The following is a 135118-nucleotide window of genomic DNA, read 5'->3' on the forward strand; positions in this document are numbered from 1 at the left end:
GCCAGCGCTCGCGCACATTCCTAGAGACATACACAGATATCTGCACGCTCCGCGGAAAGCTTCACGTGCTGGTGAAAGGGCAGAGCGCCCCTCTGGTTCACAGCTACATCCCTGATGCCCAGCACAGGGCCTGGTGTACAGGGATTTGCTAAGCGGAACATCGGGGAACAGCCTTGGCAAAGGCTCAGAGGCAGGAGATTCCTGAGGACTGGCCAGGAGTCTCATGGGACTGGGTGGGGATAGGATGGGACTGGGTGGCCAAGGCTTCCAGTGGTCGACTGGGGAGGGGGTGTTCAGGGCCAGGTCCCTCCTCGGCTTCACCTCCCTCCCTGCACCCCGCCTCCCCTCCATCCCCACTCACACTCCCCCCACGCCCCCTCACATTGTGCTGACAGCAGGTGCGGTCAGATACCGGCAGGGGGGCAAAACATAGGGCAGGAGGGAGAGGGGTCACAGGAAACACATGGCCTTGAGGCCAGGTAGGCAGGTCCTGGACCCACAGGCAGGTCACAGGGTGAGGACTTGATTCTCCTGGGAGCCCCCAGAAGCACATTCTAGGCCATCCGCTATATGGATCTTTACAAAGCGAGTCCACTTGTATAACCAGCATCTATCTAAATAAATAATAAATAATAAATTAATAAATAAATAAATACAACATATCCCACTCTCTAGAAGGCAGGGAGGGTCTTTTTTTTTTTTTTTTAATGTTTATTTTTGAGAGACAGGGACAGAGCATGAGCAGGGGAGGGGCAGAGAGACAGAGAGGGGGGAGGCACGGAATCCGAAGCAGGCTCCAGGCTCTGAGCTGTCAGTACAGAGCCCAACGCGGGGCTCGAACTCAGGGGGCTCGAACGCACGCACGGACTGTGAGCTTTGTTTTCCCTTGTAGCCAGCAAGGAGACACTCAGCTCAGGACCCCTTTGCCCTGGGCCACCACGCCCTCATCTTCTCACGTTAGCCAGGGTCCCAGCAGCCCCCATGGGTGAGAGGCAGGGACAGTTCGTCAGCCCCCACCCTGTGGTCCTGCCTCTCCTCCGCATCAGGCCCAGGCTCCTGTGGCCAGCCGAGGGGTCACCATCTCCCCTATCGGGGGAGAGACCTTGTTCCAGATCTTGAGCAGCACCTCTGGAGCCCCCATTTTGGAAGCCAGGAAAGCTGGGGGGAAAGAGCACAGAGCCCTTGAGTGTCTATGCTGGCCCACCCCTTTGAGCCTCTTGTTGACACGGCCCAAGGCCCCATGGCTTTAAGGAAAGACTCGAACTCAGGGCCGACCCACTCCAAACCCATAGCCCCTTCAGCAGCGGAGATCACGACCATTATTTTACAGATGAGGAAACTGAGGCTCAGAGAGACCAAGAACAGAACCAAGACTCCCATGCAGGCGTTTTGAATGCCAGGCTTCCGGTTGTGGGGCTGAACTTGACCCCGGCATTCCCCTGCTCAAAGCCCTCCCCATTCACTCAGGACAAACCTCCTTCACAGGTCCCGAGCCCTCCATGGCCTGACCCTGACAACCTCACCCACCTCTCCTGCCCACTAGCACACTGGTCCTTCCCAGATCGATGACCCCAGTGCCTTTTGGACTCCAGGTATCGATATGCAGCTGTCATGGGGCTCGGTACTCGTCTTGCCCCAGGAGAGGAGAGACAGGCGCTGTCTCCTTTCAGCTTCGCCCACTGTGCACAGCACGCTTCCTGGCACACAGTAGGTGCTCAGTGGAGGGATGAGTGAGCCTGTGGCAGGCTGGCAGGCAGGGGAAGGTCAGCAGAGGGAAGGCTGGTAAGCACAAACAGGGGCCTGATGCGGAGGGATTTGCTAGGTGGAACATCGGGGAACAGCCTCAGCAAAGGCTCAGAGGCAGGAGACTTCTGAGGACTGGCCAGGAGTCTCCTGTGACTGGATGAGGATAGGATGGGACTAAGTGGCCAAGGCAGGAGTGGCTCCCACCCTCTGCACCTCTGTGTAGGAGGTCTGGGCTTGGGACAAGGACTTGCCCAAGATCACAAGCTGGTGAGTGGACAGGCAGGATTAAAACTCAGATCCTCCCCAGCCCCCAGCCCCCAGCCCAGTTCCGGGTTGGGAGACCCTTCCCTCCTCACCCCCCTTCCCCTCTCTCTCTCTCTCCTCTCTCCCTCCTTCCTAGAGGATGCAGGGCCAAACTGCCCTAAGACGGGGGGGGGGGGGGGGGGGGGGGGGGGGGGGGGGGGGGGGGGGGGGGGGGGGGGGGGGGGGGGGGGGGTTGGAGGTCCCTGACCTTCAGCTCTTTCCTCCCTGACCACACCCCTAGCCCAGGCTCTGGGATATGTCAGCACCCTGCTGAGAAGAGCCCACCCCCCTGGGGTGTCCCCTCTGAGAGCTGTGGCTTTGTAGAGTCCTGGGGCCACTAGCTCACTGTGTGGCCTCCTGGGGCCACTAGCTCACTGTGTGGCCTAGATGAGGCGTTCTCCCCTCTCTGAGTTCCGCTTTCTCATCTACAAAATGGGAATAAGACACATCTCCTAGAGGCGCTGGGGAGAATCGGTGGTATAAACTCAAAATAACCCCCCAACACGCTCCGGGCAGCCACAAACGCAGGCGCTTCTCACGAACCCTCTCGTAGCCTCTCGGTAAGCAAGACGTAGGAACGACCCTGGTTTATAGAGGAGGAAACTGAGGCTCAGAGAGGTCACGCCACCTCCCCAGGCAGCAGGGCCCCCGAAGCCGAGCTTCCAGGGGCGGGAGTGGCTCCCACCCTCTGCACCTGCCGCCCTCCCTCCGCGGGAGCCACCCTGCCCCGCCCTCCTCTCCCCTCCCGTCCCCCCCCCCCCCCCCCCCCCCGCCAGCGTCGGCCCTTCCTCGGGGCCAGCTCGAGGGCTCCCCCGAAGCAGGGCCCGCGGGCGGGGTGGCCGAGTGAGCGGGGACGCGGGCAGTGGGAGGGGGCGCCTGCCCCGCGCGCCGGCCGACGTGGGTCGATACTGCGGCGGGATGAATGGGAGAGGCGAGCCGGGCGGCGGGGAGGGAGGGGGGAGGGGGAGGGGGCAGAGGAGGAGCGGGAGGGCCGCCCCCCTCGCCCCCCCACCCCCACCCCCGCCGGCGGGCCGGCCCGGGTGTGCCGCCGTCAGCGCCGAGCGCGGCCCCGCGGCCCCGCCGAGGGATCGATAACTAATTTCACCGCAGCGGCCGCCCCAGTTTTTTCCCGATAATTGTGCGCCGGCAGCTGCGAGCGAGGCCCCCGGCCCGGCGCGCGGCCCCCGCCCGCGCCCGATCAATTGACATCGCCACCGGGCGGCAGGAAAACTCATTTTTCTCTCCCTCCCCGGCTCCCGGTGGGCGCGGGCTAAGCCCCGCCTCGGGCCGGGGGCTGGGAGGGGAGGGGCGGGGCGGGGGGCACGAGGGGAGGGCCCAGGGCGTGGAGTGGCGGGGCGGGGGGGCGGGGGGCGCAGGCGGGAAGGAGGCTCCCGGGGAATCCGAGGAAGCCGGAGGGGAGGGCGTGGGGGGTGCCTCAGTTTCTCCACTCTACGCCTAGGGGCGTGGCCGACGGCCTCGACGCAGGGCCGGCCCCGCCCCCTTCGCTGTTTCCAGAGCGAGAGGGCGAAGCCACCCCTGGCAGCTGGGTTGGAAGGGCTGAGCGCGCGGGCGCCGGGGCCCGGACGCTGGGCTTCGAACCCGGTCTCCAGCGCTTACAGCCGTGACCTTGGGCTCGGTCCTCCCTCTGGGCGCTGCCTCTCTGAGCCTCAGTTTCCCCGTCTTCCAAAGGGGCCCGACAGAGTCCGGGGCACGCAGAGCTGTTGATCAGAGGCAGCGGGGCGGTGCACATCAATGGTGGCTCTCAGCGAGCGAGTGGGGAGGAAATCAGCGGTTACTAAGCACCTACTGTGCGCCAGGCCCGTTGGAGGCGTTGGGGACAGACGAAAATCCCTGCCCTCGTGTTCTCGTGAGGCGATGCACGATAGATATAATGTATAAGCGACGTAAACAGTGAGAAGATACAGGACGAGTGGGATAGGGGATGGGAGAGAGGGAGAGGCCCCTTGGCAAAGCTCTGCGCTGCCGGCTCTCAACCTGCTGCTGCTCAAGGTCGCAGGAAACCTGCAGACTTGGCATTCTCTCGAGGAGGGTGGTCAGGAGGAGGGAGAGAAAGAGGAGGGAGGAGGCACGGCGTGCATCGGAGGAGTCAAAGAGGGGGGCAAGTCAGAGGCCAGAGTGGCGGCAGGAGGGCGTCCAGAGAGAAAGGGGGTGCAGGCAGAGGGAGAAGGGAGGGCAAGAGTTCTGATGGCCAAGGAGTCCTGGAGGGTCAGGGGCAGAAGGGACTCGGGTAGCTGACTTGCCCTAGCCGGATCACTGAGGCTCAGAGAGGGGCAGGAGTCTGTCCCATGCCACAGTATATAGGAGGGGGACAGCAGTGGGCCCCTGGCTACTGTCTCCAGACCCTGGAGAAGGGTGAGAGGCACAGGGGAAGGAGAGAAGAGAGAATTACGGAGGGGAGGGAGTGGTGTGGGGGGCGGCCCATAGGCTGGGTCAGGAGGCGCTGGGGAGCCTTAACTGTGCCTCTCAGAGGACAGCCAGAGCTTCCCTGGGGCTCAGTACAACTTTTACACCTTCCGGAGGATTCGGAATGACTGGTTGGGACTCAGGGAATCCCATCTGCTGACCAGACCCTTCCCTGCCCCCATCCGGGCAAACTACTTACCAAACTCTGACAGAGAAGTCCTAAGGCTTCTCTGCAGGGTAGGGGAGCCGGGCAGGAGTGGGGGGTGGGGGGGGGGAACAGGCTGCTGGGAGTGGAGGGGGTGTGCAATCCAGGGCTGAGCAAACCTCAGGACTCTCCCCCTGCCTCGGATTTCTCATCTTGTGAAAGGTGAGGTGTTGTTGGGGCTCTGAGGTTCTGCCCGTTTCTCCTCCCTCCAAATTCCTGGCACACGGAGCCCGCAAGGGGTTGAGAGAGAGCAGTGACTCCGCAGAATTGAAAGGCAGATTGCTAGCAAGCAAACGAGGCTAGCCCAGGAAGCCGGAAGTGGGAAGCGGGGCCGGGGCTGGCTGGCCGGGACTTAGAACAGGACCGGGCGAAGCCCCGCCCACCCTTTTGTCCGATCGTCCATCCATCCGCCTACCCAGACCTCGGATCGGTTGTTCGGCACATTTAGGAAGCACCTACTGTGTGCGAGGCAGTATGGAGGGGAGTGAGCTGGCCCATCCTCTCCCTCTCCCCACGACCCCCACATTTTCTCTGGGGAGTGTGGTCGTGGGAACACTGGATTGGGAGTCAAGGCCGGATTTAGGTCCGCCTGGTGGCCTAGGCAGGCTCCTTGGCCTCTTGGCACCTTGGCGTTCTGCTGCCCGGTACACAGAAGCCACAGCCAGCCAATGATGCTGCGTCCCCAGTAGCTGGCACCCGCCGTCCGGGATCAAGCTGTGGAAATAGGATTGCCTCCCTCCGTCCCTTCCAATGTCCCCCTCCTCCTCTATTGGATTTGCCCTTCTCCTCCCGGCCACCTTAGGTTTCTCGGGTAAGAGGTCCCGGTTACCTGCGCTGGGGGAGGGGGAGGGGAGGGGAGCCAGGAGGCCAGGCTGTGGACAGTTGGGGAGGGCTGCAACCCGCACTCTCGGGGTGTCACTGAACTCAGAGCTTTGACTGCCCTCTGACCACTTTGGGGTCCTCGCGCCACAGATCAGCGGGCAAAGACAGGAGTAACTGTTCAGGCGTGGGTCGTCCACCCCAGAGGCAGCAACTGTCTGCAGAAAGTCTCTGCAGGGCCCGCAGGTAGCCGGTGACGCGAAGGGGGCTCTAATGGCCTGGACCCCGTGGAGGACAGGGACAGAACCGGGTGCTGCAAGGGGTGGACTGTATGAGCCGCTCTCGTGCAGGACTTCAAGCCTCTTAAGCCAGGCCAGCTGCAAGGGCCAGCTCCAGGCAGCCACAGCCCCCACCAAGCTTCAGCCTGTGTCTCTCTTGTGTCTCACTCTCTGTCCTAAGGCTTCGCCAATGCCCGGGGTGGGACACGCCTCCCTGCCCAGGGAACCCGCTCAGCAGCCATAGAGGCCCAGCCACAACACCCCACAGGCCAACCCTTGATCCAGGGCAGACATAGCCTCGGGATAAACGCCTCCCCCGTTCTCCCTCCAGCAGGTGGTCCTGAGATGCACGTCATGAGGAATCTCAGACAAGCCCGAGGGACTGGCCACCCAGACTTCCCTAATGGTGAGCTCAATACCGTGTGTTTGTATCTGCTCTTTTCTGTGTCACTCTCCCCCTCTCCACCCCTCACTCTTGCCCTGGTCACACGCTTCCAAGCCAACTCCCTGGCCCTTCTTTTCACCTGCTTTCAGGGACCCAAAACAGGCGTTATGGACTGACTTGTGTACCCCCCCACCGCCAGATTCAGGGGGTGAAGTCTTTTCTCTTCTTTTTTCTTAAGCTTTTTTTTTAATGAATTGTGTAAACGCCCCCCCCCCACACTCATAGGGCGAAGTCTTTTTTCTTAAGTTTGTTTTTAATGAATTGTGTAAACGCCCCCCCCCATTCATAGGGCGAAGTCTTTTTTCTTAAGTTTTTTTTTTAATGAATTGTGTAAACGCCCCCCCCCCCCCGACACTCATAGGGCGAAGTCTTTTTTCTTAAGTTTGTTTTTAATGTCTATTTATTTGGGGGGGGAGGAGGGGCAGAGAGAGAGGGGGGACAGAGGATCCGAAGCAGGCTCCCGTGCTGACAGCCGAGAGCCCGACGCGGGGCTCAAACTCACAAACCGCGAGATCATGGCCTGAGCTGAAGGCTTGACAGAGGGGGCCACCCAGGCGCCCCTCGTCTGGTGGAGTCTTAGCCCCCAGTACCTCAGAATGTGACTGGACTAGGACATAGAGCCTTTAAAGAGGGAATTAAGGTAAAATGAGGTCATTAGGGTGGGCCCCAATCTAACATGGCTGGCGTCCTTTAAGAAGAGGAAATTAGGACATAGACATGCATAGAGGAAGGACCGTGCGAAGACACGGGGAGGCGATGGCTGTGTGCAAGCCAGGGAGGTTCGCTTCAGGAGAAACCAAACCTACCCAGACCTTGATCGTGCCCTTCCAGCCTCCAGAACTGTGAGGAAACACACTTCTGTTGCTTAAGCCCCCCCAGTCCGTGGTGCTGTGTCACAGGCGCCCTGGCGAACTAATACACAGGTCCGTTCTGTATGCATCTCAGTTTTTACAACCAGAGAAACTGAGGCTTTAAATGGCAAAGGACCCCCCCCTGCCCCGCCCCGCCCCCGGGGGTGGTACAGCTGGTAAGCGGCAGGGCCCAAATTCAAACAGGGGTCCTTGGGCGGTGGAGGGCAAGCCCTTGACACTAGAGGTGCTAGGGAACCAAGGGAGAGCCTCTGGTCCAGAAATCCAGAGGCCTCTCTTCCCCTGCCCCCACCAGCCGTGTCCACACGCTTTGATTGCCCTGCCTTTGGAGGACCCTCCGGCTCCCCTCCTCCGGGCCTCTGTTTTCACGGCTGCTGCTGCAGTGCTGAGTTCTTCCAGCTCATTCCCTCCCTCCCTCTCTGAAGGCTCTTCCTCACCAGCTAACTCGCTCACAGCGCACACGCGTGTGCACGCACACGCGCACACACTCAGTGCTCACCTCTTTTTGGCAGCCACGCTGAGGCTCTCTCTACCACCCTCCCTAAGGCCTGCTGCAGACTAGCTGCAGAGTGGCTTTGGGGATGCCCCCCCCCCCGAAGACCACACCGTGTCCCTCCCTGTGTCCCCAGTGCCCAAGTGAGCCCCCTCCTGCCTCAGCGGCACCCTGTGCCGAGCACCACGCCGCCGGGAATCATGCTCAGATCGTTTCACTGGCTCCCGCCCGCCCTGTGGCAGAGACTGGTATTGTCCCCATTTCATATAGGAGCCACTGGGGCCCAGAGAAGGACAGGGCTCTGCCTAAGGACTCACAGCAGTGAGCGGTAGGGCTGGGATTCATCCTGGCCAAACTCAAGAGAACGGAATTTATTCCAAGATGTCATGGCTAACACGGAACTCTCCCTGAGAGCGGACTGCAATTTGGGGCAGAGGGCAAGGACTGAGCAGGACAGCCAGAGGTCGCGCCCTCCCCCACCACTTGGCCCTTGAGAGTTCCATCCTCCAAAGGACAAGTATGAACCTCCGTCCAGTCTGCGCTCATTCCTGTGTGGCCACCTGACCCTCAGGCAAAAGGGTGTTGTGTAGAGACCATCAAAGGTCCCACTCTGGCGGGGGTGGGGTCGGGGGGTGGCGGGGAGGGACGTAGGCAAAGACCAACCTTTTGCGAGCACCTCCGACGTGCCGAGCCTCTGGTCATTTTATAGCAACGGAAGGGGGAACCAAGCCTGGGCTCTGACCCCCAGAGCGCTTGGTCTAGTGGAGAAAACACACCCAGTTATCCCACCAGCAGCTGTAACTTTCAGACTCAGCAGATGCTGGGACGGATGAAGGCGGTCAGTAATGGGAGTGGCAGATCTGGAGAACGAGGAGCAGTTAGCCAGGTGAAGGGGGAAGGAACAGCCTGTGCAAAGGGCCTGTACAGGGAGGGACGGAGGGAGGAGACGGGGCAGACAAAAGGAGCAGGCCTGTGCACTGGAGCTGGTGGAGGCTTCTGGAAGGGGCTGGAAGGGCTCCCAAGGGCTGGGCTATGCAGGACCCTGTGAGCCACATTAAAGGTTCTCGTCTATTCAGCAGAGATTTGTGTATTGAAGATCCCTGCAACCAGCTCTCCGGGATGGAGAATAGGGTCAAAGCACAGAAGCAGGTAGAAAAGCGAGGTGTTGGCTTGGGTCCAGGTGAGAGGGCCTGGGGAAGTGACAGCTGGCACGAATATTAAAAAAAAAAAAAAAAAAAAAAGACCCAAGACTCCGCACAGGAGCCGGGCAATGACATCCAGTCTTGATTTCAAAGCGGGAGGGGGCCTCCGAGATTCCCAGCGTGTGGACACAGGGGTTTTATAGGCGCAAGGAAACAGAGGCCCAGAGAGAGGAACCGTCTTGCCCCCACGTGATTCTGCCGGTTCATTCATTCAGCTGAGTTTACTGAGTACCTACTAGGCGCCAGGCGCCGGGCTAGGGTCTGGGAATAATACAGAGATGAGCCAGACAGATCTGTCCTGCTCTGCTGGATGGGGGGCGGCGGGGGGGGAGCTGGTGGGGGTGGAAGGGGGAGCCCAGCTGGACCTCCAGGGTCCTGAAGGCTGGGAGGGAGGGAGAGGGGGAGGGAGAGACAGAAACGCTAATGCTAATGACGAAATTACACTTACCGAGAATTTTCCAGCGCCAGACATTGTGTCCAGGCTTCTGCAAACGCGATCTCCTTCATTGCTTCGTGGCTGCGAGCGAGCCCTGTTGGGCCATTGTACAGATGACAGGATTAAGGGTCAGAGAGGTGGCCAGGCCAGGCCCCTCCCCCCCCACCTTCCCACAGAGCCTGGTTTTCCTGCCTCAGGGCCTGACCAGGTCCTCCCCAGGTTCCAGACCTGAGGTTTGGGGGTGGGGGGTGGGGGGTGGGGTGGGAATGGTAGTACCCAGAGCGGGGGTGGGGGTGGGGGGTCCAGAAGCACCATCCCCTGGACACACCGAAGGTTCCAGCCCCTTCCCCCCATTCAGCGGAGGGGCCCAGGCTGGCTGGGGGTCACGGGGAGGTCAGGGAGGAGGGAAGGAGAATGTGTCCTCCCGGGGCGTGTTCTGCTCTCTCTCCAACAACAAAGGAGCCTCAGTGAGTCTGCTCCGTGGGGAGGTGGGGGGAGGGGACAAAGGTGGGGAGCCACGCGCTGTGGCCTCCCCCTGCTCCAGCCCCCTCCAAGGCCCAGTCTGGGCCAAATCACTGTCCTCCCCTCCACCCCCCATCACTAACTGCAGGAACAGGGGTGCCTGGGGGGGCTCAGACAGTTAAGTGTCCGACTCTTGGTTTCGGCTCACGTCGTGATCTCACGGTTTGTGGGTTTGAGTCACATGCATGTGACTGCAGCCTCCTTGCTCATGCATCCAGATGTGTGAATTCATTCATTCATTCATTCATTCATTCAGTAGTGTTCTGAGCACCTGCTCTGGGCCGGATTCTGTGCTGGGTACTGGTGACAGGGGAGGACACAGGATTCTGGGTTCCCGCCATTGGGGGTGCATGGCCTCAAAGAAGGACGCTCGGGAGCCATTATTGAACAAGGTAGTGCTGAGACCAGGGGAGCACACAGGAGGGAGGGACCCGTAGTGAGACCGGAGGGACGATCACCCCAGTAAGGGTGGCATTCAGGGAAGGCTACTTGGAGGAGGCGATAGCTTTCCAAGACCCAAAGACTGGACAGGGGCCTCAGGAGCCAGACGGGGCTGGGGTCTCGTAGGCCATGGTGAAGATTTGAACTTCTCCCTTGGGCAGGGAGGGGCTGTGAGCAGGGGATCAACAGGTCAAAGGTAAACTTCGGAATGCTCTTCCACGCAGTATATACACCTGCGTACGCGTTCCCGTGCAAGCGAGCCTGCGCGTGTGCCCCTGTTCACAAGTACCTACACAGGGATACGCCTGCGTGCCCGGCCCCGCGCAGAGCTCTTCACAAACACGGCATCCAGTGTATCTAATCTGTGCATTTTACGGAGGAGGGCACCGAGGCTCGGAGAGATGGAGAGAGTTGCCCAGAGACGCCCGCGATGGCTCAGAGACTCCGAGCCTGGGCAACTTGTTTCCAGCTTGTGCTTGTGACCACAGGGCTCCTGGTGAGGACAGACAGGGGGTTAGAGGGCAGCTCTCCTTTCGAAGGAGGTGCTAATGTGTCCCTCGGCTCACCTTGTAGGCTCGGGCCCAGAGGCCCAGCCGGTCAAACAGGCTGTACTTGTTCCCTGGGGAAACTACAGACGGAAAGGCCCAGAGAAGGACCCTCGTATGAGCAGGTGGCTTCGTGAAGCTCCCACCCCTGCCCCTTGGCCCTTTAATCGTTTGCAAAGCAGGGTCACTCAGATTATTTCTTTTCTTTCTGGAACATCAGAGCTGGCTAAGACCCGGCTAAGCCGGAGGTGAGGTGGTGCAGCCCTTCTGCATCAGTTTTCCGTGGCTGCTGTGACCCAGGACCCGCAAATTTAGTGGCGTTAACGACACGCATTTATTCTCTTACGGGCTGGAGGTCAGAAGACCCAAGGCCAAGGTGTCGCGAGGGAGGGCCGTGTTCCCTTCGTGGGCTCTAGAGGAGAATCTGTTTCCTTGCTTTCTCTAGCTTCTAGAGGCTTCCCACAGTCTTTGGCTTGCGGCCCCTTCCTCTTTCCTCAAAGCCAACGGCACAGCATCTTCCGATTTCTCTCTCTCTGACGCTGATCTTCCTGCCTCTTTTTTTATCAGGGCCTTTCCTCACGCCTGCGTTTTATACCCGCTGCTGCACCTTGTTCATGCTTAATAAAGAAGCACACTTATTACGACATCACAAACGTGTCTTTAAAAAATCTTGATAGCTGTGTTTCAGGCACAGAAAAAGTCATGACCCACCCCGTGCCCTGCGTATGTGCACACACACGCACACGCACACACACACACACACACACACACTGCTGGGAAAAGGCTCGGGACCTTGGATGTTTGGACAAGCTGAGGCTGGAGCCTGCGGGGAATCTGGCGGGGGCTTGGCAGACGGGTGACCGGTGTCTAAGGAGCTTCAGGAGGTGGCCTCTCTGAGTCGCCTCGGATCAGGCCAGGCTCGGTCCTGGAGGCCACAGCCCGGGCCCCGAGCCAGCCAAGGGGCAGGGGGAGGAACCCATATCGAGGGGCACCCAGTCCATTAATGGGGCACATGGAGACAACAGCACATTCAGTCAAGTCAAACACCATAGAGACAATCAGCTTTGGAGCCAGAGGGCCTTAGGTTCAAATCCTCTCTCTGCTACTTACCGGCTGGGTGGCCAGGGGCAGCTGACTTGACCAATACTCAAGGATTGTTGTGAGGATTATAGGAATGACTTCAAAGGACAATACTACATACACGTCAGCTGCCATGATGGTGGCAATGACCATGATTCTCCCTATTGTTATAAGCCAGGAGGCCGGGACCGGAGGCAGTCTGCCAGGGATCTCTTCCATAAGAGGTAGTCGGAAGAAAGGGTATTCTAGGCTAGCGGGTCAGGCCCTTTCTACTTCCGGCCACGTTGGGGCCAGCCCCCCCCAGCACGCCTCCTCCTCGGAGCCTCGCTTCCCGTTTCTCCATTCCCACCTCTGGCCAGCCCGTTCCAGGTGGTCTGAAATCCAGGCTGGGCTTTTCTTCTAGCCCAACTTAATCCCTCCTGCTTCTGTGGGTCCCACCCAGTGAGTCCCCTCACCGGAGGAGTGGGGACAGCCTGGGCTGGGTTCTGTAGGTGCCCAGGTCCTGCGGGGGTCCTGCTCCACCTACCCAGACCCTGCGCGGTCCCCCTGGCCTGTGCCACACCAACCTGCCCTCCCCCTCTGCGGCAGGTCCTTCCCGTGTCTCCCACTCACACAATCCAGCCCCCTCACGGTGCCCTCTGCCCTCCCACCACTTAACTCTCCCCGTCCTGGCCTTTGCTTCCAAGCTGCCACTTTCTCCAGGAAGCCTTCCCTGATGTCTGTGGCTGGGTTAGAGCCTTTTCTCTGAGCTGCCTGTAGTTCTATCATCATAGCCCTTATTTGCGGGTCTATTTTATTTGTCTGTTTCCCCCACTCGGGGATGGATCTGCCCTTGCCCAAGCTGGCACACAGTAGGTGCTCAGTAAACATTTGTTAAAGGTGGGAAGGAGCAGATTAGTCCAGCCCTCCGGGAAACAGGAGAAAACAGGCTGAGAAGCTTGACAGCGGTGGGGGTCAGCTCTCCTGCCTGCTGCCCCCCACAACAGGAGCCCCCTGTTTCCTGTCCTCTCTCTCCTCTGCTGAACCCAGCAGACAGCACAGTGGGGTGGGCTGGGCTGGGGAAAGCGGGTCTCTAGAAAAGCTGGAGCTGGTGGGGAGGGGAGGCTGAGGCTCACATCTGGCTTTGCCCACCCAGGCAGGCGCTCCTGCGGGTAGCGCATTCATCCCTGCATCACTACCACCCCCTACACCCTGCCTGACCCCCCCCCCCATTCTCCTCCTCCTGGGGAGGCGCTGCCCTGGGGTCTGTGTGCATGTACATAGCCAGTTATACGGTGGTGTGTGTGTGTGTGTGTGTGTGTGTGTGTGTGTGAAAACCTCAGTTCCTGAGACACTGGAACCTACTTGAGGCTCCTGGCCAATTTGCTTCTGTGTTTTTTAACTTATGGAAACCCCCCCCCCCAAAGAAGGGTACCTGGGCCCTGTCCCCCTCTGAGGCGCCTTGGTTGAACAGAGTCCCAGGATGGAATCTAGCCTGGCGTGGGACAGGGGTGGGGGTGGGGGGCTCTCTTTGCTGAACCCTACCTAGCACTGCGCTGAGAGAGGCCCAGGAAACCAGCAGACTGAGCAGAGGGTTCAGCGCCCGTGATGCCGTAGAGCATCATGGGATCCCGGGGCAGGGAATCAAGAGGCTGGGGCTTTCTGGGGCCGTCAGTGGTTGATGCCAAGGGCAGCAGCTGGGGGCCCTGTGCAGTCAGGACAAGGCCCCGGCTGGAGGTGGGGAGAAAGGTCACCCAGCTTTGTGATCCAAGGATATGGCGGACGCCTACCTGTGATGTACCCTAGGAGTCTGGAATTCTCTCCGCTGCACCCCCCCCCTCACGCTGGCTTGCCCCAAAGGCTTCTTAGTATCATGACTGGTATGACTGAGGACTCCTGTCTGTTTTCCGGCGCCCACCCACCCAGGGCCAGGCAGGGGGCTGCGAGGGTGCCCTCCTGGAGCTCACAGCTAGGGGGCAGCAGGTGGAGGATTAGGAGAGTTTGTGCTGCGACGGTGCACAGGGGGCGGGGGGGGGGGGGATCGCTGAGGCCGTGGGGGCCTGGCAGGGGGGTAGGGGGAGCGGTTGCCGGGCAGGCCCACGCAAAGAGATGAAGCCCAGACCGAGGGGCCGACCCTAAGGCCGGGTAGTCAAAGATGGGAAGGGCGTTTCTGGCAGGAAGAACAGCAACGGCCCGGGACGGGGCGATATCGGGGAACCACAGTCGTTCCGTCCGGCCCGCGGGCCGAGGGGAAGCGTGGCCACGGGTGGCGGAGGCGGCGCACCCACCCGCAGGGCTTTGAACGCCGAGGACAGCCCGCCCTCTCGCTCCTGGGGCGGGGCTTCTCCCCCGCCACCCCCGCCTCCGTGGGCGGGGCCCGGGGAAAGGCTGGACGACCGCGGCCGCCCTTTCAAGTCGGCCTCCCGGAGGCTCCCGAGCCGGCCGGGCGCGGGGGGGGGGGGGGGAGGGGGGGCCGCTGCGCCGACTTCAAAGCCCGGCGCCCCCAGCCAGATCCGGTTGCGGAAGGGGCGGGCGAGCCGGGGCGGGAGGCAGGTTTCGGCGGATTCCCCTTTCATCCCGCGGCTGGGCGGGCGCAGACCTCCGGGAGGCCCCGCACGTCCCTGCCGGGCAAGTCCGCGCACGGCCGCGAGCAGCGCCGCCGGGCCGGGCGGGGCGGCGCGACCTCGGGCCGGTCCCTGCCCTTCTCCGGGCCTCGGGCACCTCTCCCCACCCCCCCCACCCCCCACCCCCACCCCCCGTGCCCAGGAAGCCTCGGCGCGGGGCCTTCTTGGGAGGGACGTTGGGGGACACCGGGGACGTCTGGACCGACGAGATCGGGCAGGGAGCCGGGGCCCGCGGGGGCGCACCTGCCCCTCACTGCCCCTCAGTCCGCGGGAGGGAAGTCTCCGAGCCCCCTCCCCACCCCGCCCCTGCAGCGTTCCCACCCTACCCTCCCACTGTGCCCAGAAGCTTGAAGGAGTCGACGCTGCCCGTCCTTCCCCCGCGGTTGAGATTGAACACACCCCTTCTTGTGAAATCTACTTTCTGACATCACAACAGTAACAACGATAATGGCCACACGCTGTCCCACCGAAGCCTCACAGGGTGGTTAGGGACATCGTTCCTCAGGTGAACAGCTTGAGGCCCAGAGAGGGGACTGGACTTGCCCCAGGTCGCACAGCCAAAAAGCCGGAGCCAGACGCACGCTGTGTGGACACGATGCCCTTGGTTCCCGTGGATTCTGCGCTCCGCTGTTCGGGCCCGCTGCCCCCGTATTGATCAGGACCCAGGCGAGGGGTAGGGTGAGGCCAGGATGGGAATAATGAGGGTCGATGACTGATTTGGCACGGACAGCCGGCAGCAGCTCAAGAGGAAGGTGTCTCCTTCGCCCCCATTTTACAGATGGGTAGGCTGAGGCACAGGGAGGTCATACCGCCAGCTAAGCAGCCAGGTCGGGTATTGACCTAGGTTTCTGTTGGCTCCAGGGACTTGAGGCTTAGCCGCTGCCGCGGGGGTGAGAAAACCGGAGCGCTTGACCCCCAGAGCACTTAACCGAATGTCAACTTCCAGGCCAGGAACCAGCTGAGTCAGCCCCTGAACCCAGCTGGGACGTGCTGGTCTATGCCTGCTATTCAGCAGAGGGACAGAGGCACAGAGAAGTGGAGGATGGGCCGCAGTGGCCGGGAAGTGACAGAGGCCGACTTTGCACACGGCCTGTCTGGCTCCTGGGCCCCAGCGCTCCACTTGATAGCTTTGGTGGGAGAGAGGACTGCCGTTGCCATGGCCATCGGCCCACCCCCATGGGCCAAGCAACGCAGTTAAAGAGCCCTTGAAGGGTTTCTCTGCACAGGGCCTTAGCTGCCAAGAGGGGGCAGTTTTAACGGGCCTCCCCAGGATGCCAGGTGCACTCAGGCTGGTGGGACGGGATGGGTGCCCGGGTATGAGGCAAATACCACCCCAACCCACAGATTTAAAATTCCTCCCTGGAAAATCAGATAATCAAGGAAGTCAACTACCGTGAAATGAGTATGATCCCTGCCAGAAACCCAGAGGGAGCATCAGAACATCATCGCGTGGCAAGTACAGGCGGGTGACCCACCCCCTCGTTTTGCAGGCAGGGAAACTGAGGCACAGAACATAGCAGGGAGAGTCGGACAGAGAGGATCCCTTCTCCTTGCCCAGCATTTATGGAGGGCCTCCTGTGTGGCGGACTCTGTCCACCCCCCTTCTGTGGCTACGCCCTTGAGCTCCGGGCCTGCCGAGAACGAGAACGGTCCCCTGTGTGGCAGTAATCTTACCATTGTTTGCTTCTGACCCAGGAGGGTTTCCTCGAGGAGGAGACATCTAAGCTGAGACCTGATCTTAAGGAGGAGTCAGTGAAGCTGGTGAGAAGAACATTTCAGGCGGCAGGGAAGACATGTGCAAAGGTCCTGTGGCATGAAGGGGTTTGGCTCAGGAGAGTAAAGAAACCAGAAGCCTGCGGCAAGAGTAAGGGGGGCAGTGCATGGCGGAGAAGCCAGGAGGAGACGGAGGGGGCAGGACCCGGGTCTTGGGGGAGCCTGCCTCGGCCAAGTCAGTGCTGTGGGCTCAGCCGATGCAGGAGGCCAAGGGGAGGCCTCCCAGGGAGAGCCCAGGGCTACCCGGACTTGGTTTGGGCTTCTCAGAAGTGTGCTGTGTGCCCAGTTGGGCTGTTTGGACCACAGGACGCACAGCTGCTTGTGGGGGTTGGGCAAGACGTATCCTCCTCCATGGATGGGGAGGGGGGAGAAGGGAAAAGGAGGAAGAGGGGCAGAGAGGAGGGAGAGAGAAGGGAGGGAAGGGGAAGGCCATGCCGGGTAGCAGTCACCACAAGGAGGCGGCTACACCACGGGGACCCCCGCTGTCGGTTCCTTCTGTTCCTTCCCTGACGGTAACACCACCTCTGCCAGTGGGGATGTCCCTGTGCTGGCTCCAGGCCAAGGGAATCTCCTCCAGGTGGGTCTCATCTGACCCTCACAAAGGACTGGACCCCAGTCACCCTGCTTGGCCAGACCCCAAGCCTGGCTGCTTAACCTGGGGCTCTACACCCCCACGTCTCTCTGGACTTAACCCACAGGTTTACTCAGATGTCTGGCACTGTGTGTGTGTGTGTGTGTGTGTGTGTGTGTGCGCACGCAGACGTTAGGTTAGGAGTGCAGACTGGGCCAGACTGGTTGGCCTTAGATCCTGGCTTAGCCACTTGCGGGCTGTGTGACCTTGGGTGAGCGACCCAACCTCTCTGTGCCTCAATTATGAGGAGGTAATGAGTTAATCTGAGAAACCCCATAGCACAGCCCCTGAAACAGAGTAAGTACTCACTTTTAGCTACTAAAAGGCTGACCAGAAGATTCATTTAGGGACGGGCTCTACACTGAAGGGAGGGGAGTGGCGCCTGGGTGGCTCAGTCCCCTGGGTAAGGGTTCGACTCTTGATTTCGGCTCAGGTCGCGATCTCAAGGTTTGTGAGATCGAGCCCTTGCTGCGACCGCGTGGAGCCTGCTTGGGATTCTCTCTCTTCTCTCTCTCTCTCTCTCCCCCCCAATAAATAAATAAACATTAAATAAATAAGGAAAGAAACACACAAACTGAAGGGAGTGGGTCTGTGGACGACCCCCCAAAAGTTGAGCATCCTGGAGCCAGCGTCGACGGCGTCCCCTGTGCCTGGAGGGTCCACCTTTATAGAACTTTCGAGGGGCTGCGTGTTGCCCGCCCCCAGCTTGGCCCCTGCAGGTGGGTGCTAAGCTGTCCTGTAGACCCACCACCCCGGCACCCACATGTGGGGGTGGGGGGGCATGTGTGCGCAGGGACAATGAGCCCCTAACTCAAAGGGAAGTATTTTTAAGGCCGAGCAACACTGCACATTGTATCCAAACCGGCTCCTTTCTCCGGGATGGGGAGGCTTAGAAACAGACTTCAAAGGCCAGCTTTGAATAAACAAAACACAATAAAAATAACTCTGGGAACCCAAATGCTGAATCACAGCCCCAGGCCGGCCCTCCCTGACAATAGGCGCAGGGCCTTAGGGCTGGGGCCTGGGGTGGAGGGGGGGGTGGGGGGGGGCGGGGGGACCAGGCATCCTCAGTTGCCTCGCTCCCCCCCACCCCAGCAGGCCACCTGGCCCAGCCCCACCCTCCTGGCCTTGCTGGGACCCCCACCAGCTCCGTTCTGGTGCCTCTGTCAGGCTGGAAGGGTCTTTTGCCCAATTCTTACCTGTTGAGGACAGGAGAGGGGCTGCGGGGGAGGTCTGGGTGTCTGGCCAAGGCAGGCACTGTGCATGAGTGACCAGAACGCCCACCCTTGCTGGGTGACAGTCCGGATGTCTCCATCAGTAAAGTTAAACGACCCCCCCCCCTCCGAAAGAGCCTTCTATGGTATCTCAGACCGTGAAGTGACAACACAAAGTGCAAAATAGTGTGTATGATACAGAACGTATGGAGAATTGACATTACACGATAAAAATAGAGGCCTGGGCGCCTGGGTGGCTCAGTCGGTTAAGCGTCCGACTTCGGCTCAGGTCATGATCTCACCGTTCGTGAGTTCGAGCCCCACGTCGGGCTCTGTGCTGACAGCTCAGAGCCTGGAGCCTGTTTCAGATTCTGTGTCTCCCTCTCTCTCTGACCCTCCCCCATTCATGCTCTGTCTCTCTCTGTCTCAAAAATAAATAAAAACCTTAAAAAAATAATAATAATAAATAAATAAATAAAATAAAAATAGAGGCCTGTCCATACTCCCCATACTCCCTCGTCTGGGCGCGGAGTATCTCTGGAAGGCTGGAAGGTGCCCGGGAAACAGGGTTACCTAGTGGGAGCGGCCAGGACTGGGTGCTGGGGGTGGGGTGCTGGGAGGGGTTTGGTGTTTGGGGCTTGTGTCTGCGCATCTGCCCAGCCTCCCTCTGTCTGGCCTCTCTGTCTCTGCCCAGCCAGCCGGAACTCGCCACAAGCCTTCCAACCAGCCAGGCGGGGGTCCAGGCTTCAGGCCAGTGCACCTGCGGGTGGCTCGAACCCTCTTCCTGGGCAGTCTGTGTGGCCCCCGCAAAGCACTCGCCAGTTTAACGTCTGTGTCCAGGACCAGCCGCACAATTTGCAAGGCCCCAGGGCAGAACGGAAACGCAAGGCTCCTTGCTTACAGTTGATCGCGGGGGCGCCTCGCTGGCTCAGTCGGTGAAGCGTCCGACTCCTGATTTCGGCTCAGGTCGGGTCATGATCTCATGGGTTCGTGAGATCGGGCCCCCTGTGGGGCTCTGTGCTGACAGCACAGAGCCCGCTTGGGATTCTCTCTCTCCCTCTCTCTCTCTCTCTCTCTGCCCCTTCCCCGTCTCAAAATAATAAGTAGATCGATCCAAGTAAATAATCAAAATAAAATGGATTGAGAATTTCTAGATCACTCCAGAAGACCATTAAGCCCGGTGCAGGGCCCTTCTCCCGCAGGAGTCACACATCGGTGAAGCTGGGCCCCTCTGGATCTCCCTCACCAAGGCCCCCTGAGCTAGGAACACCATCTCTTCTGTTCCTGGAGCCCAGGACAGAGCCTGGTACACAGTAGGTGCTCCATTAATGTGTTCTGTGAATGAATGAAGGAGCAGCAGTGGAACCGAGGAGCGAGGAGCCGCAGCCAGAGCCAGCCTGCTTACGGGGGCCGTAGCCCTGCCCTCTTGGCAGGAGGAAATCGGAGCTTCTGCCCTGCACTCCCCGCACACCCGCCTGTGCTTCCCCCCCACCCCCCCATCACGGCATGAGCCACTGTTACCTTCTCTGGAGCTTAGCTGTGTGACCCTAGGAAAGTGACTTACCCTCTCTGTGCCCTGTTTCTTCATCTGTCACTTTGGGCTCAGGGCAGTGCCTACTGCATCCCAGAGTTGTGCCCTCCTTCCCGGATAGGTAAGCTTTAAACCTGGCCGTCTTTCGACCCCTTCTGCCACCAGCAGTCACCAGCTCAGTAACGGCCACACAATCATCATTCCTCTGTTGACTCCCGGCTGCGCTCTAAGCTCGGTGAGGGCAGGGCCCAGGTCTGTCCTGCTCGCCCTCGTTGATATTACAGAATGGCTGTGGCTGTTACAAGTCACTCGCGAGCCAACCTGGCCGGGGGCGGGGGGGGAGGGGGGCGGTGGGCAGGGGCATCTTCCCCCGGAGAACACGGTCCGGGTCCTCAAGGTGCCTGGAAAGTGTCTCAGCCAGCAGGTACTTGTAGGAAGATCCTTTTAGGGGATTGCTGGGCCCTGCAGCTGGGAGAGCGGGGAGCCTGCCCAGAGCCCAGCAGGGGGAGGGGGGCTCCCTGGAAGCTTGGGGGTGTCACCACAGTCCCCAGAGCGGCCAGGTGCAGAAAATAAACCAGGCAAACCCTGGTGGGTGAGTCATTAGTGGTCCCCAAGGCCCCCTGATGGGAGATGGCAGGCAAGCCGCTCCTGGGGTCTGAGTGCACCCTTCAGGAAAGTTCCGGAGCCCGCCCTGGTGGGTCCCATCCCTGCTTCTGGGTTGGACTCTGCCCAGCACCCAAAACTGGTTCTGATGGGCCCCGGGGACACAATGAGCACGTCTTGCTTCCTGAGGCTGTTTATAGGAGAATGTTGAGGCTTACACGGGGGGCTGCTTGGAGGAGGCAGCATGCGTTGTCTCCAAGCAGGGCTTAGATGGCCTTCGACAGGAGCCCCCGGAAGGTGCAGACCACCTGTCACTCAGGACATATTTAGGAGAGAATGACAAAGGGGCCCAGAGGGGCAGAAATGTTGGGGAGAGGGAGGGCACAGGGGGAGGGATTTAGATAAATGGCAGACAAAGGCAGAGGGACTGGAAGGAACAGTGGACAGCCCCTCATGGCTCGTGGAACACCGGCCTTGGCTTCTTTCCAGTCCTCTCTGGCCCCTGGCCCTCCCCCACCCCCAGCCCGTTTTGGGACTTGTTGGCACCAGCCTCACGGCAGACCGTGGCTGCCACCTCCCTACCCAGAGCTCCCCGTGGCTCTGTCCGGGTCTCACCGCGCCCCCATCTCATGGCCCCGGAAGGCCCAGGCGTCCACCCCATGCCCCATGAAGTGGCTTGGGTCCCCCTCTGTGCTCCCAAAGCCATGGGACCCCCACCATAGCCTTGGCACTCTGTCCCGGAATTGCCCCTTTGAGCCCATGTCCCCCGCCGGACTGTGGCCTCCTGAGAGCTGAGTTGATCGTTCTGGTGCCTGCTGCGTGCCCAGGGCCCCGCCTGTGTGTGGCACACAGTAGGTGCTCAACAAAGTGCCTTCATAATGCAAAGGGCTGAGTTCCCCAGGGCGGCTCCTGTCCCCAGAGCCCCACTGGGGACTGGCTTCACTCGGAAACCTGTCTCCGGCTGGCCTCTCCGGCTGGCCCCTCCGCCTGGAGCCAGGACTGCCTTTCCCACTTCATCCCCCCCTGGGAAATCTTGCGACTCCCTGTCTCCACGCCCTCCCCAAATTTCCATCTCTCCAAATAAACCTCTCCCCCTAATCGAGGCTCCCGGGTGGCTCAGTCGGTTAAGCGGCCGACGTCGGCTCAGGTCACAATCTTAGCGGTTCGTGGGTTCGAGCCCCGCGTCGGGCTCTGTGCCAACAGCTCGGAGCCTGGAGTCTGCTTCTGATTCTGTCTCTCTCTCTCTCTCTCTCTCTCTCTCTGCCCCTCTCTTACTCATACTCTGCCTCTCTCTCTCAAAAGTAAACATTAAAAAAATTAAAAAATAAAACAAACATTAAAAAAAAAATGTGTTTTAGGGGCGCCTGGGTGGCTCAGTCGGTTAAGCGTCCGACTTCAGCCAGGTCACGATCTTGCGGTCTGTGAGTTCGAGCCCCGCGTCAGGCTCTGGGCTGATGGCCCAGAGCCTGGAGCCTGTTTCCGATTCTGTGTCTCCCTCTCTCTCTGCCCCTCCCCCGTTCATGCTCTGTCTCTCTCTGTCCCCAAAAAAATAAATAAACGTTGAAAAAAAAAAAATGTGTTTTAAACAAAAAAACCTCTCTCCCTGATCGTGCCCTGCTTCTCCCCGGTGCCCTTGTGCTGGAGTGTGGACCCGGGCAGGAAGCGTCTTCCAGAACATTCCACTTCGCCCCAGGGGGAGAAGGAGCCCACACCGCATGGGGACACGGGCACCTGCTAAGCGACGCAGTTGTGTGTTCGAGTCATCTGCCTAATTTGAATCCTGACTCCGCCACTTAATCCGTGTGACCTTGAGAAAGAGCTTAACCTCTCTGGGTCTCGGTCCCACATGAACGGTTGTACTGAGAGCAGTTTCTGAGAGAAGAGCCGGAGGCCGGGCGCTGGCTTAGGACCCAGTCCCAGCTCCGGCTCCCACGTGTGTGCCAGCCTGGGCAAGACCCCTAATCTCTCTGCACCTTGGAGTCCTTATGAGCAAATGGGGCTCGGGCGAGGCCCTCACAGGGTGGAGAGGTCCGGCGAGGTAGGGAGAGACAGGGGAGAGGAGCAGCCATTGTCCTGCCTCTCCATCACTTCCTTCTGCCCTGGGTCAGGGGTCACTCCTCCCTCTCGGCCACCCACCAGCCGGAACCAGCCCCCACGGCCGCCACCTGGGTCTGACACAGCTCTGCCACGTGGCCCAGGGCAGGGGCAGGGGTGCAGGGGTGCCGGGGATCGAATGGGGCCCGGGGATATGAGAGCTCAGGGCGAGGCAGAAGAGCTGGGGTGAGTGGGGGAGAGTGCACCTGCCCGTGCACCCCGCCCCCCATGGGGGGTCCGTTCCGGTGGGTGTGAGGTTCCGGGGAACAGAAGCCCCCGTGGCCACTTTCCGGGCCTTCCAGACATCCTTCTGCCTGCAGCCCAGGAGGGGGCTGGCCACCTGCCAGCTCTCAGGGGAAATGTACCCGTGAAAAGGGCCCTATGGGGACCCCTGGGGGAGAGGACCCTGGGTGCTATCAGGGAGGAGGAGGGGGAGGGAAAGACCCAGAACCCAGAACCTGGAAGGCACCCATCCTCCTGCAGCCTCCGTCCCTTGCTCCCCCCTCCCCACCTTGCTACTCACCCCAAGTTCAAGGAAGCCCTGCCCGCCCAGGGGCGTGTTGGACCTCTAGGAGCCCCCAGGACAGCCGGCACTGGGGCGGGCCCTCTTGACACAGAATCCCTGTTGTCGAGGAGGCAGAGAGGGAGAGAGAAGGGAGGAGGGCAGCCTGGGCAGAGAGGAAAAGCAGAAACCCGGGGCGGGGAGGAAGCCAGGAGGGGATGGGCGAGGCCAGGGAGGCGGAGAGGCGCGGGGACGCCCCCCCCCCCCGCCCCGGGTGCAGGGTCCCCCCATCCCTCTGCCCCGGACGCCAACCGGGATGGTCCCAGCCGCCCCCACTCCCTCCCCCTCCCTCGTGTGCTCCACGCGGACCTCGATTTCCAGCGCCGTGGGAAGCCGCGGTGTGGGGAGCGGGCCGTCCCCCCGAGGTCGGCCGCGAACCCGGGGCAGGTGGAAGGCGGCGGCGCGGGCCCGCGGCGGGAGGAGCGCGCGGGCGGGAGACGCGAGCGAGCTCAGCGCGAGGGGAAAAGTTTCCGACCCCTTCGCCGGAGGCTGAGAAGTTTCGGCCGCGCTGGGCGGTGCCAAAGCCAGGCCAACACTGCCCCCTGGTGGGCGCGGCGCGGCGCTGCAGCGGGCGGCGGGGCGAGGGCGCGCCTCGGCCCTCCGGGAGAAACTGAGGTTCAGAGAGGGCGAGGTGGGGGCGGCGCAAGGTCGCGGGGACCGGGTGCGGTAGAACCAGGCCTCCTCTGAGACCCGCGGGCTCTCCAGGAAACGGAGATAGCAGGGTGGGGTGGGGGTGTCGTGGATGCGCAGAAAAGGGGATCAGGGACCGAAACCCCATCCGGTGCCCCTGGAAGGGGAGGCGTAGCCTTGCCCCCATCCCATTCCCCACAGGGTTTCTCCAAACTGCCTAGACCTGTGGCCTTTCTTCTGGAAGCAGGGCACCCCTGAAAAGCAAATCTTCCCCATCCACTACACTCCTGGCCCTAAGATCTCCACAGCCTGTCCCCTCCAGCCGTCCTTCTGCCCCCTCCTCCCCCCCCTCCCCACCCGTCCCCCAACTCCCCTACCCCCGCCCCGTCCCATCCTTCCCTACTCCGCAGGTGCCTGGGTGTGGATTCCGTGGCTGTTTCCTCACTGGCCAGGAGGTGGCGATAAAGACCTGGTTGGGGCCCCAGCGCAGCTTCGCGGACAGAGGGAAGGGGGAGGAGGGGGCTTAAACTTCGCTCAGGAGATTTGGCCCAACCTGGCAGACGGCTGTAAGGGGGTGGCGGTGGGGGTCGGTGCAGGGATCAGATAACCTCCGCCTCGTCTTTTGCCACCTCTTGATGTGATTTTGAGCACCGCCCGCTCCTCCCCCCACCCACCACCGGGGGAGAAACATCTGGCCCCCACCCATGCTGCTGCTCGGCCCCCCCCCCCCCCCCCCCGGGACCAGGTGGTGCGAACCTGGCCTGGGGAACGCAGAAGGCAAATGCTTGTCCACCCAGTGGGAGTCTGGCCCCCTTCCTTCCATGGTGGAGGTCAGCAGGTAGATAGACGCTGGGGCTGGGGCTCGGGGCAGGTGTGGGCTGATCTAGGTCGACAGAGGCTTGGTCCCAGTCTTGAGGCGTGGCAGGGCCTCCCATCTTCCAGGAGAGGGGTTCACTTGGAATAAGCCTTGGGCCTTGAGGGTGCCTTGCCCCCACCCCTCAGCCTCATCCCAGCCATGACCTTGTCCTCTCCCTCCCTTCGGTCCAGGACTCCCAGAGAGCAGCAGTCTGGCACCTAGAGAGCCTTGTAGGGTGAGACCCGGCAGCAGGTTCCAGCCACCTAGAATGTATGTTTATTTGTGGGACAGGAAGGGCCTCTTCTCAGCCCCGTGTCCACACGTGGGCTTGGGCTCCAGTGGTCATTCACCTGGGCACCTGCTGTGGCGTCACAGAAGGCAGGAGCCCTTAGGGCGGCCTCGGTTCAGGACCAGCGCCACGCTGGGCAGGAAGGACTCCTGGAGTGACAGGGAGGGAACAGTTGGGCGCTGCGGGGCCTCTGGCCAGGAGACGGGACTCTCTGGGCCCAGGGGGATTCTCTGCCACTGCCCAAGAGGGCAGGCAACTGGGGTCAGCCCCGTTTTCCAGAGGAAGAGACGGGAATGCAAAGAGAGCCCAGCGCTCGCGAGTACTGGGCTGGGGGGCTGGGATCCGGATCCGTCCCACCCCTTAGCCCCAGGGGGCCCGGCCACCCCGCTGGGCAGGGGTGCTCTAGGAGACGCTGCCAGCAGGGGCTTACCAGCTTCTGGCTCCAGGAGCTGGGCGATCTGTCCACCTGCTCCAGGATGCTGTGGGCCTCCAGGAAGGTTTTGAGGCCACTTTGCGGCCTCTGGGTGGTGGCCCTGGGGATGAAGGGCAGGCTGCTTTTCATGGAGGCATCCTCAGAGAGGTGGCCCTGTGGCTCCTGGGGGGCCCTGAGGGGAACAGAGGTCTGTGAGCTGCACGGCCCCCGAATCCCTAGTCCCCCCGTGGCTTCCCCCGGGCCCTCAGAGGCCCAGACCCTTAGCCTGCCGGCTGCGGGGTGGGGAAGTCTACGGGGCGAGGCGGGGGGGGGGGGGGGCGCCCTGGCGATGCGTGTGGATCCTGCCTCTTCCCCCTGGAAACCTCACAGGCCCGGGCAGTCCCAGCCGAACGAGATGCTGGCCGTGGCCTCCTCCTGGGCCCTGGGGCACAGGGCTTTGGGCAAACTCTCCGGCCATCTCCCGACACTCCTGAACACCCGTTCTGATGTCATTGACCCGGTGGCTATCCCCTTCTCGATGTGGCCTTGCCGGACTGGAGGAGAGAGGGCTCCAGTGAGAACTCTACCTGGAGGGGGCACCGGGTGGCACCCCCACTCTCCCCTCCTCCCTCTGGCAGGCGAGGCCGGGCCGAACCCCGTCTCCATGGCAACCCAAGGCTCCCCAGCGCCTTATGGCTGCCTCCAGAGAAGGCTCAGGTTTTAAAACTATCTTGCGTGACTGTCTCTGCCTTTATTACCCACGCCGTGCCCCACCACACACATACCCACTCCCGCGGCAGCCCCCACAAGGGCCTTCTTTCCCGTAGTGGGAAGGCCAGTCACGCCCCCATCGAAATCCAGAGACAATACCGAGATTTCTGCAGGGATGGAGGGGGCTGGGAAGTCAGCAGCCGAGCCCCACTCTGGTGCCCTGGGATGTGTCGAGCCCCACTCTGGCGCCCCGGGATGTGACCACAGCTCCTGGGGCCCGTGGCTGACAAGGAAGCTTCTCCCAGCCAACTGCCATTTGCACGAAACCGTGTCTCCCTGGGGGAACCGCGGCTTCTCTTCTCGGCCACCGTGTGTCACCTGCTCTCGGGGCTTTGGCTTCCCCATCAAACGACGAGAAGTTGGGTGAAACTGCAGCTTCTATTTGCAATTTCCTATGACCTTAAGAGGCCTGGGGAGGGCCCCTTCCTAATCAGCCAAGTTCCAGAATTTGGGGGCTTTAACCCACAGCTAGGCTTTGGAGCAGCCTCTGCTCAAACTGCACACAGTCGGTGCTCAATAAATGGATGCAAGCTGTTGGAGGCCCTGGGGCAGCTAGATCCTGTGAAGTGAAGAGGCCGGGCAGATGGAGAAGGGGGCGGGAGGGGGGGGGGGATCGGGCAGGGCAGGTGATAAAGGTTATACCAGAGCAAGGACACGGTATTCTTCCCACCTGCCTCTTGACACCTTTAGAAAACACTGGAAACTATGCCAACGCGGACACTACCACATCCATCCCCCCCCAAAGAGCTGAGAGCAAACTTCCATCCCAGAACCCAGGCCCGGTGGCTGCCAGCTTCTTTGCTGGACCAGGAAGTGCCTGCCTCCCCCAGAGAGACGGTTTGATCTTCTGGACCTTTCTGGGCATCTCCTCAGCCAGGCAGGCCTTCATGGATACGGGGAGAAGATGCTTTCGGTGGCTTCCCGTCTTCTTCAGCCCCTGTAGGCCATGGAGGGGACCAGACGTGGGGTCAGGAGGCTGTGGGGGCCTGTCCCCTACGTGGGCAGATATGACACGTGCGAGCCCTTGGCAGGAAGAAGTCCTCCCGTGGTGCCCGGGCCCGGGCACCCATTGTTCCCTCCATGACGGCTGCTCCCTGGTGCCACCCACGTGGGGACACCTCTGCAGGACCTCAGCCCCTCTCCTTGGCCCTCGAGGAGCCTCCGACACTCTCCGGAGAAGCCAGTGCAGGTACCTTTTCCGTAGGGTCAGTGGATTCCTGGCCTTTTCCGGGCCGGCCCTCACTCCCAGGACCCAGGGCCGCGGCCTCTGCTCTCTGGGCTCCAGGCTGGACCTTTCTGGAGTCCTGGGGCTCCCCCTGCTGTCTGCTTACCTGCCAAGCTACGTTCCCAGTAGCGGAGCGCGCTGTCCCGCAGGGTCTCATCAGCAAATCGCACGCGGAAGGGGCAGAAGCGCCTACGCTTCCCCGAGCCTTCTCCCGAGGAGCTGTGAGTGAGCACGGTCTTGAGCTTGGGGGCCTGGACACGGTGGGGCCTGGCGAGAGAGGCAAGGGGGCCGGCTGAGTCCCCAGCCCCACGTGCCACCCGGGCCACACACACACCCGCTGGACCAGAGCTCGCCGGGCATCCTGAGAGCCCCAGCAGCCGGCCTCTCCTGAGTACCCCACGCCGGCCGGGTGATGGGGTCAGGCACGTAACGGGCATCAGTCTACCCGTCACGCCCACACCACCCTGGGCAACATGATTATTATTCCCATTTTACAGACGAGGAGAACTGAGGCACACAGAGATGTTCTGCAACTGCCCAAGGTCCTAGGGCCGGTAAAGGGTGGGGCCAAGATCCGAATCTTAGCTCTAGAGCTGGCATTCTTATATATCAAGCAGTTCAGCAGCGAGAATACGGCCCTTCCCGGCCACGTGACCCGGGACAGCCCGCACTCACGTCTCCATTTTGCAGTTTCCCCCTTTAAGTTATGTATTGTGTATTGTAGGTATGATAACAGCATCCTTAGAAGAGGGTGCTAGGTCTCCGATAACTTACTTGAGGCATCCCGTACAGGCCTGGCCCGGGGCCTGTGCTCAATAAAGGGCATCTGTTATTGTTGCATTTATTGCTGTTAATTTCAGCCTCAAGGGCAAGGCTGCAGAAGGGCCGGCCCGATCCGTCCGTGGATCTGTTATTCAGAAACGCCACGTTCAACTTTAAGTACACACAGATTGACGTATCCGCAGCCATTTATCCGACTGCATCTCTGTGTCTGTGTGGATCCCCGGAAGGGATCCTATCATCAGCCCACTAAGGAGCCAGGAAGCCAGGAGATGTCAGGACAGTGCCAGGCTATGGGCGTTGGGACCTAGCGATCCCCCAGCTGCCTGCTCTGTGCTGGCCGCAGGGCCATATACAGGTGCACCCCAGCCCTGCCCCTAGGACTGGAATCTCAGCTTCTCCCGTCAAAGGCTCCCGGAGCCTAATCCGACGCACCCCGCTGTCCCCTGCAGGGCCTACCAGGGAATCTCGCACACCATAAGGTGCGCAAGCATTCGGTCTTCAATGCGAAACGCTGCGAATGTGTCTCTCTCTGCCGCGTGTCATAGTGGGGATAACGAGTTCCATACTTTTCCTCATTATATCTTGGGAGAAGTGTGTTTATTTGGCCCCACTGATTTAAAGTTCCCGGGTTGGCAAATGGGTTTCGCTCCCGGCACCCACGCCGATCCGTTGGTGGCGCCGGCCTGGAGCGCTGTGTCAGGGAGGGTTCGAGGCGCAGTGGGGGAAAATGCTGTGATCCGATGATACTGTCAGCCATGGGCCCAGAACGAGAAGGAACGGCATGGATGTCACGTATTTACTCTTTGGTCTTTAAACTCATGGGCGATGTTTTTCACCTTTCACCTCTGTCTAAGCCTGCGTATGCTGGGGGGATTTTTTCTGCATTCTTTTTCCTCTCCATTAGAGCTATGGCATCGAGTCCGGGTTAAGCTCTAATGCCCAGGCTCTTCTCCAGCCTCCATCCCTTGTCTTATTTCCCCCCATATTTGACATATAGTAAAACGTAATCAGAGTTAGAGGAAGAAATGGACCGATGAATGGGGGAGGGGGGTGGGCAAAAGGACGAACGACTGGGTGGGTGGATGGACGGACGGACTGGTGAATGAGTTCAGGAAAAGGTCTGAATAGGACTGGATCTTAGGAGGAGGCGTAGATGTATGGACGGGTGGATGAATGCCTAGACAGACAGGCATGTACGCATCTCTGGCTTTATAACGAGGTTACAGATGGACAGTATCCTGGATTTACAAGCGCGTGGAAAGGTTTGTAGATGATTGATCATTGGATTCCTGGATGGTGGCTAGAATTGTCAGAGTTTGTGGATAGAGGGATGACCGGCTAGATGGACGAATGGAGGGACTGATGGAGCAACAGGAGACCTGACTCATGGATGGACACACAGATGGATGTATCGGTGGACAGATGGATAGATTCACAGGTGAAAGACGGAGGAAAGAACAGAAGAAACGCTTTCTCCCACCCCCCATAATGCCAGCCTCTTGTAACTCACTGGTTGGCCTTTTTGAAGGTGATCAATTGTGAGCGATCTCTCTTCAGGGTCCCCAGGGCAGGTATCCGATGCAGCAAAATCTTCTTAAGACTATTCTGGAAGTACGATGACTGACCCCTTGAAGACACGCAAGCCACACCTGGCGTGAGTGGCCAGGGTCCCCACCCTCGGAGCACTGATGGCAACCCTGTCCCCACCAGCGGGTCAGCGACACTCACCGCAGGTCTGAAGGGAAGGAACAGCGGGGACACCGGGGAAGATGCTGGCAGTGCTCTGGCACACTCTTTTTTGATTGCCGTGCTGAGGATGCTGGGAGCCAGGAGGAGGGGGAAAGAGCTATGAGCCTTCCCTTGGGGACAGTCCTCACTAGGCTTTTCCCAGTTACGCGGCCTTGGGCCTCAGTTTCCTCATCTGTACTACAGGGGCGATGGTAGACCCGCCCTCAAGGGGCGGTCGTCAGGGCTCTGCCAGGCATCCTCAACTAACAGCAGCTTCATTCATTCCAGAAATGACTCCGCCCCGCCCCCTGGGGTCCTGGGCGGGGCCTCACTCGGTGGCGTCGCCCGGACGCACTCTGCCCCCGTCCGCGGCAGGAACTCCCGGAACTTGCTGGGGAGGAGCTCTCCTTGGAGCGCGAGCAGGGAGTCCGGGGTCTCCCTGGCCGAGCCCCTGCAGGGGTCCTCGCTCTCTCCAGGCCGGGGCGCGGGGTCCCGGGGCGCACCGGCCCGGAGCAGGGGCGGCAGCAGGAGCGACCGCAGCTTCGCCCGGTTCTGCGCCGCCCGCTGGGCCCCAGTGGGCAGGGTGGGCAGGCTCAGCGGGGCGCTCCTGACACCCACCCCCAGCTCTGGGAGCGAGGACCCGCCCCACCACCCGTCGTCGCTCCCCGAGGCCCTCGAGCCCCGGGTGGCCCCCGCGCCAGATACTCCCCGGATTTGCGGCAGGGGCAAACTGGGCAGCAGCGGGTCTTTCCTTCGGCGAGCGCGGTCGCCGGGGAGCCCCTTGGGCGCCACCTGCTGGGTCCAGGGGTTGGGGGACGCCACCTGCTGCGTCCAGGGGTTGGGGTGACGCCGGGTCATGTCTGGCCCTGCGCTCAGCTCAGGGCGTCCTCACGCCTCAGTGGGGGCGGGAGGTGCCGTGTGAAGGGCAGAGAAGGGCGTAGACCAGCCCCCAGGCCATAGTGCCCAGAGCCGGGTCGCGTGGTTGGGGGGTAACGCCCCCGGTTCGCCAGGCAGTGAGCGGCTTCAGGCTAGAGCTCGCCTAGCCTCTGTTTCCTCACCTGCCAAATGGTCACGTCATTTGTGACCTCTCTGAGTTGCTGTGACGTCTAGGTGAGGGGGCGCGCTACTATTATCGATGTTGTTAGCATTGTAAACTTTTTGAAATTCAGGATTTAGTCTCAGTTCCGCTGCTTACTAGCTTCGCAACCTTGGACAGGCCAATCGATTACCTTTTCGTAGTGCCTTTATCTGTAGAATGGGGGTGACGGAGCACCTGCCCCCTTTGTGGCTCAGCACACGGGAGTGCTGCTGTCCTGTTAACGCTGTGAGCGCTCCACGGGGAATTAGAAAACCTGGAACCGGCTTGAAAGGAGAGACCCGCCCAGCAGTTGCGCGGTCCTGCTGGGGCCCCAGGGCCCCTTGGGTGGAGAGCTTGCTGAAAATGCGGATGCCCCAGGTTCTAACTCAGTAGGTCTGGGGTGGGGCCAAGACACCTATTTTTAACAAACTTCCCCTTTGGGAGACAGAGCTCCACGCCTGCCCCCAGCATCTTGACACTGGGTTGGGGGTCGGGGGGAGGTCTTGGAGCCTGGTTCCTCCCTATCACACCCCACCCCCAGATTATTGTCAGCTCTGAGCTGGCTCCTGCTATCACACTCACCCTAGTGGGGCTTCTGGGTGAGTCCTGAGGAGGTCCCTTGAGTTTGGAGCCCCCTAACTGGTGGGTTGGTCCTTGAGAGAGCCCATCTTCCCGGCCTGGTCCGTCTGCTGGACCCTCCCTGCTCTCCCTCCAGGCCTCCCTCCTGGGCCTCTTCAGGGTCATTGTGATCCGCCCCTCACCCAAGGCCATGTGAGGAGCGGTGGTCTCTCGGGCCTGGAGACAGAGGGTGGGGCTTTGTGCCCAGAAAGCCAAAGCTGCCCGCCCAAGGGGGTGGTGGGACTCCTGACCAGGGCAGCCGGGCCCAAGCCAGCGGTGGAAACGCCAGGGTTCCGCTACCCTCTCTGGATTTGGGAGGCCCAGGTGGGTCAAGTTTGGGCTGGGTAGGTCTGGAAGCCCAGCTTCCACTGGAAGGCTGGGCAGTAAGAAGGCAGTGGGCTTGGAAACCAAGAGAACTGATTTCCAGTCCAGGCTCTGCTTCTATTTGGTTCAAAATGTGCTGGACAAGCTGTCCTTTCTCAGGGCTCCGTGGTAAAACAGACTGTTGGACCCCATCCGTGACTCTTGGCTGGGAGGAGGCAGGGGAGAAGCTTGCGTTGTGACATTGGAGTGGGGGAGAAGGATTATTTGGCCCAGCAATTTCACTGGCATGGTATAATTTGACAATTTTACAAGTCGGCCTGGAGGAAGTATCATAGCCGATGTATTTCCATTTTCTGCAAATACTCTTCAACCAGGGATGGAAGGGTGTACCTCCCTGGGAAGTTGGAACATTGAGTGGGGAAGGTGAACATTTTTTTTTTTTTAAGTTTATTTATCTTAAGAGAAAGCATGAGCAGGGGAGGGGCAGAGAGAATGGAGACAGCAAGAATCCCAAGCATACTCCACACCAGCGCAGAGCCCAATGCGGGGCCCGAACGCATGAACTATGAGATCATGACCTGAGCCAAAGTCAGATGCTTAACGGACTGAGCCACCCAGGCACCCCAGGAAGGTGAATCTTTTTATATCTATTCCCTGGAAAGGTGAACATTTTTTACGTTTATTCTAAGAGTACATGAATTTTTTTAAAAAATGGATGAGGAACACCAGACTGACTACATGATTTCTTTTTCTTTTTTTTTTTTCAATGTTAACTTATTTTTGAAAGACAGAGCATGAGCGGGGAGGGGCAGAAAGAGAGGGAGACACAGAATCTGAAGCAGGTTCCTGGCTCTGAGCGGTCAGCACAGAGCCTGACGCGGGGCTCGAACTCATGAACTATGAGATCATGACCTGATGAAGTTGGATGCTCCACCGACTGAGCCATCCAAAAAAAAGGTAGGGGTGGATTTTTAGGCATCCCTGGAAAAGCTGGGCTCAGAGCTGCCCCCAAAGGAAGAATCCACATCCGGCAATTGAGATTGTTCGGGATTTATCCTCTTCCCGTAGAGACCACGGAAAATGAAGCTTGGGAGAGGGGCCCAGGCCAGGGGAACCAAGTCTGATTTGGAGTACTCTGGAGAGGATGCCAAATAATATATACATAAACAGATTTGGGGGACTCAGCTGCAGCCTGTCCCCCTCCCCAGCTTTCATGTCATTAGAGCAAACACACCTGAAGTACTTCCTGTGTGCAAAGCCCAGAGGAAGGCATCTAAGACCAGGACGTCAGTTTAGGGAAAATGAACTTATGATAAATATTGTCTATTTACTGACAGCACACTGCAGGCACAGGGCTGAAGGCTCCACCGGCAACATCCTACAAATTTAACACTCAGAGCATTGGGAAGTGAGGAAGCACGCCAGTCTGGAAGAAGAGGACTCCTTGGAGAGGGTCACAAGTCCTACCACGTGCAAACCCACCATATTTCCATCAAGATTGCTTTCAGGTATCCCTCCAGAATTTCTACACATGGGAGGAACCTGTGGGAGGGCAGGCTTTTTGGAATGGAAACTTCAAGGATTTGTTCTGCTTAATTGAGGTAGCATCCCCTTGGCGCCATCAAGGGTTCTTTTTCTTCTTTTCTTTTTTTCTTTCTCTCTCTCTTGGCTCTGCATATTATTTTAAGGGGCAAATTGTTATGGGTACGACTTGGGGAATGAGGCTCCTCCCCTCTTTCTCCCCGGTGGCAAACCCACAGAACGCTCGTTTTTAAAAGTCCAGCCTTCAGCCTCCAAACGAACCGCTGCACGTGCTGGAGGCAGGAGAGGCTCGGCGGCGCCCAGGCTCTTTTAAGGCTGAGAGGGGCTTCCAGGAACCAGAAAGCCGACCGGGGCGGGGCAAACCGGCCGTGGGGCGGAGCTAGTCGCGGCCCCGCCCCCGGGCGCCCGGAAGTGACGTGTGCGGACAAAGGCAGCGCGCGCCGCGAGGTGTCGCGTCTGGCCGTGGTCTGACGGAGCTGGTGGTGGGCTTGTGGGGGGTTCGCTGCCGCCGCCGCCCTCCCTTCGGCTTCCTGTTCCTCGTCCTCCTCTCCCGGGTCCCGGGAGCCCCCATCCGGGGTGAGTAGCGCGAGGCGGAGCGGCGGCCGGCGGGGGAGAGGTGGCCCCGACCGCCAACTGCCTCGGCGCCCTGAGGTCCCGGCTCGTCACGTGACCCGGCGCGACCTGCCGGGGCCCCACGTGCGCGTCCCCGGGAGGTCGGACAAGGGGGTCGCTGGGGGCTGGTGGAAGGGGAAGGCCGGGGCACCCGGAGCCTGGACGGGGCAGTCCCTCCCCCGACGCCCTTCCGGGGTCGCAGCTAGTCCCTTTCCCTGCCTGAGCCTCAGTTTCCCCTGGAGAAGCGGGGATAAGGAGAGCAGGCACTCGGAGAGTCGGTGTCAGGGTTCAGTAAAATGCTCAGGTCAGAGCCGGGCACAGAGCAGTGCCCGCTGCATGGGAGTTGCTATCTTATTTCACCTTGGATCCAGCCCCAGTTACGGTCGACACAGGTGCCGCTCAGAAGAGAGCTCGCCAGCCAAGAGCCCTTGGAGCCAAGGTCAGCCTGTTTGCGGAGGGGCTGCCAGATCGAACGAAAGGCCCGGGCTCTGCTGCCCATCAGCGCGGCGGGATGTCTCTGGGACAGAGACAGCTGGTGTCAGAGGCCCTGACGGTGGGGTGGGGCAGGATTGCAGACGGTCTGGACGTATAGAATCATTGCCCTGGTAGGGCCTTGACTGTGGTAAGACGTCTGGGTTCCCTCCGTGTGCTCTTCCTGGTTTCCTGTGTGCATTGAAGGCACATCACTCCCTTAGTGGAATGGTTTTCTAGCGGTTGACGGGGGAGCCGGGGGGGAGGGTTGGAACGTTTTGGTGGCGACCAGAAGCTATAGAGTCACAGAGATAGCGTCCCACTCCCCTCTCCTGCAGGTCTGCAGAGCTGTTTGAGTGTCCCGAATCCACCACCCAGCATAACAGTAATAATCCCTTAGATGTGTCCAACGCTCTACAGTTTATAGGGCATTTCAGGGTATTTATCTCGTTTGATCTCTGGGATTGCCAGTGAGAATTGATGAGAATCTCATTTGGCAGAAATAATGCGTGCCTGGCACTCTATGGGTCACTTGATGCTTTTATACCCACCTTTAATCATCCCAGCCTTCCTGTGACGTCAGCATTGCTGTTCCTGTTTTATAGATAAAGAAGTGTACTTAACCGAGGTGAAGTGTCTTATGTGAGCTTACACAACACAGCCAGTGAGAAGCAAAGCTAGGATTCAGACCTGGTGTATTTGACTCCACCAGAGACTTGGGTTTTTGGTTGTTTTTTTTTTTAATTTTTTAAAATGTGTTTGAATTTATTTTTGAGACAGAGATAGAGAGACGGTGAGACAGCACAAGTGGGGGAGGGGCAGAGAGAGAGGGAGACGCGGAGTCCGAAGCAGGCTCCAGGCTCTGAGCTGTCCGCACAGAACCCGATGCGGGGCTCGAACTCACGAGCCGGGAGATCGTGACCTGAGCCGAAGTCAGACGCTCAACCGACTGAGCCACCCGGGCGCCCCAGAGCCTTAGTTTGTTTTTAAATCTCTCCCCACTGCCCCCCCCCTTTTTTTTTTTTGGTTTTCTTTCTCCTTCCTTTGCTTTCTTTTTCATAGAGCACCTTGCCATTCCCTTATGTCCAGCTGCTGTCACCGATCCAGGGAGAGCAGGCCCTGTCCAGCAGGCTGCAAGGGGGAGGAGGTAACTCCAGGCAGACTCCTGCCTCCTGTGGCCTCCAGGCTTTTGCAGAGAGGGTGTGATGCCTCCACAAAGCACTGACCGGCACGGCTCGGACACCGTTCTTTTCCAGGGATCCTGGGAGAAGTGGTAGCTGGGGTGACTGCCCACCTGTCACCCTAAACACCTTGGAGGGAAAGAGGAGGTGACAGAGCCCACTATGAGCAAAGGGCCTCTCTTCCTCTTCCGGCTCGCCTGGCGTGCGCACAGAGCCAGACTGCCCTTTCCCTAGCCCTGGAGCCCTGCAGCCCCTCACCCCCGCCGGGCAGAGTATAGGGGGACTTCCTGCCATTTGACTGACGACTGTTCCCTCTGGCTCCCAGGGACCTCCTGCCCACTCCAGTCGGGACGCTGGGAGACAAAGTGTAGACAGGGCCCCACGGAGTCACGTTTACTAATGAATCAGCTGTTGGAACAAATGTCAAAATTATGCTTGCCATGTCTCGGCCCAGACATCCCTCCCCTGGCCTGTTCCTAGAATCTGCCTGTAAGTGGAGTTCTTGTAAATTAGATTATTCAGAGAACCTTGACATTTAAAGAGACCATGTTGGAAAGCTTTTGGTAAAGCAGAAACTCACGTTGTCGGTAATGGCCTTCAGCGTTCCCAGTTTGGAACGGTTGGATTTCTGTGGGTTTTCTGAAAAGTGGAAAATGACTGTGGCCACACAAGGCTCATTCTTTGGGTCATTCAACAACCAACTAGCAGACAGCCACCTTGTATCAGGTGCTGCGCTAAGGGGGTGTGAGGTCATGTCCCTGCCTCCAGGAAGCTTACCTCCTGGGGGGGAAGGCAGACACCGCCAGGGGACGGTTGGGCCCCACATTTGTTCTGGTCAGCTGGCGGGAGTGAACTTTCTGTTGAAGGCCTGTGTGCTGCGTGTGGTTCGAGAGCGATACAGGGGTCGATCTCAGGGTGTCGCGGGTGTTCTCCAAGGAGCTCCCGGGCCAGTGGGGAGACAGCTGCGAGGGCGAAACCAGTGGTTCGCCAAGACTGGTGGGGGCTAGTGGGGAAGGGTCGGCGTTGCCAGGCTCCCGTGTGAGCGCTGCGTGGGGGCGCCGCTGGCCGATGCCGTCCTTCCCGGGTGGTGGTGGCTGTGGGGCCCCCAAACCCAGCTCCTTCGTGACGTTCAGGCTAGTGGCCCGCCCGGGGCCCGCAGTGATGCCCACTCTACCACAGCTGGCGTTCCTGGGTATCGGGAGGTTTCTGCGTTCCTTTGCTTACCGTGTATCTCAGGGTCGCAGCGAGAGTTCATTCTTGCCGGGCCGTGTGCCGCTGTGTCTTTCTGGGTGGGACGTGGCGGCGAGCCAGCGTGGAGACACACCGTATTTAGAACCAGGGCCCCTCCAGCCTGCTCCCCCAAAGGGCTCTTCGATGGACACGGTGGTTGGAACTTGTCTTCACTGTGGCCCCAGACCCTCGTACCTGAACAGTGGAGCTGGAACATCAGCCTGAGAGCTGATTGGAGGATCTGAGGGGGGTTGGAGGACTCTCCCTGCGCCGCAGAAGGGCTCGAGAGGGTGGACACGGTGACAGTCACAGATCTAAGAACTGGACCCGCTAGGGCACGTGGAAGCTGTCGGTTCTCTTCTGGTTCCTCAGGGGGCCGGCGTGTGGCCTCGTCCGTGGGGGACGTCCGAGTCTGGGAAGGAGCCAGGGGGGTGGGGAGGAGGGCCCTCCCCTGGTGGCCCTGCCTGCTGGCTCGGTTGCCCGGAAAGGGCTCACCGAGGCATCTGTGAGGAGCAGTCCTGAGTTGTTGGGCAGAGGTGACCCTGCTGCTTCTGGAAGATTCCTGGTCTCGTAGGACAAGTTCAGAGTACGGTTGTGCATCGGGGGCTAGGCTCGTAATGAACGTGGCCGGTGAAAATGCTTCAGCTTTTCTCGTGTTCCGTTCCCCGTCCTTCTCTTGTGGTCTCTAAATTCTGATCCAAGGGCTGCGTGCCCGTCCTCAGGGGGCACTTTCCTGCTTCCGGTCTGATTACTTGTCTCGGAACCCTTAAGTAGTTCTCCATCCCAGGGGGTTTTCTCTTGTTTTCGAGCACTCTCCCCGGGTTCCACACGAGGCTTTCCTCAGTTGCCCTGCGTTCCAGGAGTCAGCGACTTAGCGGCCACCCAGTGGAGTGATGTAAAGGTGGCGGATCGGGGGGCTTTCACCCCTGCGCTAAGGGACTCGTGTGGGCTTGGTGCCGGGGACACAGTGGTGAAAAGGTGCGGTCACGCCTCCGGAGCTTCCATCCGGGCGGAGGCAACAGTGGCATCGCAGATACACGTACGCGTTCTGGAGGCAGCAAGCGGACTGGATCAGGGGGCTGGAGGAAGCCACCTTGGCGGGGCTGGTCAGGGAGGGCCTCTGAGCACGTGACACTCAGGCTGAGAGCCTGTGCCGAGGATGAGCTGCCCACGAGGGAGGAGCGTGGCCTCTTGACCCTGGGTGAGGCACCCAGCCCTCTTCTGCATCAGATCCCGCTGCACTGCGGGGTGAGGCGGGGAGAGGCGGGGTGAGGCCGGGTGATCGCGGCGCCGGGCTCACGGTTGGTCGTGACGATCCAGTGGCCGATGGGAAGCGCGCGCGTGCGGAGCATGCACTGCCGCCCCCGCCCCCGCCTGGTCTCGCTTCTGTGCTGCCTGCTGGTCCCCGTGTGCCCGTGGTCCCGCCGCCCACCTGGGGCCCTTCAGAAACCCTCGGCTGGTTGATTTCCCATTACCAACAGGCTAGACCCACGCCCCCCACCTGTCCTCGGGGGGCCCCCCTGCAATCCAGGCCCCGTCTGCCTGTCTGAGCCCCCCTCCCATAACACCCTCTTCCTCTGTCTGTGTTCCTGCCAGCCCAGGCCGTCTCTGCCTCTGCCTGTGCCCTCCCCGGCCGCCTAGCATTCCTGGTCTTTGAGGGCCGAGCTCGGCTGCCCCCCCACCCATCTGCCCCTCTCTGAGTTCCCGCAGCACTTGCGGCTCAGCAAGCGGCCTGTTTCTGCCTTGTGTTCCGCTTGCTTCTGTCTCCCGCCGGACCGGAAGCTCTCTGAGGGCCGGGCTTTATCTCAGAGCAACCAGACCAGCACTTGCAAGTGTGCAGTGAGCTGGTGGAAGAGTGCCCTTGCCTCCCCGCGCCTCCCGACAGAGGTGTGACCCTTCTGTCCCTCCCTGGCCTGAGTGGCCGGCCCCACCCCCCGGCCCCGGCTCTTGCTTTGTAGCTGCCCCTCCCCTGTTCTCCCGACACCCTCTTGTCCTGTCTGCTTTCACTCTTGCCCGGATTCCACACAGCTGCCAACACAGCCTTCCAGAACACGTCCGCCTGCTTAACCTAGAGTAGCTCAGGCTCACTGCTCTTTAGGGAGGAGTCTAATGTCATGTCCCCCCGGACCCTGTGTTCCCAGTCGCGACGGCTGTCCGTGCGCTGTTCGCACCTCTCCCCGTGGAGCAGGCTTGCCCCTTGGCTTAGTGAGCTCTTCCTCACCTTTCCTTTCAGCTGATGTGTTGTCATCCCTGGGGATTCCTTCTTTGACTCCCCGGGGCAGTGCCTCCCCTGGGGTGGGCCGCGCCTGCACCTTGTGTTTGTCTGCGGCCCTGCACGGTTGCCATTGTGTGCAGGGGGCGGTTTCCGTGGGGCTGTCTCCTCGGTTCCCAGCACAGCGCCTGGCACAGGGTCCGGCTCATGGTTAACAAAGGACCGGACCCCACAGCGAGCTTCATTCTGTGCTCCGCAGAGAGAGGGAGGGAGGTGTGTGGACTCCCCCAGGCCCTCCTGGGACCAGCCGGGACGTTCACCGTGGAAGGCTGGGGTTCCTTGCTTTGCTTTCCTCAAGTGTAGATTGGGGTTCTCTATAGCCGAGGGTGAGAAGCCGTCGGGTCAGGTGTCACGTACAGTAAGGGAAGGACTCGCAGCCCAGGACTCTGGGTCTCCTCCTCGGGTACAAAGGGGACTTTGCAAAATGACTTGAATACAAGAGGCAAGGCCCTGTCATTCAACGCGTATACGCGGTTTTGGGGACACTGGACATTTCCCTGCAGCAGGCAGGGTTGTGTGACCGTTGAAGGGTGGAGGCGAGACTGGGGCTCTCTGCCTTGTTGATTTGCTCTTTTTCTTGTTCAGGAGGCACTGCTGCTGAGTTTGGTGCCTGAGCTGAGTCGGTTGGTGACAGCATGACGAGTGAGGTGATCGAAGATGAGAAACAGTTCTATTCGAAGGCTAAGACGTACTGGAAGGAAGTCCCGCCCACCGTGGACGGCATGCTCGGGGGGTATGGCCACATCTCCAGCATCGACATCAGCAGCTCCCGGAAGTTCCTGCAGAGGTTTTTGAGGGTAGGCAGGTCTGGTGTGCTCTCCAGGAGCAGAGGATGTGGCCCTGGCGGCCCCACCTGGTTTGCACGGGGCGCCACCTCTTATGCGTACCCCGCAAGGCCTCTGGTTAGCTGCTGGCGACAGTGACCCAGGCCTCAAAGGCTGGGGCGGGGGTGGCGCGTGGACCGGGGCCTCTGTCTCGAGGCTGCCAGACGGGCGCTGGCCACCGTGCCGGGGCTCCCGGACACCAGAACGGAGTCTCCCCTTAACTGTTCGGTTCTGCCGAGGCCGAGTCCTTTGCCGGCTTGCCGAGTTTGCGGGCCCCTGGGCCATGATGTTGGCTGTTCTGCTGAAGGCAGGCTCCCAGCTCCTCACCCCCTCGCCCGCTCTGCCCTCCTCTGTGCCGGGCTGGCATCTCCCTGGCCCTCCCCCTCCTCCTCCTCTCTCTCCCCTGGTGAGCGTCAGAGGCTGCGTGCTCCCCACGCTACTGGCTGTTCCCCCGCCCACGTTCCATCTTTCCAGGTCTGTGAAAACGGGTGAGAATCCCTGACCGCCCTTTCATTCTCTCACTGCTTGAGTTCTTTTCACGTTCTGTTGTTTTCACGGGGTCTCGGGAGTAGGAGGGATTAAACGCACCCATTCAGGCACTCACCTGTAAGTGCAGGTTGGCGCTCAGCTTAGAAACGTGTGGCCCGGGACGAGAATGTGCCGCGCTCCTACCCACTGACGACCCCACGCCTGCCAGCCCCCAGCCTGTGCCCGGTCCTCTGATTTGAGTAACTCTGGGAGCTCGGGAGGAACAACTCCTTCACGGGGACAGGGTCCCTCTGGCTTTCTGAGCCGTCCTCACGGAGTCTGTGCCTTCCCTGCTTCTTAGGAAGGCCCAAACAAGACGGGGACGTCCTGTGCCTTGGACTGCGGAGCCGGCATAGGCCGGATCACCAAGCGGCTGCTCCTGCCGCTCTTTGGAGTAGTGGATATGGTGGACGTGACCGAAGACTTTCTGATTAAAGCCAAGACCTACCTGGGGGAGGAGGGCAAGAGGGTGAGGAACTACTTCTGCTGCGGCCTCCAGGACTTCAGCCCCGAGCCTAACTCCTACGATGTCATCTGGATCCAGTGGGTGATAGGTGAGCTTCTCGCGGCCCTCTCCACCTCCCACACACCTCCCGCGGCAGAGGTGGGTCCCCCCCCCACCCGCCCTGAGGCCTTGGGGGCCCCTGCAGCAGGCGGGGTGGCGGGGATTTCTCCGGTCCTCCCTGGGTCCGCCAGGACCGTGGGAAACATTCCCTGCAAGTACCCTTTCCGTGTTGTGTCAGTACCTGTTATAGGACCCATTTGGGGGCAGTTTTGTGTTGAAAAAACATCAATGAGCAAGAACTTAGGCACATTGAAGAAAGTGGAGATGAGCTTTTGTAAGTTTTTTTAAGTTTATTTTGAGAGAGCACGTACACGCGTGCAGGGGAAGGGCAGAGAGAGAATCCCGAGCTGTCGGCGCAGAGCCTGATGTGGGGCTTGAGCTCACGAATCGTTGAGACCATGATCTGAGCCAAAATCCAGAGTCGGGCCGCTTAGCTGACTGAGCCACCCAGGCCCCCCAGTGTTTAGTAAGAGGAAGCACCGAAGCCGTGGCTGTCCCTGCTGTTCAGAGAGCGAGCCGCGCCCTGCCGCCCCCTCCCGCACCCACTTAGCCCAACGGCGCACCCCGCGTGCTCTTCCTGGGCTGCTGACCCGGCCGCAGGCCACAGTACCAGCAGCTGGCCACCTGTTCCGCGGTGGACTCCAGACCTGCCAGGGACACACTGGGCCCGGCCCTGTATTTTGGGCTTCTAAAAAGCCTGTCTGGAGTTTTAGGGCAGGGAAGGGAAGGAACTCCGGTGTGCTCCTGCAATCTAGGCCTGATGGGGGTGGGTGGAGCGTGGGGTTGGGCAGGGCCCAGAAGTCGCCCAGTGAGGGGGAGATCCCAGCTGCATGCTTTGTGACTGCCCTGGGTGGGTGACTTCTGAGCCGGTTTTCTCTTACGTCACCTGGGGGTTGGTAAACGTCTCTGGACTGCCGAGAGCCAGGGAGGCTGTGTTCACACAGAGGGCGAGCTCAGTGAGTTGGGAAGCCGAAGGGAAAGGCCAGTGGCAGGTACACGCTTGTGCCGCTCCCTAGTGACCCCAGCCTCTGCGGTCCCCAGGTCACCTGACTGATCAGCACCTGGCTGAGTTCCTGCGGCGCTGCAAGCAGGGCCTGCGCCCCAACGGCATCATTGTCATCAAAGACAACATGGCCCAGGAGGGTGTGATCCTGGATGACGTGGACAGCAGCGTGTGCCGGGGCCTCGAGGTGGTCCACAGGATCATCCGCAGCGCGGGCCTCAGCCTGCTAGCCCAGGAGCGCCAGGAGAACCTTCCCGACGAGATCTATCACGTGTACAGCTTAGCTCTGAGATGAGCAGGGACCGGCAGGAGTAAGGGACCAGCGCCGCGCAGGGTGGGGGGCTGGCAGCGGGGCAAGACCCGGAGGCTCCATGACGATGGCTCGGGGACGCGGAGCAAGACCTCGAAATACACCTGTCTGCTGCCGCGCACTGGACTCTTTTTCAAAAGGCCTGACGGGGACCCAGCAGGGAAGGGTGTGGCCCACACGGAGCGGAGAGGCTGGAGCCCGGCTCTGCTGCCCTGACAGGCAGGGACCGCGGTACAGACCCGTGTGACTCCAGGGCCCCTGGCGAGTCCCTGGATGCCCCTTACCACCACCTGGCCTTCCGGCCCCAGGCCTGGGTGCCTTAAGAGAACTCTTGGCTGTTGAGGACTTTTTCCTGGGTGGGGGGGTGGGGGGTGGGTGGGGAGGCCAGGCAGCAGAGCCGCAGCCGGCCGTCTGCACCCTCCCTGCCTGAGCCTTTGCGGTGCCTCCTGCAGCCACTGGGACGTTCACGTTCTAAGTTCTGTTTGGCGATTGAGCCCTGGTGTCCCTAATGTGAGTGTCACAACAGCCTACGGCAAGGGGAGTCCCAGCCTCACTCTGGGCTGTGCCTTGCGGCTTCTCGGTGAACGTTCGCCAAAGTCACAAAATAAAAGGGTGAATCCCGTATTGGAAAGGTCCTAGCCGGTCTGGGGCGGAGGTCGTCTTTACGGGGCAGCAGCGTCGTGCTACCTGAAAACCGTGCCCCCCCAAGTGCTGCCGTCCCTTCGTGCTGCCCACACAGTGGCTGCGGTGGGAGCCTTGATCCTAGGCTGGGGAGGGGCGCCAAAGGGCCGGAATGTTACACAAGGATCTTGAGAGCCAAGAACAACGTCTCACGTTAGCATGAATCATTTACTTGCCTCAGCTTCCTTCCTAGGCAGTGACACAATTCAGTGACCCACGCGACTCGCACTCGGCTTGCTGGGGGCTCAGCCTGTACAGCAGCACAGTCAGCCGTCAGCACTGGTGGCTTTCTTCGCCAGACAGACCCCGCACAACATGGAGACATCTTGGAAAGGGCTGTCCCCGGTCATGCAGGATTACTTTGTAGCAGAAGGCACGGTCCCCCTAGATCCCAGGTTTGGCACAGAGCTGCCACCAGAGCCCGGTCCGGGGCCGTTGGGTGACCTGGCCCCAGAGCTGCCAGAGGCAGCAGGGCTCGGCTCGCTCTTCTCCTTAGTCCGCCAGAAGCACTTCTGTGGGTGACGTAATCTCACGGGGGGAGGGGGGAGGGGCGGCCTAGGCTGGGCCGTGCCCTGACGGGCCCACGTGCTTCCTCGCATCCGCTGGGCCCCACGCAGGACAGACCAGCCTCCTGCGGCTCTCAGCGGGACCCGGCCTCACGGCTACCCTGTCCGGTGCTCCCCTCAAATTAACAGTGTATGCTTGTCCCAAATCTAAACCCTGTCCCTTTTCCCAGTGTGGTTGAGACTTGGGGGGCGGTCCCCCTGGAAGACCGGGCCTTTTCCCACTGGAATGACTAGCTGCCAGGCCTCACCTGGTTTTCTTGGTACTCAGTACGGATGAAGTCTCGTCTCCCGACCCATACCTTCTGACAGAAGGCCCGAAGGTTCTCCCCAAGGCCGCCACAGGTGCCGAAATCCGCCAGCGGGCTGAGCTGCCCAGACCCCGCCGCCTTCAGTCGGGGAGTGATCAGATGTCCTCCTCCGTGGTACCGCTGTGCTCACTAAGGAGGTACCACTTCAGCCTGTCGGGCAGAGGCAGGGCTTTGACCTTCACATCCACAGGCCAGGGCTGAAGGTAGAGGCGGATGTAAACGCGACACAGGTGCTTGAGGGACGGGGGATAGCTCTCCAGCTGCCTCAAGGAGAAGTGAAGGGCCTGGATCTTCTCTGCCAGGCTGCCCACGGGGTGGATATCGAAGTTTTCGGGCAGCTGGAGTTTCTGGGAATTAGTCACCATGAGATCCAGGACGGTCTCGGCTTTGCGCAGGAGGTCCACGTGGCTCTCGTCTTCCGCGCAGCCCGGGTGCGAACAGAGCCTCTCGAAGATGATGTGGAAGCCAGACCAGCAGGACGCACCGTGGAGGGAACAGTTATAGGCTGCTCCGGACTCCAGCAGGAAGCGCAGGAGAGGGAAATGCAGTTTGAAGCTCTTAAGGCAGATGTGGGTGAGGGACTCGTGGGCCGGGCACTCGCTGGGGTCGGCCCCGTGGGCCAGCAGCAGCTTCGTGACTTGGAAGCAGAAGCGGCTGATCATCTGGGCCTCGTCCTTGTCCCCTCCCACCGTCTCCCCGAGCAGGAAGATGATGCAGGTGAACACGGTGTCCCCGTCTTTGGTGGTGGCCTTGACGTCTGCCCCTGCAAGGGCCGGTCAAGAAAACAGAAGGTGGGAGAAGATCTCAAACCCCTGCAAAGTGACGCTTAACGTTTCACAGCGAGAGGACAGGGAACTGCGGACGCGCCTCACCTCCTTCCAGTAAGAGCCGGATGTTCTCGGTGTTGTAGATCTGCACCCCGTCGCTGCTGGCCAATGCGTGCAGCAGCGCGGTCTTCCCTACAGAGAAAGAGAATGAGGAGGAGTCTGGGCCAGGAAGCCAAGGTCAGGGCAACCCCTGAGGTGCAGGGAAAACAGGATCAGAAAATGAACTTCGTTTTTTGTGTCTTTTTAAATTTTTTAATGTCTACTCATTTTTGAGAGAGAGAGACAGAGAGAGAGAGAGTGTGAGCAGGGGGAGGGGCAGAGAGAGAAGGAGACACAGAATCCGAAGCAGGCTCTAGGCCCCGAGCCGTCAGCACAGAACCTGGTGTGGGGCTCGAACCCACGAACCGTGAGATCATGACCTGAGCCAAAGTCGGACACTCAACCAACTGAGCCACCCAGGCGCCCCTAAGTTTATTCATTTTGAGAGAGAGAGAAAAAACGTGTGCATGAGCAGGGGAGGGGCAGGGAGAGAATCCCAAGCAGGCCCTGTGCTGTCAGCAAGGAGCCCTACTCAGGACTCAATCCCACAAACCTGAGATCATGACCTGAGCTGAAATCAAGAGTCGGGTGCCCGACCGAGCCGCCCAGGCACCCCATCCAAAGATCTTATTTTTTTAAGTAATCTCTGCACCTAACGTGGGGCTCGAACTCACAACCCCGAGATCAAGAGTTGCAGCCAGACACCCCCAGAAGGCCAACTTCAAAAAGGACTGACCTCTCAGAGCCAGGGCTGAGGGTGACGGGTTTCTGGACATTGTCTTTCCACCCGCACAAAACCAGGAACAGAATGGTTCCTGGACACTCAGACGCTGCCTGAGGCCTGGGCCGAGGCTTTCCCGAGAAGCCACGGCTCCCCCGGCAGAATCTGAGCGCACGCGTGCCCCGCCTCCTCCCCCGGAGAGCCCTCAAGCGGCCGGCGCGGGGCCAAGGGCTGTGCCGCTTCTACTTCCCTAAAGCCTCTGCGGCGGGTCGGCAAGATGCACCCGTGCGTCCGCTGCGCTGCGTCATCGCACGAGCTGCGTCCGGCCCGCACGCCCACCCAGCCGCTGTCCTGGGCTGCTGTGGGTGTCCCTCACGAGGCACCTGGCGCACGGCCCTCCCGCTTTCCCGCCGGGGGCACCCACCGTGCTTGTCGGCCGCGTTGACGTCTGCCCCGAGGTCCAGGAGGCGCTGCAGGCAGGGCAGGCGCTCCGGCTCCTCGCTGGCCAGGTCCAGGGGGCTGCTCTCGTGGATCTGAGGCAAGAGAGCACAGCGGAGTTGGCCTGGGGGCCTGGGAAGCTGCTCGTGGCCCCCGCCCCCCCCCACGTCCCTGCTTCAGAGCAGGCTGGGCCCCGCCCTTACCCGGTCCCTCCGGTTAATGTCGGCCCCGTGGCGCACCAGCAGCTCCACCATGTCGGGCTGGTTTCGCAGGACGGCGATGTGCAGGGCGGTGTAGTAGGTGACGGGGTCTGAAGGCACAGACGCGGCTGATGTCAGTCCTGCCTGTCACCACCTCCTTGCGGGACCCCAGGACCTGGCCTCGGGCTCAGCCCCGGCACACCCGCCCCCTGGGGTGGCCCAGGCTCCCGGCACCACCAGGGGTCAGGGTCAGGACACGGCCGTCCTCATCAGATACTAGAGCACAAGCTCTGCAGTCAGAGCTGGGTCAAGGTCCTGGCGCCATTCCAGTGGCGGGGGGAGGGGGGGGCAGCTAATCTGTCTGGGTTTTACTCTCCTCTTCTGTAAAACCGAACCATAAGACAGGGCGCCCCTTCTCGGGCGGCTGGGAGAAACACCCAGAGTGACAACTCCTCAACCCCAGTAGTGACAGCCACATCCTCAAAGCCAGTGTCCGGGTAACTGACTTTGTAACAGCCCCCGCCCCTCAGCTCTTGGGCCGGCCCTCCGGGAGCCTAGGACCCTAGCGCCCTCTAAGCCTGTCATCAGATTTGGGGGGGGGGGAGGGGGGGGAGGCATGCCTGGCCACAGCCTGGGTCAGCTCAAAGACCCCATCTGGTCCCAGGTCAGCCCCGAACCTCTCCTGGTTGACCCCGCCCTCCCGGCGAGCAAGCCAGAGAGGAAAACGGTTTCATCCCCACCGCTGGCACTTAGAAGCTAGAAGCCAACCCGGTCCTGCTGTGACTTACACCCAGTGTAGCTTCTGTGTTTGCCCCTCTCCCTCTGGCGTGAGCCAAAATGTGAGATGGCTCAGAACGAGCGGCAGAAATTGCTCTCCCCGCGCTCTGGGCACAGTGCCACCAGCTGCGTTTTCACGATAACGGAAGCAGGGATTTCGCTGGGAGCCGGGAGAGTTTGCTGAATCAGTCACACGGCGGCGGAAACAGCAACAAACTCGCTCTTGGACCAGAGGTGGGAAGCAGGGGGACGAGCTGCCTCAGTGGTCCCCCGCGAAAGGAAGGAGGGAGGCAGCTCCCGAGAGAACAAGAACAGCAGCGCCTGAAGACGTGGCCCACCCAAAGCCCAGCCACACTCAAGCCACCTACCCGCCCCTGGCCCCCCTGGGCTCCAGCTGACCTTCAAAGTTGAGGTTGGCCCCGTTGCGCAGGAGAACATCGGCCGCCCGGGTCAGCCCCAGCTCGGCCATCTTCAGCAGGGCGTTGCTCACACCTTCCTGGTAAAACGGGGAGTGGGCCTTTCTCTCCAGCAGCTCCGTGAGAACCAGGATCCGGCTCTCCTCGCTGGCAACATAACTGGACCTGGGGCAGGAGAGGGGCGGACCGGGTGAGGGTGGGCACGGCTGTGGGACCCGCCAGCCTGGGCGGGCGGGTGGTCTCCCCTCCCCTCCCCCCCCCCCACCCCCCGCCCACGGCAGGGCCCTGGTTCTGCGGGGCAGAACGTGTCTTCGGAAAAGGTCTGCGGTAGAGACAGAGCGAGCTGGATCTTTTGGCCCCAGCCGGCCCCTCGGGTTTGCTGAGAAAGAACTGGGGCTTTCTCCAGCCTCCTCCCCAGGTGCCCAGAGAATCTGGTCCCTGGCTTGGGAACAAAGCCTCACACAGCCGTGCGGCTGCGACCACTCCTTCCCCGGGCACGGACCATCCCTGAGCTGCAGAAGTTGCCAGAGCAGCCCAGGCAACACCCCCGAAGCCAGGCCCTCCTCCCCCGCCCACACTCGGAGGCTTTTAGCTTCCCAGTCCCCAGAAGGTGGCCCTTCACACCCCAGCCCCAACGCCACCTGCCCGGCCAGCGCGGACCTCCAAGACCTGCCGAGCCTTTCCCCAAAAGCGCAGGCCCGCAGACAGCTCCGTGAACCTGCACGCGGCTCTCTTTCCCTGGCCGCCACCTGCTCCTCTGAGTGAGGCTTCCCCTCCCCACCAGTGCTCCCCACTCCCTTAGCGTCATCCATCCGCCACCCTTCAGTCGTCAAGATCAAGGTTCCATCCTTACTGCCTGGGCAGGAATCCGTCTCGTTCCCCAGCCCCGGGGAGGGGGGAGCGCACCATGCATACAAAGCAAAAATTCTGGGACTACAAAAGCCCCCCCCCCACAAACTGCCTTGGAGTTAAGGAAACACCTTACACTGTGTTTTCAGAACAAGTCTCAAAGTGAACAGAGCGGTGATGAAGAAAAACCTGTGTTTCCACCCAAGTCCCTAGCGAGACGCATGATAACCGCTGTGTTTCAAATTCCAAAGGATCCCAGAAACACACACCGGCTTCCCCATTTCCTCTGCGCTCTTCTCCATTACGCGGAATATGCAGACACCTGACTCGTGATCCTCAGTCTCTCTCCTCTGCTGCAGAAGCACCAGGAAGACTGGGGGTTTCGTTTAGCTCGCTGACGTATCCCTGAACGCCTCACTCTCTGACACCGTTCCCACAAGTTCACGGATACACCCGCTCCTGTCTACGTAAAATGCAAACTCATTTACAGAAAGTTCAGGTGCGCACCGCTCTGGGGTAAAACCCGAGGCCCTCGGGCTCCACCCTGCTCCCCTGCAACCGGCAGCAGGCCGACAGCGCACAGGGTGGGGCACCGAGGCGGAGGCCCGGCCGCCACTCCACCCTGCAGGCCTCCCTCCGCCGGCCTCGAGCACCCTCCATCCTGCCGAGGGCAAGATTCGAGCCAGGTGCAGGAGCTCACGCTCGAAGCAACGCAACTTCATCTGCGGAGCGGGGCCGCAGCCGCCCCCGTCCCCGCCACACTTGCAGTGACAACCGAAGGGCGGCAGCGTCGGCGGCAAGGAAGCTAGTTACCCGTCCAGAGGCTCCTGCCGCTCAGGGTCCTGGATCCCCAGGGAGCCCAGAATCGCATCCACCAGCGGCTGGTACTCGAAGATGATCCTCCGGAAGCCGTGCAGGAACGGCATGGCGGCGGCCCCGGGCGCGGCAGGGTGGCCGCACCTTCCGCCGAGGCCCAGACGCCGACTGTGCGCGCTCCGGAGGCAGCGGGCTCGACCCGGCTTCTGCAGGTCCAGCCCCCGCGCCCCGCCGGCCGGCCCGCCTTCCACCCCGCTGCTCCGCGCCGGAAGTGACCCCCGCACTTCCGGTCCGCGGCGCCCAGGAAAGCGAGCGGCGGCGCCAGCGCCCCCTGCGGGCTCGGAGGAACCGCGGCGCGACCCGGGGAGAGCGCTGGGGGTGTCCCGGACACCGGCCCCCGGGGAGTGGAGGGCGAGGACCTGCCGGCCAACCTGATCGCCACCCACCGCGGGCCCGCCTCGGCCCGGCCCGGCCCGGCCCTGCTCCGCCCTGCGATCCCGTCCGCGGCCGCTGGGCGCCGTCCGAGCTCCGCCCATAGCGCGCCCTGGCTGGCCGCTGCGCTAGCACCCGGGCGGTGGAGGTGACTCGAACCCCGGGCGCCGCCCAGCCGCCCTGGACTCGGATCGGACCAGGGCTCCGTCCGGCTTGGCCTGGCTCTCGCCTCTCCCCAACGCTGAGTGGATGCCCACACGCCCCGACGGGTGGTGGGGACAATTCCTTATTCTCTGTCCCCAGGAACTCCTGGCCCTGCAGGCCGCCATGCCAGCTCCTTCCAGTTTCCGCCTGGATGGCCTCAGTGACCTTTAATTTTCTAATCCGTTAAAGAGGGGATACTCGCGCGCACCCGAGATTCTTGGATCAAGAACTCTGTTAATATCAGGGAAGTGGAATCTATCAGGAAGGAACCCAAACCCACTTAGGCATCTTCCTGTAAGGCCATACATGGGAACCTCCACAACCCTGAGTCCCATATTGGAGGCCTGATGTCTTCCTGATTCTGGAAAAGCCCTTTCTGAGGAGGTGTGCGGGTCCCGGCGCTGGCATGGTGCCTCGGCCTCCCGCCCCCACCACGTGCCCTTGGAAATCCCTCCCATCTGGCACCTGCCAGAGGCAAGAGTTGTGGAGCGAAGGAGAGAAGGTCTAGAGAGGCGTTTGAAGACAATCCGACGTGCCTGTGATTTGTCTGTGTGCTCCCCCCCACCCCCTCCAAGAGCAGAACAGATTGACCCAGGAGACACCATCAAGCACTCTTGCTAGGTCGCTCCCTGGGGACCCAGCAGCGACTAGTAGGCGACAGGGGCTGCACAGTTCATTGCTGGCTGTTACTGTTGCTAAGTTTACAAGGTTGTTGTGCCGATCAAGTGGCAAGCTGTCAACATCCTCATCGGGCGCTCAAGACACCTTTTGGCCTCCACCATCATTGCCTAACGGGGCAAGAAAGAGGGGTGGGAGTGGGCAGCTTGGGCTTGGCAGAGGGGATGCAGACCACGGGGTCTGTGGCTCCCAGCACATGCCTGCCTTGGCCCTCACCCCAGAAAAGAAGCGTCGTCTTGAGTGACACTGGGAAATTTTGCTCACGTTGATACGGTGCTTTCTGTCTCATAAAATCAGAAGGTTGGGCACCTGGGCCCAAATGCCCATCTGGCCACAATGAGCATCTGAATGGGGCACTTGCCCTGTGTGCCTCGGAGGGATGTCTGCCTCTATTTTAAGGGTCCACAGCCTGCCTCTCGATTGATTCCAAGGTCCTGAACGGTGTAGCAGCCGACAGGCAACCCAGAGCCTCCGTAGCCCTTCCCATTTGATTCAAGGTCCCTTGCTCCGTGGCACAGGTCAGGGGCCTGAGGCACCCAGAGGGGCCTGACTTACCGCAGGGCAGGTGGTGAGTAACCGGAGGAGGCCTGTTGAGAATGGGCTCCAGGGCAGACCGGGGCGACCACCTCAGCCGAGGCCAGCTTCTGCCTGCCTCCACTGGTTTCCTGAGGCTGGCGTAGCAAAGCGTCACAAACTGGGCGGTCCTGGGAGCCAGAAGTCCGAAATCAAAGCGTCGGCAGGGACAGACTCCCTCCAAAGACTCTAAGGGAGAGTTCCTTTCTTGCCTCTGACAGCTTCTGGTGGCCCCCGGCTTTCCTTAGCTTATGGCCGCTTCACTCCAATTTTTGCCTACCTCTGTGTTCAAGTGGCCTTCCTCCCTATATCCGTGTCCCTGTCCAAGTCACCTTGTCCTTTCTGAACGACCCCAGCCCTTGGATTGAGGGCCCATCCTGATCTGGTATGAATTCGTTTTAACTTGATCGCATTTGCCAAAGAAAAACAAACGTCTACTTCCAAATAAGGTCCCAGTCAAAGGTACCAGAGGCCGGGGCTTGAACTTGTCTCTTTGCAGGACCCAGTTGAGACCGCTCTGATGGGTGACCCCAGGCATGGCCCTTCTGGTCTCTGGGCCTCAGTTTCCTTACCTGTAACCTGAAGGCGCTTCAAGCTCCGACGGTCTCGGAGCCCACGAGGAGGTCCTTGTTGCCCGCTGAGGGGCTCTGCCGACAAGAAGACTGGGATTGTCCTGTGACCGGTAAAGTAACAACGAGTTAACTTTCGTGTCCTGAGCCCTTCTAATGTGCCAAGCTCTGTGCTAAATGCTTGACTCGCCAATCTCAACAAGTCCCATTAAGTGACTGATGGTATCTGCCTATTTTCAAACGAGGAAACAGGTTCAGAGAGGTTTAGAGGCTCGCCCAATGTTGCACAGCTGGGTTGAGCCTCCAACCCAGGTCTGGGGGCGGGGGTGCTCTTCCAAATATCTGGCCTTCTGCCTCGCGGCTCCTCTGGGTGTGGGCCTCAGAGGGTCTGCACAAGCAGGAGTAAGGAGCTGACCCCTGCTCTGTCACAGCCCCTGGGCATCACACTGTGGAGCCGCCCTGCCGCCTGCCTGTCGCCCCGGCCCCTATCTTTAGAAAGTTCCTTGACCCTTGCCCTCCCTCCTGTCAGCAAGGGCAACCTTGTTTTCTCCATCTGCCTCCCATTAAGGCCCTGTCACTCAGAGCCTCTGATTTTCAAGTTCTGAACCTTCTCTCTTCTCTCCTTGCCACTGCCCCTCGCTGCCCTGCCAGCCTAGCCACCTCCGGCCACCCAATTCCAGGATTCCTGGGCAGCCTGGCTGTCCTGGAGCCAGGCACTGCGTGCTCGGACTCTGGCTGATCTGTCCCTGCCCCAGGGAGCTTGGGAGTCCCTCTGACTGCGCAATGTGTACAGAGGGATAGCCTTAATATATAAAGAACTGTTGAAAATCAACAACAAGCAGGCAAAAGCACTAACAGAAAAATGGGCCGAGGACACACCCCGGTGAGTCACAAAGGATGAGAAACCGTTAACAGACATGAAGGGAGAAGTCTAGCCTCTCCAGGTGTCCAACACCAACAGTGATAAGAGCTGCCCTATGGGATTTACCTCATATGAGACTCTGCCCCAGAGCGGTTCAACAAAGTGAGTCCGAGAATAGTAGGCACGGTACGATTCCCCCTTGGGAAAAAGTGCCGTGTATATGTGTGCCCGTGTATGCATGTGTACGGAGGCAGGGGTCATTGCCACGGCCCCACGGGAAGATGTCAGCGGTGATGGCTTCCGGGCGCTGGGATCTCGGGAAGTTTTATCTTCTTTGTGTTTCTGTGTGTTTCCTGCCTTTGTACCAATGAGTGTCTTTCTTGCCTGAGACTCGGGACGCCGAATCAGCCACAGGCAGCGAATCAGGCCCTGCACACTCCTCCCGTATCTCGGGCATCTATCCATGAACACCAGGGCCGGGCCCCGCGCTGTCCACAAAATCTTTCTCCTCCCAACGCTGTCAAGTGACATCCGCCCAGCACACAGGTCACCTGCCCCGGAGGCCCCCCGAGCCCCCTTCTTCTGGGCCCTCCCAGCCTGGAATTAGCACCTGATTCGTTTCCTCCCCTCCCCACCCCCCCCCCCCCCGGCCTCTGGGGCATCACAGGGCCCAGCGGGACGGTGAGGGATAAATTGTTAACAACGGCGGACTTTGGTTGAGTGCGTCGCCGTGTCCTGTGAATTGAATTAGAAGCCTGACGCGTGTGTGAGCTCATTGACCAGTCGTGACACCTCCGGAAGGAAGTGGTGGCAGGGTTCCTACGTCGTCGTAGCCTGAGGCTGAGAGACAGGCCGGCTCACAGCCAGCGGGGCCAGCCGGGATTCACACCCTGGCTCTTAAGACCCTGGCTCTTAACCTGTCCCAGCCCTCACGTGCCCACCCGTTCTCAGAGACGCTTACACGTGTGTGCCCGTCACCAGTCACACTCACAAGATGTGCTCACACCCTGTCACACTCTCCCCAACATAGCCTCACACACCCACCCTCTCTCACACACGTCGTTGTACACACACACACACACACGCACACACGCACGCGCGGGGGCACCGAGGCACAGAGCTGGAGGGCTGGGCATATTTCCGAAGCTCGGTCATGGGCCCGCCTCACCACCCCCCCTCCCCGCCACACACACACCAGGCTTCCTCCAGGCTGCTCTCCTCCCCTGCCACCCCCGCCCCCCCGCTTGCCCCTCCCCTGTCCTCCTTCCCCGCCCCCACACCCTGGCCCCACCCTGACGCCGGACCCTCAAGACCAGAACCTGCTTGGCCCTCTTTGGAAGGACAAGGCCCCGATTCTCCTCTCCAGAGGCCCAATCCTCTGTGGGCGCAGGGGGAAACTGAGGGACCAGGAAGCCAGGAGGAGCGGGTGGTGGGATCTTGGCTGGGCCGGGGAAGACTTTCCTGTCCCCTCCCTCCCTCCGTTTGTTCTCCTAAGAAGCCCCGAGGGGAACCCACCCCTGCTGACCAAGGGCAGCCTCCTCCCTGACATGGCCCCTCCCCAGGCCCCCCAGACACTACCGGGAGGTCCTGGTGCCTGGCTTTTCCAGATGAGGTGGGTCCTCAGGGCCTTATAAGCCCAGGCGGACAGGCTGTGAAGGTGCTCCGAGCCTGTCTTAGCTGTTCAAGCTGCCGTAGCAAAATACCGTAGACTGGGGGGCTTAAACAGCATTCATTCCTCCCGGTTCCGGAGGCTGGGGAGTCCAAGATCAAGGCGCCAGTAAGGTGGGCTTCATGTTGAGGCCTCACCTCTTGGCTCATGGGCGGCCACTCTCACTCTGTGCTCACTTCTTCCTGCGCGTGCAAAGAACGCATTCTGGCAGCTCTTGTCCTCCCGTAAGGGCGCTAATCCCATCCTGGGGTTCCACCCTCATGACCTCATCCAACCTAATTAGGTAATTACCTTCCAACGGCCCCACCTCCTAATACCATCAGCTCGGAGGTCAGGGCTTCAACATATGAACTTGGGGGGCACAAACGTTCAGTCCATACAGAGCCCTTCAGGCCCCCTCGCCCCAAGACAGGAAGGCTTCTGGGGCCCAGGCTCGGGCCCGGTCCTTTCCCAGCCTCACTGCCCCGTCTACACAAGACGATGGTGATTTCGGGGTGCCTGGGGGCGGTCAGTCGGTTGAGCGTCCGACTACGGCTCAGGTCGTGATCTCACAGTTCTGTGAGTTCGGGCCCCGCATCGGGCTCTGTGCTGACAGCCCGGAGCCCGGAGCCTGCTTCGGATTCTGCGCCTCCCTCTCTCTCTGCCCGGTCCCCGCTCACACTCTGTCTCTCTCCCTCTCTTTCTCTCAAAAATGAATAAACATTAAAAAACAAAAACAAAAAACAAAACAAAAACAAGAAGAAAAAGCTGGTGGTCTCGAGGCTTGCCCACGTGTCCTCCCGCTCCAGAAGTCGGGGGGCTTCCTGAGAGACACTCTTAGCTTCACGTGGGGGAACCATCCTGAGAAATAGTGCCCAGGCCTCTCCCTGGCAGATGCTCACCTCCTAAATGCTGGTCACCCTGCCTCCGCCTCTCCTGGCAAGCAGATCTGTGTGGTCTTGGCACAGGCTTTGCCCTCTCTGAGCCAAGTGGGCGTGGGGAGGGCCCCCGGGAGGTCTGAGCCCCATCTCTGGCTGGTCCGTGAGCCCAGAGTCCTGATCCCAGAGACTCCCCCATCTGAAACCTGCTGGTGCCCAGTCGGCTTCAGTTCCTGGCAGGCCTGCCCAGAGGCAGAGCTCGAGGGCCGGGACCGCGGGGCCCCCCTCCAGCCACTGTCGCCAGGCCCCATCAGGCTCCGCCAAGGGATGGCTCAGATCCCTTGGGGAAGGAGGGAGGGCAAGAGGCGGGCACAGGGTTCTTTGTGCTCCCCAGAAAGCCCTCCACGCCACCCCCACCGGCCCTGCTTGGCAAAGCGAACGCAGGAGGAATCTGGCCGGCCATCCGTCAGGGAGACAGAGTGGAGGGGAGCCGGGAAATTTGATCATTAAGAAACCCTCCTGGCTGTCTGGGGGAATTTAATTAAATAGTTGGAGAAGGGCTGGGGGAGCAGGCCACATCTGGAACCAATATGTGGGCTTTGATTTTTTTCCTCCTCTCTCTGTCTCTCTGTCTCTCTCTCTCTCTCTCTCTCTCTCTCCCTCCCTCCTTCTCTCTTCCCATCTCACTGCGTGAAAGGAACCCAGTACAGCCCCGGAGTATGGGTTCCTCTGGGATAGGATTCCTGGCAGACGCGGAGAGAAACCACAGGCAGTGAAACCGGTGGAGATGCAGACAGAAGGGACCGAACAGGCTGAGACAAAGATGTAGGGGGAGGGCCCGGGGGGGGGGGGCGGCAGGAAGGGCTGTGGGGTCAGGGCTGCACCTCGGGGTTTGGCCGCAGAGGTGTCAAAAGTGAGGAGAGGTGGAGGGCCCCCGTGTAGCCCGAGAGAGCACCACACGCCTGGCCAGGGTCCCCTCGGGTAGCCAGCGTTTATGAAGCCCCGGGCCCGCTTGAGACACCGCGGGGTGTGGCTCCTCCCATTTACAGATGAGAAGGAGGTGACTCAGCTAAGGTCACAGAACACACGCGGGGCAGCGCTGGTGTCCGATCTCAGGCCCATCTGGATGCTGTCTAGACATGCTGCGTGGGTCACTGTGTTGGTAATTACTTGGTGGCTATTTGTGTCGCGCTCCCCAGTGCCAGGCACCGGGCGAGGCTCTGGGGAGGCCGCAGCGTGAAACTCAGCGGGTCCGGTGGGCAGGAGCCAGGGCAAGCGGACCTCGCCTGGGCAGTTGGCAGCGGTTAACGTGGGTCCTATGCCTGGGCAGGACCTGCTGCCTAAGAGAGGAGGTGGGGACGGAGGCATCGGGGTCTCTCTGTTGCAGGAGCAGGACCCTCCGGGCCCCAGGGTCTTGCCCTGAGCTGGGTCAAGTAGGTGCTTGTGGGAATGGGGACGAGTGGACAGCTTCTCAGCCTTGACCCCATGGCTGAGCCATCGCCACCGGCCTAGTCCCCTCTTTTGGCCGCCTTAGCACATTAGCAATCCTGCCCCTGGTCTCCAAGCTTCCCCCTCTCTTCCCCCCCGGGTCCCAGAGCCCTTGGGCCCAAACAAGGCTCCAGTGGCTCCTGCCAGCCAGGGCTGTAGGGGGAGAACATGGTCTCTGCTCTAGGCAGACAGACTCTGGGGTTAATTCCCTTCCTCCCCTAAAACTCAGCTCCCGCCCTGCAGCCCGCATAGCCTCCCTTGACCACACCCTGCCCCTGGGATGCCGAAGTCCAGCTCATATCCAGCACCCACGTCCTTTCCTTCTGCAGGCCGGGAGCCGGGAGGGTGGGAGCCAGCTCCGATCTGTCCTCAGAGTGGCCCCAGGCCCAGCCCCGAGGGGGCGCAGGAAGGAGCGTGGCACACATTTGTGGAATGGATGTCTCATGACCTTGGTGCGCACGGAGCCCTTAATCATGTAATTCAAGCTCTTGGCAGGGAGGGGAAAGTGAGTCACGGTGAGACCAAAAGGGACGCTGCGGCAGGGCCCAGGTCAGGGGGGAGCCTCTGTGGGTCCCCTGCCTGGCCGTCCCTGGACCCCAGCCCTTTCCACCTGCTGAACCCTGCTCGTGCCTCACCAGTCCGCTCAATGCCCCCTCCCCGCACCCCTTCCCCCATGCCCCCCGGGTCTCCCCGCTTCTCTAGATTCTCTGCTGGGCTGTCTGGGTCACCACTCCATCCCCGTGTCCCAGCCCGGCCCCCGCCCCAGAAGGCGCCCCATGAAAACGTGTCTATAGGCGTACTGAGCCCTGCATTCAGGTCCTGCCAGCTTGTTAACGGGGTGGGGGGCGGGGAAGAGGCCAGGTCCTGCCCGCCGGCTCTGCTCTAGGTCTGGGGAAGCTGAAAAGGTGGTGTTGACAGGGGCTGCGGCTGGAAGTGGCCACGTGCTGTGCGCTGGGGACCAAGGCAGACGCTCGGGGAGCCCGGCAGAACCTTCTTACAGCCGCATGGCAACCCCGGGGAGGGAGGGTGGGTAACTCTTGTTATCCCCATTTGATAGATAAAGAAATGCAGGTTTGGAGAAACCGGGTTGTTGGCCCACAGTTATGGGGTTGAACGGCAGAGCTAGGACTGGAACTCGGCTGTGTCTGGGGCGGCATCATTGGCATGACCTCAGGGCCATACTTCGTCCCGGGTGCAGGGAGGAAGGCCTCCAGGGACCGGGTGATGATATACAGAGTTTTAAATAAATGTATCTCATTAGGGCCGTAGTGTCTGGCAGGAGAAAAATGATGCCCTTCCCCACCCCTGCCTCCCACCCCCCTCCCCCCCACCCCCGCCCCCGCCCAAAAGGGGGAAAAAAATCCAATGCTACAGCTAAAAAGGAAATTGCATTAATACAGATTGTTTTATTTAAAAAACCTTGACCTCCACTTCAAAAAAAGTCATTAGACATTCTCCTTCTCAAAGGCCGCCGGAGCGATTATGGGGCGGCCCGCTCATTCCTCAATGACTTACTGTTCCCGCGCTCGGGGAAATGTGTGAGGAATCGGGGAGTAATTTAAGGCTCCCTGCAGAAAGGTGTGTAAATCTTTGCGTGTCTAAAGAAACTTTACCAGACCACGAAGTCAGAGGAAAAGAAAACTGGGAGAACCCACCCCCCTCCCTTTTTTTCCCCCCCATTTCTTTCCTTTGGAACTCTGATCTCTTTGATGGTAAAAATGGTCATATTTCACCCCCAAAATATCAGCAATCAGCGAACTAAAGGAAGTGGGAGCCCTGGGGAGTTTCACTGCCGATTAGGCCCTTGGTTTAATTATTTAACGCCTGCCTGGATTGTGCAGGCTGCAAACACACTCTCCTGCCGTGGGTTCAAGAGCAAGTTATAAATAACAATAAATATTATATCCCCAATTAAGCTGGTGAGCTGAAAGCCTCGTCCCCCCGCCTTCCAGCCCTGCCTGGTCCTCAGCCACTGCTCCCCTTTTATTGAACATGCCCTCCCCACCCCCCATTGCTGTGTGCAAGGAGGAGCCTCCCAAGCCCCACCCCACTCGCCACAAAGTAATCACAGCAAGATGTTGCAGGGCCCGGGAGGGAGCCAGAGCAGGGCCTGAGGGTTCCGGAAGCCTTTATGAAGGCTCAGGCCTCTCCGGGCCTCAGCCTGTGCCCCCCCGGCCCCGGGCATCCTTCCCCTGACTCGTGGCAAGGCTGGGTGGGGGCGCGTCGGGGCAGTTTGCCAGAAGAGAATGCTGGAGAGTTGCATGCGAGGTGGATCCCCAGTGTGGGATGGGTCCTTTCCCCTTTGAGCCTCAGTTTCTCCGCCTGTAACAAGAGGGGTCATCCTGGGAGTCATGTGGGTCCCAGCAGCCCAAAGCCCGCGGCGTGGAAGATGTGTTTACGGGAACAGAGTGACCGGCCCGACCGAGTTTAGTCTGTGCGGCTCAGCCGGACGAGAATACCTCCTCAGGAGTCCCACCAGGGTCTGGTGCTCCCCCGAGGTAACTCGGGATACAGTAGGTGCTCAATAAATCCCCATGGAATGAGTTGTTCTGGACCGTTTCCCATTGCCCCATCTCCCCGTGAAGTGTGCGGGCGGCAAGGGGTTTGCTGCGGGTCTAGAGTGCAGTGAGGCCCGGAGCTGTGCCCTCCTGGAGCCGTGCATACAGTGGGCACTCAACAGGAGCTTGTTCGGCCCTAGGCCTGGATGCAGGCTTGTCCTGGCCCTGCCGGCTCCTCGGGACCCCAGACCTGCCTTATTGCCGCCCCGGCACCAGCCCAGGCACGGTCCACCATGCCGGCCGGGCGTTTCCTGGGCAGTGGGGGTTCTGACCCCCGGCCACCCAATCAGCTGTCCACTCTCAGGACAACCACGTGTGGAGTTGTACTGTGTGCTGGGGCAGGGCCCGCATCAGCTTCTCCTTTTTTTCCCCAATGCCACGTTCCGGGGACGCAACGGTGAGCGGGAGAGAGCGGGCCATCTGTCGACAGGACGGGAAGTGGAGGCTCGGACAGGGGGGCACGTGACCCGAAGTCACAGCACGTCCACAGTGGGGCCAGCCTCGAGTCCAGTCCAGTCTCCCCATTTAGGCCATTCCCTCTGCTCTCTTGGCTCTTATCAAAGCCTTTTCTTCATACCCGCAGGAGACGTTTATCAAATATTTTCCCCATGCCAGGCCCATACCAGGCCTTCGGTTTACACGGCCGGCTTCATCTGCTTCTCGCAAGAGCCCCGGGAGATACGCCCTGTCATTCCCTCCGGTTGACAGGCGAGGACAACTGAAATCCAGAGAGGTTAAGTGACCCAGTCCCGCTGCTGGAAAGTGTCAAACACAAGGCTACTGCGCCCCCAACACTCTGAAACCAAAACAGGAAAACCAAAAGGCTTTTTGGTTTTTGAACCAAAAACTCTGAACCCCAAAACTCTGAAACCAAAACAGGAAAACCAAAAGGCTGCGTGGAGGCTGGTCCAAAGGTGGTGAGTTAACACAATTTTAGTCCGCTATGGATCGGGCTCCTCATTCTATTCTTCGCCCCCTTCTCACTACTGCATTTGGCTCATCTTAAAAAAAAAAAAAAGAAAAAAAAGGCGACATGGAAAGAGAAGAAAAGAGAAGCTAATACAGCAACTTGCCATCTGTACAGATAACATTACTATGATTATGTCTTTTTTTTTTTAATGTTTATTTTTGAGAGAGAGAGAGAGAGCATGAGTGGGGAGGGGCAGAGGGAGAGGGAGATAGGGAATCTGAAACAGCCTCCAGACTCCAAGCTGTCAGCGCAGGCCCCGATGTGGGGCTCGAACTCACGAGCCATGAGATCGCGACCTGAGCCGAAGTCAGATGCTTCACCAGCTGAGCCACCCAGGAGCCCCAAGAACCAACGATTATGTCTTAACATTAGCTTTGGAGTTCCTGGTTAGCCAAGGCAGAAAGGGAAATGCAACGTCGGCCATGTCTAGTTATATCCGGAGTTTTTTTGTTTGTGTTTTGTGTTATTTATTTTATTTTTTTAAGGAGACCATAACCCTTCAAGAGAAACACAGAGCTTCTGAGTCCTAAATTCCCACGGAGCCACTTGGCATGATGGTCAACAGCCTGACAAACTTACTGGAACACAAAGCTTATGCTTCCTGGTAGTTGGGAGGACGAGGTAAGACCATGTGGCTTAATGTGAGCCGCTGCCATTACGGAGCCCATCTCAATCTTTGGATTTGCAGGTAAAGCGGAAATATTTTTCAAAGGGGCATAATAGTTCAACCCTTGCCAAGAGCTGAGGACCAGTCACTTCAGCAGGATATCCCGGCCGGGAGATCCTCAGGGGGGAAACTGAGGCTGGGAAAAGTCCGGGCAGTGAGCTGAGGGAGAGAACCAGATGTCCTGCCCCGTTGGGCCCGACTCCACTTCCCACAGGGTGGACGGGGGTCGGGGATGAGCAGGGAGCCCCGCTGTGATCGCGGCCTGACACAATATTTACAGAACCCTGTGATCTGTCACGGTCATGCCTGGTCACGTCTGAGTCACATCAGCCTGCGGTGTTTACGATTCCCCAGACGCACAAGAGTGAGGGCAGTTCAGCCCGTGTGCCTCTGATGTCCCTGCTGAACTGGCTCCTTCGGAAGAGGCTCCTGGGTACACGGCCACAGGGGCCGATTAGATGAACCAGAAGAGCCGCGGGATTCCGTGCCATCCTCGGTCTCAGTTTACCCATCTGTGAAACGGGCCTTGCCCTTGAACGACGGACAGTCGAGTGTCTTGTAGTTGTTATGACTGAGGAATGACACCGATTCGACTCCAGAAGAAATAGAACCATGGCGGGAGAAAAATGGGTAGTGACTATAGACAGACCTCTTACAGATAAGAAACGCGAGAGGTCATTAGATACCAAAAATATTTACCTTCCGCAGCCATTCAACGTAGGCAGGTTGAAACAGGAGACGCCTTTCCAAATTTAAAATAATTTCTCAGTACTGCTCTGCCTCAGCACTGCCTAAGGTACTCACTCCTTGGCATCATGCTGCCCTCAGGCCCCCGGTGAAGTCCAAGATCATCAAACACACACACACACACACACACACACACACACACACCAAGAAGTTCATTTGGTGCCAGTCCGACTGACAGGTCAAAATTAAGTGTGACTGGCACTGACCACAGGACGCGGAGGAGATTCTGGGGCCAGTTCTCGATGCCCCACGGTGGTTCTAAGAGCAACAAGAAAATAAAGGGTGGGCCACCCAGTGGCTTCCAGAAGCTTCTGGGCCACAACATCGAGGAGCCGGAAGCCACAGTGATGCCGGTGTGCAAAAAAGATCTTACCGGGGGCGCCTGGGTGGCGCAGTCGGTTAAGCGTCCGACTTCAGCCAGGTCACGATCTCGCGGTCCGTGAGTTCAAGCCCCGCGTCGGGCTCTGGGCTGATGGCTCGGAGCCTGGAGCCTGTTTCCGATTCTGTGTCTCCCTCTCTCTCTCTGCCCCTCCCCTGTTCATGCTCTGTCTCTCTCTGTCCCAAAAATAAATAAACGTTGGGAAAAAAAAAAAAAAAAAAAAAAAAAAGATCTTACCGTATGGGACTGGTCACAACGGTTCCTCCGAGAACTGCAAGGCGGTTGTAGAAAAGGCCGCCAACGGGCCGACGGTCACCAGTCCCCACACCGGGCTGGGTGGGGACGAAAATGAATAGACAGCCCATGTGCATGTTTCATTTGTGTTAAAGCCACAAAGACATTGCCGGAAACAAACCAATAAAATAGCTCGTGCTAACCGGGATGCAGAGACCCAGGACCAGACACTGAGACGACCTTTCCGGAGGAGGCTCTAGGGCAATATGATCGAAAGTCTTCAGTCTCTCGCAGAATCTCGGACCCAGCGCGGGAGTTTCCTACTTGGGCTGTGACAAAGGATCACAAACCTAGTCCTTGAAGATGATAACAAACGTACTACCTTTCCGTTCTGGAGATCGGAGAGTCCGGGGCTAAAATCAAGGCCCGGCTGGGGGGCGGTGCTGCATGTCTCCCCCGTGGGGGGATGTCTTAAGGAAGAACCGGTTTTCCTTGCCTCTTCCAGCTTCTAGGGGCTTCCCACCTTCCTGAGTTTGTGGGTGCCTTCCTCCTTCTTCAAAGGCAGTACTGGCCAGTTGAGTTTTTCTCAAATTGTATCACTCTGACAGAGGCTGTCCCACCTCCCTCTTCCCTTTGGAAGGGCCCATGTGATTACACTGTCATCTGCAAGGATCTCCTTTGGGTAGACAGGCAACCTTAATTCCATCTGCTACCTTAATTCCGCTTTAGCAAATCCACAAATTCCAGGGATTATGCTGGGGACATCTTCGGGAGGCTACTATTTCTCTGCCACATCCGGATATTTATTAGCAAGAACCTAAGTAAGGATGTATAGCAGCAGGGAATGATGTACCACTAGGGTTTCATTAAAAATAGTGGTGGAGGGGCGCCTGGGTGGCTCAGTTGGTTAAGCATCCAACTTGGGCTGAGGTCATGATCTTGCGGTTTGTGGGTTCAAGCCCGACGTTAGACTCCGTGCTGACAGCTCGGAGCCTGGAGCCTGCTTCGGATTCTGTGTTTCCCTCTCTCTCTGCCCCTCCCCTACTCATGATCTGTCTCCCTCTCTCTCTCTCTCTCTCTCTCAAAAATAAACATCTAAAAAATTTTTTTTAAATAATGGTGGATTGGGGCCCCTGGGTGGCTCAGGTCGGTTCAACGTCCGACTCTTGATTTTGGCTCTGGTCATAATCTCACAGTTCATGAGATCTAGCCCCACATCAGGCTCTGCCTGGTGGCGTGGATCCTCCTTGGGATTCTCTGTCTCTCCCTCTGCTCCTCCCCCATCAGTGCTCGCGTGCTCTCTCTCTCAAGATAAATAAATCAACATTTATTTTATTATTATTTTTTTTAATGTTTATTTATTTTTGAGACAGAGAGAGACAGAGCATGAATGGGGAAGGGGCAGAGAGAGGGAGACACAGAATCCGAAACAGGCTCCAGGCTCTGAGCCGTCAGCCCAGAGCCCGACGCGGGGCTCGAACTCACGGACCGCGAGATTGTGACCTGAGCCGAAGTCGGACGCTTAACCGACTGAGCCACCCAGGCGCCCCAATAAATCAACATTTAAAAAAACAGTGGTAGACAAGACACAGTAAGCAAGTTATAAAAAGTTGTTACAATGCAGCTTGACTTTTAAAATATGAATGATGATCTTTCTCCATCTATCTAGAATACAGATATAAGCTGGAAAGATACACTCAGATTATTTTTAGCTCATTCCTTTTCCTTGTCTTATTGCTTTTCTAGATCTTCAATATTGAATAAATATAGTGATTATCTTCAATTTCTTTCATTAAACCAACTTTTATTTATTTTTATTGTTTTTATTTTTGACTTAAATCCAAGTTGGTTAACTTACGGTGTAATTCATTAAACCAACTTTTTAAAAACATGTATTGAATACCTACTGTGTGTCAGAGACATCTGGGAGTGGGTCATATGTAATTTTTATTTTCTCTTGTTTGTTTTCTTAAGTTTATTTATTTATTTTGAGAGAGAGAGAGAGAGAGAGAGAGAGAGAAACAGAATCCCAAGCAGGGCCCGTGCTGTCATCGTAGACCCCGACGTGGGGCTCAAACTCCCCAAACTCACGATCCAGGAGATCATGACCTGAGCCAAAACCAAGAGCCAGACTCTTAACCAACTGAGCCACCCAGAGGCCCCAGGGACTTTTATTTTCTTAATTTTATTGATGTTTTCTAAAATCTCCACATCATCTTATTTCTGCGATAAGAATTTAACTTTTTTTTTTTTTTTTTTTTTTTTAAAGCATGTGAGCTTTTGAGACTGGGACAAACAGGCACTTTAGCTCATGGTCTCACCTAGGATCCAACCTCCAGCAGAGTCACTAATTAAGGATCAGCTCCTTCTCTGCGGAACCTTCTCTGGAGAGCAGGGAACCTCTCTGTGCCGCCCTGTTCCTCCCCATCCCTGCTGCCTGGACCAGGGCCTGGTTCAGTAAACCCTTGTTGAACTGAGGTTCTAAACTGTGATCCTAATTCCCCTTCATTGCCCCCTCTGGGTTGACATCCCGGCCTTGATCTAAATCACCATGGAAATGGTTTCTTTCCTAGCCGTGTCCCTGGGGGGTAATGAGTTTTGCCTTCTCCAGGTTAACTGGAATTTCCCCCGCTACATCAGGCCCAGAGTTCCTGCTCAAGGGCTCAGCTTTGGAATAGTGGCCTATGCCCCCGGCCCCAGGACTGACAAGGGTCGTAACCACTCAATAGCAATGACATCAAGTAAAATTAAAAACAAAAACAAACAAACAAACAAAACACAGGGACGCCTAGATGGTTCAATAGGTGAGCGACTGACTCTTGGTTTCAGCTCAGGTCATGATCTTGTGGTTCCTGAGTCTGAGCCCTGCATCCGCCTCTGTGCCCGAAGCCTGCTTGGGATTCTGTCTCCCTCTCTCTCTGCCCCTCCCCCTGCTCGTGTTCACGCTTTCTAAATAAATAAATATTTCAAAACGAGCCACGACCTTGGTTGCAACAGGGTCCGATTCACAAGAATTCAGGTATCGGGTTGGTCTCTTTTCTTATCCCTACGTACAGGTGACGGATTCGACTCAGAGAGAACTACTGAGTGACCTTCCACACAGCTAGCAAGCGGCAGGGAAGAGATGCAGGCCCACGTCCCTCCAGCTCCAGAGTCTGAGTTCGCCATCACTGCCTTGCACCGCCTCTAGGAATAAATGCTTAAAAAAAAAACAAATTTGTTGACGCTCTCTGGGTGCTCACTGGATAGCAGGTGCCCCACGATGTACGTATCAACTTATTTAGCCCCCCCTAACAGCCCATTTTACAGAGGAGATAACCAAGAGGAGCAGTCTAAATAGACGGCCAAGGCCCACAGCGAGGAAGTGTAAGGTCTCGATTTGAAGCCAGGAGGCTGGGGCCGGAGCACCATCCGTCATACACAGATACAGCACATCACGTCTCTGAATGTGCAGGATGGAAGGACGAGCTCAGGGACGAAGCCACTGGGACTGAGACCCGACCACCGTACTCCTCACGCCCCCCTCTTCAAAGGAAGGGCTCGGACGGAACAATTTCCATGGTCCTCCCAGCCCCGGAGGGAGCTTCTGCCCTTGCTGCCTCGGTTTCCCCACCTGTCATGCCGGGGAATGGGATCGACATACTCTCTTGGGCCCTTCCCAGGTCCACAGGCCGACATTGACACCACCACCGGCCCTAGATTTCACCTGCTGAACCCCCCCCCCCCAGGAGCGCCCCGGAGACTGGTATTTCATTCAGCCGGTTCTTTCCAAAGAAGAGAAACCCCATTTTCTCCAAACCCTCGATCTGCCCACGTGTGCACCTCCGTGGATTGCTGTGGTGACCACCACCTGGGGGACACTTCGCCCTACCTTAGGGGTCGCTCCCTTCTCTCTGGGGGGGGGGTGACTCCTGCAGAACCCAGGTGGCCGGTTCTGCAGATTCTCGGGGGGGGGGGGTGCTCACAGGCTGGGTTTTATCCGTGCAGAGGCCCAGGAAGGGCACGGAAGGCCTCCCCCCCTCCCTCCCCCTCCACGGGCTTATTATTTTCGTTGGTCTGACATTACCACCGTGCAGGGATGGCAGGGAGGACAGAGGGCCAGGTCTCCAAGCGGCTGTCCCCGGGGAGACACCTGCGGTATCTGGGGGGCTTTCCTTGAAAAACCAACCAAGAGCAGAGACCCCAGCCTGCGGCTCTCTTACCCTGTCACCCACCTGTCAGCCTGGCTGTCCTCTGGGCGTCAGGTAGGAATTCTGGAGGGAAACTATTTCCCATCGGCTTGATTTTCCCCCGGGGAGGGCCTGGAGCATCCTGGAGGTGGGCTACCAGGCGTGTGTATTGGGGGCCACCCGCGCCCACACCCCAGAAGCTCGAGAAGGTGCTGCTTTCTGGGTCTCCCCCCAGGTGGAGTGAACAGGACGGACCCCGGGTTCTTCCCAGAAGATTAGGAACCGCGTTGGGGTGCACAGTGTGGGGGGGGGGTGTGTGGGGGGGTGATGAGGGTGGAGTTGGGAGTTGGCCCTTCCCCCTCAGCTGTCTCAGAGTCGCCCCCCTCCACCCGAGGAGGACTTTGTGAATGGAGGCAGGGTGGGGGGGGGGGAGATTTACACCCCCCCCCCCACCGCCACGAACACTGAACTTTCCCACTCCTTACATTGTGGGTGGGGAGGGCGCGGGGAGGACACCCTTTCCCCCCTCCCCTCCCTCCCCCCCCCCCCGCCGGACTCCGCGCAGGACCCCCTCCCTCCCCGCAGCCGCAGGGTGGGGGCGGGCGAGGCGCGGCGCGAGGAGGAGGAGGAGGAGGCGAGGCAGGGGCGAGGTCTGCTTCAAGAAGGGGCGTGCGGCCGGAGGAGCTCGCGTTTTAGCAACTTGGAGAGCGCGAGGCGGCGGAGGGGAGGGAGAAAGTTTGCTTCCCCGACGTCAGCGCCGGGCGGGCCGCGGCGGCCGGGGGGCGAGCAGGCGGCGGGGAGCGGGGCCGAGCGCGGGGCGGCCGCGGGGCGCGCTCGCTCCGACCCGCGCCTGCCACCCGCGCCCGCGACCCCGGGGCCCTGGCGGGCATGGACAGCGCGGCCGCCGCCGCCGCCGCCGCCTTCGCCCTGGACAAGCCGCCGCTGGGCCCGGGGCCGCCGCCGCCGCCGCCGCCGCCCGCGCTGGGGCCCGGCGACTGCGCCCAGGCGCGCAAGAACTTCACGGTGAGCCACCTCCTGGACCTGGAGGAGGTGGCGGCGGCCGGGCGGCTGGCGGCGCGCCCCGCGGCCCGGGCCGAGGCGCGGGAGGGCGCGGCGCGGGAGCCGTCCGGGGGCAGCAGCGGCAGCGAGGCGGCGCCGCAGGACGGTGAGTGCGGGCGGGGGGGTGGGGAGCCCGGGGGGAGGGGGGGCGGCCGGGGCCCGGGGTGGGGGCGGGGGGGGGCGTGGGAACGGAAGCGCGGGGTCCGCGGGGGCGCGCGCTCCGCGGGGTCCGGGACGGGAGGGAGTCGGGGCGCGGACGCGGCGCGGGACCCGCCGGGGGTGCGGCTGCCGGGTGGGGGCCGTCGGTCTGCGATCGGGCGGGCTGGGGCGGGGGCTCTGGACCCGGGGAGGGGCTCGGCCGCCCTCGGCCATGGCCGCCGCCGCAGGTCGTGGGAACGGCGGGGACGTGTGCCGCCTTGGTGCCCGGCCCTGTGGGGGGTGGGCAGCGCTCGCGGCCGCCCCGCCAGGTCGCCCGGGAAGTGGGTGCGATCACTGCCAAGTCACAGCCGGGGAAACCGAGGCTTCCGAGGGGCAGGGCAGCCGGGTCACACGCCTGGGTTTCAGAGGCCGCCCCGCTTCCTCCTGTCCCACCCCAGCTGCGGCTAGGTCTTAAGATGGGCTCCTTGGCGGGGGTGGGGATGCCTGCCGCCCCCCCAACCCCACCCCCAGTTTACCCCACCGGCGGCTTCCTAGATGGACTGGCCCAACCCTAAGGAGCCAGCGAGGCCTCTCTCCTCTGCCGAGGTTAAAGGTCATCAGGAAAGGGCTTTAAAAACAAACAACCCACCCAAGTGGCTTTTTTCAGAAAGTCGTAGTGGATCACTGGGGCCTGAGCCCTGGGTGAGACGGGGGTGGGGGGGGGTGGGGGGGTGGGGAGGGAGAGATGGAGATACAGCGAAGGTGCCTGGCCCTGGACGTTTCTCGTGGGAGCCGAGGAAGGACAGGAGTCCCCACGGCTCACCTACAACCTGTAGAGTAGCTAGGGTGGCTGAGACCACAACCAGGTCCCCTAGCTCCGGGGAGCCAGCTGGCCTGCTGGAAGCTCTGGGCCCCTTTAAGAGCCCTTCCCACCCCCTCCTGGGGACCCCCACTTCCTGCACCAGCCTCCAGGTCTCAGGGGAGCCTCCCCCCCCCCTTCCCCCTGGCTGGCTACGTGCCCTCCCTGCTTTTCAGATGAGAGGAGGTGCAGGGGGCACCGAGGTGACTCCAGCCTCTCCTGAGACCTTGTCCAGGAGCACGTGTGTACGTGAGGCATGCCTGACTCCCAGCCGCACCTCACAGAGCACCCAGCTGGTGCCAGCCGCGTCCGGCCGTGGCTGGCTCCCTCCCGGGGGCATCCACTGGCCCGCCAGCCACAGCCTTCCGGCATCTCTCCGCACCCTCCAGGATGAGCACGAAGCAGGCCGACCCACCCGCAGGAGCTGGGGTTTCCCTGACGGAAAGCGGAAGCGAGGTGTCTGGTTTGGGCTGGGGGCAAAGTGGGTTCCTTCTGGTGCAAGAGGAGAGGGGCTCTGCCAGCCTGAGTTCGTTCCAGGACCCCAGGGCTCCTGGGAGGAGCGGCTGGCTCTGAGCTGGCTTCCCCTAAGAGGAGAGGAGAGGTCTCTGATTTTACCCGAAACGAATGGGGGACCCCCGCTGGGGGTGGGGAGAGAAGGAGGAGCAAATTGAAGGTGAAGCCAAGAAGGAAGGGCCAAAAGGAAGGACAGGAGAGAAGAGAGGGGCGCAGAAGTGGCCGCGAGAAGAAGGAAGGAGGCACGGGCTTCCTGCCCTCGAGTCCTGGCCAGGGGCTGGGTGCCTGTTTCCAGCCCAGCCGTGGGGAGAGACGGTGGAAGGCATCGCTGCTCTTGGGACACAGCATAGGTTTCCCAAACGCAGGGTTTTTCTGGGGGTGTCCCAGAACTGCTTGTGTCAGCTGCGGACACAAGTGCCTGGACAGGGCCACTGGCAGCCCCCAGGGAGCTCAGTGGGTAGGGGGCCTCCCCAGCACCCCCCTGCCCACCCTAGCCCGGCCACCCTCAGTGAGAGCCCGCGGTGGTGGTGGGGAGGCTTTCCTTTCCTAGATGGGGCTTCCGCACCCTGGGGGCACCAAGGCCCTGGGGACAGGGAACGCACTGGGTGTGGGGTCAGGTGGGGTGGGGCAAGAGCGGCGGCAGCGGTCTGGCCCCCAGAAGCGAGCATCTCCCACTCAGCTGTGAAACTGAAACGTGCATGGCCACCGTGGAGGGTTCTTCGGGAAGCTACACGTTTCAGTTTCAAGGCTTCTCTGTGTTGGGGATCACATCTTTCCCCCTCACGTTTGGTGTTAAAACGCCCTTTCTTTCATGAACTGGGGATAATAATTGGAGATTGTTTGATTTTAATGTCCTTACTTGGCAAAATTAAAAGGAGGTAACCCTATACTCATTCCTTAGATTGAAAGCAAATCACTAGTCCATGAAATCCAAATGTTTTATATAGAGTCAAGCGTCTCCCCAAGGCCAACTGGGCGCATTCCAGGGGTGCCCGCTGCCGGCAGAGTTCCCCCCGGAGAGGCAGGCGGGACGCAGGGGGGGAGGGGACACTGTATGGCTGTCCCCCTGGCCCGTGAGACTCCCTCGGCTTGCTCTCTGCGTCTGGGCCTGCAGAGAGAGGGCAGAGGCCGGCTGCTCTGTTCTTTTTCCGTTTCCTTCCCTCCTCAGGCAGGTGCCCCCTCCCACTGCCACTCACTGTGGATTCCCGAGTCTCGAAGTCTCCAAAGTGGGGGAGAAGGAACCTTCCCCCCCGGGATCTCGGTGAATCCAGCCTGCATCACGGGACCCCTTTCCTAAATAGGCAACCAGACCTCAGGGTGTCGGGACTCTAGACCCCAGGCCAGCAGGCACGGGGCCCTGGGCTGTGATTTCGTCCCCCAGTCCTGGGCCCGCCTGGACCCCTGGCGCCTTGCCGAAGATTTGCCCATGCTCAGAAGTGGGTTTTCCTGTGGCTTCTGGAGCTGTTTCTGGGTCCAAAGAAAACAACTGACACCAAAGAGAGATGTTCCCCCCCCCCCCATTAAAAATTAAGGGCTAATGGAGAAACTCATGAGTTAGAAAATTGATACATTTTCAGTCTGCCAGGAGAGCAGGCTCAAAATTTAAAAAAAAAATTTTTTTTTCTTCTCTTTTGTTTTCACAAAGCCACCAGTAGATGTAGCCGAGCCGAGCCAGTGATTTTCCCAGAGCAGGCGTCCCCGGAACTGGCCGGGAAGGCTGTGGCTTTGCTGGTGACTCAGAGCAAAGCGGGGTCTCGTGTCCCTCCCAAATCAAACGCTGAGGTCTGCGCCGGGCGCTGAGCTATGCCAAGCACGTTAGGAAAATAAACCCTCGTTTGCTGTCTTTGCAGTGACTTACAACAAAAGAAACCACATTAATAACTGAGATTTTCTTTAAAGCATTCCCTCCTGTGGGCAGGGCGGAAACAGGGATGCGGACACACTGTGAAAATAAACACGGCCCCTGGAGCCAGCCGGGTGAGGCCCCCAGCCCGGGAGCCCTTCCCCCCCCCCCCCCCCCCCAAAGCCATCTGGCTGGTACCTGGTTTGGAGACCTCAGGACCACGCGGGCCCACTGCCCGGAGATTCAGAACAGCCGGGTGCTTGGAGGCTGAGGGCACAGGCTGGGCCGGAGGGCGGGCTGGAGCCCCGGGTGGGGGGTTCTGGGCTCCCTCAGCCACATCTGCTAATGGGGGGCCAGGAGGCCAAGGGTGAACCTGGTTTAGGGTGGGGGCCTGCCCCTTCCCCGGAGTAGCGGACCTGAAGGGACCCCTGAGTTCTAGAGAGTGGCCGACCTGCCTTCAATTCTTAAAACTTTCATTGTGGCGAAATGTATCCAAGATTCAGCCCTTTAGCCATTCAGGGGCGCTCAGCGCATTCACGCCGTTGTTCAGCCGTCAACTGCTGCCCGTCCCCAGAACTTTCTCAGCGTCCCAGACTGAGATTCTGCCCCCTTGAAACACTGACTCCCCACCCCCCACTCTCCTCTCTGTCTCTCTGAATCTGACAACTCTAGGGACCTCACGTAAGTGAGAGCTTACGACGTTCGCCCTTTTATGACACTTAGCATGATGTCTTCTGGGTTCGTCCATGTCGTAGGCGTGGGTCAGAATCTCCTTTCTTTTTACGGCTGAGCAGTATTTCCCTGAATGCGTGTGTGTGTGTGTGTGTGTGTGTGTGTGCGTGCGCTCGCACGTGCCACGTTTTGACCATCCGTTCATCTGTCGGTGGACGCGTGGATGTTTTCCACCTTTTGGCTGTTGTGACAAATGCTGCTGTGAGTACGGTGTGCAAATACCTTTTCAAATCCCTGCTTTCCTTTCCTTTTTCTTTTTTTTTTTTTTTAACGTTTGTGTATTTATTTTGAGAGAGAGATAGAGAGTGAGCAGGGGAGGGGCAGAGAGAGAGGGAGAGAGAATCCCAGGCAGGCTCTGTGCTCTTGGTGCAGAGCCCGACCTGGGGCTCGAACTCACGAAGCCGTGAGATCATGACCTGAGCCGAAACCAAGACTCGATCGCCCAACCAACTGAGCCCCCCGGGGGGCCTAGAGCCTACCCTTCTTCCCTCTGGCCTTCCTTTCCTGGCATCCATTTCAAGGGGGCCCCGGGGGGTGGGAGGGCGGGGGCAGAGCCGTCTGTAGTGGGAGCCCTGGCTTTTGCTGCCCCCGCCGTGTGTGACCTTGGGCATGTCACATCCCTTCTCTGGGCTCAGTTCCCACCTGAGAGGGGGAGGCAGCGCCCAGATGTTGGAGGGGCCCCTCCCGCCTTTCATCGTGATTTGATCCAGGCTGAGAAAATGCGCAGGAACGTGGAGTCTCGGGGGTCTGGATCCTGGCGGGGCCCGGTGAGGGCAGCCCCCCAGCCTATGCCCCGGGTAGGGAGAGAGGAGGGTGAGCGAGACGCTGAAGAGCCAGGCCTAGAAGCTGGGAGCCCAGGGGAATCCAGTTTGAGAACTGCTGGGTCGGCCGGGCTGGCGGGAGGGGCGCGTCTCTGGCTTTTTGTCAGCGGGGTGGGCACTGCCTGTTTAGTTCATTGTCCTCTAGGTTCCAGGGTCGTCTTGGTCCTCTAGTAAATCATCTGCCTGGAGCTTGGGGTGTGGCACAGGACCCTCGGACCCGCTAGCACCCCATAAGGGCAGAAGCTCAACAGGGCCCGAGCGGTCGTTGTTCCCTCGCGGAAGATTCCGGAAAAGTAGTTTTGGAGCAGTGGTGAGAATGCCTGTTTGCACACCACACTTGAGGCCCTGAAGGCATTGCCAAAGACGACGGGGGGAGAACGGACCTGATGTCCCTGTAGGTGCGGGGCGCCCTGAGTGGGTGCGGGAGGCAGCACATAGTAGGTTCTCAATAAAGGGCCTCGATGGCAGCTCACTGGGATGCCCACGCCTGCCCTGTGAATCAGGCAGGGCTAGTGATTTACCATCCCTATTTTGAGGGGGCCCAGAGAGGCAAAGCAACCTGCCCAAGGCCCCCCAGCTGGGAAGGGAGGGGTGGGATTTGTTTGGGGAACTAAAGGGATGGAGAGGCGGGAAGGGCTAGGCCTTGAGGGCTGCACAGAGTGGGGCTGTGGGGGTAGGCCCTGTGCCGTGTTCAGGGTTGCTAAACGTCTGAAGACAAAGGAGGGCTTCCGGTGGCTCGTCCCAGGCGGGGACGTGGGGTCAAACGGGATGAGGCAAAACCTGAGGGGCGGTCGTGGTGTCTAAGACCCAGAGGACAGTTGGCTGACCCCAGATGGAAATGAATCTTGGGGGGTGATTAGTGGGGAGCCGGCGGGCCCCCCGAACACATCCGACACACGGCATATCAGGGTCGGGACCTGGCCCGGGGTTGCCCTGGAGTGAGAAGTCGGTTGCGGGAGTAGAGAGAGGGGACGTGCCGGTGAGGCCGTGACCGTGGCCAGCGGCCTTGAGAGGCACGTTCGCTGAGTGCTTACCGCGTGCCAGCCGGGGCTCTACCCGCCTCACCCCTGTTGTGTCCCCACCAACCACAGAAGTGGCTCTTTTTAGTACCCCCAATCTTTTTTGAAACATTTTTTTAATGTTTGTCTGTTTTTGAGAGAGAGTGCGCATGGGAGAGGGGCAGAGAGAGAGAGAGAGGGGGGGAGACACAGAATCCGAAGCAGATGCCAGGCTCCGAGCTGTCAGCCCAGAGCCCGACGTGGGGCTCGAACCCACAAACCGTGAGATCGTGACCTGAGCCGAAGTCGGACATTTAACCCACGGAGCCACCCAGGCGGCCCCCCATCCCCATTTTATACGAGGGAGATGAGCCACTCGCCAAGTCACAGCTTCCCGCGAAGCTTCCCAGGTCTGTCCAGATCTGAAGGCCCTGTTCTCCACCACTGCCTAAAGCCATCCCCGGGGCCCCCAGAACGCGGGCTGTCCAACCGGGGATGGCCACTCCCAGGAGGATGTGGGCCGCACTCAGGGGGCATGAGGCAGCCCGTGGAGGGGTCTTTTCAGCAGCCTGGCCTGGGGAAGACGAGCAATCCTGGCAGTGTTGGGGGGCCGCCCAGCTTGGGGGGTTTGGGAAGGTGTGAGCTGAGTGGGGGACCCTCTCCTGCCCAGAAACATCCAGAATGGCCTATCCCACCCTCCGCAGGCCTATCTCCAGCCTCCCGGACACAGGAGAGCAGTGGAGGGTCCTTGACTCTGAGGAACCTCGATAGGACGGCCCCCTTTCCTAGTCGACCACAGCTCCCATACTCATTCATTCATTCATTCATTCATTCATTCATTCATTCATTCCACAGTCGTTTTCTGAGTGCCCACTGTGTGTCAGGCCTCGAGCCCCTACCGCCTGCCCAGGCTTTCGGATTTCGAGCCCAGTGAGCTTAGAGCCACTGGCCCAGAGGGACCAGTTGTACAAGTTGCCCAGAAACCCATTTCCTCGAGACAGGATCATCCGGTTGCCTCCGTCCATTTCAGACACAGAGACGCGCCCCCCGCCCCGCACACACACACTCGCACCCACAAACCCTCTCACGCCCACCCACACTCACATCTGTACACGCAAGCCCACTCGTTCGCACACACCCCCTCATCAACACACACGAACGTGCGCGCACACACTCACGCCCGCAACGCTCACGCCCCTCCATGAGGGCTCCAGCCTGGCCCAAGCGATCGCGTCCAGGATCTTAGTGGGCAGGGCGGCCGCAGGCAGCCAGTGAGCAGTGAGCGGCCAGAAGGCTCTGGAACGGGCCAAGGGTTAAGTGCCTTTTGTGAGGTGGTGAGTAGGAGAGCACCGTGGGAGCTTCCTGTTTGGACAGAGGTGGGGAAAGTCATTGCACGGGCTCCCGTGCTGAGCAGACAGGGTGCTCTGGGGGGTAGGTGAGGGCACAGCGGGCAGGGGACAGGAGGCAGGGTGCTCCCCATCCAGGGCTGCTGCCAGGAAGGAGCTGTGGCCTCCCCGGGAGCGTGGGCTTGCTGGCAATGGCAGGGGCAGAACCCCTCCCAACCCCACCCCCCCACCCCCCACCCCCAGCCAGAGCCCAGGAGTCGTGGCATCTTAAGATGTCCTGGGAATCAGGTCGCGGGACAACCCAGATGCTGTCACCGCTGCTGGGAGTCTGGCCCCTTGCTCTGTGTCCCTTCCACATCTGGGAAGCTGCCTGTCCCCAGCCTGGTTCCGAGGGGCCACCGTGATGACAGGCGCCGTCCACATGGGGTACTTTACAGCCGGCGATATCTTTTATTGCGTCCTAAAAGATGAAGCGGGTTCTGGAAGGCATTATTTTCGGTCCCTCTTTGTGATCCATTCTGCTTTTCTGTGCATGGGAGGGGCAGTTGGGACCTTCCAGTTTGGGGGGCGGCGGGGGGCGAGGCGTTACAGAGAAGCCAAGAAGCTCGGACCTGGCAGCCCAGGGGGGGGACCGTGGTCTTGGGGAAGCTCCTTGGTGTGGGTCAGTGAAAGGGGAGGAGGCCGGGACAGGCACCCCTGGGAGCTTCCGCAGCGGGCCCTGAGCAAAGCACCTCGGTCGCCTGAGACCCGACCGGGTGAAGGTTTGTCACAGCTGTGACACTGCTGCTCAGGGGGTCGTAGGTGGGGCCCCGGACATGGCCTGTCGCTGGTCTGAGGGGGTTTGGACCCAGCTGTGGGTCAACATGTGGCCCCAGAAAGACGCACCTGGGCAGCCGGTTGAAATGCATGGTCCTGGGCTCTACCCCAACCCGTGGAATGGTGCTCCGTGGGCCCGGGCACCTGCATTTAACAGGTTCCCACGCACTTCTACGCGCATTAGGGAGTGCACGTTAGAGTGGCGGGCGCCACCGAACCCTCAAAGCCCCCTCCCGGCGTCCCGCCCGCCCGCGGCTCTCCCTCGCGGGGGTGGGTCCCCGGGGCCCCAGGAGGGCGGCCACCTGCCCCCCCATCCCACCTCCCGGTCCATCCTCCCCTCCTGCCGTGGGCACAGACATCTCCACGCCAGAGATGGCGTTATTAAAAGTGACATTTAACCAGAGCTGGAATTAACCACGCGGATGGCTGCAAACCTCGGAATCAAAGCGCGAGCCGCCGGGCGCGCCTGGCAGGGGTCTGGGCCTCTCCGCCGCCAGAGCTCCGAGCCCCGGCCTCCCATATAAAACCCCCGCGGAACGCCGAGGTCTTGAAAGCCAGTGCACCTCCTTTCATTAGACTAACAAATAACACGTAACAGAAAACATCTGTTAACAGCAGCCCCTAATGTTCTCAAGATGGTGTCGCAGGCGGCCGGTCCAGCCAGCGGGCAGCCAGGCCGATCAGGGCTCGGGTTCTGGCCGCCCCCCTCCCCAGGGGGGGTCGCAGGGCCCTCGGGGGAGCCGGGCACCCATCCCCCGTCTCTCCTGGGCCTCTGCACCCTGTGCGGCCCGGGGGATTCCTTCTCCGCCTTTCCTTCCTCTGACTGTCTCCCTGCTGATGAGAAGCAGTCATCCGAAGGTGTGTTTGCGGGGGGGGGGGGGGGGTGGGGGGGGGGTGGGGGTGGGGGTGGACAGTGCAGCGGGGTCCTCCCCCCCACCCCCCGCCAGCCATGTGGCCTCGGCACGTTTCACAGATCTGGGGAAACACAAGAGCTGGCTGGCGGGGGATACGCGGCGTGAGGTGGTCAGCAAGGGTGCCTGCTGCTTTGATTACCGTTGGGGAAACGGAGGCTCCGAGGGGTCAAGCGACTAGCCTGGGGTTACACAGGGGGCGGAGAAGCGAGGCCCGAGAGAGCACAGGCCGGCCCTGCCCTCGCTGAGGCCCCACGTCCCCTCAAAGTCCCCACCACTAACCGCACGGGCCCGGAGGGCAGAGGGGCCTGTGGATGCCGTATCTTCCCAGACGGAGGCCGGGAGACCTGAGCGCCAGCCCCCTCCCGGGACCCGGAGCATCGTCTTCTGGCCGCTTCCCAGACCGAGGGAGGGCAGTCCGGGAAAACAGCCCAACGGTGGGAGAAGAGACAGATTGGCACTTTGTCCCCTGTTTCCCGTCATGGTGAAGCTACAGAAAACAGGTCTTCTCGTCGTCCCCCGAAGAGACCGTTAAGCCCCAGCCCTCCCCGCCCCTCTCTAAGATATGCCTTGCTTTGGGGTTGCAAGGTGACGGGCTGGGGTGTGTTAATTTGCCCATTCATTCAGGGCACACGTGGTGTTGTTCCGAGACATCGTGCGGGGAGAAAACACCAGGGGGACGGGGGAGCCCTGGTCCCTCACCGGGGAGGGGAGCGCAAAGGCAGGGTCGCGGCCTGCGGTCTCAGCTGGCCGTCCCCACCTGCCTGGCTCAGCACAACACTTTCACGTGCAGCCCGCTGCTGAATTCTCTCAGCGGCCTTAGGAGGGCAGGGAAGCATCATCCCCATCTTGCAGATGAAGAAACTGAGGCTCAGAAAGGCAGAGCGAGGTGGCCCAAAGCCGCTGAGGAAATGTGCGGTGATCCCCAGAGCCTAGGGACAAGGCTGGTCACCTCCTGCCGGGCCCCCAGGTGGCCAAGGAGTCAAAGGGTCCTCTCGCTGCAAGCAGCCCTGACAGGGAGGGACTGCGTCTCCCATCCTCCTGGTTCTCACCTGGAAACCTCTGCAGTGCCCCCGAGGAGGGCGCTGCTTTTCCAGGGACACCCTTGTGCAGAGCCTCGCCCCCAGCAGTCAGGCAGGGGGACTCCGGGCTGTGCTGCGACGCAGGGGCTGGGGCCGGGGCGCCCGGGTTGAGGGGGGGGGCCAGGAAGGGACCCCAGCCTTTGGGAATCTCGTGTTTCCCAGACACGTCGTGTTTTCCCCGGGAAGGCCGGCCCCTCCCCCAGAGCCGTCTGCCCTGCCATCACAACCCCAGGCTGACCCCCAGGCGGGGCGAGTGTCAGGGCTCGAAGCGGGAAATTGCTGGAGACAAGAAGTAAAAATGGACTGTTCTGGTTGCACCGGGAAGGGAAGAGGAAAAGGCGAAGATCTAACGTGGCCGAAAGCGAGGTCGCTGTTGAAAGGCGATCGTTGCTGTTGCCGTGAACTCGAGTCCGGGCCGAGCAGAGCTCCCAAGAGGGCAGCCTTTTCGAGGGGCTGATTTCTCTCTCAAGGGAGGAAGAGAATGGGGGAGGCATCCCGTGAACGCTTCCCTCCCTCCTTCCACGAATATTTGTCGAGCACCTACTCCATATCGGGGGGTGGGCTAGGTCCTGGGGTCCCAGCGGGATCAAGGGAAGTGTGGTCCCCGCCACAAAGATGTCCTGGCTGCCCTGAGGACAGATAAAGGGGCCCCCTACCTGGCCTGGCGGTTCTGGGAAGGCTTCCTGGAGGAGGCGGGATTTCAGACTGTACCTAAAGGATGAGTGGAGTTATCCAGGAGAAGAGGTGGGGGAAGGGTGTCTCGGGTGGCGGGAATAGCAGATACAGAGGCTCAGAGGTAGGAAAGAGATTGGCTGTGCCAGGAGCAGAGGGGTGTGAGGGAGCACCGTGGCGGCGGGCCAGCGAGCAAGGCCTGACCCAAGACCCGCCGTTTTTTGTATGAGGAGCGGTGAGAACGCTTCCTGCTCGTCTGTGGGTGTCTGGAGTATCCAGAGCACCCAGGGCCTCCCCAGGAGCTCTCCTGGTGAGCCAGTGAGCCTGTCGTGTGGGATATGAGTGGCTCACTTGGGAACAGCAGGTGGCCTGGCTGCCCAGAGCGCCCAGGGTGCCCCTGTCTCCAAAGGAGCTGACCACAAGCCCTAACTGGCTGCCCAGGGCCCAGTCACTCTGAGATCTGAGATCCCGAGTTGGGGAGGAGAGATTTTGCAACAATCCTGAGATCGAAGCTTCATTCGCGGGCCCGGTAACAAGGCGAAAGGTTGGCCCAGGCCGTCCAGCCGCAAATCCCTGGAAGGACGGAGGGGACTTGGGGTGCTCGTGGCTGGGTCGGGGCGGTGGGGCCGGCTGATTTGTGGGCATGTTCATGTTCATCACGATCATCCACCAGTCCGGACCATCTATCGTGCACCTGCTGTTTGCTCAACCCTCCGTGGTTCCTCTCATCAATCCCTCCCGGATACTCTAGGAGGAAGGTAGTCTTCTGGCCCTGTTTTCCAGACGGGGAGGCTGAGGCCCAGAAAGATGAGCTATGTACTGAGGACACGGGGGTCCCGGGTCTGAGGCCCTTGCTCTCAGCGTGTTTCTCAGCCTGGCTGGCCCGGGGCCCCTGGGGCTGTGCTCACTCCGACCTCATCCAGCCTCTCCGGGCTTTGCTTATGGGAGAGAACAGAGGGTCCAGCTCGACCCTGGGACAGGGACAGCCTCCCTGGACCCCTGTGTGGCTCCATGGCGACACCGGCATAGAAACAGACAGCTGGTCCCAGAGAGTTCCAGTGGCTCCCCTGCCTTGTCAGGGGCTGGACATGTCGCTGGTGGGGTCTGGCCTGGCTGTGGGATTCTGGCCCCAGCCTCACCCCCTGATTTCTGACGATCTTGGGAAAGTGCCTTCTTTCCCTGAGCCTCATGTTCTGCGTCTACAAAATGGGCGTAACGATAGCAGCCGGAGCTTGGATTGTTCTGAGGAGTTGGTGAAATCAAGCAGCTCCGAGCTCAGTGCTATGCCCCCCTGGCCAATTTGTTTTCGCGTTCGCTCTCTCTGCCGCGTGGGAGGAGGAAGCAGCCCAGTTTAGGACTGCCAAGCCCTCCCACAGATGGAGAAACCAAGGAGGGAGAAGTTTCCCGAGGCCCCACAGGAACAGGAGCTGAGATCAGGAACAGAGATCTGGGTCCCAGGAGCTGGCTCTGGCGGCCTTTGCTGGAACCTAACTATGCTTTCCAAAGAGGGGACAGATTATCCAGCCCTGGGTGCCCCCCCCAACACACCCGCAGGACCCAAGCCCCACTGCCCCTGCCCAGCCCTGCCTGGTGACCTGGGGTCCCCTCTCTGGAAGGACGGCACGGATTTGCTGCAGCCCCAGCCTGGCTGATACAGACTGTCTGTTCCCGTGCAGAACGAGCCTCTCGCTTTATTTCCCGTGGCCCATATTGTAACCACGTATAATTTCATGACAAATGCCGTCTATAAGACACAACGCAAGTATTTTTATAATGTGGCATTTGAGGTTAAAAATTCAAATGAGAGATCAATTGCCACTTCTAGAAGGTCTGTGCATAAGATGGCTCAGAGAGGAAGGCTGAGATATTCAGATATGCTCCCTCAGGGATTACGGATGCGTTCTTGCCACATGTCTAGAACAGGTGTGTGTGTGTGTGTGTGTGTGTGTGTGTGCACGCACACACACACACACACACACTCAACTGATCCGAGGGCTCCGGCAGAGCTGGTTTAGACACGGTGTTTGCCTTCGTGGGAAAGCTGATCTCGACGCGGGCTCCTTTCTCTGCCCAGGACCCCAGTTTCTTGCTGCCCACCGGAAGCAGGTTCTGTGATGATCAGGCAGCCCCAAGTTCAGGGGGGCAGATGGCAGGGGGAAATTCACAGAGCTTGGGGGACCAAGAAAAGAAGGGACCAGGTTTACCTCTGCCGGCTGCCAGCTCTCAGCTTCTCCCTAAACCCTCTCCTCCCTCCACCCCTGAAAAACCAGACCCAGATGGAAATCTAAGTGAAGAGTGGGTCTGTGGACAGGGCAGACGGCTTGGGAGGGAGCCCCAGTCAGGGAGGAGGGAGGAGAGCTGGGCCAGTCCCATTCCAAAGGGGCCGGAGGCGGGGTGCATCTCCTTCGGCACCCAGGGGTCAACCCGGAGCCCCCACAGAAGAGCCTCAGGGTTCTGGAGAGTTCCATAGTAGCTTCTTGGGCTCTGCGGATCGTGAAGAATGTTCGCTGCTTTCTTTAAACCGGTGTCCTCTGCACGGCAGATTTTCATCTCTACCTTCCCCCAGTGCAGGCAGGTCTCTGACATGCATGCCCCCCTCCCCCCGCCCCCCGTCAGGAAGGCAGAAGTTCTGAGGAGTTCGTAGCCAACCCTGCAGCCTGGTGGCCTCCTTGTGTGTCCAAAGGGCCCCAGGGAGAGGAGGTCCAGAGTGGGGGCCAGTGAGTCCGACCAACCCCAGATGGCTCTCTGGGGCAAAGGGCTTTCCCTTTCGGGCCTCAGTTTCTTCATCCGCAAAGTGGGGATCATGACAAGTGGGTTGTGGGGACGCAGAGTTGGGAAGCGCTTAGGCTGTGCTTTACCATTACTGCCATTGCTATAATTAGCGACTCACACGCGGGGCCCTGAGAGAATGGGAGGAGGAACCCGCCCCACCCCTGGCAGCTGCTGGTCCCTAGGGTCCCTCTTCTCCCCAGCAAGGGACAGAAACTGTCGCAGCCCAGACTAGCTCCATATTAAGGCAACAGCTCTCTGCCCACCGTGGGCAGGGCAGGGGGAGTCGGGGCTCGTCTGTTCCCCTTGTCTGCTGGCCCTGGCACAGGGAGGAGAGGAGGGGTACATGCGAGCAACAGGCCGAGGTCTCCGCGGTGGGCACCCCACCCCCCAGGCCGCTCCTGGCCCTGCTCTGGTGAGCCATCAACCTCGCCCCTTTGGGTGACGTCGCTGTCCACAGAGAGCCCCTGCGGGGACCCCCTTCATAAGAGTGACAAATCATCCGCCCCCCCCCCCCCCCCCCCCCCGCCCAGAGGAAGCTCTCACGCAGGCCTGAGCCCAGGCCTGAGCCCAGGGCACACATCTCCCCCGCACCTCCGTCTTTACAGGAGGCTGTCAACACTCCCATTTTACAGGTGAGAAGTGGAGGTTCCTCTACTCAACATATACTTCTTGAGCCCCACGCGATGTGCAGCCACGGGGCAGACAGACATCCAGCCGTCAGCCTTTAGCGGCTTCCAGGTAACAGGAGACAGGCAATTAACTGATAACGACACAGACAGGGAATTGAGTGCAGTGCCAGTAAATTCCACGGAGTTGAGAAGCACAGGGGGGGCCTCCGCGGCTCAGAGACGGGAGTTGCCGTCCCAGGACTGCACAGCCAGCCCCTGGCAGAGGGATCCCTGCCCTCCCCGTGGTGCGAGCTGTGGCTCACGAGGGCCCCTCCGAACAGGCTGCAGAGATCCCCGGCCCACAGTAGCTGGGAGAGGGGTCCGCGACCGCCCACGTGGCAGGGGCAGGGCTACGAGCAGAGGAGCGGGGTTACTTGGAGGAAGGCCCGCCGCCCTCGTTCTGCTAGGCTAGGGATGTAGGTGAGGCTCCAGCAGTGTGCTAGTCAGTGCGGTCACCCACAACAGGGAGAAAACTGGCCCTGAGCGAGGAGCTTAGGCGAAAGCAAGATCGTGATGTGCGTAACTCAAAAATGCAGGGCGGGACTTCAGGCCCGGCTCCATCCAGGAGCGGCCAGCATCGCTCCCCCAGGGTCTTGCTCTGCCAGGACTGGGTCCCTGCCCACGTCCGAACCAATCACGGAGGAGCTGTGTGCCGATTGGCCGAGGGCTGGGCTGTGTGGGTAGAGGCTTCGCCCAAACCCTCTGGGCCAGGACGAAAGGAAGGAGGCCCGTCCTCCAGAGGGGTGCTTGCACTTATAAGGAGGCGTTCCCCAAAAAGCACGGGGGGCGTGCTGTGCTTGTTTGGCATGTATTATCTCACCTAATACTCACAGAGGGGCCTTTATGTGCCCGCTTTATAGACGAGGAAGCCAAGGCTCAGAGAGGTCAAGTAACTTTCCCGAGGCCACCCAGCCTGTGTTTAGAGGAGCTGGACCTCGTGTCTCAACCGTGACCCTCAAAGCAACCAGTGTCTCTCCAGGTGGCACCGGGGTCACCCGTCTGCCGTCTTGTCCCCTTCCAGCAGGGCAGGCAGCCGTGTCACTGAGGCCCTGTGACACGGTGAGGACACTCTGTGTCCTGGGCTGAAGGCTGGTGGCAGGAAGACACGGAGATAGCTTCAGAAGGGGGCTGTCACTGCCCTCGCCTGGGAGCTCGGCCTGTCAGGGTCTTGCTGGACATAGGACCCCCTTCCGGTAGCGGTGTCCCCCTCCCATGACAGCAAAGACCCCATGGCAAGTAACCTTTATCCACAGCCGAGAGCGGTGGCGGACTTTGCCTGTCCGGCTGACCTGCCGTCACGTGCGGTCAACGTGCCCTCCCCCGTTTGTTAATGACCCTTCCACCTTGGATCCTGGAGCCAATAGAAAACTCTATTGCAGGGGCGCCTGGGTGGCTCAGTCAGTTAAGCGTCAGGCTTCGGCTCAGGTCATGATCTCAAGGTTCGTGGGTTCGAGCCCCGCGTCGGGCTCTGTGCTGATGTCTCGGAGCCTGGAGCCTGCTTCGGATTCTGTGTCTCCCTCTCTCTCTGCCCCTCCCACATTTGTGCCCTCTCTCTCTCTCTCTCTCTCTCTCAGAATAAATAAATAAACTTAAAAAAAAAAACTGTAGGGGTGCCTGGGTGGCTCAGTGGGTTGGGCGTCCGACTTCGGCTCAGGTCATGATCTCGCGGTCTGTGAGTTCGAGCCCCGCGTCGGGCTCTGTGCTGACAGCTCAGAGCCTGGAACCTGTTTCCGATTCTGTGTCTCCCTCTCTCTCTGACCCTCCTCTGCTCATGCTCTGTCTCTCTCTGTCTCAAAAATAAATAAATGTTAAAAAAATTAAAAAAAAAACTGTATTTCACATCTTTAATTTTCCTGGGCTCTTAAAAAAAGCTCCTGGGCCCTAGACATTGTGGCTCTAAAGGCTAAACGGAGCCGGGCTGTGAGTCATTCATTAATTCATCCGGTGTTTATTGAGCACCTACCTAGCGCCAGGCACCATTGTCAACGCAGACGACCCTGGACAGGGACAGAGGGAAACAGGCTGGTGCCGTCCAAGGGAGCTTAACCAGTGATGGTGAAGCGGTGGGGGGTGGCAGACAGGTCCCCAAGCTTTTCTGGGCTGGGGAGGGGAGGGTTCCCCCAGGAAGTGGTGCCCCAGGTGAGAGGTGAAGACTGGGTTGGGCAAGGTGGAAACGAGTTCTAGCCAGGCCCCCCCGTGGGTCTGGTGGCGGGAGAGGGTCTCAGCAAAATGCTAATGAAATCAGAGCTGCCCAGGTGGGGGCCAGGCCCTGGTTAGGGTAGAATTAAGCAAATGTGCCCAACCTGTGGCGGGCTCTTTTCCATATTTGATTGGTGCAGCCACCCGCAGCGCAGCCCCCCCCTGCAGCGGGGGAATTGGGGACATACGATGGGGGTGGGGAGCAGGTTGCTTCCTCAGTCCTGGGAGCCTGCCAGACTCCGAGTGGGCTGCACTCGGCATTCAAGGATGCTTCGTGGAAGGGAGGGGGCAAAGATGGGCCTCGTGGCTCGGCAGGGAGCTTGGCCTGTACGACCGCCCCCCCTCTGGACCGGTGAGGGGTACAGAGGGCCGGACGCATGCTTGTCAGCCGTGGTGACACCTGCGGGTCCCATATCTCGACCGCCTTCCGGGCATCACCCCACGGAACCCTCACAGCAGTCCCTGAGTAGTGTGCTGTGCGCACAGGGAAACTGAGGCGCGGAACGATGAACTGACTTGCCGAGGTGGCGGAACCAGCAGCCTCATTTGCAGGCCGCCGTGGCCGCTGTGCCCGAGCCCATGGAATCATCCTAAGCACCCAGCGAGGATGGCTATCTTCTTGTACCCGCCTGAGATGGGAAGCAGTAAGGTAGCATGGCCCAGGAGCTAAGGGCGGGCAGACTCGAGCTCAGATCCCAGCTGGGCAAACTTGGGCGGCCCACGTCAACTCTCCCGGGCTCTTTCCCCTTTCGTAAAGCCGGTCGATGACCGGATCCCCCTTGCACCGTCTCTAAGGGTGGGTGAGAAGGGGCTTCGAGGGCCGGAAGGGTCCCCGGGAGCGAAGGAGGGTTGTTGGAAGAGCCACCCTCCACCCGGGCTCCACGGTGCGGGCACGGACCATGCCTCTCCGCGCCTTCCTGCCGCCACCCCCAGAACCCCCGCGATAGCACACCAAACTCCTGTTTTCTCCAGGAAGCACCACGGACAGCAGCGTGAGGCTCAGCGACTCTGAAGGAGGAAGGGGGGGAGGGCTCCCCGGGTCCACGTTGCTCGCTCTGACTGTTCCGCTGAGGGTCCCCGGGAGGTAGGGACAACGAGGGTCTCGTTGGCGGGAACGTTCCACGTTGTCGTCCGCCGAGAGGCCCGTGGCTTACAGGTGCTGGTCCCGTGGCACCGGGAGACGCTCCCACGCTCCTTACCGCACCCCCACCTCCTCTCCAGATCTCTCCCCTTTAAGCTTTCTTGGCTTCTCTGGGCTCCCCGGGCACTCACGTCTAGAGCAAAAGCCTGCCCGCTCTGGTCTGAATCCTAACGCTGCCGACCAGCTAGCTGGGTGACCCTGGGCAGGCCCTCATTCTCCCCGAGCCTTGGCTGCCCCCTCCGTAAAACGGGGTAAGCGACAGCGTTCATCTCCCAGGGTGGTGCATTTGGCTCGGTGCCCTGCACGCGAGGGTTGCTCCGCATTTCTCAGTCCCCTGCCTTCTGCCCGGCGCCGTGGGGTTAGCTACCCGAGTTATCGCCGGTGACGATCCATTTTGCAGATGGAGAACTAGGCCCGCTTGGGCTAAGTGGCCTGTGACCCTAGTTCTGGGGCTCGACTCCAGGCGGGTGTGATAGCCCAAACCTGTTGAGTCAGACTCTTGAGGGTGGAGGGCTGGGTGGGGCTTGGCATCTTATTATTATTATTTTTAATGTCGATTTATTTTTGAGAGAGAGAGAGAGAGAGAGAGAGCATGCATGGGGAGGGACAGAGAAAGAGAGAGAGGGAGACACAGAATCCGAAGCAGGCTCCAGGCTCTGAGCTGTCAGCACAGAGCCCGATGCGGGGCTCGAACTCACGAACCATGAGATCGTGACCTGAGCCGAAGGCGGACACACCCCACCCCCCCAGGGATTGTGCTGAGCACCTACAGCTAGGACCCCCGTTTCAGCTTGCAGCCCCCATCCCTCCCACCTTCCCCAGCCCATCCCCCGCTTCCCTCATGGCCTGTGTTTTGGGGGGTGCGTCCCTCTTTCCCTGAGAATTAGCACGAAACCCGAGTCTTCTCTGGCAGAACTTTTCAGCCCTTTGGGCACACTTCTGAGGGTAATGACTCGCTTTAGAAAGGCCCCCTGTGTTCAGGGCAGGTGATGTTAGACACACAGGTTGCTTCAGGTTGCTGGGAAGGATCTGAACCTTAGTGACCAGGTAAGCAGGATCGGGGGCTTGACAGGGCCGCCCAAGGGCCACAGTTCTGGGGGACAGATACACCTTTCACTGTCAACACAGTACCTGCTCTCAAAATCCTAAATCGGGGGGCGCCTGGGTGGCGCAGTCGGTTAAGCGTCCGACTTCAGCCAGGTCACGATCTCGCGGTCCGTGAGTTCGAGCCCCGCGTCGGGCTCTGGGCTGATGGCTCGGAGCCTGGAGCCTGTTTCCGATTCTGTGTCTCCCTCTCTCTCTGCCCCTCCCCCGTTCATGCTCTGTGTCTCTCTGTCCCAAAAATAAATAAACGTTGAAAAAAAAATTAAAAAAAAAAAAAAATCCTAAATCGGATGTGCCTGGACCAGGATGTGGGTAACTGGGCCAAACACCTCCCTTGGGTGGGCCAGAAACCGTAGTGGCTCAGGAGTGCCAGCTAGAAAATGTGCAGTATTAGGGGCGCCCGGGTGGCTCAGTCGGTTAAGCGTCCGACTTCTGCTCAGCTCGCGATCTCACCGTTCCCGAGTTTGAGCCCCGCGTCGGGCTCTGTGCTGACAGCTGGGAGCCTGGAGCCTGCTTCCGATTCTGTGTCTCCCTCTCTGTCTCTGCCCATCCCCCACTCACACTCTGTCTCTCTCTCTCTTTCTCAAACATAAATTAAAAAAAAAACATTTTTAAAAATGTGCAGGATTTTGGAAGCTGATTGTCAAACACAGATGCCATCGAGAGTTCAATTACATAAACTCCCAACTACACAAGCTATATTTATTTTTTTTTTCAACGTTTTTATTTATTTTTGGGACAGAGAGAGACAGAGCATGAACGGGGGAGGGGCAGAGAGAGAGGGAGACACAGAATCGGAAACAGGCTCCAGGCTCTGAGCCATCAGCCCAGAGCCTGACGCGGGGCTCGAACTCACGGACCGCAAGATCGAGACCTGGCTGAAGTCGGACGCTTAACCGACTGCGCCACCCAGGCGCCCCTACACAAGCTATATTTAAAACAAGGGCAACATTTACTCCAAACTCCCGTCTTATCATTTTGCTACATTTACTATTATTTATATCCTTGGGGTCATTTGCATTAGGGGATCTGGGCAGCGGGAATAACTAGACTCCCGTGTGCTTCTGGGCGGCTCCTGGTTTTGCCTTCACTGGTGTTACATTGTAGCTAGAAATTGGTTGTGGTGGAAGCAGTTATACCCCAGAAATTGGCAAACATGAATCAAGGGTCACTGGTTGTGACACGTGTAGCAGCACACCACAAGCCATAACTTAAAAAAAAAAAAAAAAATTTTGTTTTTGGTTTTCCCTCGAAATAGACTTTATTTTTTTTACGGAAGTTTCAGGGTCACAGCGAAGGTGAACAGGAAGTTCTCATCCCCGTCCCCCGCCCCTCCCACACGGTCGGCCCCACCGTCAACCTCCTACGTTTGTCTGTCGCAGTTCAGGAACGCACATTGGCACATAGTTGGCACCCCGCCCATAGGGTTTGGACAAATGGATAATGACAGATACCCACCACTACAGTATCCTACATGGTTTCGCTGCCCTAAAAAAGCCCGTATTCTACCTGTTTATCCCTCCCCCGGATGCCCACCCCTTTTTCTTGTTTGCATAGTTTTGCCTTTTCCAGAATGTCATACGGTTGGAATCATACAGGGTGTGGCCTTTTCAGATTGACTTCTTTCACTTAGTAGGATGCATTTAAAGTTCCTTCATTTCTTGGGGCGCCTGGGTGGCTCAGTCGGTTAAGCGTCCAACTTCAGCTCGGGTCACGATCTCGCAGTTCGAGCCCCAGGTCGTGAGTGCGAGCCCCGCGTCGGGCTCTGTGCTGATGTCTCAGAGCCTGGAGTCTGCTTCGGATTCTGTGTCTTCCTCTCTCTCTCTGCCCTTCCGATGCTCACACTCTGTCTCTCTCTGTCTCACAAATAAATAAACATTAAAAAAAATTTTTTTTTAAGTTCCTTCATTTCTTTTCCTGGCTTGATAGCTCATTTCTTTTAAAGCTGAATAATATTCTGTTGTCTGGATGGACCACGGTTCATCCGCTCACCTTCCAAGTTTTGGCAGCCATGAATAAAGCCGCTGTGAGCGTCCACATGCGGCTTTTGGTGTGGACGTGGGTTTTCAACTCCTTTGGGTAAATACCAAGAAGCGTGATTGCTGGGTCACATGGTTAAGAGTAGGCTTAGTTTCGTAAAAAAACCTGACCAACTGGCTTCCAAAGTGGCTGCACCATTTTGTATGCCCACCAGCCGTGAACGAGAGTAAACCTGGGTTGTTTAGGGGCGCCCGGGTGGCTCAGCCGGTTAAGCATCCGACTTCGGCTCAGGTTATGATCTCAAAGTTCCTGAGTTCGAGCCCCACGTCGGGCTCTGTGCTGACAGCTCAGAGCCTGGAGCCTGCTTCCGATTCTGTGTCTTCTCTTTGCCCCTCCCCCACTCATGTTCTCTCTCTCTCTCTCTCTCTCTCTCTCTCCCTCCCTCCCTCAAAAATAAATAAGCATTAAAAAATTAAAAAAAAAAACTTGGGTTGGTTACAATATAATTTTGTAAAAGACTTTTTTCATGGTACGGTCTTAAAAATAATTGTTCTCTCGAGGTGAAGCTTGGCTTGCCCACATTACTAGCAACGTGATATTCCCGTGCAGTGGGCAGAATGTTGTCCCTGTTTTATTATTTTTTTAACTTATTTATTTTTTTAGCGTGTATTTATTTTTGAGGAAGAATAAAGAATGTGAGCGAGGGAGGGGCAGAGAGAGAGAGGGAGAGGAGAATCCCAAGCAGGCTCCGCGCTGTCGGTGAAGAGCCCGATGCGGGGCTTGAACTCACGAACCGTGAGATCTCACGGTTCGTGAGTTCAAGCCCTGAGCCAAAATCAAGAGTCGGGTGCTTCACCGACTGAGCCACCCAGGCACCCCATCCCTATTTTAAATACGTCAAAGGAGGTAGGACGACTTTTCTTGCCGCCACTGGGGCCCTGGACAAAAGGGCTTGCCTCCTGGAGATGCCAGATTTCCGCTCATTTATTTCCTTAAGGAGGCAGAACCGAACATACGTCTCTTCAAATGGACCTCTGTGAGCCGTGTCACACATGAGTGTGTCAGGGGCCAAGGGGCAGTGAGATGATGGCCCGTGTGACACAACCCTTGAGGTGGAAAGAGCCCCCAGAGGGGAGCAACACCCACGCCCCCTCTCTGGCTTTGTCTGGAACTCTCCCCGCGCCCCTGAGCACACGGTGCCTCCTTCCTGCTCTCTGTCTTCTGCTTCTGTACGACAAGGACGCTGCAGCCAGGCTCAGGATTGACAGATGCTCGCCTTCTTATCAGACCCCCCTTCCTGAGCCCGTGGCAAACAACCAGGGCCCCTCAGGATCTTCCTTAACACAGTGTCCCAAACAGCTGTACCAAGCGATTGGAAGTGGTGTGGGAAGGCGCATCGGGGTCCCGTGCCTGATTAGTCCCGCGCTAGCCGGCTGTGTGACCTTGGAGATGCCATTCGTCCTCTCAGATCCTGTGTCTTCATCTGTGGAATGGGTTGATGAGGGTATCTGGTTCCCGGGGTTGCAGATGTGGGGACTCTGGAAAGTCACGGGTGCAGGGGGCCCGGCACACAGGGGTCTCCGTGGAGGGTGGCTGCGGGAGCCCCTTTCGGGGTCACGCGAACTCGTACGGTGTCGGCACGCGGCCCCGGTGGTCAAGCAAAGGCCTCAGAGCTGGGCCGGGCCTCTGGCTTGGGAGGTTCAGCGCCCCTCCCCTCCCCAGCCACCCACCCTGGGCACCTGCGGTCGGCATCCTGTCCAGAGGCTTCTGGCTAAGGAAGGGGCGGGGGGGGGGGAGGCCACCAGATGGAAGGTCTGGTCACAGACCCCTGTGACCAGAAACTGTCGCAAGCTTCAAGCTTCAGCACCAGGAGAAAGAAACCGCCTTTAGGGAGTGGCAGCCGCTTTGTAGAATCCCTCCCTCCAAATTCACTGTCATTTGCTCCAGGCTCTACTCGGCCAGGTTGCTTGTTTGGTTTGCTTTTTACACCCGGAACCCCTGTCTGTTAGTCCCGGCCAGTGGCCTGGCCTTCAGTGGCCCCCAGGCCCGCTCGGCGTGCCTTACCGTTGGGCGGGGGGGGGGGGGGGGGGGGGGGGATATCTTACTCTGGGAGGGGGGAATAAGGGCTGGGAACTGGGTTAGGAGCCCCCAGTTTGCAGGAGCCTCCCCTTCCTGCACCAGGCTGCCCTTCTCCCGGCACCCCGTTCTGGGTGGCGAGGCTGGGGGATGGGGCCCCCCCCAGCCCAGAACTTTAACGTGGGGCTTTGGCTGGAGAGTAAAACCAGACGGGCTTTGGACGCCTGGGCGCATTCGCCAAGGCCGTCGCAGAGCCTATCAGCCTTCGGGCCGGGAACTTTTTAAAAGTGTGGTTTTGTTCTCAAACCCAGAGTTTCTGATGGCCCACGTTAACAAGCCCCCCAAGTGAATTCAGAGGGTATTAATGGGAAAGTTCTGAACAGAACTCCCCCGTGGTGTAAGCAGCTCTGGGGGGAAAAAATGCTCTTCTCCTAGTTTTAAGGGCAAACGTGGCACTTTGATGTGGGTCCGTTTTCTTATAAAGTCCCCTGCGAGGGGGGGAAATGCTAAAATTTAACCTGGAGCCAACAAATTACTTGCAATTTGCAAGCACACGTGCTTACCTCTAGGGGCTAAAGGCTGTAGTGTATATGCATGTGTGTGTGTGTGTGTGTGTGTGCACGCATATGTGTGTGTATGCGTAGGTCTAAAGAGAGGGAAACCCACTTTCCACTGGCCGACCCACTTTAACCCGCTCAGATGGAGATCCTTTAAAGATCGTAGCTTCCTTTTTATTTTTAATTTTAATATTTATTCATTTTTGAGAGAGAGAGAGAGAGAAACAGAGCACCAGTGGGGGAGGGACAGAGAGAGAGGGAGACACAGAATCCGAAGCAGGTTCCAGGCTCCGAGCTGTCCGCACAGAGCCCGATGTGGGGCTCGAACTCACGAACTGTGAGATCATGACCTGAGCCGGAGCCGGAGTGGGCCTGAAGCGCACCCCGGGGCTGCAGGGTTGATTTCGGGAGCATTTCGGAATGAGGAGTCGGCTTGGAACCTTGCCGAAAGAATCCACCCACATTGCTGAGCTGTCCCCCCCCCCCCCCCCCCGAAGCCTCACCACCTCCGGGTGTTCGGGTCGGAGGACCTCGGCCGAAGCCTCAGGGGTTGCAGCTGAGGACAGGCTCTCCTCCGAGAAAGGGGGTGTGGGCGCCCCAGGTAAAGGCCGGTGTTGCCTCCGCCGACTGCCAGTGACCTTGGGTTCCGGGTGTGCGCGTGAGGAGTTGAGGAGGCGGCAAAACTGATGCCGAGCCGCCGGGGGGGGGGGGGGGGGGGCGGGGAGGGGAGCGGAATCCTGCGCCCCAGTGGGAGGCCAGCTGGGGTGCCTTCTCGATGGGTAACCTTGGTGCGACCGGCCGCTCCAGCCTCAGTTTCCCGACTGTGAAATGGACGGGCGATGGTAGCGGCGTCTTCGCAGAGGGTCACGGTGCGCAGAGATGCGCCCTCGCGGCGCCGAACCCCCGCGCTTGGCCCGGCCGTGCGCGCGGGGGCAAGCGGGCAGCGCCGGTCACCGGCTGGCGGAGGCCTCCGTGAACTCGGTTTCCCGGGATGGGAAGAGGGCAGTCCCGGTTCCAAGCCGGGGACGGAGCGGAGGCTGGGGGGCGGGGGTGGGAGGGAGGTGTCGGAGCCGGAGGGAGGGAGGGAGGGGGAGGGCGGGCGCGCCCCGCGCCCACCCCTGCGCGCCCGCCCTCCCGCGCGGGCGGCCGCCTCGCACTCCCGCTGAGCGGCTTGGCGGCGGCGGGCGCGGGCCGCGCGGGGCTGGGCGCGCCGATCTATTAACGTCTGTGTGTCTGGGCCGCGGGTCTGCGGCGAGGCAGGCGCCAGGGGCTCGCCTGGAACCAGATGTGCCGCGGCGCCGCTCTGGCCGCCACCGGCGCGGCGCGCTCGCACGCACGGGCTGGCGCGCACATGGCCGGGCGGGGCGGGCGGCGGCTGGCGCGCCGGGCCGGGCACCACCCCCTCCCCCCCCACCCCCACCCTCGCCCCGCGGGGTTCGGGGTCGACCCTGGCCCCGCGTATGCGTAAAAGCGACCCCAGCCCCCCCACCCGCCAGCCGAGCGCCGGTGCGCCCCGCCCGGCGGGGAAAGCGACCCCCGGGGCGCGGGGCTTCCCCGGTTGGGGTCCGCCCAGCCCGCTGGCCTCATCCCCAGGAGGGAAGGATGGCCTCTTGGAGAGCCCCTCCCCCTCCCCCCAAGGACCGGGGACTCTTCCCGGCCGCCCCCCAAGTTTGTTTTCTCAAGTCAGTGCGTAAGATTTTTCAAGTTCTGAGTCAGAGCTTCCCCTAAGATGAGGAGTTTGGGCCACACTGAGACATGCCAGCGCGGGGGGGAGGGGAGCAGGAAACGGGGCGAAGGAAACGTGGGGGTTGGCCGCTTGGAAGCGCACGGATGCGCGAGGGGGCTTTTCGCCCGCCGGGGTAAAGGCAAGGGTTTCAGCGAGGCCTGTCCCCGCTTGGCAACAAATCGGCATCGACCGCAGGACGGGCTTCAGCCTCCCCCGGCGGCTTGGGGTGCCCTGCCCTTCCGGACCCCCTCCTTCCCTCCCTGGGCCCCCTCTGGGGTCCTGTGGTGAGCAAGGGACTGGGCCCCCAGCAGAAGACCACTCCCAGCAGGGGAAGTTAGGAAGATGGGGGCGGGGGTGGCGAGGGGGCACCCTGGTCCCCCTAGATGGAGGCCTCGTGGAGAGCAGAGAGGAAGCGCGGGACAGGGTGGCGCTGTCGGTCTGGGCCGGCCCAAGTCTGGCTGCGGAGGAGGCGGGCGTCACCCAGGGCCTTGGGGTTTGGGGTGGTCCCCTCGGTTTGCAGTCCTTCCCGGACTCGTGGGAAGAGTGTTGCACAGAAAACCTTTGAAGATACGTGGGAAGAGTGCTTGCTTCTGGCCTTTCAGGCTCCTAGAAGTGGGGAGCCGGGACGCTGAGTGGGGGGAAGGGAACATCCGCCCCATAAACACCAGCCCCCGGAAGCAGGTGCCTGTGGGGTGAGGGCTCCTGTACCTGCTGGGCCATCCCCGGGGGGCTCGGGATGGCGTGGAGAGGGCGAGACGCGGGTGGCCGACCGGCTGGCCCTTTCCCCCTGCTGCAGAGGAGGCTCCCGTTCTCGCCACCGCGGGCCCGTTGGAGCACATCACTCGTGAGGAGACCCAGGCCCACTGGATCAGGCTCTGGCCCCCAAATTTAGAGAAACAATAAATACATTCGTTTCTTCAGGTGCGAGGGTCAGGAGAGTGGGAAAGCTCGGACACTTCGCCCCGATCTATAGTGCATGAAAGTCTTCACGGATTGGGGTGGCCAGAGAATTGGGATTACCTCCCCTTCGGCCCCCAATTCCATCCATCCATCCCTCCATCCATCCACTCATTCTTGCAATCAGTCATTCATATAGTTATTCATCCAGTATTTATTGAGCACCTACTACGTGCCAGGCGCTGAGCATAAAGAGGCAAGTTCAGTCTGGGACTGGGAGGGCTTCCTGCTGGAAGCAGCCCAGCTTCTGTGGAAGCCTCCGTGAAGGACAGACTTTTGGGGGCACATTCGGGGAAGCCTCTGTTGGGGGGGGAGGCGGGGCACCAGCCCTGGGGCAAAGGTGACCTTTAGGAGTGTTTGGGAGTGAGAGTTCAGTGCGCCAAGACCTCTCAGTAGCCAAGGTCTCCACAACACAGATGCAAACGTGAGGTTCAGAGAGGTTAAGTAACTCGCCCAAAGGTCGCCCAGCCACTAGATGGCCAGTCTGGGACTCTAACTGAGACCCATCTGACCCCACATAATATACTCTTGGCTGATGTGACGTAGCATGTACTAGGTCCCAGACGCTGTTTTCAGAATTGCATAAATGTGAACTCATTCAATCCGCGTAAAGGGATATGTGGTTATCTCCGTTTTCTAGACGGGAGCACCAAAGTACAGAAAGGTTGTAACTTACTCAGGGTCCTGAGCAGTGAAGCTAGGATTTGAACCCCCGGCGGGAGGGGGCGGGCAGGCTGATTCCAGAGTCCAGCTTTTAACCATCGTGCTGGGTGCATCAGCTTTAATACTCTTGTGGGGAACCTGTTCTGGCCGACTTGGTGGCGGGAGAGAGCCCAGAAGGTCCTGGAAGAGAGGTTGTAGGAATTTCCGCTGAAGTGGGTGGAGTTTGGAAATCCAGCGGGAGGACAAAGACTCGAGCCATTTCCGGGGCAGTTGACGACAGAGGAAAATCGGGCAGAACGTAGGTGTCCAACAAGAGGGGAATGACTAGTGAGGTGGTCTTAGGACCCCCCCGAGGTGAAATGATGCAGCCGCTCACAGTGAGCTTGACGAAGAGGGCGGAGCTTAAACGAACATCAACCAACACGTGCTGAGCCCTGGTCTGTGCCGCTCACAGCAAAAGGGAGTGAATCTTGGGGAATCCGCCCCCTAAAATCGTGAGGTGGTAATCGTCGCCGACATAATAGCTAAGTGACTTGGGCACTTCCGAGGTGCCAGGGGCGTTGTCCGAGCACGTCAGGTACCGCTGTCTCCGTTTACACTGAGGAAACCAGACTCCGGGAGGTGAAGCCACGTGTCCACAGAGCTCCCGAAGCTGGTGCGAGGTGGAGCCAGAACGTGAATGCAGCTATTTCCAGAAAGCAGAGTGCGGTCTAGCGGGTTGTCCACCGCACAACTATAGGGGGCACCAGGTACACTATAGTCTATGGGGATGGTGCCCTTGGAGTTGTGCAGTGCACAGCCTGTGCAACCGTACATGCTGTCTCTGCTGTGCATGTCTGATCTTAATCCTGGCCTTTTCACCAATGCCTCGTCCAAAAAAGAAAATGTTATTCATGCACACCGTTAAGTGGACTCAGGTGCAAGCTGGATACATGTGGACGTGGGCCAAAAAGTCCGCAAAAAACTAAGCCGATAGGCTGGCATGGTGGGATCGAGGGGTGATTTTTCTTCTTTCAAAGGTCCTTCAGGGCTGGTCTTTGTTGTGGTTTGTTCCCTCTCCATTAAAAAGAAGAAGAAGAAAAATTGGAATGCCAGAGCAGCTCCCGCTGATACAACCTTCCGTAATGATGGAAATGTTCCCTATCTGTGCCGTCCCACTTGTGGCCGTTGAGCCCTTGAAACGTGGTGACTGTGGAACGGGATTTATATTGTTATTTCACTTGAATCGATGTGAACGGAGACGGCTGCGGGTAGCTAGCGGCTACCGCATGGGACGGGGCAGAGCAACAGCGCCCATCGCTGCTTTTCGTGTCGCGCCTCGCCATTCCCAGTTTGCGGCCCTGAAGCCCGCGGTTGCCACACTTGTGGGTGGGAGAGACTTTGCCGCAGAGTCCCAGCGGGAGCGCCTGGGTGGCTCCGTCGGTGGAGCGGCCGACTTCGGCTCAGGTCACGATCTCGCGGTCCGTGAGTTCGAGCCCCGTGTCGGGCTCTGTGCTGACAGCTCAGAGCCTGGAGCCCGTTTCAGATTCTGTGTCTCCCTCTCTCTGACCCTCCCCTGTTCATGCTTTGTCTCTCCCTGTCTCAAAAAAAAAAAAATAAATAAATAAAACGTTAAAAAAAATTAAAAAAAAAAAAGTGGGGCAGAGGAAACCATACTGGGCCCTTAGCAGCAACTTCACCCTGGTCCCGAAAGGGTTAACCAGAGCCGCTCTCCTCCAGGGAGCAACCGCTTTGGGGACCGACAGACTAGGCATAAATTGCTTGCCTCATAGCCTGGCTGGGTGACCCGGGTCGGTGACTTCCCCTCTCTGAACCTCCCCATCCCCCACTGAGAACAAGGCTTAATAACGGTGCCTTCCACATTTCCGAAGGCAGGGCCCTGTAACCCAGGGCCAGGCACGTAATCAAGTTTAGTAAACGGAGGCCAAACAGAAAAAGGGAAGGGAGGGGAGGGGAGGGGAAGGAAAAGAAAAGAAAGAGAAGAGAAGGAAAAGAAAAGAAAGGAAAGGAAAAGAAAAGAAAAAACAGAAAAAGGGAAGGGAAGGGAGGGAAGGGGAGGGGAAGGAAAGGAAAAGAAAGAGAAGAGAAGGAAAAGAAAAGAAAAGAAAAAAGAAAAGAAAGGAAAGGGAAAGGAAAGGAAAGGGAGGGGAAGGAGTCCCGTGTCCTCACCCACAGGCCCAGCTGCAGTGACAAGAGCAGCCTAACAGTCAAGACAGCCTTGGAGCTCCTCTGAGCTGAGCCTCAGACACGTTTTCCAGAAGGCCTGGAACTCACCAGCGGGTCATAAAAACCCTCTGGCGGTGCTTTAAAGGTTACCCTCTCTGGGAGCCCGGCGGCGTGGACCCAGAGCCAGGGCTCCGCGAGGTCCCGCCGGCCTCAGGAGAGGGGCTGATGGGCACGGCCTCGGTCTTGCCTGCTCCCTTGGGGTGGGAGGGGGCGACCGGTGGGGACCCCAAGATGGAACAGGGGGCGGAGGGGGCGGGTCCTTCTGGGGCCAAAGAGACTTGGCTCTCCGTCACGCTGACTTTACAGGGTGGGGTCTGCGGACCGGATTCTCCGAGTCCGTGAATCACCCCAACGAGGTTCCATGCAGAATTTTGTGTGCACCTGTGTTTTTCTGGGAAGGACCCGTAGAATTCCTCAGATTCCTCCGGGGGTTCACAGTCGAAACACGGGGGGCCCAGTGAGCCAGGGCCTAGGTTTCCCTTGGGGAAAAAAAGTCAGAGCGGGGACAACGGTTGTCTGCGTCAAGCTCTCAGGGGAGCCCCGGACTGTTCCATCGGGGACAGGGGGGCGATGGTAACTCCTCTCACCCCAGCGCACAGATGGTGAAACTGAGGGCCCCGAAGCGAGGGAGAGGGGAGTCTTCCCCATTCTCAGATGCTGGGGGGCAGAGGGAGGCAGTCATTTGCTCTCTGGGTGGGCTGCGGGTTGCCCCTCCCCCACTGTCCCCGAGCGTGCCCCATCGCTGGGTCAAGGGTAAGCCGCGTCCGCCCCGTTCCCGGGGAACCCAGGGACGCGGGGAGCAGGGGGGAGGCACACGTGTGTTCTCAGGGATCGCACCTCGCCTCAGGGGGCAGAACGGGGGACCCCAGTGCCTCGCTGGGAGCGTTTGGCCAAGCCAGCGCCCCCCTCCTTGCCGCCATTTCCGCCTCTACAAAAATAAGGGGCTTTGACGGAGGAGCTGTGAGGGCCCTTCGGGTCTGAGCCCTCGAGAAGACGAGAGTCCCAGGCTTGAGGCCCCCAGGGCTGTTTGCGGGTTTTCTTCGGAACCGAGCTCTCCGATCCGATCGTCTCTCTCCCTGACCATCAGTGTTCACCGCGGTTCCCAGCAGGTGCCGGCGGCGGGCTTTGCGAGCCCCCCCTCCCCAGGCTCCTAAGTGGGAGGCAGGACCCCACGCTGGCCCCTGAGCGGCAACGTCACCCCGGTCTGGAAGTGGTTAACGAGGGCAGCTTGCCTCCACATACCAACCCCTTATTAAAATGTAGGTCTGACAATAAATTTGGCATTGGGCCACCAACCTCAGATTAAAACCAGACGGGACAGACACTGCCCTCCTTCTCTGACCAACTTGTGATCTGGGGGGGGGGGGGGGGGCTGCTCCTCTTCCTCCTGAATGACTCCCCGACTCCCTTCCCTCCTGTGCTCCCACTTTCTGGAGGTGGTTTTGGGGTGTGGGGAGCGGAGGAGGCTGGGCCGACCGCCGATGTCAAGTTTGAACCCTTGGCTCTTGGGCTGCTAAAGCCAGAGGCCTCGGTGCGGGACACAGGAGGAGGCTCGGGAAACCCAGAGCCTTTGAGATGGCCGGCTGTAGCTGGCCTTGACCCCCTGGCCCTTTTCTGTGTCTGAGAATAGGACGTAGATATTCTCTGCCCAGTAGCTTTGTCTCTGCTCCCCCCTTGGGCCCAGTGACGCCATTTCTCAAAAGGCTCCTGGGCCTGAGAAGAGGCTTTGGCCTAATCTGTATCTGCCCCCTGGCTTCCCCCAGGGGTGGCAGCCCCACATGTCTCCTCTCCCATGGAGACGTTCTGCCCCCACCCTTTCCTGTGTACTTCTTTTTATAGACCAACTTTATTGAGATATACTGCACGGGCCATCCAATTCATCCCCTTAAAGTGTGCACGCCAGTGAGTTTTAATATGTTCACTTGTGCAACCATCGCCAAGATTTTAGAGTTTTTCCGGCAGCCCAAACAGAAACCCCGCACCCCTCGGTCATCACCGTCCATCCCCCACCCCACCCCACCCCACCCCACCCAGGCCCTAGCAGCCGCCGACGGACATTCTGTCTCTCTAGGTTTTGCTTGTTCTGGACGTTTCTCGTCCTCGGAATCCTTCATTATGCGGCCCTTCCTGGATGGCACGGGCTGCTTTTACGTAGCACAGTATTTTTAAACATAAATAACGTTTTTAAAGGCTCGCCCACATCAGAGCATGAATCAGCACCTCGTTCCTTTTTACGGTCAAAAAACATTCCATTGTGTGGACAGACTGCATTCTGTTTACCCAGTCATCAGTTGGCCGGGCGTTTGGGTTGTCTCCAAGTTCGGGCTGTTTGGAGTATCGTGGTGTGGACGTAGGTTTTATTCCCCCCCCCGGGTAGATACCTAGCAGTGAAACTGCTGGGTCAGATGGTAACTCGGAATTTCACATTTGGAGGACATGCCAGACTCTTCCAGAGCGGCTGCACCATTGGACTTTCCCACCAGCGGTGCACGGTGGGGGGGGGGGGGGGTGGGGTCCAATGTCTCCAAATTCTTGTCGGCACTTGTTATTATCTGGCTTCTGATTCTAGCCGTCATACCGGGTGTGAAGCGGCATCTCCTTGTGGTTGCGCGTTGCGTTTTCTTGATGACTCAGGACCAACACTTTTTCACATGCTTGTTGGCCATTCACATACCTCCTTTGGGAAAACGCCGATGCGGACCTTTTGCTCATTTCTAATGGGATGGTTTGCCTTTTTATTGTCGTGTTGAAAGCGTTCTTCGTATTTTCTAAATATGATCCCTTACCGAATACGCGATTTGTGGATATTTTCCTCGTTCTCTGGGTTGTCTTTTTTACTGTCTTTTTTTTTTTTTTTCCTTAATGTTTACTTATTTTGAGAGAGAGGGCGGGGGAGGGGCAGAGTAGAGGGAGAGAGAGAGCATCCCAGGCAGGCTCTGAGCCGTCAGCACAGAGCCCGACGCGGGGCTCGAACCCACGGATGTGAGATCATGACTAAGCTGAAGTTGGACGCTCAACTGACCGAGCCGCCCAGGCGCCCTGACCCCCCTTTTCACTTTCTTGACAGTGTCCACCGAAGTTTTAATCTTTATGAAGTCTGATTTCTCTTCCTTTCTTTACTGGCTTGTGCTTTGAGTTGTCCCATCTAAGTAACCATTGTCTGGCCTTTTGAAGGGCAGGGGGAACTGGGTTTGGATGCTGGGGCTTCCCATTGTTTTCTGGAGGGAGGCCTTCTTTCCTTTATATTGAGAAATCTTTTTTTTTTTTTTCCAACATTTATTTATTTTTGGGACAGAGAGAGACAGAGCATGAACGGGGGAGGGGCAGAGAGAGAGGGAGACACAGAATCGGAAACAGGCTCCAGGCTCTGAGCCATCAGCCCAGAGCCCGACGTGGGGCTCAAACTCACGGACCGCGAGATCGTGACCTGGCTGAAGTCGGACGCTTAACCGACTGCGCCACCCAGGCGCCCCTTGAGAAATCTTTTTGAGGCCAAACTTCTTGCCCAGTCCCGGGGATATAGCAGTGACAAGGCGCACACAGTCCCTACCTCCTAGAGCTGAGCTAAAGGGAAGAGACAAGCACAAAGTGGAGAACCAGAACAGAAGAACAACTTCATTGCAGACGTTCAGGAGAGGGAGACAGCCCAGGAGCCTGTGGCGAGGAGATCTGGCCTGGCCAGGGGGGCTTGGAAAGCCTTTCAGGGCAGGGAATTTAGGTTTAGACTAAAAACTGGGTAAGCATGAGGCAGAAGGAGTACAGAGGGGAAAAGCATGTGCAAAGGCCCTGAGGTGGGGAGGAGCTCATGTGGTCTTGTAGGGTAGATTCCATTGGTGCACTGGGTTTCTTGGGGTGGGGAGGGGGTCCAGTCATCCTGTGGAAGCGTATGCAGCACCCCAAGACCTTTGTGCACGTGAAGGAGAGGCTCCAGAGTCTAGAGAGACCCTAATGCGTGGCAGCTGCCTCCAGGGCTCTGCTGAGGTTTCTAGGGGACACGTGGGAGCCTCCCCCAGCCTCCTCTAGACTCCAGGGTCGGCCGAAGCCTGCTTAGGCCCCCTTGTAGCCCCACCGGTCACTGGCCTGCGGGCTGTGAGGGGAGTATGGGCGTGACAGTCCCAGGTTTTTCATTCACTCGTTCACCCAGCACTCAAAAAAATATTTGTGAAGAGTTTACCCTGAGCTAGGTCCTGTGATGGGTTCCAGAGAGACAAAACCCAGTAAGTTCCAGTCCCTGCTGGACGAATGACCCCACGTCTGCTCTACAGTGTGGCACAGCTATGACAGGGGTCTGGGAGGGCTTCCTGGAGGAGGGGGCATTGTGCTGAGACATGAAGGTAAAAGTCAGGGAGGGACAGAGGGGGGCGGTGGAAAGCCCAGGAATGGTATGCACAGGGGTCCACAGTGAGGGGTGGGCACGTCCAATGTGAGTACCACCAGCCCTCCTGAGGTCCAGGCCCTGGCTCTGCCCACCAGGGTGGCCTGGGTGGCCCCATCCACTGGATAGAGCCAGAAGGGCCCTCAAGAGAAAGCCTCTGTCCTTCTGTTGTGCTCATCATTGGATTTGCCCAGCCCTGGGCTGGGGGGCGGGCTACCTCCTCTCTCCATTATCCCAGACGACTGGCTACCAGGGATGTATCGAGAAAAGAAAGGGCCGCGGGGGTGGGCTTTCCTTGCTGTGTGACCCCGGGTAGGGCCTGGCCCCTCTCTGGGCCTCCCTCTGCCTTCTCTGTAGGACAGAGACAGCCCTGCCCGCCCCTCTTGAGGCTGTTGGGGGCCTCCGGGGAGGTGATGCTGGAAAGTCTGCCTGTGTGATCTCACCCGAGGACCCGAGCCCCTCCCCTGTGTCTTAGGCCTGGTCCCTCAGTGTCCGGGACCAACGCCAGCTTGGCCGGACATGAAACCAGCTCTTAAGGTTCCTCGCTTGGGATCCTGGCTGGAGTGGGGCCGGCCGCCTAGGGAAGCCCTTCTCCAGAAGGCTCCAGGGACCGTGTTTCTTCTCCTTTCTCCCTCCTCCCCCCTCCCGTCTTTGCTTCCTTTCTTCCTTCGAACGTTGGCCTGACTGGGTGCCATGCTCCCCTCTGGCCCTGTCTCCCAGGCTGGGCGGCCCGCGCACCCTTCTCTCCTGCACTCCTCCAGCTGCTGCCTTCCGTGTCCCTCCTCCTGGTCACCCTAAGCCCACGGAGAGATTCTCAGAATCCCGCTGCGAGAGGAACGAGGGTGCGGGCCTCTTAGGGCCGGTCCCCCCGCCGCGCCAAGGTGTTTAAGAACCTGGGCCTGGTGCCCGTCGGCAGGTTCAAATCCCAGCTCCGGCCTTGACGAGTCTTACGGCTTTGATGTGTTGCTGTCCCGTGTGAGCCTCAGGTGTCTCATCTGTAGAATCGTGGGCTAGGAGCCCTCGTGTAAGGCCCATAGGAGGGTGAATGAGGTCATTTCTGTTGTTCCCAGTTTTCCGGGAGATTCCAGAGGCTGGGAGTCGCTAACAGATTTGCCCTGGCCACTCTGCTGGAGATCATTCCCCCTCAGCCACGGGGCTGTGGGCCTCTCACGTCTCACCTGAAGAGGTGACACATTTCCCTTCAGGTGTCCCCTCTTGGCACCGGAGACAGCTAAGGACAGATTCCAGAGTTCCCGTCTGAGCCCCGACAAGGCAGAACCAGGGGTCTTTCAGAGGAACCCTCGTCCCTTCCAGGAGACCTGGGGGGTGGGCCCGAAGCTTTTGCAGGCCCCTCCGGGCCCTCCACCTTCTTTTCCCCAGTCTTCCTCAGACTTTCCCGGCTGTAAATATTTCTGCAGCTTGGAGCTCCTTTGACCAAGGGCCGGTGTTAATTTGTTAAATCCACATCAAGGTCCTGGGGACCCGTTGTTTATTTTTGCGAACGTGTTGGCAGAGATCACATTGGGGGGGGGGGGCGGCGAGGAGAGGGGCTGCTTTTCTGGTCAGAATAAATGCTAATTAATAAAAGTTATTTATTTGGGTTGGAGCTCGCCGCGGCCCCGGGGTCAGGCACAAACTGACTATTTGAAGCAAAAACAAACAGAGGGTGTCTCTCAACAGCTTGAGGAAGGCAGAAACGAAGAGGCTGGGTTTATTTGTCTTAGGAAGAATTTGCAGTTAATTCCCTCCAGACTATTTAGACCCTTAAATTACACGGAATAAGAAAAACCATGGGTGCAGGAGAGAGAAGCCAGGACCACTCGATTATCTGGCTGAGAGCGGAGTTTTTAAATGTCTTTGGCCCACAGTCAGCCAAATAAATGGTACGTGTGAAATAATTTAATGGCAGAAAACTGTGCACAAGTCATTCTTTTTTTTTTATTGTAATGTAACCGGGGGACGAAGTAATTCGGTTTTAAGGGAGAGGGAGCGTGGGCGGCGGGCCTCCCCCATCTGAATACCTTTCTCTCTCCCCCTAGAGAGAGAGAGGCGGTTTCAGGCTTTCTTTTTCAACCCCAGAGAAAAGCAAGACTTTTACCGAACAAAAGGAAACTTGGGGACTAGCCCGACTTGGAAAGGGGGGGGGGCGGGGCCAGTCATCGCTGGCCTGAGGCTTAGTGAGTATTTATTTCTTTTCCAAATGCTTCAAAGTCCCAGCGTGGAGCCCCCAGGGGGACACACGCCCACCACAATACATTTCTCAGGCGGTGACTCAGGGACTTAGGGTAACAAATATCCAGCACATCCGCTGGGAAGCAGAGGCCAGCCGGTGGGTTCGAGTCCTGGGTCACCTTCAGGACGATGCTTCAGTCGTCCTCGGCCGCCTCTCAGCCTCTCAGACCCCAGCAGGGACTGAAGACCCGTCCTTCTACTGCGGGCTGGGACGAGGAGACCCAAGGGCCGGGGAGAAAGACCCTTGGCTTCCTCATAAGCGACACTGCTAAGGGCAGCCTCCATTTATTGAGCAATTACTATGCTCTCGGCACGGAATTAAGCTCTGCTCCTCTTAGGAACTTTATGTGACTCTGGGCACGCTGTTTGTTGTCCCTCGCCGCTTCCAGAGGTGTCGTCTTCCTTCAGAACAAAAGCGGGGCCGAGGGACATACTTCCCACAGTCTGGGATGGAGACCCAAGGGCATTTCCGCACTTAGGCCTCCTAGAGCCAGGACTGAGATTGGGACAGACCCCTGCGTCACCTTCCCTGGGAGCAAGGCTGGTGAGGGAGGAGAGGCCGAGCCTACAGCCCCGGGGCCTGCTGAGCCTCTGACAAACATGAATTCCAACCCAGAGGTGCAACCTTGGCCTCAGTTTCCCTGTGTGTGAAATGGGGTCACACCTCCCAGGCTGGGGGTTAGGGAGCAGGTGGCCCGCTTGGCACCCCCCGTGGCCCCAAACCAGCTTTGGCTGAGCGGCCCCCGTCGGAGCGGCCTTGCTGTGACCCCGGAGAGAGCGGACCCCAGGCCGGCGAGGAGCCCCGCTGGGGCTGGTGGGGCAGGTTGTCGGGGACCTGGCGACAAATGCCTTTGCGTGAGGGTTCCGGCTCCAAGTCACTACTCGGTTTAAACCGGCGGCAAAAGAGCCCAGTCTCTTCCGACGCCCACTTGGCGGGGCAGAAGCTGAAGAATGGTTTTCATTTAGACACCCTCCGTTTGGGATTGCTCGGAAACTTCTCGAAAAAGTCTCCTTTTTTGGCCGAAATGCCTCCTGCGTTGGGTGTGTGCCCAATCGGCGTTGCCTGAAGGGGGACGGAAGTCGTCTCTGGGTTGGCTGGTGTTCCAGAAGCTTCTGTCCCCACTTTCGGGGCTGTTGATCACCCCCCGGTTTTCAGCTCACGGGCCCTCGTTGTTTTGGTTTAGATTTCCTCCCGCTCCAGGGGACAGGGATGCGGGGCAGAGACACGGTCACAGGCACCAGGCATTCTCCTCCACTTTTCCGTTTTCTGGGGGGGGGGAGGGGAGAAGGCTGGAGCCAGGCCAGGGGACGCAGCGGCTCCCTTGGGACCACTCGCGTTCCCCGTCGCTCCCCTGCCTGTGTCTCCTGTGTTTGCAACCGTCCTGAACGTCCCGCTGAGCCAGGGCCGTGGGCATGGTGCACGAGAAGATTCTTCACTGTGGGGGCCTGTTCTCGTCCTGAAGGTATTTAGCGACAGCCCCCAGCCTCCACCCGTTCAATCCCCATGGCACCTCCCGCCCCCGGTCCTCACAATCAAAACTATCTCCAGACACTGTCAGATGTCCCCCGGAAGGCAGAACTGCCCTCAGATGGGAACTTCTGGTCCAAACTCAGCTGTAAGGTCATCTGTGCCCGGGCATTCCCTGAGTCCTGCCTGAGAAGACCCCCTCTTTGCCCCCACGATCATTTACCAGTCCCGTGGACCACTTCGGCCTCAAGTCCAATCAGTGGATTGCCCCAGAGGCAATAAACCCTGCTCACGTGGGATCTTATTTGAAAGCAGGGACTGAGTGGTAGCCATTGCCGGGCCTGGAATGTTCTAGATGCTCAGCAGAGCCAATACCCGGCATTGTGCAGAGAACACTGAATGTATGAAGGGAACGTGTCGCCGGGGAAAGCAAAAACACAAGGCGTGGACTGAACTCCCAAAGGCCGACAATACGTTCTGTTGTCCAAACTGGGCAAAACAGACCTTCGCCTACACCGCTGGTGGGAAGGCTGGTGCGGGACCCTGGCCACATCTAGCGTTTTTTTGTTTTTTTGTTTTTTATTGGCCCGGGGATTGCCGCTTCTAGGAATCTATCCCAAACAGGCACTGGCAAAAATAGAAAATCCTGTCTTCACGAGCTTATTCATCATGGCACTCTTTCAGTTGCGGAAGATTGGAAACACGCCAGAGGCCCATCCATAGGACCCTGGTAGGATAAACCAGGGGACGGTCCCCCAGCCAAGGGCCTTGGGGCTGGGGAGAGGAATGTGAATGATTTCTGTGCCCTGGATGGAGGGATCCCTGAGATAGGTGCTAAGTGGGGAAGAGGTGAGGTGGGGGGCAGGACGTCGTAGGCGACTTTTTGATAGGAAAAATATTGTACGTATTTTATTATATTTGCAAAGAGCGATGCTCCAGCAAAAGCAAAAACGGCCCTAAAAAAAAATAAGTCCCTACGCGTGGAGGGAGGGAACACGGGAGAAGATAGAGTATGCAAAACAATCCAAATAAAGAGGGCTGTGTTCGCTGTATGCGAGATGGAATGTCTGGAATATTATCAAGTAAAAAACAGGCAAGTTGAAGCACCAATGTGTTCAGCACAGTCTCATGCTTGTAAGTTTTTTAAATGTACATTTGTAATCTGGTAAAGCGTGGGGAGAGGAGGGTACTTTGTGTCACTTTTTTACCCCCTTCTGGTTTTCGAATCTGTTCCCGCCACCAGCAATGACATTACTTTGTTATTATCATGTACGTTTTTAATAAGAAAATCGGATACGTAAGGAAGAGCTGAACTGGGCAGTGTCGCGGGTGGTGCCGGTGAGCGCGGGAGGGGATCCCACGTGGACCCGGGTGATCCGGAGGGCTGCCTGGAGGAGTGGGCAATGAACTGGGCTCTTGGGGACGAAGAGTCAACAGTTCTGCCCATCGATGTGGCAATAGTGGCTGAATACCCCCCAACCTGTCCTCTCAAAGGACCTAAAAGGTAAGGGTTGGACCTAAAAGGTGGACCCTTTAGGGTGAACCGAAAAGGTGAGAGTTGCTGACCCCGTGCGTTCCCTAAGGTTGTGCTGGGCACCCTTACCTGAGCCGCCAGTTGTGAACCAGAGGCCAGCACAGACCCTTGGTCAGCTCCTCTGCTGGGACTCACCCTCTGGCTCATTTCCACCTCCTGTGGAATCTGACTGCTTTTGTTCACTGTTATATTCCCCGTGGGCCCTAGCACTGCGCCGGTCACACAGTAGCTGCTCAGTTAATACGTGTTGAAGAATGAACGGATGGATGAATGAAGGGATGCGTGAAGGAGAGAATTCAAGGGATCTGCTCCCGCTCTCGGGGCTGGACCCTCCATCCAGCCGCTGAGGGAGACACAAGGAGAGCGCCCAGCGCACGCTGCCGAGCCAGTGGGGGGGGGGGGGGTCGGGACCCCCTGGGCACCTCCGGGGGCGGGGCGGGGCTGCACCTGCTGACACTCGATCCCTCCGCAGGTGAGTGTCCGAGCCCCGGGCGCGGCGGCGCCGCCAAGCGGAAGAAGAAGCAGCGGCGGAACCGGACCACGTTCAACAGCAGCCAGCTACAGGCGCTGGAGCGCGTGTTCGAGCGCACGCACTACCCCGACGCCTTTGTGCGCGAGGAGCTGGCGCGGCGCGTCAACCTCAGCGAGGCGCGTGTGCAGGTGAGCGCCGCGCACGCGTGGGCACCCACGGGAGCGCGCAGCCCCCTCGCCCTCTGGGGGGGGGGGCAGCTGCTGCGGAGGGGAGGTAATTAAGAGCGGGAGCGTCAGAGGCCCGGAGCACCGAGGTTCGAGCCCACCAAGCCCTGCCACTTCCCAGCTGTGTGGCCTTGGGCAGGTTACCTTAACCTCTCTGGTGCCTCCCTGTAAAATGAGGATCGCGTGGGTCTATTTCCTGGAGTTCTTATGAGAACCAAAGTAGTTGATATATTTGGGAGTTTTAAAAAAATTTTTAAATGCTTATTTATTTCTGAGACAGAGAGAGACAGAGCATGAGCGGGGGAGGGGCAGGGAGAGAGGGAGAGCGGAATCCCAAGCAGGCTCCAGGCTCCGAGTCATCAGCACAGAGCCCGACGCGGGGCTCGAACTCAGGGACCGCGAGATCATGACCTGAGCCGAAGTCCGTCGCTCCACCGACGGAGCCCCCCCCCCCCCCGGGCTCTCCTGGTTAATATGTTTGTAAGCGGGCTTGGAGCCGTGCCCGGCGTGGAAGGTTTGGGTGAATAAACGCCGTGTTGCAGTGTTCAGCCCTGCTCTGAGCCAAGTGCCTCTCTCTAGTTGCAACCTTACCACGGTGAAGTGCTCATTTTTGCATCCCTTTCTCCAGCACACGCTTACCCCAGCAGGCTTAGCATCCCCATCTTCCGGATGAGGAAGCTGAGGCTCCGTGGGGCCGCCCGTCCAGAGCTGGTGGCAGAGCGGGTCCGCACCGCCGTCCCAAAGGACTTGGGGTCCCCCCTTGCGGCCTGCTGCGCCCCGTTCAGCACGCCTTCCCACCCCCAGGTCTGGTTTCAGAACCGCCGGGCCAAGTTCCGCCGAAACGAGAGGGCCATGCTGGCCAACCGCTCCGCCTCGCTGCTCAAGTCCTACAGCCAGGAGGCCGCCATCGAGCAGCCCGTGGTTCCCCGGCCCGCCACCCTGAGCCCCGATTATCTTTCCTGGACGGCCTCGTCCCCCTACAGGTGAGAGCAGGAAGCAGCCCTTCCGGCCGGGAGAGGGAGCAGCCTGGGCGACCCGTGGGGCCTCGTAGGGCCCCGGGCTCCTTTGAGCATCTCAAGACAGCTGGGCATGGTGCCCAGGCGCCCCTGAAGCCTGGGCCTTCCGTGTGGGGACACGTGTGTACGCGCGCTCATGAGTGCATGCGCGTGGGTGTTCCACGAGCACGCGTGTGGCTGTGTTTCGCGAGTACGTGTGCGCGTGCGTTTCCGCATCGGTATGCGCACATGGTTGTGAGTGTGTGTGCGTCTGTGCGTGCGAACACGGGCGCCCAAATGTGCACGCGTGATTGTGTGCATGACTGTGCATGAATGTAGGGGCGAGAAGATGAGGCCTGTCTGGAGGGGGCGGGGAAGGACCCATCAGGCCACCCTGAGGAAGTTGAAAAGCTGGCGGAAGATTTCCGGGTTGGCAAGAAAGCCCCAGCACCCTGTGTCGATCTCCCTGGGAGGGCAGGGAGGGCTGAGGGCACGGCTCCCCTGTCCCAGGGACCTGGCTGGGGTCCAGAGCCACGTTCTGGGGCAGTTGTGTCCTGGTCAAAGCTGGAAAAAGGCGGCAGGGCAGGAAGGAAGAGGGAAGGGGTGCCAGGGAGTCGTTTTTCTGTGCCCACAACTCCAGGGGGTGACACCTGTCCCTTAGTCTGTGTGAGTCACTCTGCTAGAGCCCTGGTCTTGTGGGAGGCAAGATCCGGCGGTCGGCTTGTGGGGTCAGAGTCCTCGTGATCCCATGTTGGCCAGCTCTCCTGCCCTGTCCTTACCCGGAGCGGAAGAGCCACCAAGAGGTGGTTTACCGGGTCTCCATCCTGCTGTGCGGGGGCGGGGGCGGGGGCGGGGACGGGACCCAGGACCTGCTCTCCGGAGGCTCCTGATCCAGGGAGGGACGCCTACAGATCCACAGGAGCTGCCTGTGTCCCCGTGCTGTCTGTGGGCATTTCTGACTCCTCCCCAAATTCTGCAGCCCCGGTCATGCCCATCCCGTGGCGGGGAGGGCTTCCTGGGAACGTAAACCGAGGAAGGGAGGCGGGGGGACCAGAGGCTGGGGTCCAGGGCTGGCAGCCAGAAGTGGTCGGCTTCGGGCATCATGTCAGCCACAGCCCCATGTCCTGGCATCTTCTGTCGCCCCCAGCACGGTGCCGCCCTACAGCCCTGGAGGCTCAGGCCCTGCGACCCCGGGAGTCAACATGGCCAACAGCATCGCCAGCCTCCGTCTCAAGGCCAAGGAGTTCAGCCTGCACCACAGCCAGGTGCCCACGGTGAACTGATGGTCGGCCCGCCAGGACCCAGCTGCCCGCCTGGTCTCACAACGGCAGAGAGGGCAGACATGCAGGAGAGTGCCCTTCTCCTGTCCCCCGTCTCCAGGACAGGGATCTCCTGGGCCCTCTCTCCAGTCTGGACTCCCGGGCCCAAGAGGCTGCTGAGATCCCGGGAGCCTGGCTCAGGCCCCCGTCTACAGCCATGGGAGACTTTGGCCCATGACCTTTGGGGGGGGGTGGGCCAGAGGTGGAGCAGGAACCCCACAAGGACTGCATTTATTTTGTGTATTAAAACCAAAAAGCTTTTGTCTTTAAGAAATAAAAAAAAAATTTTTTTTTTAAGCCCCAAAAAGGTTGAGGGAAGGCGGGCGGACAAGGGCAGCAAAGTAATTGAGGGATGGCCTTCTGGGGCCCTGCTCTGGTCTGCAGCCGTCGTGGGGACGGCCCTGGGCCATGCTCGGACCAGCAGCCATGGCAGGACCGGATGCCCTCATGTCCCAGCCTTCTTCTGCACGAAGCTCTCCATCACCCTGCAGAGCCCCAGGGCTGGGGAGTGGGAGAGGAAATCAGAGACCGGCCCTGGACCCCGTGACACCCAGGCATCTGGGAGAAAGCCCTGCTGTGTGACACTGGGCGGGATCCCTTCCCTGTCTGGGCAGGGAGTATCCCCTCTGGGCAGGGAGTATCCCCTCTGGGCAGGGAGTATCGCCTCTGCCCTATGGTGGGGGCAGGGTAGGTGACCGTGGATTCCTGGGCTGACCTGACAGTGTGTGAGGCAGGTGCTAGAAATTCAATTCCTTATCTCTGGGGCTTGCAGGACGTATGGGACCTTCCTGGGCATTTGACCGTAGAGCGGCTGAGACAAATGCCCCAGACATGGTGCAGAGTGGAGGTCCCAGGTGGCCCCCCGGGACGGAGGAGTGGTCCCAATAGCCAAGGACACCAGAAGACCTTATCCAAGTCCGCCCGCCTTTTTGCAGACGATAAGGGTCACAGAGGACACATGTGCCACCAGCCAATGACGTCACTTGTAAGGGAGCCTGCGGGAAGCCCGGGCCCCTTCCGCCTGGCCCCGTACCACTCTTTCTGTGGGGCGCACCCTCCAGGGAAGTTCAGAGTCATTTCTGCTGAGGGGGCCCTCAGTCAGCCCCCAAGTAAGTAGGACAGCGCTCCCCGACCCCCGGAGGGCACAAAGGCGACCAGTTCCTCCTGGCGATGGCTCTCGTGGTGACACGGCGGTCACACCCCATGGGGTTGATCAGCTGACCTCTTGTCCCGTAGTCTGCCCTGCCCTTGCAGCCAAGTGCCCCAAAGCGTCCGTGTTCCCGCCCATCAGCTGCACACTCCTGATGACCCCAAATGGGTCAAAGCCTCGGGGACAATCCTTGTGTCGGGGACAATCCCCATTTGTGTCTTGGGAGGTATGGTAATTATACCTGCGAGTCAGACGAGGACCCCTCCCCACCCTTCAGCTGGAATTTCGCCATGAAAACGGGGTTCTCGCGCACTGAGTTTCTTGCCTCCTTCGGACGCACAGACGAGCCCCAGGACGCTCCCCGTGTGACTGCCTTGCGGCTGGACAGTTGGGACTCCGTCCGCAGGAGAGCGTGGGGCACCGTTGAGGGCGAGGGAGGCACGGGCTCCGGCTGAAGGCGTGGGGAGGGGCCGTCCTGCGGATGTCTTGAGGGGGCTCGGGCTCACCCCGACTGCGAGGGCCAGAGCGGGGGAGACACCTGTGCCCTGGACTGGGGTGGGGGTGGGGGTGGGGGAGCGTGTGCGGCCAGAGCCGCGTCGTCTTCCTCCGTGTGGCCTCTGCCTCGGGTAGGTGGTTCCTGGGCCTCTATTTGCCACTCATTCACTGAACAAACATGACATGCTACATGAGGAGAGAGCAGAGAACTGACGCAGGGTCCCTCGGGGCAGAGGCCACACCAGGCCCGGGGAGCCCCAAACTTAGTCTCAGACATCTGGGCAGCCTTCCCGGAAGCGGTGTCCTGCAAGGACGAAGAGTTTGCCAGGCCAAGGCGGGGGTGGGGGTGGGGAGGGGAACAGTGTTTCTAGCCAAGGGAACAGTGTGTGTGAAGGCCCCGGGGCGAGCCAAAAGCTGCCTCTGGGGGCCAGCGGGGACAGTTCCCGGGCTGGATCTCCTGATGCAGGATGAAGGTGGAGAGGAGCAGAGGCTGGCTTCAGTGGGGCCCGTGGGGCCAGATGGAGAATTCTGGATGTCATCCTGGCGGTGGGGAGCCGTGGAGGAGGGACACGCCCCCCGGGGTTCCGTGTGGAGGAGTGGCCCCAGGGCTAAGAGTGGAAGCAGAGTGACCCCTGCGGGGGCCAGGGCAGATGCTGGATGGACAGGAGCCCGGACCGGATGGGGACAGAGCGGGCAGATCTGGGAGGTGTCCCGGACACAGCAGGGCAGGGGTTAATGACCAGATGACGGGCTGAGGGGGACGGCCAGGTGGCCAGGATGTGGCTCAGGCACGCGGACGTGCCTGGGAGAAAGAGATTCTGGAAGCAGGGCCTGCCTGGTAGAGGTGTTGGGAAGACGCTGGCCTGCCCCTCTACCCACACGAGAGCTGGGCCGTCCTTTTCCAAGCAGGGAGTGGCGCCCTCCCTCGTGAGGAGCTGACCGTGTCCCCCACCCCGACCCCAGGAATCTGCACGAGTGAAGGGCCGGCCCGGGGGGGGGGGGGGTCCAGAGCAGTGCCCTCGCCACTGGATGGAGGCCCATCGGTTTATTTCTCATCCAAAGGGAGGGTCTCACGAAGCATCGCCAGGTCGGGACTGCCTGCGGCGGAGATGGGGTCACACTGGGCGGAGGGCTCCGGTTGGGGGGTGGGGGGAAGGCGGGTCCCAACAACACCCGCTGCAGAAAAAGCTGGGGGCCCGTTTCCCACGGAGGCGCTGGCCCTGCCGTTGGGCCACCAGGATTTCGGTGTCACTTCCTCCCAAGCACGCTAGAGAAAACAAACCGTCTTAATCGTTTACATATGCTGCTCCGGGAGCTGAGGGAGGGGAGCACAGCAGCCTCCCCCCCCCCCCCGCCCGAACAGAAAATCTATTCAAACATTGCTGTCACTTTTGTAGCCCTGATTGCTGGGCTGTGTGGGCAGCCGTTCTGGGATAGAATTTTCCATGAGGATAAGGTACCCCAGGCCCCGTCCCAGGCTGGGAGAACTTGGAACCTTCCTCTCTCTCAGCCTCCCTCTGCCCCTTTGGCCAAGCACGCTTGGGAGAGGAGATTGCAAGCATCTGCCTCTATTTTTTGTTTGTTTGTTTGAAATAAAGGAAGGTGATTGGGAGAAAGAGAAAAGGCAGTCGGGCTCTCGGAAAACCCCAGACCTGAGAAACAGACCAGTTTGACCTTGGGCAGAGCACTTCTCCGGGCCTCAGTTTCGTCCCCTAAAATGAGGGTAAGAACAGGTAATGATCACAGAAGCCGCACCACAGGATTGTTGGCACAGAGTTACCTTCTATCAACGGGCACTTTGGTGTTTATGGTGACAGCACGCAGAGTGGAGTTTGAGGTCCCGGGGTGCATTGAACACTGTTCCTGCCCAGAGAACCTGGCACACACCATTCAGGGCCCCTTCTTTGCCCACACTCTTGGGGAACGCCAGTTGAGGACCAGAGCAAAATGGCATCCCCGCGTCCCACCCCTGTGTCATCCCTCCCTGGAGGGCGCTGTGAGGCCACTGTCGGGCACAGAGCTGGGAGAACCACAGGCCTAGTAGGGGGGCCCCTGACCTAGCCTTCTCTTGAAACACAAAGGGACGAACAAATCCTAAATCACCAGCAGGGGTCACAGCGTAAACATTGGCACCAGCCTTCCGGAACGTGTCCCATCTGATGCCATCTCTCAGCCCCACCTTGAGAAGGAATCCAAAAGGGGAATCAAAACCAATGCGTGCTGAGCCGTTTGCCCCACGTTTCATCCCCGCGGTGTAAAAACCCTGAGAAGGCGGGAACCGAAAGGTAAATATTGTAGTTTACGTTTTATGGGCGGCTTGCAATCCGCTCGTCTGCGTGTTTTCTGTGACGTGGCTGATATAACCCTATCGGAAAACAAAAACAAACAGGCCCACGTAATCGTCTCCGCTGGCGAAGGAGCTCTTTAAAGATGGAAAATGTGTTGGGGCGCCCGGGTGGCTCAGTCGGTTAAGGGTCTGACTTCAGCTCAGGTCGTGATCTCACAGTTCATGAGCTCGAGCCTCGCATCGGACTCTTTGCTGACAGCTGGGAGCCTGGGCCTGCTTTGGCTTCTCTCTCTCACTCTCTCTCTCTCTCTGCTCCTTCCCTGCTCACATGCTCTCTCTCTCAAAAATAGATAAACATTAATGGAAAAGAAAAGGCACTGAAAGGAGAGGTGTGCGGTTGGCATCATTCTAGAATGGCCCCGTGATTCTCACCCCCAGGTAACCACAGCTTTGTGAAATCCCCTCTCCTTGAGTGTGGGTGGAAACTCTGGCTTGTTTCTAACCGAAAATGAAGGAAGTTAGCAGAGTTAATGAAGGTCCCTAATCAGTTGACTTGACTTAATCAAAAGGGAGAGTGATTATCCTGGGTGGGCCTGACCTAAGCAGGTGAGCCTTCTAAAGAGACTCCGGTCTTCCCTGAAAGAAGGGGCTCAAAGTAGAGAGATGCTCTCTTGCCTGCCGGCCTTATAACCAAACAGCCCTGTTGTGAACTGCCTTTGGGGGTGGTGGCCCCCAGCAGCGGGGGGGGAGGGGGGGGGGCTTAGTCTTAACAGCCGACTGCCAGGAATTCAATTCCCCGTATAAAGTAAATGTGCTTTAGAAGGGGACACTGAGTTCCACAAGAGGCCCCAGCCCCAAAGGCCTCTTTGACTGCCGTGAGACCCCTAGCAGAGGACCCAGTTAAGCTGTGCCCCGACTCTTGACCTACAGAAACTGTCAGATCATGAATGGGTGTTGTTTTAAGCCGCTATGTTTGTGGCGACTTGTTACACGGCATAGACAGGAACACAGGTGGAGATAGAGCTTGGATGTCTACCTTGAGCTGGGCCTCCCTCTGCCCGTGGCACATCCAAGGACTCCAGACCCACCACAGAGGCGACCTGGAGCCTTTGCTCGAATTATCTGCCAGGCCACAGGAACAGCCTCCCCTCTCACCTCCTTCCGGGCCCTTCTGTACAAGCTGACCGATTTCTTGCCCTAAAACCCAGCTCCGATCATGACCCTTCCCTGTCTAAAGCCTCCTGCGGCTCCCGAGGGCTCTCTCAACGATGTTCCATCACCCAGGCCAGGTGTTCGGGGCTCCACCACCTAGCCCTGCTCTTCCTGTCCAGCCTTAACCCCTCCTTGTCCCCCGCCCCAGACTCTCCAGACAATCCCTCCAGACAGTTCCTTTTCCCTGTCTCGTTCCTTCCTCTGGCTGCTCTCTTATGGCCGTGAAAATGCATTCCAACGAGGGTTACGATGTAGTGTCAACTTTTTTTTTTTAAGAGAGAGAGAGATGGGGCGCCTGGGTGGCGCAGTCAGTTAGGCGTCCGACTTCAGCCAGGTCACGATCTCGCGGTCCGGGAGTTCGAGCCCCGCGTCGGGCTCTGGGCTGATGGCTCAGAGCCTGGAGCCTGTTTCCGATTCTGTGTCTCCCTCTCTCTCTGCCCCTCCCCCGTTCATGCTCTGTCTCTCTCTGTCCCAAAAATAAATAAAAACGTTGAAAAAAAATTAAAAAAAAAACAAAGAGAGAGAGAGAGAGAGAGAAAGCAGGGTAGAGGGAGAGAGAGAGAGAGAGAGAGAGAATCTCAAGCAATTTCCACACTCAGCACAGAGCCCAACGCGGGGCTCAATCCCACGACCCCGGGCTCACAGCCTGAGTCGAAATTGAGAGCCAGACGCTCAACCGACCGAGCCACCCAGGCGCCCCTGTAGTGTCAGCTTTTTAAAAAAACAAAGTCAAGTTCTAGACAGCCCGCAGATACCTCTGCATGTCTGGGGAGCTGCGTGAAGTTTGAAAAAGAATAATTCAATGTCATAATTTTATATTTGGAAATGGAAAGGAGAACCCTATTATTTTCAAGATTCGAGCTTTGGAAAGGGAAGCGGCTCAGAATCTTCTTGGCTGGCACAGATACCCTTGTCCCGTGGGTGGCCACACGACAGGCTCTCCAGGGAGCAGAGGTGAAGAAACCTGACATGCCTCACCATCTCTCTCTCTCTCTCTTTGGAGAGATATACACACACACACTCATATATAAGTGTATTATTTATACACTGACACATTTACATGTATCTAATATGCACAGATATATTATGCTTATTACATCTCATGTGCATATTTGTAATACCCATGGTTAAAAAAAAAATCTGGCAAGTAATAAACCATAATGTGAACGGTGATTTTTCTCAGGGACGCGGGATCGTGGGGGGGGGGGTCTCCGCTCTTTATACACACTTGTAAATTTCCCCACGTGGGCACTAAAACTTGACAAAACTCTTTTTAAAATCCCATCCATGGGGCGCCTGGGTGGCGCAGTCGGTTAAGCGTCCGACTTCAGCCAGGTCACGATCTCGCGGTCCGTGAGTTCGAGCCCCGCGTCGGGCTCTGGGCGGATGGCTCAGAGCCTGGAGCCTGTTTCCGATTCTGTGTCTCCCTCTCTCTCTGCCCCTTCCCCGTTCATGCTCTGTCTCTCTCTGTCCCAAAAATAAATAAACGTTGAAAAAAAAATTAAAAAAAAAAAAATCCCATCCAAACGGGGACTGTTGTTTTGAGCACAATCTCTATACCGCGAGCCTCAAAAAAAACCCACATGCCTCTCACTGAGCAATTTTACTTCTAGAAACGTACCTTCAAGAAACGGACGTGCACGGAAGATTTATGTTCGAAGATGCTCGTGGAAGCAGAGCTAATCCTGACGCGGCCTTGGAAAATTGATTTATCCGACGATAAGGGCCGAGTAAATAAATGATGAGGTTGTCCGGGATGATGAAAAACCAGGGGGATAAAACTCGCGTTCTTGACCATCAAAAGCCCCAGGAGGAAGTGCAAATGTACTTGGAGGTTTAAGGAAAACCTCCAGCAGTGACAAAAGAGCCGGTCCCGCGTGTCGCTGCCAGACTGTGGGAGCCCCACGCCCGGATGCCGCCCGGGTCTGTGACGCGCCAAGAAGCCCTTAACAAAAACTTTGGGTCGTGGAATCCCACCCCGGATAAAGGCAATCCTGAAGCCTTATCTTGTGTTGCACGTACACACACCGTCACGTTCATTTTACACACTATCTGTTCACTTAACACAAACACCTTAGGAGCCAGGCGCCCTTCCGAGGCCTGGGGACACAGGCCCAGCAGGAAAACGGCAGAGGCCCACACCCCTGTGCCCCTCGCACTCTACAGGAAGAGACCAACGACGGAGAAAAGAAGAGGCCAGCCTCGCGAGAAGGCAGCGTCCCTCGAGTGGGAGGCGAGGGGAGAGGCAGCGATCTGGTTGGGAAGTGGTCGCGATGACCCCAGCCCTCATCACAACGGGCACAAACAAGTGTCCCAGAGCCCCCGGAGGGCGACCCAGGACTGCCTCTGTGTGGTGACAGTACGGAAGGTTTTTATTTTCTTCTCCGAGCTTTCCCATAGCTCCCGAACCTTTGACATTGACCACTGGTCATACCTACAATTCACAGTTCGGGGCGCCTGGGTGGCTCAGTGGGTTAAGCGTCCGACTTCGGCTCAGGTCACGATCTCGCGGTCCGTGGGTTCGAGCCCCGCGTCGGGCTCTGGGCTGATGATGGCTCAGAGCCTGGAGCCTGCTTCCGATTCTGTGTCTCCCTCTCTCTCTGCCCCTCCCCTACTCACTCTCTGTCTCTCAAAAAATGAATAAATGTTTAAAAAAAATTTTTTAATAAGTTAAACAAACAAACAAACAAACAACACCCCCCTTTCAGGTTCCAGTTCAAAGGATACCTCTCCTGGCAAGGTTGATTGGATTTCACCAGCCGGACACATAGCCCCTTTGCTGTGACCGCCCCCCCCTCCCCCTGCCAAGGCCCAGCCCGCTTAGAAGGGGTGGGTCTTTCCTCCCTGGCCAACAGCCTCCTGGGGACACACACACACACGCACACACACACAGAGGCTTCTGTGGGTCCTCTGGGAACCGGGCTCTGCTTCTGCACGGGGTCCCCAGATCCTGCCCCTGCCTCCAGGACTGAAATGCAGGCTTCTTCGCCTTCGTTTCTCAGGTCCCTCTCACACCGGGGAAGCTTCTGGAAGCCTCGAGCCAAGAAATCCGCTGGACCAGGGAGCCCCAGGGTTTCCCGGCAGGGGCCTTCACGGGACAGGGGCCCCCAGCCACCACCTGTCTTGAGCTTCCTCCGTAGAATGTGTGCGCGCTGGAGTGGGGGTATAGCTTCTATGACGTTAGACCACACGGGCAACATTTTGGGGGCAGGGTCCCAACTTGACCCTGGGGTCTCTGTGACACCCCAGCCCGGCTCTGGCCTTTCCTGCTCACTCAGAGCCCAGGAGAAGATGCCCCCAGACACGACACCCCAACCAGGGCCAGCTCAGCTTCCCGGGCCCGGGTGTGCGGCCATGGGGCTCCCAGCCCTCCCCCACCCTGGATTGGGTCTGCCCGGCTGGCAGGAGCACAGCACACCCCTGGGCATCCTCCTCCCCTGCTCCGGCCAGCTGCCCCCGGACAGCACCCTGGGCTGGCCCCTCCCAGCCCTCCGCTCACACCTGCCTCTCCCCTGCCTCTCCCCTGGGCCCTCCCGCTCTGCTCCGCCCACTGCCTGGCGGTCAACCCTACTTTGCTGGCTTTCTCAGACACCCTTTGAGGACGCAGACCCCAACTCTACCGATCCCCCCTCCAAAGACCCCCAACAAGGCCCCAGAGCCTCAAATGAGCCCCGCTGCTGCTGACTCCTTTAGCCTCATTTTCTGCACACCCCTCCCCTTCCCCTCCCTTCCTCCCACTCCTCCGCTAGCCTTCCCTTCACCCCCTCCCCTCCATGCCCACGCCCCCCCACCCTCCACCTCCCCTCCACCGCCCCCTTCCCTCCCCCCATCTTCCCTCCCCCCCCCTCCCTGCCACCCCCTACTTTTCCTCCACATCCCCACTGCAAGATCCCAGGGGGGAGAGCTCTGCTCCTCTTTGCGCCTCAGTTTCCTCCGTTTGGATAATCCCCCTAAAACAGATCTGTCTCACCTCTATTCCCAGGTGACTTCTGCACCCCCCCCCCCACCCCCGCCACGGAAACCTGTCTCCACAGGGCTGCTAAGGCGCTCCCTGTGACCCCACTGCCTCATCCCCCCCCATTAGGGTGCCGGCACTCTAGGTGGTCACTGTGCTGTCCTGCTGTCCCCCAGGCCTGGCCCAGCATCTAAGGAGGTTCCACAGAGGTGAATGGCTGGGGGGCAAGGCGCAGGGGCTCATCAGGTCCTTGGCTCCACGGGGCCACCCCCTTCATCCAGGTTCACAGGGCTCCCTCCTCACCCGGCTCTGAGCTGTGCCCTCTCAGGCCCTCTTTCTCCAAGAGGGAAAATACACACAAGTGGGGGGAGGGGGGCGCCTGGGTGGCTCCGTCGGTTGAGCGTCCAATCCCAGGGTCGTGGGATCGAGCCCCGCGTCGGGCTGAGGCGCAGCCTGCTTAAGATTCTTCCTCTTTCCCTCTGCTCCTCTCCCCGACTCGGCTCACGCCCTCTCTCTCTCTAAAACAAACAAATACACACACACACACACACACACACACACACCCCTGGCCTTTTACCACACCCCAGCTCCGGGACAGTGGGCAAGCGACCTCTCCCCTCTGAGCCCTACTTCCGCCATCTGAAAACAGAAATGCCTCCCTCCCGGGATCAGTGCAAGGATCGCGTGAAAAAAGATCGTAAGCACCGCGCCCAGCCAGCGCTTAGCAAACGGCAGGCTCTCTCGGGCTGCGACGGGGCCCTTCCCTGGTCTGGATGAGCGTTCGGCTCCCTCCGGAGACTAGAGTCTCATCTCACCACCAGAGGGCAGTGTTGTCCACTCCCAGCTGTGAGCGCCTCCCCACCCACGGAGCCTCAGGGATCAGGGGGAAGCTGGAATTTCTGGAGAGGCCAGGGGTCCCCACGAGGCCCCCGCCCGGCAGGTCCATCAAGGGCAGTTCAGCGGCTTCGGGCTGTTGGGAGGGAGACCTCCAGACCCTGGAGAGAAGGGGCAGCGCTGAGAGGCGGTCAGGGGAGGTGAGGCAGTAGGGGACGGTGGTTAGAGCAGGGCTTTGGAGGCGGACGCGCCAGATTCAGAGCGGGCCCTGCGCGTCAGGGGCCCACCTCCTGGAGCCTCGGTGTCCTCATCTGTAAAGGATGGACTTGACAGACCACCTTACTCACCCGTGGGAAGGAGGCAGGAGGGGGCCCGCGAGCACCCTGCCTGCATGTTTGCGCGGGACTTAACCCTCCGGTCAGGGCGCATTTGTGTGTTTTCCAGAGACGTCTTCCCGTCAGTGTGGCCCCAGACACACACTAACAAAAATGTCCAGCGAAATGACCCACTCGGGCAGCGATAGACCCCAGGGGCGGGCAGCCAAGGAGTTGCAGGGTGGTGGCCCAAGCCGGACAGACCCTTCCATTGAATGATCAAGGCCCCACACATCTTAGAACAAGAGTCTAGGAGATACACACACACACACACACACACACACACACAGATTCCCCGCAGGGGTGCACATTTGTACTTTTCTTTTTTTTTTTTTAATTTTTTTTTCCAACGTTTATTTATTTTTGGGACAGAGAGAGACAGAGCATGAACGGGGGAGGGGCAGAGAGAGAGGGAGACACAGAATCGGAAACAGGCTCCAGGCTCCGAGCCATCAGCCCAGAGCCCGACGCGGGGCTCGAACTCATGGACCGCGAGATCGTGACCTGGCTGAAGTCGGACGCTTAACCGACTGCGCCGCCCAGGCTCCCCACATTTGTACTTTTTAAATCTTGCGGGTACTGAAGGAGCCAGAAAGTTCCTTTGAGCGGTTGGTCATGCCGGGCCCATTCTCTTGCTTTATGGCCCTTAACGAGTGAGTGACTCCCCAGGGAAGAGAAGCGACCCTCACTGTGGGCCCCGCCTTTCGGCACCCACACATAGGAGAGAAGGATCCGGCGAAGGAACGGAGGCCGAGCACGGGGAGTGTCAACAGGGCGCCGGGGAACGTAATCCCACGCCCCCCTCGCTAAACTCCCACCACAAAAGAAATTGCAATATCACACCCCACCCCGTGCCGGGTCCTGCTTCTGGAGGAAAGGGGTGGTGTGGAGCCGGGGTCCGGACACCGCCGGGACACGGGGGAGCTTTACAAAAACGCAGATGCCCAGGGTCCCCTCGAAACTAGCCGAATCGGAATCTCTGGGGTGGGTCTAAGAAGCTCGCGGCTAGTACAGCCCTGAATCCGGATGGCGGTCTCGTTGAGGAACCCGAACGGACTCTTCTCTCACTCGTAGGGACGGAGAAGGAACATATGGCTTTTAATGCGCTGGTGCTCGAGTGGGAGGATTTTTCTGTCAGTCTTGAGAAGCCATCTCTGCACGGTCCGGGCAGCCCCTCCACCCACAAGTCCGTGAGGCACGCCCGCCCACACGCGTGCACACACATAGGCAAACACGCACGGGCCCGCGCTGCCCAGGATCCCGCGCTCGGTGGGTTGCCAAGAAACCGGGTCTCTGGGCTGAGCACAATCCCCAAGGGCCGCCCAGCGACCTCCGGGTACGGTCACGGGGGCTCGCGGCCAGCGGTCTGCTGGCTGAGCAGGTCACAGGTGGCAGGCGGCTTCCCAGACGATCTGGAAGGCCATGGAGGCACAGGGGAGCTGGGCCAGGGTGTAGGCCAGGGAGCGGGTGGGTGCCCGAAGCTTGCCCAGATAGGCCACGGTGTGTACCACGCGGCCCAGGAAGAAGACGAGAAAATGCATCCGGGCGACGAAGGGGTCAGGCCCCAGGAAGGAGTAAACGAGGCCCAGGAACAGGAAGGGGTAGATGGTCTCCATGTCATTCCGGTGGGCTCTGGGAAGGCAAGGGTGTGCGGTCAGCCGGGCGTCAGCAGGGAGAAGCTCGTGGACGCCGGGGCCCTCTGCCCCAAAGGGCCCCACGCCCCTGGGGACCATCTCGGGGTGCCCGACTCGAGTCCGTTCGTGGCACGGAGGCAGAAGCGACAGCAACTCTAAGTCGGCTGCTGCCAGGACGTAAAACCCCACTTATGGGCCAGTGGCCGTGACGGGCAGCTAGCCGGGGTTTTCCTCCCGAGCCCTGGGGCTCCCCAGGACTTGGCCCCCGCCACGCTCCCCACCGTCTTCCCTCGTGTGGCCTTGGACGCCAGCCGGGAACAGTGGGACTCAGAGGGGGTTGAGAGCCGGGGTGGAGCCCAGGTCTGACTCCAACCCGCGCCCTTTACCCCCCCGGGCAGGGCTTTTCGGGGCGGGGGGGCACCCTCCTTCTGAACTGCAGGTGCCTGGGCCCTCCCCAGGGGCATGGGCTACAGCACACGTCTGAAACCCTTGCCTAACCGTCTTGGCCTGCCCCTAGATGTCGGCAAACCCTCCTGCCTCTTTCAGGGATAATAATAACAGAACAGCTGCCACTCACTGCCCCCCCCCCCCCCCGCCCCGGTAAAGCTCTTCACGTCGTCTACGCTGTCCTGTGTCTTTGTGTGTTTGTTTGTTCAAAACGGTCAAGCGCGTGAGCACGTGGGGTGGCGCGGGGGGAGTGGAAGGGCTGAGTATAGCCCTGGCGTAAATAGATGACCAAGAAAGAAAACCCACCCGCGTCTGCTAAGAGTTGGGTCACATTTTCCATGACTCCCGCTAATGGACAGCTTCCTTGGGGAGAGGTGAGGAGGTCAAGTCTCATAAATTAGAGACTGAACCCGTGCCTGAGGCCACAGACGGTATGTTGGAAGAATAAACAGGAACCTAGTACTGGGGCTGGGACCTCCCCCGAGGACAAGGCCGCATGTGTGAGGCAGGGGGGACTCGGGGCGGGAACCGAGGTGCGCCTTCCAGCTGGGACGCGTTCCCCCAACGCTGTGCGCCCGCGGGCCGGGCCAGACCCAGCAGCTCCTGTGTGACGGCCTGTAACACAGGTCTCCTCTTCCCTCCCGCTTGCAAGCAGAGCCTTAGGCAAGGGCCCGGTGTGTGGCCTGACCTAGGGAATGGGGCTGGGCAGGGCACAGGAGAGGCCCTAACTCGGCTGCCCCGTGCTGCAGGGGTCTCTGCCGAGTGACCGGCGTGGGTGTGTTCAGGGGAGGAGATGTTTGCACCGAAGCCTGCATGATCAGGGATCATCAGCAGGTCACCACTGGTGCAGGGGAAGGAAGAACTTTCCAGGGAGCAGGAGGGGCAAAGGCCCTGGGGTGGGATTGAGCATAGGATGTTCGAGGCACAGAAAAGTGACCCTGGAGCGTGTCTGGAGTGGGGTGGCATGAGAGGGAGCGAGGCAGGTTGAAAGCAGGAGGGGGGGGGGCTTGTGAAGGGGGGGCTTGGGGCCTGGAATTCAATCCGCGTGTGCAAAAGCCCCCTTTAACCCCGCGGGGCCTGGACCGTTCTTAGGTGAAACTCGGGACACAGCAGTTGGCGTCTCTGGCCCCATATCCCGAAGCCAACGTGAGCCCGCCTTCCCCTTTTCTCCCAAATCTCCACCGTGGGACCCAGCCTCGGGGAAAAGCAGGTCTGCAGGAAGGCCCGGTCTCACCCAGTTGGGAGAGGCCCTGCCGCCTGCCTGTGCCTGAGAGCAAGTCGTAGGCCCTGGTCAGATCCTGGCCGTGGGAGAGAAGAAGAGGGAAAACTAGGCTGGGCCCGCCCCGCCCCCCGGCTCCCTGATCAAGCAAGTCCCCTACCTCACTTGTGAGGGGACAGCAAGGCTTCCTCCAGACCCCTCTACTCTATGGAAATGGGGCTGTGCCCCCCAACATCCCCCATTAGAGGGACACCCTTGGGAAACGTACTTTATTCTTCTTATTCTTTAATGCTTATTTACTTATTTTAAGAGAGAGAGAGAGCAGGGGGAGGGGCAGAGAGAGAGAGGGAGCCACTGTCAGTGCAGAGCCCCACGTGGGGCTCAGTCCCATAGACCGTGAGATCATGACCCGAGCTGAGATCGCGATGAACCGACCGAGCCACCCGGGCGCCCCTGGAAAGCTTACTTTACATGAAGTCAGCGATGGGGCGCCTGGATGGCTCAGTCAGTCGGTTGAGCGTCCGACTTCGGCTCAGGTCATGATCTCGCGGTTCGTGGGTTCGAGCCCTGCGTCGGGCTCTGTGCTGATGGCTCGGAGCTTGGAGCCTGCTTCGGATTCTGTCTCTCCCTCCCTCTCTGCTCCTCACTCCACTCGTGCGCTCTCTCTCTCTCTCTCTCTCTCTCTCTCAAAAATAAATAAACATTACATGAAGTCAGCGTGTCCCAGAAATCGGTCTGCCTCTCACAGCTGACCCACCTGGATGGGCCTTTCTGTCACACGCTCATCTGAAAGTTTCAGGAAAAGCACCCACTAGTATGGGAAACCCATTCATCCGGATACTGTCCTTTAAAGCAGGTATTCACATCGGACGAGTGAGTCACTTTTTAGAGAGCTGACGTTGGCCAAACCCCAAAGAGCCGACAAAGGGGAGCAGGGTGGAGAGGAGGGTGGGATGGGCAAGGTTCGTGGCAGGTGGGGACCCATTCTTCGGGGCAGAACCGAGAGGCGGGGAGGTGCAACCCCTGCAGAAAACCAAGCCGTGGTCCTGAGCCCACCTCCCAGCTCCAGCTCCGGACCCCAAGGTGGCCAGTGAGGGAGGAGAGGTGGCTGGGGGCTGAGAAAGCCCCGAGGCTCTGACCCTGAGCACCCCGCCCTCCACCCCACCCCCCACCCCCCACTGAGAGCTGGCCCAGCCAGTCCCTCCTCCCTCTCCCTCCTCCCTCCGGTAGGGATCAAAGCGGGGGTTCCCCACGAAGCCACAAGTGGTGCCGAGGACAGGGAGCTGTGGGGAAATCAAAGGTGAGGCAAGAAAACTCATTCCCCTCCCCCGGGGGGCCCGGATGTGAACTGACAGACGTGGAGGGAGTCACGTACCAGAGAGACGTGGTTGGGCAAAACGTGTCATTCCAATAACAGCCACTTGTTAACATAAAAGTCACCCAAAGCAAATCCCCGCCAGACCGGACTTGCTGGGCTTCCTGCCGCACTGGGCCGCCCCTCCCCACCCCCCAGACATTGCAACACCGGCTGCATGACGGCAGGTGATGGGCGGGGAGAAGGCCTGCGAGTAGCCCCAGGCAGCTGGCAGGGACGTCCGTCCTCATCCCTGGCCCTCCCCGCTGCCCACACTGGCCATGCCAGGTCCCCTGCTGCTCAATGTCAAGGGCAGGCATAAAGCGGGGCAAAACCACATTCCTACAGAGCCCACGGTCCTGGGCTCAACCGCGTGGCCTCGGCAAGCCTGCTCTGCCTCCAGAGATAACAGCACCCTCCCCGGGGAGGCTGTTGGGGGGCCCGGCGGGTTGGCAGCTATCGACAAGGTGCTTAGGACCCCGCTGTGGCGGAGGGGCTGCGCCCCGATGTACCTGCCGTCTTCCTCCTCTCCCTCGCCACCGTCGCCGGCCTTGTCTGGGGCACGACCCTGGACGCTAATCTCGCCCTCTCGGTTTTGCCAGCCTCTCCTGCCTCGGCCGGGTGAATGAAACCCGGTGTGGAGCCGCAGAGAGGAGGGCCGGGCATGAGCCCGCGGTGCGGCGTGCCTCTAACCTGCTGCCTGGCCTCGGTTCACCGTCCACAACATCGAAGGGACTTCTAGGACTGCGATTCGGGGACCAATCTCCGGACAAACCGGTTCAGTCGGATTCAGGCTGCGTGTTCCGAGTAGTCAGAAACCTCGCCAAGCATGCGCCCCGTGCCCGTCTGCCTCCCTCGGGGCCACTCGGAGACTCCCTCCCTGAGGTTTCCCACACACGGACTCGGGATTTGGCCCAAAGACACCTGAGCAGGAGGCTGGGATTGGTGTCATGAAACAAGGTGGCCGGGTTTCATCATTTCCCTGGAAATCCAGCTCCTGACCTCTCCCAGAGCCGGGCTCAGGTTCGTTTTGGCTCTGGCGCGTGGCTAATCTGCAAGGCAGATTTATCCTCCAAGAACCAAGACCTAAGTGCTTTCCTGTTTGGGCAGGAGGGTGACCCTGACTGCACCATAAACTCTGGTCTAATATTTAACTAACTTCTGCTTCCAGGGCATGTCCCTCTCAGGTTCCAGCAAGTTCTCCAGCAGGGGATGACGGGACGTGTGATCCTCTGAGCCCTGCACCTTCACGGCTCCACGACGTTCTGTGAAGGCAGGAGGTGGAGGAGACCCCGGCGGACCAGGAACCCCCAGACCTGCCGTGGTAAGTCTCCAATAAATACCAGTACGTCCCACGTCCCCTCCACCGATAAACACTTGCCAAATGGACATAAAACGTTATTTGGTAAGAGGTGCTCAAAAAGGGTTGAACTGGGACGCCTGGGTGGCTCAGTCGGTGGAGCGTCCGACTTCGGCTCAGGTCATGATCTCGCGGTCCGGAAGTTCGAGCCCCGCGTCAGGCTCTGTGCTGACGGCTCGGAGCCCGGGGCCTGCTTTGGATTCCGTGTCTCCCTCTCTCTCTGCCCCTCCCCCACTCACGCTCTGTCTCTCTGTCTCTCAAAAATAAACATTTTTTTCAAAAGCGCCGAATCGAACTCCAGCCGTTGGAGCATCGCCACTATTGATAGAGGGTCATTTTAATCGGAAGAAATTGTACTGGGTACGTAGAGACATTTTGGCACCACACGGGTCTGTTATCTCTCCTTGGCTTGGTTACAGCCAGTAAAAAATAAACCAAAGTGCTCGTCGGCTCACGTAACCGCTCCTGTTCGCTACGTAGGACGCGCGTACCCTGTGAAAAGCCAAGTAAACCCCCTCGGTGGCTGCGGTGAGCCAGCCCAGGCTATCCACGGTCACGGCTGCCTCGACTGCTCAGGCCCTTCTCCACCGCCCAGGAGAGTCAAGCCAACCAAGGGGGTGGGCGGGATAAGGGTCACCGGTACGGACTCGGGTATCGGTACGGCTTTTGTCCACTTGTTCATTACGTGTCCGGTGGACGGATGGATGGATGGACGGACGGATGGACCTCATAGGAAGAACTAATACCGTAGTTATATTAGAAACGCTAGAACAGCACAGGATTTCACTTCCTACCTTACACATCTCTGTCATTCTTAAAAACCACAAGTATGCATATTATTTTCAACGGGCAAGAAAACGAGGAGGAAAAAAGAGCTCTCCTCGAACCAAAGAATGTCTTATTTACACTCCAGTGTCCCACCCGTTTCTGCCCGTGGTGCACGGGAATGCCCTGGGAACTACGTGAGAGTCTGTCTCCTGTCTCCCCCTGTGCAGCTGCCCGTCCTTCCGCTTGTCCCTCAACTCCGCTGGCAGTCCCTGTCCCCTGCAAGTGCTGCCTCCTCCCTCTCCAGCCCACCGGGGGTCAGCCAGGGGAGAGCCAACTGCCAAAAGCACAACATTCCGATCAGGAACGTGAAATCAATCCACATCTAGTCTCCGATGGGATTTTACACAGCTATTTTTTTTTCCCATTTTTCCCATGTTTTTATTATTTTTATTTTTGAGAGAGACAGAGTGTGAGCAGAGTGGGGGCAGGGAGACCCAGAATCGGAAGCAGGCTCCAGGCTCCGAGCCGTCAGCACAGAGCCCGACGCGGGGCTCGAACTCACGAGCCTCGAGACCATGACCCGAGCTGAAGTCGGACGCTTAACCGGCGGAGCCACCCAGGCGCCCCGTCTTACACGGCTATTTTTAAAGAATCAGGTTTTGAGTAACATTTACCCACACGGAAAATGCTCACCAAATAACGTTCACGGAAAAAGAAATACCAGAACCCCACCCTGGGCACACAATGCGCACGGGATTTTCTGGGAAACATCTACAAAGAGGAGCTGGGCGAACACAGTGTTAGAGGTTAGCGGGGATTAGAGTCGGGACTGGTCTCCCTTCGCCCTCCGTGTGTTGGCAGTGCGACCCAGGTCGTCGGCGATCGTCAGCAGTTCTGACTTTCATGATGAGAAAAATTGTTTTTGATCGACTGGGGGGTTGCTCGGCAGAGGGAGTGACGTTCAGCTTCACTCCGAACGAAAGAAATGCAAAGTAAAACCAAAACGTGGCATAAATGTTCACCCATCCCACTGGCAGAATACCCATCCACGGGGGAGGCACGGCAGGCGCCTGGGTGGCTCAGCTGGTTAAACGTCGGACTTGTGCTCAGGTCCTGAGCTCAGGGTTCGTGAGTTCGAGCCCCGCGCGGGCTCTGTGCCGCCGGCTCGGAGCCTGCTTCCGATTCTGTGTCTCCCTCTCTCTCTCTGCCCCTCCCCAGCTCGCACTCTCGATCTCTCTCTCAAAAATAAAAACATTTTAAAAAAGAAAGAAAGACCTTCAATCAATGAATAAATTAGAACTATCTGAGGGGCTCTGGCAGGCAGGAGACCTCGGTCCTCTGGGTGCCCCCCCGGGCCCTGGTGCTCAGAGAGGAGCCTGGGGGGGGGGCAGACCGTGGCCAGGCTGGGGCCCAACAGTACTTGCCTGAGGCAGCGATCCACGTCCTGGTCACTCCGGCAGTACTGGAGGCCTCCGTGTCTCAGGGCATCCTCGGGGTTGGCAAAAGCCTGGAATACGTCAGCGAGAGTTACTGGCCTAGCCCCCTCCACGTGCCAAGTGCTGGCACTCGCCATGACCAAGGCTGCTATGGGCTGAACGCGTGCCCCGCGGACTCGTATGTTGGAAAGCTGACCTCCAAGGTGATGGTGTTGGGGAGCGGGGCGGGGGGGGGGGGTGGTCCTCTGGGGTGATTAGGTCAGGAGGGTAGAGCCCTTGGGAATGGGATTAGTGCCTTTAGAAACGAGACCCCAGAGAGCTCCTTCACCCTCCTGCCACTGGAGGATGCAGCCGGAAGACGGCCATCTGTGAAGCAGGAAGTGGGCCCTCACCACACGCGGAATCCCCAGGCACCTTGCCTCCAGAATGGGGAGAAAGAGGTCTGCTGTTTACAAGCCCCGCCCCCCCCCCCCCCCCCAGTCCAGGCCTCGTGTGCCCCCGACACCGTTATAGCAGCCGGAACAGACAAAGGCAAAGGCCCTCATGTCCTGGCGTGTGGGAAGCTCACAGTCTGATGGGGAAATGGCCTACGAACCACGGAAGACCAGGTGGTGAGTGTTAAACAAAGAGAAGACAAGGTTGGCCTTGAGAATGTTTCCAGGAGACCTGATCAAGCCTGGGGGTCAGAGAAGGCTTCTCTGAGGCAGGGGCATTCAAGCTAAGCTTTGAAGGAGGCAACAACGTGAGCCCGATGAGGGTGGGCTGGAGAAAGAGCATTGAAGACATCCAGGAAAGCATGTGCAAAGGCCCCGGGGTCAGAAGAAGATGGGGGTGTTTGAAGAACAGAAACCTAGCGTGGCTGGAGTATAGAGAGCGAGAGGCCCAAGATGAAGTTGCTGGGGTCCCGAGGGCACTCTAAGACTTTGGACTTTGACCCAAGAGCCGTGAGAGGGTTTTTGACAGTTCCACAAAGACGAGCTGCCCATTTCTTCGCTTCCCTGAGCCTCAGCTCCCTCATCCGTGAACTCTGGATCAAGCGGAGCTCATTTCCCGCACGAAGAGCGAAGGGGAGAACTGGAGAGGCCTCCGCCCAATGCCGGGCACTGGGAGCGCCGGCATGGGGAAGGTGCTCGACGAATAGTCTGCGGACGGCAGAAACTTCAGGTCACGTTTCCGTCACCGGAGGCCCACGCCCAGCGCTCACCAACCCCACAGCAAACACGAATCTCAGCAGCACGCTTTCTGGATTGCTCACCCAATGGCAAACACTGCCGCCTCTGACTCACGAGCCCTGGTGACCCCTGTCCCCAAGCTCTGGTGCGTCCCACCTGTCCCACGCCTGAGGCCCGTCAGGGTCAGGATCAGAGCCCCCACACCCAGAATTCCTCTCCACTGGCCCTGCACTCGTGGAATCGCCCATCCCGATGGGCCGGCACAGGGTCCGTGGACCCATGACTCCCTTCAAAGGGTCCTAGGCCCGGGTCCGAGGGGTGGCTCGTTCCTAAAGACAGGACTGGAACACAAGCCCGCCGGGCCGGGAGCCGGTTGTAGGGCAGACCGAGGAACCGCTGTCGTCCGAAGCTAGAATCGCTACCTTTAATTGGGACAAGGGGGCAGGCCGTTGGATGCACTCCCGGGACCGAGCTGTGGTTGCGGCCTTCGAGTGAATTCCAGTTGTTCGTGCGTAATGAGAACACACGCTTGCTCTGCGCCAGGTGCCAAACTCGCCCGGCTCGAGCGTGACTGTCCCCTGCTTTACAGATGAGGAAACGGCTCCCAGACTCGCCCCAGGGGCAAAGGGTGGACGAGTCAGAGCCCTTATTATCTGTCACCTGCCCAGGGATGTGGCTTCCAGGCTCCTTCCTGGCATGGGAGGGAAACTCACAGCCGGTAAGGAGCCTCTGGGGGACAGCCCCAGGGAAGGTTTCTTTCTGGCACTCTCCACCCACCAGAGAGAAAGGCACTCTCGGGCTTCCCTCCTGCTATCCCTGAATTCACATTGAAGAGGGAGGCTCCGGACCCCTGCGCTTTGCTGTGGAGAACTCTATCCCCGCCCCCGCCCCCTCCGGACAGGCTGTGGGGCCGGACAGCCCCGTTCAAACCCTGCTGCGTGGCCTCACAGGTGTCCTCTCCCGGAAGACAAGGTGAATGTGGCTCCCGCCTATTAAACGCTCAGCTCCAAGGAAGGACTTAATGGCTGAATGCACCTGTCCCTGCTGGGTTCCCCGTATCCCGCATCCAGGACCGGGGTGAGGCAGGGAGGAGGCAGGGGTCATCCGGGTGCCTGTGTCTGTGCCTCTGGGCGTTAAAGCCGTCCCGCCTTCACCCCTGCCCGCGCCTATGCCAGGGGCTGAGTCCGACTCCCCAGCAAGACCCCCGCTTCTGGGTGTCCACACCCAACGTGATGCCAGAGCTAACCTTGCCTTGCCTTTGAACTGGACAAAGGCGGACAAAGGGGCCATGGTTTCTGGAAACGAGTCCTGTACTGAGAAACAGGACAGCCGGCCGGCTTGGCCCAAAACTTCTCTGACGCTGGTCGTGTCCAATGCGAGCCGAGCTGTTCTGAATGGGCCGTCCCGCCCACCCAGGCTCCGATCTTAGCCTCTTTGTTGTTTTGGCTCCGGGGACTTGGGATCGGTGGGGTGGCGGGGGGAAGGGCGGGGGGAATTCCTCCTTGAAAATTCCAGTGGAGCCCAGGCCGGCCGAGACCTGGCCTCTGGACGCTGCCGTGCGTTCGTAAGCCCCCTCGCCGATGAATTGGGAATTTCCACTTAAAATTCCTGGGGTTCCTGCGTCGCCGGTTCCCACTCCACCCAAATCTCCGATCTCCTGTGCTGGGAAGCTGCCAGGTCTGATGGAGGCATTCGTGCTGTCTCATTCCACCCTCCGGGACCTGCTTCTCTCTGAGACACCCAGCAGAGCTCAGCAGCACCCGTCGTGCCAGAACTTACCTGGTAGCACGGCGGGGTGAGTAAATGCTCTTACCACAGAGGACAAGAAGGTGCGGGTCCTGCCATCCCAAAGGTCTCCAGGGCCCTCGCTTTCTGGCCCTGAGAACACCTCGGCCAAGTTTCCCATCCCTGCAGTTTCCCAGCAGGGCTGGGGCCGGGGCGGGGGGGGGGGGGGGCTGCTCCAGGGGAGCATACCTTCTTCCGAAGCCTCACTTGGCCCGTGATGATGGCCACCACGTACATCTTGATGACCAGCAGCGTGCTGCAGAGCAGGAAGGCCGGCAGCGCCTGGCCTCTCACCAACGCCAGGACAGGGGCAGGCATCTCCATGGGCAGGCGGGAGCTCTGGGGCAGGCGGCCGCAGCAGGCGCGTGTGGCTGTGTCTCTATGAGCTGGAGGAGGCGGGGAGAGCCCGCCAGGAGGCCTGTCTGCACACAGCACACGCCCACTCTCAGTGGCCAGATGCTGGGGGAGGCGCAGGGCTGAGCTGTGTCCCCTGTTCAGCCTCCGGCCCCAGACACCCCTCCCCTGGCAAATCCTTAAACGCGTTCTAGTCTGTCTCCTCATCTGTAACATGGGGGCGTCCGGCAGGGCCTGCCTTCTGTGTGTGGGGATGTGTGTGTGTGTGTATGTGTGTGTGTGAAAAAGACAGACGCCTGGCGGGACATCCACAGGTGGCCAATAGCTCTGGTATCTGTCCCCGCGGGTCAGGACAGGTGTCGGGCAGGAGAACTGGGCCATCCGTCCCCACTCTCAGCCTGGACGCTTGAACCACAGTCATACCTACCTTGATGTGACTCTGATTTTTTTTTTTTTTTTAAGTTTAGTTATTGATTTTGAGAGAGCGAGCGAGCGCCGAGAAGGAGCAGGCTGGAGCAGAGCGAGAGGGAGAGAGAATCCCGATGTGAGCTGTCAGCTCGGGGCCCGATGCGAGCGCCATCCCATGACCTGAGCTGGCACGGAGAGTCGGACGTCAGCAGAGGCAGGAATCTTTTGCCTTTAGTTTCGCCAACACCGCTCGCTTTGCTCGGGGGTCCCCTGGGGAGGGGGGCAAGAGGGAAACCTCAGTGTCCTGTGCCTCCTCCGCCCTGGCGCCTGCCCCGAAGGGACCGCGGTGTCCGTCTGGGCTGTGCCCCCAAAGCAGCAGAGACCAAGAGAAAAGACTGGCCGGGGGGCAGAGACACTGGCCATGTGCTCCGGAGCCCGACTCAGCTGACGTCGAGTCCCAGAGCCAGCCCTTGGCGACTGCAGCCGTGTGGTCTCGGGCGAGCAGGTTCCTTCTCCGAACCGTCTTCAACGAAAGGGAGTCGTGTCTAATTATTAAACACCGGGCACCTAGGAAGCCCTGATCTGTATGAGCTTCTGAGCCTCGGTTTCCTCCTCCTCCAAATGGGGGTAACGCTTGGCTTGCCAGGAGGGAGGTTCTTGGAAGTGCCCATGCTTACTGCTGGAGCGGGGAGTGGGCAGGGGGTGGGGGGTCGATCGCGTGTCCATTTGCTGCGCGCCAAGCCATCCTTCATCCGGACAAAAGATGTGCCTGGAAACCGACACCCGTGTTTCTGGGACATGGGGCTGCCAGCCGGGGTCGTCCCAGACCCACACAATACATGGCGAGTCACGATCAGGGACGGGACAGAGGACGCAGGGGACGTCCTGCCTTGTACGTTATCTCTGCCTGGGTGTTTGAGGGAAGGAGTCGTGTGCAAGGTTGCTCCCTGCCGATGCCTGCCTTTCTCGCCCCTGGAGCGCAGAAACCAGTGGGAGCAGCTGTCTTCCCTCTCGCCAAGTTCAGTTGCGGCTTTGGGCTCTGGTGTCTGCACCACCCCCGGAATCGTGGACCAGACACAGCCCAAGAGGGGACCCTGGGCGTCCGCCCATCCTTGGCGCGGGCGGCCGCGCGCTCGGCCCTGCTTGGGCTTCTGGAGCGAGACAGAAACCTCACCAGCAGAGGCTAGAGAAACCAGCGTGGGCAAAGGGCGGATTGTTACCCACCGTCAATCCGAAAATAAGAGGGACTTCGTGGGGAAGCCCTGCGGGCTGATGACTTCACGGTAGGAATCTTTTCCTGCACGTCTGCGGGAACGAACCAGCCGAGCCAGGGCCTGGCAGACGAGGACGAGGTCGAGGACGAGACGAGGACGAGGTCTCCTCTGATTTCCAGCCAAGAATTTCCCCTAAAGCCTCCCTCGGCCTGGGGAAGCTGCGGTTTTGTTCTTGGTGGTGGTGGTGAGGGTGGTGACGCTTCTCTCGGAGCTCAGGTTCTTTGCCTGCAAAAGACTGCCCCTGCCTCGCGGGAGGTGGGGGGGACTACAGCAGCGCCTGCCTGAAAATGAAGGCAAGACGCAAAGCCCGGGGTGGGGGGTGGGGGGGCCCAGGAGGAGGCGTCCTGGGGGTCAGAAATGTGTTTACATCACCGCTGGGTGGTGGTTACACCGTGAATCTAGATGTAAAAATTCCCTGAGCTGTATCTTAAGTGGTGACTTTGCTGGGTTAAACACACACACACACACACACACACGCACACACACGCACGCAAGAATTCTCTGGTCACGGTGGGCAAAGAGGGGCTGCTTTGTCCAAGCCCCCATGTGGCTTCTTCCAGCTGGCCCTCCTCGGCATTTCCTGAGGATCAGAGACCCAGCTCTTGGGCCGGTTCATTGTCTGTGACTTCAGAGGAGCTTAAGAGAGAGGAGGAAGCAGCCCCACCCCTGCCGCTGGTTCCTGACCTCGGTGAGAGGCGCCGGGGACGTTCTCCAGCCGGGGGATGGAAGAGAAAGAACCGTGGCTCGAGCGACCGGAGTCAGATTTGTTCTTGTACCATTGTCGTCCCGGCTGGCATCGGCCACGTCTCCCCACCCTTGAGAAGGGGTGCCGTGCGAACGCACGCATTAGCTGGCGCTTTCCGATGGCGCTGCGTGCGGGCCCTGCTGGGGCAGAAGCTTCCCGCTCCACTCCCCTCCCCCCTGCTCCAGGTGGGACCCCTGAACTCCCCGCAGAATGAACAAGACCGTGAGGGGCTGTCGAACCACCGCTCCCTCCTAACTAACCCTGGGGAAGCACAGCTTCCCTTTCAGGGACCGGAGGGACTGTAATGCTGGTGGGGCAGCCAATCCCAGTACTCCCCTTCTTGGGAACGGGGTGGGCCACGTGACCCAGGGAAGCCAATCCCAATGGTCCCGGCAGCTGGCAGAGCCAATCAGAGGCTTCCCTGGGAGTTTATATTGTGGCCTCCCCCTCCGGAGACCCCCGTTGGCTCTAGGGCTGAGGCTTGGGGCCTCGGCGGCCTGAAGCTGGGGGAACTATCCCCCCCGCCTTCCCCACGTGGAGGGGGCCTGTATTCTGGGGGCAACAAGGCCCCAACCTCTGACTCACCCGGGCCTGGGAGTCTTAAGAGTTTCCTTCTTCGCTTAAACAAAACATCAGTCAAATCACGTTTGTCTTTGGCTCCCAACTGCGGTGGCTCCCGTCTTGCTCAGAGTAAAAGCCAAAGTTTGGACGGTGGCCCACGGCCCCGTCCCATCTGGTCTCCATCCGGTTCTCTCTGGATTCCTCCCCCACTCGCTCGGTCAGCCTAGCCACTGCGTCCTTGCTCCCGGCCTTCACTCTGGCGGGGGCCTCTGCCTGGAAGTCTCTTCCCCTGGACACGTGCTGTGTTGACACTTCACCTCCAAGTCTTTGCTCAGGTGTCGCCTCCTTCACCCCCGCTCCCCACCCCGCTCCCACCACCGCATTAATCCACTGCACAGCCCGCCCCACCCCCACCCGAGCCACTTCTGATGCCATTTTGCTGCCTGTGTTTTCTCTGTTCTTTCCACGGCCCATTTCATTCAATGACACGCCATACAATTTATTTCTTGTCCTTACTGTCTAACACCCGGATTCCTGGGGGGAAGGGGGGGGGGTCTCAGTCCTGTTTGCTGATGAGCCACAAGCACCGGTCCCGTGCCTGACATATAGACCCAACTGTAATTCACTGAATTGATTTAAGCTCACTTGATTGGGATTTCTTTCTTTATAACCAAAGGAGTCTAGACCCGGATAACTGAAGAGCTCCAGAGTTTGGTTCAGGGTCCTGACTCCTGCCCTCTTACTTCCTGGAATGCCCTGGGGGAGCCTGGCTGCCTCTCCTGACAGGCACAGAGCCAGGGAAGAAGCCTAGGTCAGCAGCTGACGTTTACTCATAAGGATAAATGGGGACGATCAGGCTGCTTCCTGGGCTCTCAAGGCCAGCCTGACCCCTAAGCCCATTCCTGAGATAGCCAAGATGGCCTTGAAGGATGATGCCATTCTGCTTAAGGACGACAGTCAGGGCGGCGGCCAGAGGATCAATCACTGGGCAATGCTCTCAGACCCAACCTTGGCCTAATCACAGATGCCATCGTATTTAACCCTCCTGAGGGAGATAGGACTATTAGACCCATTTTAGAGATGTGGGGCCTGAGGCCCAGATTGGCGGTTATACTCACCCCGGGTCTCACAGCTGGGCTTGGATCCAGGGGGATGTTCTTGCCACCGACGCTTTGCCGTTCTAGCTGCGGGGCTGTGGGCCGTGGCCCAGGGGAACCGGTCAGCACCTTAAGAGGCAGCGATCTGTAATGCGTAAGGGAAGGTTCCTCTCCTCTCCGGAGGCTTCCCCAAGTCAGGAACCTCCCGGGGGGCTCTTGCCCTCTCGGGAGTGAGGATGAAAGCAAGGTTGCTCAGCTGTAAAGCCCGGCGGCTTCAGCCACACAGTGGAGTATTGTTCAGCCTTAAGACGGACGAACTTACTAACGCCTGCTACAAGGTGGATGAACCCGGAAGGCATCGTGCCAAGAGCCAGAAACACGAAAGACTGCATATCATATGATTCTGTTTATAAGAAATGTCCAGAATGGGCAAATCCCTAGAGACAGAAAGCAGATCGGTGGCTGCCAGGGTGTAGACGGAGGCTGAATAGGAACGACCATTTAACGCGCACCGGGCTTTCTTCCAGAAGGGTGGGAAAGTTCTAGGGACGATGATGATGGCTGCATTATAGCGTGAACGTACTTAGTGCCACTGACCTGTACATTTCAAGATGGTTACTTTTTTTTTTTTTTTTTTTTTTTTTTAGTATTTATTTTATTTTGAGAGAAAGACAGGGCTCCAGGGGAGAGGTGGAGAAAGGGGGAGAGAGAATCCCAAGCAGGGTCCAGGCTCAGCGCGGAGCCCGACCGCGGGGCTCCATCCCACGACCCTGGGATCATGACCGGAGCCGAAATCAAGAGTCAACCGACCCCGCCGGACAGGCGTCCCCCACAGTGATTCACTGTACGTTGGAAAGAAAAAGGGGAAAGGAAAACCTGGGCTGCTGGCTTCTTCGCGGCTGTACACACGGCACCCGGTGTGGCATCTGCAGAGCTGGGCTTCGCAGATATTTG

At 59.4% G+C, this 135118-nt stretch overlaps 6 protein-coding genes and 3 long non-coding RNA genes across 17 annotated transcripts in view; 3 read left to right on the forward strand and 6 right to left on the reverse strand.

Moving 5' to 3' along the window:
- Positions 1-24528: 24528 nt before the first annotated feature.
- Positions 24529-30543, reverse strand: CD4H9orf50 (chromosome D4 C9orf50 homolog). Its single transcript, XM_045469282.1, has 7 exons — positions 29846-30543; positions 29514-29604; positions 29296-29412; positions 27109-27269; positions 25395-25560; positions 25025-25199; positions 24529-24743 (listed from the first exon to the last, which is right to left on the reverse strand). Exons 1-7 carry the CDS (start codon positions 30369-30371, stop codon positions 24675-24677), a joined length of 1305 nt encoding a protein of 434 aa, XP_045325238.1. The 5' UTR covers positions 30372-30543; the 3' UTR covers positions 24529-24674.
- A 967-nt stretch (positions 30544-31510) lies between these two features.
- Positions 31511-42709, forward strand: NTMT1 (N-terminal Xaa-Pro-Lys N-methyltransferase 1). 5 transcript variants are annotated; one of them, XM_045469288.1, is made up of 4 exons: positions 31511-31533; positions 39427-39638; positions 40495-40747; positions 41800-42709. In XM_045469288.1, the coding sequence occupies exons 2-4, from the start codon at positions 39477-39479 to the stop codon at positions 42054-42056; spliced, it is 672 nt and encodes a 223-aa protein (XP_045325244.1). In that variant the 5' UTR covers positions 31511-31533; positions 39427-39476; the 3' UTR covers positions 42057-42709. The 5 variants fall into 5 exon arrangements, with proteins under 5 accessions (XP_045325244.1, XP_045325243.1, XP_045325241.1 ...); XM_045469287.1 differs by lacking the exon at positions 31511-31533 and adding an exon at positions 32876-33041; XM_045469285.1 differs by lacking the exon at positions 31511-31533 and adding an exon at positions 33480-33651.
- On the reverse strand, positions 41175-67375 carry LOC123593456. The gene is made up of 2 exons (XR_006710321.1): positions 67341-67375; positions 41175-41710 (listed from the first exon to the last, which is right to left on the reverse strand). It is a non-coding gene; the product is annotated as an uncharacterized LOC123593456 (long non-coding RNA).
- ASB6 (ankyrin repeat and SOCS box containing 6) lies at positions 42902-56481 on the reverse strand. 4 transcript variants are annotated; one of them, XM_045469279.1, is made up of 7 exons: positions 56362-56481; positions 51169-51269; positions 47028-47209; positions 45855-45961; positions 45638-45746; positions 44499-44585; positions 42902-44389 (listed from the first exon to the last, which is right to left on the reverse strand). In XM_045469279.1, exons 1-7 carry the CDS (start codon positions 56464-56466, stop codon positions 43722-43724), a joined length of 1359 nt encoding a protein of 452 aa, XP_045325235.1. In that variant the 5' UTR covers positions 56467-56481; the 3' UTR covers positions 42902-43721. The 4 variants fall into 4 exon arrangements, with proteins under 4 accessions (XP_045325235.1, XP_045325236.1, XP_045325234.1 ...); XM_045469280.1 differs by lacking the exon at positions 56362-56481 and adding an exon at positions 54578-54779; XM_045469278.1 differs by lacking the exons at positions 51169-51269; positions 56362-56481 and adding an exon at positions 48707-49203.
- Positions 66452-108537, forward strand: PRRX2 (paired related homeobox 2). Of its 2 annotated transcripts, none has more exons than XM_045469283.1 (4): positions 66452-66930; positions 105706-105893; positions 106734-106912; positions 108072-108537. In XM_045469283.1, exons 1-4 carry the CDS (start codon positions 66654-66656, stop codon positions 108205-108207), a joined length of 780 nt encoding a protein of 259 aa, XP_045325239.1. In that variant the 5' UTR covers positions 66452-66653; the 3' UTR covers positions 108208-108537. The 2 variants fall into 2 exon arrangements, with proteins under 2 accessions (XP_045325239.1, XP_045325240.1); XM_045469284.1 differs by lacking the exon at positions 66452-66930 and adding an exon at positions 90428-90653.
- A 2377-nt stretch (positions 108538-110914) lies between these two features.
- LOC123593457 lies at positions 110915-115909 on the reverse strand. The gene is made up of 2 exons (XR_006710322.1): positions 115009-115909; positions 110915-112253 (listed from the first exon to the last, which is right to left on the reverse strand). It is a non-coding gene; the product is annotated as an uncharacterized LOC123593457 (long non-coding RNA).
- A 3716-nt stretch (positions 115910-119625) lies between these two features.
- Positions 119626-130566, reverse strand: PTGES (prostaglandin E synthase). The gene is made up of 3 exons (XM_045467829.1): positions 129915-130566; positions 126757-126839; positions 119626-120182 (listed from the first exon to the last, which is right to left on the reverse strand). The coding sequence occupies exons 1-3, from the start codon at positions 130458-130460 to the stop codon at positions 119933-119935; spliced, it is 879 nt and encodes a 292-aa protein (XP_045323785.1). The 5' UTR covers positions 130461-130566; the 3' UTR covers positions 119626-119932.
- Positions 130567-130579: 13 nt separating this feature from the next.
- Positions 130580-133716, forward strand: LOC123592608. Its single transcript, XM_045467831.1, has 3 exons — positions 130580-130701; positions 131512-131770; positions 132322-133716. The coding sequence occupies exons 1-3, from the start codon at positions 130647-130649 to the stop codon at positions 132809-132811; spliced, it is 804 nt and encodes a 267-aa protein (XP_045323787.1). The 5' UTR covers positions 130580-130646; the 3' UTR covers positions 132812-133716.
- The window catches only part of LOC123592609, a 2300-nt gene continuing 255 nt past the window's right edge, over positions 133074-135118 (reverse strand). The window contains exons 1-3 of the long non-coding RNA XR_006709868.1: positions 135041-135118; positions 134186-134309; positions 133074-133186 (exon numbers count right to left, since the gene is read on the reverse strand). The exon at positions 135041-135118 is cut by the window's right edge and continues 255 nt beyond it. This is a non-coding gene — a long non-coding RNA (uncharacterized LOC123592609). The remainder of the gene's footprint in view (positions 133187-134185; positions 134310-135040) is intronic.

This window comes from Leopardus geoffroyi, chromosome D4 (assembly GCF_018350155.1).
Source record: "Leopardus geoffroyi isolate Oge1 chromosome D4, O.geoffroyi_Oge1_pat1.0, whole genome shotgun sequence".
Lineage (NCBI taxonomy): Eukaryota > Metazoa > Chordata > Mammalia > Carnivora > Felidae > Leopardus > Leopardus geoffroyi.

Excerpts from the sequence above, each read along its gene's own strand:
- LOC123592608 (XM_045467831.1), top strand. The coding sequence starts at position 130,647 with ATGCGAGCGCCATCCCATGACCTGAGCTGGCACGGAGAGTCGGACGTC. Across the intron at positions 130,702-131,511 it reads AGAGTCGGACGTCAGCAGAG|TTGCGGCTTTGGGCTCTGGT; the intron begins GCAGGAATCTTT and ends CGCCAAGTTCAG. Across the intron at positions 131,771-132,321 it reads TGCGGGCTGATGACTTCACG|CTGGCCCTCCTCGGCATTTC; the intron begins GTAGGAATCTTT and ends GGCTTCTTCCAG.
- PRRX2 (XM_045469283.1), top strand. The coding sequence starts at position 66,654 with ATGGACAGCGCGGCCGCCGCCGCCGCCGCCGCCTTCGCCCTGGACAAG. Across the intron at positions 66,931-105,705 it reads CGAGGCGGCGCCGCAGGACG|GTGAGTGTCCGAGCCCCGGG; the intron begins GTGAGTGCGGGC and ends ATCCCTCCGCAG. Across the intron at positions 106,913-108,071 it reads ACGGCCTCGTCCCCCTACAG|CACGGTGCCGCCCTACAGCC; the intron begins GTGAGAGCAGGA and ends TGTCGCCCCCAG.
- PTGES (XM_045467829.1), bottom strand. The coding sequence starts at position 130,460 with ATGGCCCAGTTCTCCTGCCCGACACCTGTCCTGACCCGCGGGGACAGA. Across the intron at positions 126,840-129,914 it reads AAGTGAGGCTTCGGAAGAAG|GCTTTTGCCAACCCCGAGGA; the intron begins GTATGCTCCCCT and ends GACGTATTCCAG. Across the intron at positions 120,183-126,756 it reads GACGTGGATCGCTGCCTCAG|AGCCCACCGGAATGACATGG; the intron begins GCAAGTACTGTT and ends TTGCCTTCCCAG.
- ASB6 (XM_045469279.1), bottom strand. The coding sequence starts at position 56,466 with ATGTGTGCCACGCTCCTTCCTGCGCCCCCTCGGGGCTGGGCCTGGGGC. Across the intron at positions 47,210-51,168 it reads GAAGCGCCTTCAGGTTACAG|GTCCAGTTATGTTGCCAGCG; the intron begins GTAAGGAAACTG and ends CTCCTGCCCCAG. Across the intron at positions 44,586-45,637 it reads CAACGCGGCCGACAAGCACG|GGAAGACCGCGCTGCTGCAC; the intron begins GTGGGTGCCCCC and ends CTTTCTCTGTAG.
- NTMT1 (XM_045469288.1), top strand. The coding sequence starts at position 39,477 with ATGACGAGTGAGGTGATCGAAGATGAGAAACAGTTCTATTCGAAGGCT. Across the intron at positions 39,639-40,494 it reads TCCTGCAGAGGTTTTTGAGG|GAAGGCCCAAACAAGACGGG; the intron begins GTAGGCAGGTCT and ends CCTGCTTCTTAG. Across the intron at positions 40,748-41,799 it reads CTGGATCCAGTGGGTGATAG|GTCACCTGACTGATCAGCAC; the intron begins GTGAGCTTCTCG and ends TGCGGTCCCCAG.
- CD4H9orf50 (XM_045469282.1), bottom strand. The coding sequence starts at position 30,371 with ATGACCCGGCGTCACCCCAACCCCTGGACGCAGCAGGTGGCGTCCCCC. Across the intron at positions 29,413-29,513 it reads TCCTTCCCTTCAGACCTGCG|GGGTCAGTCATCGTACTTCC; the intron begins GTGAGTGTCGCT and ends CGTGTCTTCAAG. Across the intron at positions 25,200-25,394 it reads GGCTGGGACTGCCCGGGCCT|GGCCCCCCAGGAGCCACAGG; the intron begins GTGAGGTTTCCA and ends TGTTCCCCTCAG.